This window comes from Macaca mulatta, chromosome 10, assembly GCF_049350105.2.
Source record: "Macaca mulatta isolate MMU2019108-1 chromosome 10, T2T-MMU8v2.0, whole genome shotgun sequence".
NCBI classification, from domain to species: Eukaryota; Metazoa; Chordata; class Mammalia; order Primates; family Cercopithecidae; genus Macaca; species Macaca mulatta.
Window position 1 is genome coordinate 833,152 of NC_133415.1, and position 121,896 is coordinate 955,047.

At 55.2% G+C, this 121,896-nt stretch overlaps 11 protein-coding genes and 1 long non-coding RNA gene across 46 annotated transcripts; 7 read left to right on the forward strand and 5 right to left on the reverse strand.

Annotated features, from left to right (window-relative positions):
- Positions 1 to 5,777: 5,777 nt before the first annotated feature.
- Positions 5,778 to 16,702, reverse strand: MAPK8IP2 (mitogen-activated protein kinase 8 interacting protein 2). 6 transcript variants are annotated; one of them, XM_077949142.1, is made up of 12 exons: positions 16,612 to 16,702; positions 15,630 to 15,727; positions 14,018 to 14,293; positions 13,791 to 13,884; positions 12,442 to 13,632; positions 12,052 to 12,127; positions 11,761 to 11,933; positions 11,561 to 11,670; positions 10,697 to 10,804; positions 10,471 to 10,541; positions 7,107 to 7,205; positions 5,778 to 6,726 (listed from the first exon to the last, which is right to left on the reverse strand). In XM_077949142.1, exons 2-12 carry the CDS (start codon positions 15,666 to 15,668, stop codon positions 6,654 to 6,656), a joined length of 2,310 nt encoding a protein of 769 aa, XP_077805268.1. In that variant the 5' UTR covers positions 15,669 to 15,727; positions 16,612 to 16,702; the 3' UTR covers positions 5,778 to 6,653. The 6 variants fall into 6 exon arrangements, with proteins under 6 accessions (XP_077805268.1, XP_077805267.1, XP_077805266.1 ...); XM_077949141.1 differs by having other exon boundaries at positions 12,442 to 13,665; XM_077949140.1 differs by having other exon boundaries at positions 12,442 to 13,668.
- Positions 16,703 to 19,700: 2,998 nt separating this feature from the next.
- Positions 19,701 to 37,330, reverse strand: LOC107000709 (uncharacterized). Of its 11 annotated transcripts, XR_013398860.1 has the most exons (6): positions 36,784 to 37,330; positions 32,746 to 32,853; positions 32,435 to 32,544; positions 32,001 to 32,116; positions 27,970 to 28,061; positions 20,324 to 20,545 (listed from the first exon to the last, which is right to left on the reverse strand). XR_013398860.1 is itself a non-coding variant. In XM_077949148.1 (5 exons), exons 1-5 carry the CDS (start codon positions 37,328 to 37,330, stop codon positions 20,346 to 20,348), a joined length of 1,077 nt encoding a protein of 358 aa, XP_077805274.1. In that variant the 3' UTR covers positions 19,701 to 20,345. The 11 variants fall into 11 exon arrangements, 7 of the variants coding, with proteins under 7 accessions (XP_077805274.1, XP_077805275.1, XP_015006138.3 ...); XR_013398859.1 differs by lacking the exon at positions 32,001 to 32,116 and having other exon boundaries at positions 19,701 to 20,545; XM_077949148.1 differs by lacking the exon at positions 32,001 to 32,116 and having other exon boundaries at positions 19,701 to 20,545; positions 27,970 to 28,081.
- LOC144331590 (uncharacterized) lies at positions 25,600 to 26,425 on the reverse strand. The gene is made up of 2 exons (XR_013398864.1): positions 26,185 to 26,425; positions 25,600 to 25,871 (listed from the first exon to the last, which is right to left on the reverse strand). It is a non-coding gene; the product is annotated as an uncharacterized LOC144331590 (long non-coding RNA).
- On the forward strand, positions 37,132 to 41,582 carry CHKB (choline kinase beta). The gene is given in 11 exon segments (NM_001289955.1): positions 37,132 to 37,552; positions 37,753 to 37,861; positions 38,247 to 38,360; positions 38,536 to 38,669; positions 39,871 to 39,966; positions 40,115 to 40,173; positions 40,260 to 40,341; positions 40,449 to 40,557; positions 40,701 to 40,804; positions 41,025 to 41,106; positions 41,279 to 41,582. Coding segments are annotated over 11 exon segments (1,188 nt in total). The 5' UTR covers positions 37,132 to 37,328; the 3' UTR covers positions 41,354 to 41,582.
- Positions 41,583 to 41,800: 218 nt separating this feature from the next.
- Positions 41,801 to 52,591, forward strand: CPT1B (carnitine palmitoyltransferase 1B). Of its 6 annotated transcripts, none has more exons than XM_077949035.1 (20): positions 41,801 to 42,044; positions 42,604 to 42,763; positions 43,098 to 43,237; positions 43,526 to 43,706; positions 43,926 to 44,027; positions 44,228 to 44,365; positions 44,450 to 44,527; positions 46,280 to 46,387; positions 46,461 to 46,545; positions 47,160 to 47,355; positions 48,288 to 48,473; positions 49,059 to 49,164; positions 49,245 to 49,361; positions 49,942 to 50,106; positions 50,188 to 50,322; positions 50,421 to 50,573; positions 51,059 to 51,172; positions 51,786 to 51,878; positions 52,032 to 52,117; positions 52,371 to 52,591. In XM_077949035.1, the coding sequence occupies exons 2-19, from the start codon at positions 42,623 to 42,625 to the stop codon at positions 52,113 to 52,115; spliced, it is 2,322 nt and encodes a 773-aa protein (XP_077805161.1). In that variant the 5' UTR covers positions 41,801 to 42,044; positions 42,604 to 42,622; the 3' UTR covers positions 52,116 to 52,117; positions 52,371 to 52,591.
- Positions 52,592 to 58,595: 6,004 nt separating this feature from the next.
- Positions 58,596 to 71,508, forward strand: SYCE3 (synaptonemal complex central element protein 3). Of its 4 annotated transcripts, XM_015150640.3 has the most exons (4): positions 58,636 to 58,696; positions 61,555 to 61,630; positions 65,549 to 65,657; positions 71,220 to 71,508. In XM_015150640.3, the coding sequence occupies exons 3-4, from the start codon at positions 65,549 to 65,551 to the stop codon at positions 71,375 to 71,377; spliced, it is 267 nt and encodes an 88-aa protein (XP_015006126.2). In that variant the 5' UTR covers positions 58,636 to 58,696; positions 61,555 to 61,630; the 3' UTR covers positions 71,378 to 71,508. The 4 variants fall into 4 exon arrangements, with proteins under 4 accessions (XP_015006127.1, XP_015006128.1, XP_015006126.2 ...); XM_015150641.3 differs by lacking the exon at positions 61,555 to 61,630 and having other exon boundaries at positions 58,596 to 58,696; XM_015150642.2 differs by lacking the exon at positions 61,555 to 61,630 and having other exon boundaries at positions 58,607 to 58,696; positions 65,527 to 65,657.
- A 186-nt stretch (positions 71,509 to 71,694) lies between these two features.
- On the reverse strand, positions 71,695 to 76,723 carry KLHDC7B (kelch domain containing 7B). The gene has a single exon (XM_015150692.3). The coding sequence runs from the start codon at positions 76,368 to 76,370 to the stop codon at positions 72,666 to 72,668; it is 3,705 nt and encodes a 1,234-aa protein (XP_015006178.3). The 5' UTR covers positions 76,371 to 76,723; the 3' UTR covers positions 71,695 to 72,665.
- A 15,880-nt stretch (positions 76,724 to 92,603) lies between these two features.
- On the forward strand, positions 92,604 to 94,791 carry CIMAP1B (ciliary microtubule associated protein 1B). Of its 5 annotated transcripts, NM_001194710.1 has the most exon segments (7): positions 92,608 to 92,710; positions 93,090 to 93,232; positions 93,428 to 93,631; positions 93,906 to 94,010; positions 94,143 to 94,264; positions 94,348 to 94,488; positions 94,640 to 94,791. In NM_001194710.1, coding segments are annotated over 6 exon segments (762 nt in total). In that variant the 5' UTR covers positions 92,608 to 92,710; positions 93,090 to 93,123; the 3' UTR covers positions 94,721 to 94,791.
- On the forward strand, positions 94,640 to 99,294 carry TYMP (thymidine phosphorylase). Its single transcript, XM_001112945.5, has 9 exons — positions 94,640 to 95,645; positions 95,803 to 96,005; positions 96,432 to 96,530; positions 97,340 to 97,469; positions 97,764 to 97,882; positions 98,309 to 98,471; positions 98,570 to 98,800; positions 98,905 to 99,045; positions 99,128 to 99,294. Exons 1-9 carry the CDS (start codon positions 95,432 to 95,434, stop codon positions 99,274 to 99,276), a joined length of 1,449 nt encoding a protein of 482 aa, XP_001112945.3. The 5' UTR covers positions 94,640 to 95,431; the 3' UTR covers positions 99,277 to 99,294.
- Positions 99,295 to 100,263: 969 nt separating this feature from the next.
- On the reverse strand, positions 100,264 to 116,419 carry NCAPH2 (non-SMC condensin II complex subunit H2). 5 transcript variants are annotated; one of them, XM_015150689.3, is made up of 20 exons: positions 116,221 to 116,419; positions 108,499 to 108,600; positions 107,587 to 107,642; positions 107,408 to 107,492; positions 107,260 to 107,328; positions 107,017 to 107,096; positions 106,788 to 106,930; positions 106,333 to 106,416; positions 105,746 to 105,876; positions 104,114 to 104,185; positions 103,444 to 103,510; positions 103,205 to 103,312; positions 103,014 to 103,067; positions 102,803 to 102,873; positions 102,618 to 102,711; positions 102,455 to 102,523; positions 102,304 to 102,353; positions 102,103 to 102,204; positions 101,859 to 102,008; positions 100,264 to 101,790 (listed from the first exon to the last, which is right to left on the reverse strand). In XM_015150689.3, the coding sequence occupies exons 1-20, from the start codon at positions 116,326 to 116,328 to the stop codon at positions 101,650 to 101,652; spliced, it is 1,836 nt and encodes a 611-aa protein (XP_015006175.1). In that variant the 5' UTR covers positions 116,329 to 116,419; the 3' UTR covers positions 100,264 to 101,649. The 5 variants fall into 5 exon arrangements, with proteins under 5 accessions (XP_015006175.1, XP_001112760.2, XP_077805273.1 ...); XM_001112760.5 differs by having other exon boundaries at positions 102,455 to 102,526; XM_077949147.1 differs by having other exon boundaries at positions 108,499 to 108,790.
- Positions 100,613 to 101,456, forward strand: SCO2 (synthesis of cytochrome C oxidase 2). Its single transcript, XM_077949154.1, has one exon. It carries the CDS (start codon positions 100,613 to 100,615, stop codon positions 101,411 to 101,413), a length of 801 nt encoding a protein of 266 aa, XP_077805280.1. The 3' UTR covers positions 101,414 to 101,456.
- A 13-nt stretch (positions 116,420 to 116,432) lies between the features above and the next one.
- On the forward strand, positions 116,433 to 121,566 carry LMF2 (lipase maturation factor 2). 4 transcript variants are annotated; one of them, XM_077949143.1, is made up of 14 exons: positions 116,433 to 116,549; positions 117,594 to 117,847; positions 117,951 to 117,979; positions 118,109 to 118,326; positions 118,398 to 118,576; positions 118,811 to 118,952; positions 119,105 to 119,239; positions 119,309 to 119,414; positions 119,490 to 119,586; positions 119,659 to 119,841; positions 119,913 to 120,081; positions 120,176 to 120,287; positions 120,624 to 120,720; positions 120,817 to 121,566. In XM_077949143.1, exons 1-14 carry the CDS (start codon positions 116,501 to 116,503, stop codon positions 121,123 to 121,125), a joined length of 2,079 nt encoding a protein of 692 aa, XP_077805269.1. In that variant the 5' UTR covers positions 116,433 to 116,500; the 3' UTR covers positions 121,126 to 121,566. The 4 variants fall into 4 exon arrangements, with proteins under 4 accessions (XP_077805269.1, XP_077805270.1, XP_028683381.2 ...); XM_077949144.1 differs by having other exon boundaries at positions 119,659 to 119,802; XM_028827548.2 differs by lacking the exon at positions 116,433 to 116,549 and adding an exon at positions 116,923 to 117,040.
- The last annotated feature ends 330 nt before the right edge of the window (positions 121,567 to 121,896 follow it).

The following is a 121,896-nucleotide window of genomic DNA, read 5'->3' on the forward strand; positions in this document are numbered from 1 at the left end:
CTCCGTCTCAAAAAAAAAAAAAAAAAAGAATATTCATAATATTCATCATTCACAGGAAGAGGTCAAAATATCATCATTAACAGGGCTTGAAATAAGTTGATTCTAACCCTCATGGATGACTTTGAGGTGACAAGTCCAAGTGGAGGAAGTAACGGCAGATGTGTTGAAAATATAATCATAGCAAGATAATTAGAGTTCAGCGTGGAACCTGAAGATGTGACTGAATTGCTGCCATCTCAGGAGAAAACTTGAACCGATGAAAAATTGATTCTTATGGACAAAGAAAGTTTTTTTTTCTTGTTTATTTATTTATTCTGGTAGAGACGGGGGTCTCACCATGTTGTACAGGCTGGTCTTGAACTCCTGGGCTCAAGTGATTCTCCTGCCTCGGCCTCCCAAATTACAGGGATTACAGGCGTGAGCCACCGTGCCTGGCTGAAAGTGGTTTCTTGAGATAGAATCTACTCTTGGTGAAGATGCTATGGACATTGTTGAAATGACAACAAAGGATTAGAATATTACACAGGGCTGAGTGCAGTAGCTCAGGCCTGTAATCCCAACACTTTGGGAGGCTGAAGTGGGAGGATTGCTTGAGACCAGGAATTTGAGACCTGCCTGGACAACATAGTGAGACCCCATCTGTTTAAAAAAAACGTTAGCTAGGCGTGGCGGCACTTGCTTTAGGTCCTAGCTACCCGGGAAGCTAAGGTGGGAGGATCACTTGAACCCAGGATATCCAGGCTGCAGTGAGCCATTATTGTACCACCGCACTCCAGCCTAAGCAACAGAGCGAGACCCTGTCTCTTAAAAAAGAAGAAAAAAGAATATTCCATAAACTTAGTTGGTAAAGCAGCAGCAGGGTTTGAGAGGATTGACTTCAATTTTGAGAGAAGTTCTACTGTGAATAAAATGCTATCAAATGGCGTCACATGTTGTAGAGAAATCTTTCGTGAAAGAGTCAGTGTGGCAAACTTCATTGTCTTAAGAAATTGCCACAGCTGCTCCAACCTTCAGCAACCACAACCCCAATCAGTCAACAGCCGTCAGAGTTGAGGCAATACCTTCTACCAGCAAAAAGATTATGACTCACTGAAGGCTGAGATGATCATTGGCATTTTTTTTTTTTTTTTTTTTTTTTTTTTTTTGAGACGGAGTCTCGCTTTGTCGCCCAGGCTGGAGTGCAGTGGCCGGATCTCAGCTCACTGCAAGCTCCGCCTCCCGGGTTTACGCCATTCTCCTGCCTCAGCCTCCCGAGTAGCTGGGACTACAGGCGCCCGCCACCTCGCCCGGCTAGTTTTTTGTATTTTTAGTAGAGATGGGGTTTCACCATATTAGCCAGGATGGTCTCGATCTCCTGACCTCGTGATCCGCCCGTCTCGGCCTCCCAAAGTGCTGGGATTACAGGCTTGAGCCACTGCACCCGGCCTTTTTGGCATTTTTTTAAGCAATGAGGTATTTTCTTTTTTTCTTTGACACGGAGTCTCGCTCTGACACCCAGGCTGGAGTGCAGTGGCATGGTCTTGGCTTGCTGCAGCCTCTGCCTCCTAGGTTCAAGCAATTCTCCTGCCTTAGCCTCCAGAGTAGCTGGGACTACAGGCGCCCGCCACCACCCCTGGCTAATTTTTTATATTTTTAGTAGAGATGAAGCTTCATCATGTTGGCCAGGGTGGTCTCAATCTCCTGACCTTGTGATCCACCCGCCTGGGTCTCTCGAAGTGCTGGGATTACAGGCGTGAGTCAGCAAGCCCAGTCCTTTTTTATTTTTGTTTTGATATGGAGTTTTGCTAACCCTAAACTCCTGGGCTCAAGCGATCCGCTTTCATTGGCCTCCCAGAGTGCTGAGATTACAGGCATGAGCCACCACTCCTGGCCAACATAACTTTTATATACACTGGAAAACAGAAAATTTGTGTGACTCACTTTATTTCAATCTTAGTTTCGTTGTGGTGGTCTAGAACCAAACCTGCAAAATCTCCAAGGTATGCCTTCAACAACCTCTGCTATTTTGCTTTTATCTTTTGCCTTAAATTATTCTTGATTCCCCTAACCTCCCTCTTCCTTCAACCCTCATGTGGAAGGGAGACTGGAAAAAATACACCAAAATATTAGGAACAGTTATCTCTGGGTTGTAAAAATACGGTTGATTTTAGCCTTTCTTCTATCATCTGCAGTCTCCAAAATGTCTATAATGACATGTGTTACTCTTTAATAGGGAAAGTAATGTTTTTAAAAATAGAGAGATCTTACTTTTATAGTGTTTATAAAAATAATAACTTACTCAAGCACTACCCTTGGCCTGTCTGACTGGCAGATTCATTTAAGCCTCATGATAACTTTATGGGGTGGTCTTTTTATTGTGGCCAAAATAACTTTTTTACTTGAGTTTGATTAATTTACCTTAACTTTTTTATTTTTAGTTTTTCTGTGGATATTTCTATTTGCACTTGGAGATCTCTAATAAGCAGCAAATACTTAAGAAAAAAAAAAAGACATATTTGCTGCAGGAAAAAAAGGAAGAGAAACACCCTCGGCTCAACTTCAGCAAGAACGACTTTTAACATTTTTGTGTTTCCTTTCAGCATTTTTCAACACATAGTTGCTAGAATGCTACATATGACCCTGCCTATTTTCTTTCTTTCTTTCTTTCTTTCTTTCTTTCTTTCTTTCTTTCTTTCTTTCTTTCTTTCTTTCTTTTTCTTTCTCTTTCTTTTTCTTTCTTTCTTTCTCTCTTTCTTTTCTTTCTTTCTCTCTCTTTCTTTCTTTTGCTCTCGCTCTCTTTCCTTCTTTCTTTCTTTTTCTTTCTTTCACTATTGCTCTCTCTTTTCTTTTCTTTTCGTTGTTGTGTCCGGGTGTTGCTCTTTTCAGTCAGAGTGCAGTGGCATGATCATGGCTCACTGCAGCCTCAACCTCCTAGGTTCAAGTTTTCCTCCTACCTCACCCACCCAAGTAGCTGGGACTACAGGCGTGTGCCACCACACCTGGATAATTTTTGTATTTTTTTTGTAGAGATAGGGGTTTCGCTATGTTGCTCAGGCTGATCTCGAACTCCTGGCCTCAAGGGATCTGCCCGCCTCAGCCTCCCAAACTGCTAAGATTACACAGTAGCAAGAGCTACTGTGCCCGGGAATTTACTTTCACTTAATAGCATAACAGAAATTTTCTGTATAATTACAAACGTTGGCAAGCACACTTTTTTTTACATCTGCCCAATATTTCAATTAGGTAAATATACCTTAATCAATTAACCCTATTGGTCAATATTCAGATTACTTTTATGCTTACATTATTTCAAAGAAGAATGCAATAAACACTTTTCTGTAGAATGCGTTTTATTTAGGATGCCATCCTTGGGCTAGATTGGCGGAAGTTGGAGGCATCACGCAGCGCCTCCTGCCTGTGAGCCAGGAGATCTGCCAGGTTCTGGGAGGACCTAAGGTCAACAGCCAAGCCTGCTCTCTGGGCTCACAGTCAGCAGTCGCTACCAGGAGAGCAAGCAGGAGCAAGTCCTCAGACAGCCGGAGGCCAGGGCCCGGGAGCGCCCGCAAGGACGGGAGGTCACCCAGTGACAAACAGGGAAGGGCAGCAGGTGCACCCAGGAACTCAGAGGCTCCCAGAGCAGAAGTGGGATGCAGGAGGTGGGGGCAGGTCATGCTGAGGTTCAACAGGGACCTGCTTCAGAGCTGACCAGGGAGAGGGATCTGCTGAGGCTTCTGTTTAACAACCCTGGCCTGGGTGTGGGTGCAAGTGGATTTGCAGGTGCAGTGAGGCAGCGGCGGGAGCAGGCTTTTTGTTGCACGAAGATCCGGGAAAGTCAGGGTAGTTTGGTCCAGGCAGAGGAGGGGGAAATGGAGCCAAGGGCAGACGTAAAGGTGCTGGGGTGAGGATAAGGGTGACAGGAGGGAGGAGTCTGGGGTGACCAAGGCCTACAGCTCAGGTGACTGGGAAAAATCATCAAACAGAACATAGATGAATGCAGGGGTGGGGGGAAGGCTTCTGTGAGTCTGAAGTGACTGTGAGTGGCACCCTCCGGCCAGCCACAGCGGCCCTCACAGCTCATTCTTCGGAGCACCGGCCCAGTGATCAGCCGAAGAAGTGCCCCTGGAGGTCAGCTGGATCTGGCCAGTGGTCGGCACAGGGGGCGGCCGCCAGGGCCCTGAGCACAGGGAAACCCTCGAAACGGTGGGAGGGATAAAGCCAGCGAGGGAGACCCCAAAACCGACCAAGCCCGGGATGGGGCGTGGAGGGCGGCCAAGCTCAAGAAGACCGTGAGATTGGAGAAGGAGCTGCAGAGGTGGAAGGCAGACAGGTGAAGGACTCACGAGCATGTCCAACAACAGTCCTAAGGGCCGGCGGGAGGGAAAGTTTAACCACAAGAGAACTGGAGACACGTTGGGGGGCGGGGCCAGGCCGGGCAGGGGCGGGGCCAGACCGGGCAGGGGCGGGGCCAGGCCGGGCAGGGGCGGGGCCAGGCCGGGCACGGGCGGAGACGGGGGCGCCAGAGGGCAGGGCCTGGAGGATTCTCACCGGAGAGGAAGAGCAGAGGGAGGAGGTGGGTGGGTGGCAACGGTTTCCAGGCAGCAGCTACAGGGGACTGAGGGCCACACCCCGAATGCCCTAGCACAGGGGGTACAAGTTTCAAACGTATACACCCAGTGGGGCTATCTGCCTCTTTACAGCTTTATCTTAATTAGTAGGAAGGTTTTCTCATAAACGTTCTGTGTTTCTGTCGTGCCACTGGTCTGCGTCCTCCATCTCTCGGGGGCCTCAGGTCTGTGCGCTGCACACGGGCTAAACCTCTGGATCACGATGCACTTCCTAACACTGGGCAGCTATTTCTCTGCTTGTTGGCTCTGAAGAGCCGTGTTTTTTACAGACAGCACTTTTTAATGTTTGTGTAGTAAGTTTGTGTATACTTCCCTTAGCTCACTAAGGAACCTTCGATTGTTCTCTTCCTGGTGTTGCACGAATCCTGTGCTCAGACAGAGGGATTCAGGCCATGCTGACCCCTGCCTGGGAGGTGGGCTCACCCAGGAGGGCCTGGGAGGGAACCTCGCTGGGCATCTACAACCATCTAAGCACATGGTGAAAAAGTCACCTATTTTCTTCTGGCTTTCTCTGGAGAATTTTTAAAATATCAACTTTAAGATCTAAGTAGATTGTTTTTCTTTTTCTTTTTCTGAGACGGAGTCTCCCTCTGTTGCCCAGGCTGGAGTGCAGTGGTGCGATCTCGGCTCACTGAAACCTCCGCCTCCCAGGTTCAAGAGCTTCTCGTGCCTTAGCCTCCTGAGCAGCTGGGATTACAGGTGTGCGCCAGGACACCTGGCTAATTTTTGTCTTTTTTGTAGAGATGGGGTTTCACCATGTTGGCCAAGCTGGTCTCAAACTCCTGACCTCAGGTGATCCACCCGCCTCGACCTCCCAAAATGTTGGGATTACAGGCGTGAGCCACGGCGCCCGGCCAGATTGTTCTTCAAGGAGTTTGTGCCCCCACGACACACTGACCTAAGCCGTGCTGGCCCCCAGTCTGTGCACATGGAAAGGACACCCCATTGCACAGCCTTGGCTTCCTCTGTGGCCAGTCAAGTGTATTTGGGGAGAATTCCCAAGGGTGCTTCTAGATACGGCACCTCAGATGAGGCCCCAGAGCAGCACCGCAGGGACCCCCAGCACAATTTCGGAAAGAACTAAAAGGGTGAGATTCCCACGACCCCCCAACACCATGGGCAGCCCCTGGGAGCCTGGCCCCATGTCTCGGCACCCCCTAGAAACAGCCAGTGTCACACCAAGCAGAGAGTTTATTGAGGCCTTGGGCAGGGCCCAGGAACACAGCATGGGGCGTGCGTGGGGCGGATGCACGCTGGACTGCAGGGGTGCGCTAGCAGCGGCAAGCGGAGGAGTACTGGGGGCCCAGGAGGGGCCCCCTCCTCCTAGCAGCGTCTGGGGGCTTCAGGTGAGCATCAAGAACCACTCCTAGCCTCCGCAGGGCTCTTTTGGGAACCCTTCCCTGCTTCCCCCTGAGCTCCATGTGGGGCGGTGCTGGGGCGAGGGGGCCCCCTTCCCTGCTTCCCCCTGAGCTCCATGTGGGGCGGGGCTGGGGCGAGGGGGCCCCCTTCCCTGCTTCCCCCTGAGCTCCATGTGGGGCGGGGCTGGGGCTAGGCGGCCCCTCTTGTCCCTGTGGTCAAGGATGGGACGATCCCTTGAGATTCACTATAAAAATTAAAATTCCCTTATAAATCGCAGGGGAGTGGCAGGAGGGCATCACTTGGAAGCCGGCATTACCCGTCCCTCGAGCCACGCCTCCTCCACACCCCCAAAGTTCTGACCCCAAAGTGAAGAATAGAGGATACGGTTTGCAGGCACAGAGAGGGGCAGAGACACCAGGAGAGAGAAAAGGGAGGCTGGGGAGGGAGGGAGGGGACAACACAGAGAAAGAACGGATCTGAGGAAAAGCGGGGGCACGGGGGCCCCACTCCCCCGCAGTCCCCACAGCTGTGCTCTGGGGACGGAGGACGAGAGTTCCCAGCCCGCAGACCCCCACAAGCGTAAGGTCCCATGTCCCCCCAATCCAGTCCTTGCCAAAGCCATGGTGGCCTCTTGAGACATCTTCAGCCCCAGCTGTGCCTGGAGCAGACGGCCAGAGAGCGGTGGGCGGGCTACTCCAGGTAGATGTCCTCCGTGGGGCAGGCGTACGCCAGGTGCTCCTGGTAGTACTCCAGGAAGGCGCGGCTGGGGGAAGATGGTCCTCCACCAGCCGCTCAGGGCCGGTCCTCAACCCCCAAACCGCCTTCCACGGTGCCTCTGAGCTATCCCTCCTTCCTCCCTCTGCAGCCATCTACAACCCCCCACCTAGGCATGGCCACGTCACCCCCAAGTGTGACCCTCAGCTCTCCTGGCTCAGCAATTCTACCCCTGCCAGAGTGCCTGGGCCGTGTGTCTGTGCCTGTCCTCACCCCACGCCCAGGACCCCAAGTCATCACCCACCACCACCCTCTCCACACAGCACATCCGGTTCTCCTTCCCCAGACCTCCCCTGCTAGGCTCCTGCCCCACCTGCTCACCTCCGCACCCGTTCTGTGTCCCCACCCACACCCTGGGGCCCCACTCACCCCACGCTCTGCGCCACCGGCCTCATGGACTCCTGGGAGACAAAGACGTGGCAGGCGAAGCGGCTCAGCAGGGGGTGTTTGGTGATGAAGCCAAAATAGCTGTGGGCAAGTCAGTGTGGAGGGCACGTCAGGGCCCTGGCCCGGCCTTAGCCACCCCAAAAATGATGTAGAGAGGAGGCAGGAACAAAAGGCTTGGGGAGAGGGTAGGGGACAGGAGGGTGGGGGTCGCACAATTTAAAGATCTGAAGTTGTCTTTTTTTGGTTTTAACTCAAGCACAGGGCTGGGCATCCACCAAGAGTTCATGCTCTGAGTTAACTCCGTGGTGACCAGGGGCATCCGGCCCACGCTGAGGACGCAGCTCCCTTCTCTGAGCTGGCACTGCCGCCCTCTGTGGCCCTATTCAGGGCCTGCCCCAGGACCACAGAGCAAGGCCTCTGCCCAGCCGCTGGAGACCATGTCTCCTGCCATCTCAGGCCTCCTCCTGTGGGCCCTGCAGACTGACAGCCCCTTGCCCAGCTCCGAGGTGGGGCTGGACGTTACCCCTGGTCTGTAAAACCCTCTTCTGCTCTATCCCTCGCTCCCACTGTAAAGCAGCTCCTTGCAGGGCCTCGCTCATGGAGTCACTGCCCAGCTCCTCCATGTGTGCTGTCTTCTCATCCCAGACATTAGCAAAAATCAAAAATCATCGTCCAGAGGGAGAGGCGGTCAGAGTTCTGCAGCAGGACGCTCCCGCACCCCCACCCCTGAAACTGGCCGACCCGTCCATTCCCCCACGGCTTCGGGGCTTTGTGATTCCACCAGATGGGAAAGCCGCATGATGGTCTGGTTGCCAGGGCAGTGTGCGCACGCCGTCCACAGACAGAGCACAGGGCCGGCCTCAAATGCCAGTGTGCGCACGCCGTCCACAGACAGAGCACAGGGCCGGCCTCAAATGCCAGTGTGCGCACGCCGTCCACAGACAGAGCACAGGGCCGGCCTCAAATGCCAGTGTGCGCACGCCGTCCACAGACAGAGCACAGGGCCGGCCTCAAATGCCAGTGTGTGCACGCCGTCCACAGACAGAGCACAGGGCCGGCCTCAAATGCCAGTGTGTGCACGCTGTCCACAGACAGAGCACAGGGCCGGCCTCAAATGCCAGTGTGTGCACGCTGTCCACAGACAGAGCACAGGGCCGGCCTCAAATGCCAGTGTGTGCACGCTGTCCACAGACAGAGCACAGGGCCGGCCTCAAATGCCACATTCAAGTCATCATGGTAATAAGCACTGACCCGCAGACCTGGCTTCCTGCATTACTCAGGCACCATCCTCAGCCCTTTCGATTAACTCACAGAAGCCTCATGACAGCCCTCTGAGGTAGGGCCCTGAAGGAGAGCTAGGCACGGAGGTTTGGGAGCTTGCCCAGGACACACAGCCAGGCTGGGCAGCCCTGGAGAGAAAAGGCTACAGTCTGTGATCCCAACACCAGACATCCTAATGCCTGCCTGATCCCAACACAGCGCACGGCACGTACTCCTGACCTACCACCAGCCCCAAGACGAAACGAGTTCACCGTTCACTTTACAGTTTCCTCCGTGCCTTCTCATGGCGAGGGATCGGGGGCGGGGGTTCTGGGGTGACAAATATTAGGAAGTTTTGGGCCAGGGCAGCAGCTCCTCTGCCTCCTCCCACCTCCACACCACATCTTGACCCCAAACCCCAAACTCGACTGACCAGCTTCCTCTCATGCAATTCTAGCTGGAGCCGTGTCCAGCCTGAGGCCTGAGCTTCACCCAGTTTCCTTCTGACGAGAAATTTGGGTCATTCTTGCTCTCCTGGCAGTGTCCGCTGTCCCAGTGGCCCCAGAGCTGGCCCCGCTGTCTGGTCTGCGCCCCTGCACGCCGTCCCACCTCTCCACCCCAGAGCTGGCCCCGCTGTCTGGTCTGCGCCCCTGCACGCTGCCACCTCTCCACCCCACTGAGCAGTATCTCTTCGTGGATTTCATCAGACCATCTCTGCACTTGGCGGGGACGACACAAAAGGGCTCCGCATCTTCCAGCAGGCAGCACCCTCACTCTCGACCACAGCGAGAGTCCATAAGGCCACCAAGACGCACTGATGTCTGTCCCACACCTCAGTCCTGGCAGCACCGTGCCCTGCTGCGTCCTGCCTGCCTGTGAGCCTGCTTCCTCCAACTCCCCACAAGTCCTTTCCAGCCTCTGGCTGGCTCTGCCTTTCTGGTTCCTCCCTGATCTCCTTCCTCTAGGGTGCTGGGACACAGAGGGCAGGGGCCTATGCCTGGAGGGAAGCCGGCAGCCCCCCTTGGCCCGCTGTTCCTGTGTCAGCACCCTGCCTGGCTAGTCCCCTCTTGTCTCAGTGATCTACCTGCCCTGACCTAGTATCTTCCCTCCAGGTCTCCCTCCTAAGCTCCAGACCCCTGGGACCAACGGCCACTTCAGTCTCACTGTGTTTGTGATTCATCCCGCATCCCCTCTTGGTGTGTGGGCTACAGCACAACCATCCCCAGGGAGACGTCACCCTGGTCTCTTCAGGTCAGCCTCTACAGCCGGTCAACCTAGGTCCTGCCCATAATACCTCTTCAATGCCTCCTGCATCTGCACACTTGGTCTCAGGACACAGCACCTGTATAACCTCAGGCTCCACCAGGTCCCCTACTGGCAGCACCTGTCAGTGCAGTCGGCACAGCAGCCAGAGCCAGCATGTAAACCTGAGTGTGTCACCTCCTGCCATTAGGAGCCTTCTATGGCCTCATTACCAGCAGAATTAAGTACAGCTTCTTGGCGTAATCAAAAGGGTCCAGGTCTCCACCGACATTTCTAGCTACTCCCCTTACACACAGGCCCCAGAGCCCACAGCCCCCGACCAGTGCATCCCACACCCTTGGCTCAGCTGGACCCCACCAGGAAGATCCACTTCCCTACCCCTGTCACCTGCTGTCTTTCCAGGCTGGCCATCCTGAGCCCCAGGAGGACTTGCCCACCTCTGGGGGTCTGCTCCCCAGGGCCCACTCAGGCATCCTCCACACCCACACAGGCTTCTCACATCCTTCGCCCGTGTGCCTCTCTCCACCCAGACCAGATGCAAGCCTGTCTGACCTGCGCCTCCTGAGTCCAGCTCAGAGCGGGCGTCACTGCACACTCAGCTCAGAGAGCCAAGTGGGTGCAGGTGGAGCTCTCAGGGTTGGGCACGAGCGGCCCTCAGGGTCTGTGGGGACTTGGGGGATGGTTAGGCAGCCCTCGGGGTTTGTGGGGACTCCGGGGGTGGTTGGACTCTCAGCGTTTGTGGGGTGGTTGGGGAACTCGGGGGCAGTTGGGGGACTCGGGGAGTTGCGGGTTTGTGGGGACTCGGGGATGGTTGGAATCTTACCAGCTGTTTCGGGGGTGGCAGCCGCAGAAGGAGATGTTCTTCATCTGGAAGAAATGGCTGCAGCGCTGGAACTACAGCAGAGGTGGGCAGAAGCCCCCGTGTTAGAGGAAGCCTGGGGCCACCCCTGCCTCCCGCCTGCCTGACACCCCTGCCAGCCTGGCCCCGTCTGACTCCGTGGCTTAACCCTACCCCCCCGTCCCCTGTCCCCAGTCCCCCAAGCCCCCACCTCGGGCCCTCCTCCGCTCAGACTCAGCTTGACCCCCCGAAGAGAGATCTCGAGGTCACAGGAGGCAGGAGGGCGCAGGTGGACAGTCAGTTTCCGGGCAGTGGCAATCTAAGAAGTTGGGGGAGAAGAGGGTCCTGAGGGGCCCACAAGGGCATCTTTCTTTCCCCTTGGTGGGACTACATACGCCTCTGCTCCTTTTAGCTTATGTTTGAGGACATGCATGCTGAGGACTCCTGAGATGCAATTCTGGAAGACATAAGGGAGTGGCCTTGGCCACTTCTCAGGCTCAGGGGAAGCAGTCAGCGTGCTTCATCTTCCTTCTGCTCCTCCAGGCAGGGTGCTGCTCTGGGCTCAGGAGCCAGGAACACAGACCCCACCCACCCTGGCCTCTTCACTGCCTGGCCCTACAAGCTCCAGGGAGCTCTCAGAGGCAGGGCTGCTCTGCCCTGCTCCCTACCACCCCCCAGCCTCAGTCTCAGTACTGGTGCATGGGCAGGCGCGCACTAAACGTCCACTGAGTGAGTGGATGAGTAGAGGGCTCCCAGGGAAGGGGCTGTGAGGGCTGGTCTTGATTCCAGACAGGAAGAGGAAGGGCTGATGGCACTCGGGGCCAACTGGAAGATCTGTGGCCCAGAGACCCAGAAGTAATGAGGGACAGCTGCTGAGCTCTGCCCTAGACTCACCTGCTCAGGCCTCTGAACCAGGGCCTGGGGTACCCATCCAGAGCTACCCCTGCAGCATCCCCCACACCCTCCCTGGAGGAAATCAGACGCCTTGGAGCCTCAAGGCCCTGTGCCAGCCTGCAGTGCTGGTGGGGCCACCATGCGAACCCTCAGCTTGCACTTGCCCGGCCTCCACACTGACCTTCTGCATGGCTGCACATAGGATGCCATTGCCCTGGTGGCAGGGCACCTCCACAGAGCCCAGGAACTGCACATCAAAGCGCTCCACCCAGCAGGGACTCCGCTTGCTCCCTGGGGAGGGGGGCACAGAGGGCCCAGGTCAGGCAGGGGCCTAGGGGAGGATCTGGGGTGACACGCCACCCCTCGGGGTTGGGACCTCACCCAGCAGGTCCTTGGCAGGGCCGGGAACCGCATGGGCGTAGAAGGCAGGGAACACACCGCGCTCCCCCGTACGCATGTTGAAGCCACGGAACCAGAAGTCATCCTCCTCGGCCTCCACCAACACGGGGTCATCCACGTCCAGCTCCAGTTCGTCTGGATGCCGCGGGATGAACCTGCCGTTGGGGGAGAGGTCACTGGGGAGGGGGGCGGGATTGAGGGTCGTGTCCATTGGCGTCCTGGGATGGCACGGACTGAGGCTGGGGCCACCGCCAGCAAGGAGGGAGGCTGTACCTGAACACAGCCCTGTGGGTCTGCTCTCGCTCCTCACCGTTGACCAGACAGGAGAAAAGGCCAAAGGACTCGGTGCCTGGGAGACCAGATGGGACAGAGGTGGGGAAGACAGGGAGACAGAGAGGCAGAGTAGGGGAAAGAATGTTTAGAGGCCTGGCCTCGGGCAGAGGTGGAGTCCCCTCTGCAGGCCGGTGTGGGTGTCCTGGGAGCAGGAAGGGGCTGAGGCAGAGCAGGCCACCTCATGCCATGTCCTGGATGGGAGAGGGCGCCCAGCCCTGACCATGGCCAGACCCTCAGGTGGCCCCGGGCACTGTGGGGGAGCCTGGGACTGGGGCCAGGGACTCCGCATGTTCCTCTGGGTCACCCCCCTTTTCCCTGCCTGTCACTCACTGGAGGACCGGGATGTGCTGTTGACGAAGACATTGAGGAACTTCTTGGAGAAAGTGAGGTCAGGGCTGTCCGGCGAGGTGTCCCCCGGGACCTGACCACCGCCTAGCAGCGCTGCGCCCACCTCCTCCTCGCTGGCCTCCCCGCTGCTGTCCTCTTCGCTGTCGTGGCCCAGCCCGGCGCAGCGCCGCAGGCTCACCAGCTCCAGCTGCGTATGCTCGTCCACCACCAGCGTGTACTTGACCGCGTCATACACCAGCGAGGCGTCCCGCGGCGCCGAGGGGTCCGTGCCCCTGCCCCCGGGGGGCCCCGCACTGTCCTCGGCATCCTCCTCTTCCTCGTCGTCCTCTTCGTCCTCCTCCTCAGAGCAGGCGGCGGAGCAGGCTCGGCCCGGGCGGGCAGCGCGGCCGGGCGCGGCCCACAGCGGCGTGATGGTGTCACGCGTGGGGTTGCTGAGGAACAGGCAGGGCCCGGGCTGCGCGGGGCCGGGTCGAGGCGCGGCGGGCGCAGGCGGCGGCGGCGCGCACAGCGTCTCCATGTCCACCAGCTCCACGTCGCCGGGCCCCGCGGCCGCCTCGGGGTCCTGGGAGTCCTGGGCAGCCCCGCCGGCCGGCGACACGGGCTCCCCGGGCGGGCGCGGCGCCGGAGACAGGCACTGGCCGGGGCAGCGGATGGGCGAGGAGCCCTCGGAGATCATGCGGCTCACCAGGTTGCTGAGCAGCCAGGGCGAGTCCGCGTCCTCGCTGAGGTCCGGCTCCGACTCCGACCCCGACTCGTACTCGCTGTTGGTGTCGTCGGGACCCACGGGCAGGAAGGCGGGGCGGCGCGGGGGTTCGCGCGGGGGCTCCGGCTCCGAGGCGGGCGACGAGGCCTCCTCGATGGAGTTGGTGAGGTGCGAGGAGCGGCCGCTGCTGCTGCTTCCGCCGTCGCTGCTCAGCTCCAGCTCCGTCTCCGAGATGGACGAGATCATGCGCCCTAGGCGCGCGCCGCCCGCGTCCTCTGAGTCGGAGCCGGGCGAGGACAGCTCCTGGCTGCTGCGACGTCCCCCGTGGCCCCCGCTCGAGCGGCTTCTCAGGTCAGCCTCGATGCCGGGATCTGAGGAGGGCGAAGTCCCCCCTGGCGCCGGGGGTTCCGCAGGCCGGTTCCCTTCGCAGTCGCAACCCGGGCGCACTGGCGACTGCGTCCCGCCGGGCCCTGTGTCCGTGGGAGGGAGGGGGCCCGGGGGCTCTGCTGGGCAGGGAGGTGGGGGTCACCCTCTCTGCACCATCCAGGCCTCTTTCAGCAACCAGCCCATCCTCCCTCCCCTCCCCCCCCCCCACTTCACCGTGGCCCGCGGGCCCACCACCCCTCACCTCTGAGGGCCTCCGGGGCGGGTGAGCACAGCGCTGTCTCTTGCCAGGAGGCCGGAGGCACCAGGTCAAAGCCTCCGTTGTTGTTCAGGGAGTCCTGGGGTGGAGATACATGATGGCCGTCCTGAGGAGGGCCTCCAGCTCCCAGGGGGTGAGCAGGGCTGGCTGCAGAGTCCCAGGTGCTATGAACCCAGGCTCAGCTCCAAGGAGCTGTGGGTCGGGGCACTCACCTGGGCCCCCAGTGTGGTCAGACGGAGGGTGGTTGGCCGGTGCTTATGGGGCTCCTCCAGAGAAGGGGAGGGGATAAGGGGACCAGGGGCAGGTGCCTCTGAGCCAGGGTCTCCTCCCTCCTGGCCTTCCTCATCTCCCTCCTCCTCCTCCTCCTCCTCTTCCTCGTCCTCATCGTCCTCCTCTTCATTGTCATCGATCATCTCAAACTCCTGGAAGTCATCCTGGAAGGAGCAGATGGGGTGCGGCTGCTCCGAGCGCCCCAGGGAGAGGCTGTCCTGCAGGAGGGAGGGAGATAGCAGGGCTGGGCCAGAGAGCAGCAGCAGCCCGGGGTCCAGGTGCAGGAGAAGGGAAATCGGCGTGCATCAGTCAAAGGACAGCCCCTTCCAGCTCACTCTGCCCCTCTGTCTACAGGGCGATGTTTTTAAAATCTGCTTAAGACACGTCGGGATCACTCCAGTTCTTGGGAAGGACCCAAAAAACTCTACAGCTGAATGACAGGGATTCTCAGAGCAGCCCCAGCCCCGCTTTTAGACTCATCTCACTGCAGAACCCCATCACATTTGACACCAGCACTGTGTTCCCTTCACAGCATTTTAACACAGCTTACAGTTACTGGACATGGTTTTTTAGTCTGTTGCAAGCCCCACCAGGGCAGGGTCACATCCATGTTGTGCACTGTTGCACCCACCCCTAAGAACAAGACCTGGGGCTCAGCGTATGTTCAGTAAATATCAAACAAACGCATAAACGTAGAGACAGCCTGCACTCTGAGGATTCACCAACTTTGCACCAACCCCAGGGCCATTGGCACAGTTAATTCCCATGCTGGCACTTCCTCTCCTCCATTCCCTCCTACCTACCCCATCTGCCTGGCTCTGCTAACCTCAGGGCATGGTTGACATTTCCTCTGGAAATTCTCCCTGATTCCTTCAGTGTGGATTGGGTTCCCTTCCCCCTTGTGGAACTTATGTCTCTGTTGGAATGCAGCCCTTGACACGTGGGCAGTCATTGTCCCTTACAAGTCTTTCTCCTCTACTAAGTTGCAGCTCCGGAGGGCAGCTATCCTGTTCCACTCCCAGCCCCCAGAAGCCCCCAGTACTTGCCACATGGCAGTTGCCCAGAACTGTTCTTCAATAAATGAAAGCAGAAATGTGGAGAGACAGGGAGAAGGAGAAGCAGGAGATGGGGGAGAAACGATTTCAGCGGGGGGAGACATGAGAGAGACAGATGGGAGCTGCAGACGAGAGCACAGGGCTGCGGATGGGACAAGGTTGTGATGGCAGCTGCCAGGGGTTAGATCTTTCTGGGAGTGATCTGAGGACAGAGGGCACCCAAAGCAAAAGAGCACCTCCCTGTCCCGGTCTGGCCACTGATGGTGTCGGGGAGAATGCTGGGGAAGGCCTTGCGTGGAGGCCTGCAATGTATTGGAATAAGAGAGGGTTGATACCAAGGAAACCTCAAGGGTTAAGTGGGGAGGAGCTATCAGAGGAGTCCCCGGTTCAAGGCTGAGCTCACACCCACCCTAAAACCCCAAGTGAATGCTAAGAAGAACCTAATGAGGCCCTCCCTTAAGCTGGATCTGTGCCCCCAACTCTTCCCCCACCTTCTCACAGTGGTCTGAGTCGTAGCTGAGGCCCAGGCCACAGTCATCAGTGATCTCAGACAGATCTTCGTCGTCAAACTCTTCCAGGCTTATGTCCTGGGGAGGCCTGGAAAGGAGACCAGGGTCAGAGAGCTACCAACCTGGACTCTCTGCCTGGGAACTGGCCTTGAGAAGGAGCAGAGCGCGGCCTCAGCTCCTCCGCCCCGTGGTCTCCACAACCCCCAGCTCCCGGAACACATCCTGCCATCATCTTGACCCCCAAGCTCTGCTCTCCTGTGGATCCCCTCCCCCGTCTGAGCCAGGCCTGCCCAGAGCAGCCAACCCTGCCCCCACCCCTCCCACCCCGCCTCCCTGGAGAGCCAGCAGCCTCTCCTCCCTCCACTCGCAGCTCCAGGCCCCTGGGGTCAAGGTCTTGCAGAGCACGGGAGGGGGGGCTGCAACCCGGCAGCGGCAGATGGGGAGGGGTCGCGCCTGCTCTGGGAGGAGAGTCTGGCCTGTTTGTCTCCCCCTCGCTGGCGGAGTGAGGCCTAAACCCAGAGGCCCAGCGTCCTCCCCACCCCAGTCCCTTCCCGCAGGGCCCCGGGCTTGATTTCCACTCTCTCCCGGCCGGGCCCTATCGGCCAGGTCTGGCGTCCACTGAAGGAGGCCAAGGCCACCGGGACACGCCGCGCTGGGAGGGTGTGCCCGCATCGCGCCCGCATCCTCCCCCGCAGAGGGTCGGCCCAGGGCCTCCACCCTTGCCAGGTCAGCGGTCCAGGCCGGGCGCGGCTCAGAATCCCGGCGGGGCCGGGGGTCACGGAGGCTGGGGCCGCGCGGTGAAGACGGAGGGAGTGGGAGCGGGTGGGGGTGGGGCGCCCGAGCCGAGGCTCAAGGACCGCAGGGGGCTGGGGCCGGGTCCGCGCCGGCGGCGGGGACGGGGGTCCGGGCGGGTCGGGGTCGGCGGGGCGCAGGGAGCGGAGGGCCCGCCCGGCCCGGGCGCCGAGGGGGTACCTGCAGCCCGGCGGCGACAGCGAGTGGAAGGTGGAGAGAGAAAACATCTCCGCGCGATCCGCCATCTTCTCCGGGAGAGGCCCGCGACTGCGGCGGGGGGTGCGGGAGCCTCGCCGCGCCCCGCGCCCGCGCTCGGCCCGCCCCGCTCACCTCGTGACACGCCCTGCGGCGCCCGCCCCGCGCACCTCGCCCGGACTGCGCGGCGGCGCGGGGAGGGCGGCGGGGGAGGCGGGGGAGGGACGCGGCCGGGGACGCTGGTTGGAGGAGAGGCGGCGGCTTCACTGCCGGGCGCTGGTTGGGGAAGGACCGGGCGTGCGAGGAGGATTTTTCACGGGGAGGGGCGGGAGGGAAGGGGAGGGCGGGTGGGCGTCGGGCCCCGCCCTGGAGGACCCGCGCGGGGCGGGAGGCCGGAGAGGCAGCGCCGGGGTCCGCGGGCCTCGGGTGCACCGTGGGCTGTTCCCTCTGGCGAGAGGCCGGGGCGGCCCCAGGAGCTGCGCCGCCGCCCCCAGGGGTCCCCCCAGGAACCCTAACCCGGGTGCGGCCCTGAGCTGGGTGGCGGGCGAGGCGGGAGGCGCGGGAGGAGCTGTCCGCCGTCGGGTGCTGATCGGAGCTGTCCCCACGGGGTGCTGACCGGGCTGCACAGGGACGTCTGCACAAGGGTCGCCCAGCAGGGCTGGATTCGGAATCGAGCACACGGTACTCAGAGGATGCTGGCCGGGGTCAAAAGTGGACTTTGAGCACTCAGTAGAGACTGCACAGCCGGACAGAGGTACCGACAGGCATGGGAGAAGTTAGCACCCACAGAGGCGATGTGCGTCCCATTGGAAACACTTTTTCTTGGGCACCGTGTTGCTGGGCCCTGTGTAGGGAGCTGACCCGCTCTGGCTTGGGATGGAGCCCTGTGGGGAGGGCCATGGTTGAAGCTGAGCTCAAGAGGGTGGCTGTGGGAGGAGGCAGGAGATCAGGGTTGAGGGCGCAGAACTAGGGAGACTGCAGAACACTTTTTTTCTTTCTAAAATAGAGACCGGTGGCCGGGCGCGGTGGCTCATGCCTGTAATCCCACCACTTTGGGAGGCCGAGGCGGGTGGATCACGACGTCAAGAGATCGAGACCATCCTGGCCAACATGGGGAAACCCCATCTCTACTGAAAATACAAAAGAATTAGCCGGGCATGGTGGTGCGCGCCTGTAGTCCCAGTGACTCGGGAGGCTGAGGCAGGAGAATCATTTGAACCTGGGAGGAGGAGGTTGCAGTGAGACGAGATTGCGCCACTGCACTCCAGCCTGGTGACAAGAGCAAGACTCCGACTCAAATAAATAAATAGAGAGAGAGAGGGGGAAGAGAGAGAGAGAGAGAGAGAGAGAGAGAGAGAGAGAGAGAGAGAGAGAGAGAGAGAGAGAGAGAGAGAGAGAGAGAGACCGGCTCTCTGTATTGCCCAGGTTGGTCTTGAGCTCCTGGACTCAGCTATCCTCTGGCCTCAGCCTCCCAAAGTGCTGGGATTACAGGTGTGAACCACAGCACCTGGCTAAATATTGGCTAAAGAAGGAGGCTGGAGTTTCAACAAGAGTGCAATCCCTTTTCCCCCTTGATGAAAGTTATGTGCCCTAAGATTTACGTCTTAGTTCTGTGGAAAATTCCTTTTTTTTTTTTTTTTTTTTTTTTTTGAGGCAGAACTTGCTCTGTCGCCCAGGCTGGAGTGCAGTGGCATGATCTCAGCTCAATGTAAACTCTGCCTCCCAGGTTCAAGTGATTCTCGTGCCTCAGTCTCCCGAGTAGCTGGGATTACAGGCAATCACCACCACATCCGCCTAATTTTTGTGTTTTTAGTAGAGATGGGTTTTCACCATGTTGGGCAGGCTGGTCCCAAACTCCTGACCTCAGGTGATCCACCCTCCTTGGCCTCCCAAAGTGCTGGGATTACAGATGTGAGCTACTGCGCCTGGCCTGGAAATTATTCCTTAGGAAAGGACGAGGCACTTGAGTGACAAACACTAGAAAGTACATGGCAGAAGCAGCTCATGCCAGTCGGGAAGGGAAGTATTGCCATTCCAGCTCAGAGAGAGGCCTGTGGCCAGGGCCTGATTGAGCCTGCACTCCTTGGTGCCCCGTCATGATTTATATTTTATGCCAATGACAGTATTTTTCTAAGAATGGCATTTACTTGGCTGGGCACAGTGGCTCACACCTGTAATCCCAGCACTTTGGGAGGCCAAGGTGGGTGGGTCACTAGAGCTCAAGAGTTTGAAACCAGGCTGGAAACATGTCTCTACCAAAAATACAAAAAACTGGCCAAGCCCAGGAGGCGAAGGTTGCAGTGAGCTGAGATCACACCACTGTACTCCAGCCTGGGGGGCACAGACCCCATCTCAAAAAAAAAAAAAATAAAAAAGCCATCTACCAGTTTATGCTTTTGCCTTCTTGACTTGGGTTGGCTGGAGAGAAGAGAGGCTGCAATCTCTCTGTGAAGCCCTAGGCTCCAAGCATGGTGCCCGGTACACAGTAGGTGCTTAGCAGACATGTGAATGAATGAATGAATGAGAGCTTATGGTCTCTAACCCAGTCTGGGGCATCAGGTCTTTGCCATAACAGTCTTTTCCATTTTAGAAGCACTAAAAACATTCCCCATTTCTGAGGTTCAAGGAGTCTGGGCCTATTAGCCACTCCCTGCCTTTCCCATAAAAATTCAAATCTCTTCCCAGATTTCATAGAGAGTTTGACCCTAACTTTCCAGATTTCCTTTTGATGCCGAGTCTTTTCACCAAACTGGTGAATCTGGACACCCACATAAATGACCCATCCGATGCCCTGGTCAGTCAGTTCCTTGACTTCTGATCTGTCAACAGTCTTTGATACTCAACTGTAGTGACCTCTCCCACAAAGTGCCTCCAGGATCTACCTTCATCTGGAGTTGCAGCAATCTTAAAATCTTTGTTTTTTCTTTTGAGACAGGGTCTCACTCTGTCACCCAGGCTGGAGTGCAGTGGTGTGTCCTTAGCTCACTGTAGCCTCAAATTCCTGGCCTCAAGGAATTCCCCTGCCTCAGCCTTCTGAGTAGCTAGGACCACAGGCACACACTACCATACCTGGCTGGTTTGGTTTTTTTGTTGTTGTTGTTGTTTTGTAAAAACAGGGTCTATGTTACCTAGGCTGGTCTTAAACTCCTGGGCCCAAGCCCAAGCAATGGCCTCCCAGGATGCTGAGATTACAGGTGCGAGCCACAGCATCCGACCCGAAGTCTTACAGTCTCAAATTTCATCTTAGATCCTAACCCCCATAACCTTCCTCAAGCCTCTCCCCTTCCTTCCCTCCCTCTTATCAGATGGTCACTCCCAGCTCCCATGAGCGTAAAGACCATGAGACAGGGGATGCCACCCCCAGTTTTATCTGTGGACCTCAGTCTTGTCCCCAGAGCACAGATGGAAGATCGTCGGCCTTAAAGTCCGAAAGAGGGGAGCCACTCTTCATTTCGCCACCAACTTGTTGAACATGGGCAAATTACACAATCCCTCCAGATCTTGGATTCTTCCTCTGAGCAATGGTGCTGTGGGGACCACATGCCGTGTGTAAGCCCCAGACACAGGCCCTGGTGTTTGTTGGTGATCATTTGAGGCTCACCTTTCCCCTGCTCCTCACACAGGGGCCATGGCCTCCCAGTCCCCCCAGGGCTGCTCTGTGCAGCTCAGGGACACGTTAGTGAAAAGGCAGCATCTCTTTCCTGAGGGGTTTATGCTCCTTACGTCATGCACATTTTATCCAATTTACACCTTCCTCCTGTGCTCCTCAGAGCATCATCGTATGGATGAACAAATGGGGGTCCACAGGAAGCTGAATATCCCTCCTTGAAGTTCTCTCCTCCTCTGGCCTGTGGGCCACGGTTTTTCCTTCCTGACCACCATCCGTTGTCAGCGTCCTTCCAGACTCCTTCTCCTTCTCCTTCAACGACAAATCAAGATGCTGTGTCATGACCATTTTAACATTTTCTTCCCTCTATGGTGCATGAATGGCATAGACAGTACAAAGCACAAAACTGATTGGACTTAGAAGGGAGAGTTGGAATTGCAATAGTTTCCGCAATCCTGACCACAGCAATTCTAAAAAGTCAGAGAACATTTTCTTTTTTTTTTTTTTTTTTTGAGACGGAGTCTCGCTCTGTCACCCAGGCTGGAGTGCAGTGGCCGGATCTCAGCTCACTGCAAGCTCTGCCTCCCGGGTTCACGCCATTCTCCTGCCTCAGCCTCCCGAGTAGCTGGGACTACAGGCGCCCGCCACCTCGCCCGGCTAGTTTTTTGTATTTTTAGTAGAGACGGGGTTTCACTGTGTTAGCCAGGATGGTCTCGATCTCCTGACCTCGTGATCCGCCCGTCTCGGCCTCCCAAAGTGCTGGGATTACAGGCTTGAGCCACCGCGCCCGGCCTGTCAGAGAACATTTTCTGACAACTTTCTGAGAGATTAGAAAACAAATGCAAACTATCAGTCTTTATTGTACTCATATTTCACAGAAATCACAAACACAAAATAAATATGCCAATGGTTAAAACTGCAAACAGACATTTAATAAAGATGAAAATTAAGAGTTCTACCTTCACCATGGTGAAGTCCTAATGCCACCATTTCCTGAATCTGGATTTTTACGCATCCAGGTGTCTGATCACTACCTCCTACTTCTCTTGGTCTCTTTCTTGCGGCATTACTACAACATCCACATTTTGTTTGTTTGTTTGTTTTTGAGACAGGGTCTTGCTGTGTCACCCATGCAGGAATGTAGTAGTGCAATCTCAGCTCACTGCAACCTCTGCCTCCTGGATTCAAGCAATTCTCCCACTTCAGTCCTCAGAGTAGTTGGGACTATAGGTGTATGCCACCACACCTGGCTAATGTTTGTATTTTTTGTAGAGACAGGGTTTCATCATGTTGCTCAGCCTGCTCTCAAACTCCCGAGCTCAAGCGATACACTCACCTCAGCCTCCAGAAGTGCAGGGATTATATGTGTGAGCCCCTGCATCTGGCCTTTTTTCTTTTTTAACTCCATAAGAAATGTGCTTCAATTACTATTACTAACAAATTATCCTCAAATTTAGTGAATTAAAACAATTAAGTTGTTATTTACAGTTGTTTGTGTTAGGGGTAGAAATTCAGGAAGGACTCCAATGAGAAGTAGTTGCCTAGGTCTCTTTTGAGGTTTGGTTGCAGCTGGAGGTGAGCCTGGCTCAAGGTCTGAGATGGTTCATTTAGAAGGTTGGCAGTGGATGCTGAGTGTGAGCTGGGAGCTCTGCTGTGGCTGTCACCAGCATATCCACTGGGCTCTCCTGCATGGTGGTCTCAGGGTAGTTTCTCTTCTCTTTTTCTTTTTTTTTGGAGACAAGAGTCTCACTCTGTCACCCAGGTTGGAGTGCAGTGGCATGATCTTGGCTCACTGCAACCTCCAACTCCCAGGTTCAAGTGATTCTCCTACCTCAGCCTCCCGAGTAGCTGGGATTATAGGTGCCTGCCAGCATGCCAGCTCATTTTTTTTTGGTATTTTTAGTAGAGGCGGGTTTTCACCATGTTGGCCAGGCTGGTCTTGAACTCCTGACCTCAAGTGATCTGCCTACCTCAGTCTCCCAAAGTGCTCGGACTAGAGGCATGAGTCACCGCACCCAGCCAAGGGTAGAGTTTCTTACATGATGGCTGGTTCCCATCACAGTGAGGATCCTGGGAAGGCATGGCCTTTTCTGGTCTAACCTTGGGAGTCCTACAGCATCACTGCTGCTGTGCCTATTGGTCAAAGCAGTTGCAAGCCTACCCAGTTTCAAGAGGGGGGTCACAGACCCTACCCCTCCATGGGAAGAATATCAAAGAACTTGGGAGCTGTGTCACAAAACCACTACAAATCTCCAGTCCATGTGTCATGAAACCACCGCAAACCTCCAGTCCACTGAACCTCACACTTTCCTCATCATCCACTCAAGTTTCTTGCCTGACATCAACCCTCTCAACCATCAGCTTGTCCTTCTCTTCTGGATCATTTCCATCAGCAAACAAGCACAACCTATGTTAAAGAAAATGGTAATTCTCACCTGATGGTACAGCACATTCAAAATCATGGCATTTACAACACTGTTATGCCTTAAAGAAAGTGACAGTTGGCCGGGAGCTGTGGCTAACACCTGTAATCCCAGCACTTTGGGAGGCCGAGGCGGGAGGACCACGAAGTCAGGAGATCAAGACCACAATGGCTAACACGGTGAAACCCCATCTCTACTAAAAATACAAATAATTATCCGGGCATGGTGGCGGGCGCCTGTAGTCCCAGCTACTTGGGAGGCTGAGGCAGGAGAATGGCGTGAACCCAAGAGGCAGAGCTTGCAGTGAGCCGAGATCACGCCACTGCACTCCAACCTGGGCGACAGAGCGAGACTCCGTCTCAAAAAAAAAAAAAAATTCTTCTTCTGGTTTAAGAAAGAAATCTCACACATAGTTATACCTTTCAGAAAACAGATTTCTACCAGTGCAGAAGAAGATTATAATATGCACCAGAGTTGAAGTTTTTAAATAGATTGCTACTATCAGGATTTTTTTTTTTTTTTTTTTGAGACACGATTTTGCGCCGTCGCCCAGGCTGGAGTGCAGTGGTGCAATCATAGTTCACTGCAACCTCCGCCTCCCAGGCTTAAGCCATTCTCCCCACTTCAGCCTTCCAAGTAGCTGGGACTACAGGTGCATACCACCACACCCAACTCATTTTTGTATTTTAGCAGAGACATGGGGTTTCACCATCTTGGCCAGGCTGGTCTCGAACTCCTGAACTCAAGTGATCCACCTGCTTTGGCCTCCCAGAGTGCTGGGATTACAGGCATGAGCCACCACACCTTGCCAGGAAATTTTTTAAATCTCTGAAATCTGAATGTCTTACTAGACTCCTTCATATAATGTACATGCCCAAAGACACTTTTATAATAGCTGAACAAACAACAGAATTATACACTTTCATGAAAGTCTTTGCACTGCAGCAGGGTCATAGCCCCAAGGAGGACAGCACTGCAGCTTCGACAAATCTCTCTCTGACATACAAATTTTGGAGAGTTTTCCATTTACTGTGATGAGTGCAAAGGGAACAGGCCCAGCAAAGTATGCCAGGAGCTATCAAGCTGGAGAATGTTTGATGTTTGGTGAGCACTTCTCAGATTTCCCCAATTCCTCCTGAAGATGCACTAAAGTTGGTGATGTCAGGGCTCTGCCTGACAGGGAGAGTCCCTGATAGGTTGCTGGAGACCCTGAACAGAGATTTACCAGGCCTCTTACACCCACAAACTTGTCATCCTGGAACTCCCAGCATAATTACCTAATTTGATTAACAAACACTGTCTTTTTTTTTTTTTTTTTTTCTTGAGATAGGGTCTCGCCGGGCGCGGTGGCTCAAGCCTGTAATCCCAGCACTTTGGGAGGCCGAGACGGGTGGATCATGAGGTCAGGAGATCGAGACCATCCTGGCTAACATGGTGAAACCCCGTCTCTACTAAAAATACAAAAAACTAGCCGGGTGTGGTGGCGGGTGCCTGTAGTCCCAGCTACTCGGGAGGCTGAGGCAGGAGAATGGCGTAAACCTGGGAGGTGGAGCTTGCAGTGAGCTGAGATCCGGCCACTGCACTACAGCCTGGGCGACAGAGCGAGACTCCGTCTCAAAAAAAAAAAAAAAAAAAGAGATAGGGTCTCACTCTGTCACCCAGGCTGGAGTGCAGTGATGTGATCTTGGCTCACTGCAACCTCTGCCTCCTCAGCTCAAGCAAACCTCTCACCTCAGCCTCCTGAGTAGCTAGGACCACAGGCACCCGCCACCATGCCTGGATAATTTTTTATTTTTTTGTAGAGACAAGGTTTCACCATGTTTTCCAGGCTGGTCTCCAACTCCTGGGCTCAAGTGATCCACCTGCCTTGGCCTCCCAATGTGTTAGGATTACAGGCATGAGCTACCATGTGTAGCCTCAAAACCTGTCTTTATCCTCTGGATCTAATAGCTAAGTTCTAAGTACAATCTTGCTACATAGGCCACAGGATAAGAGACGAGGCAGCTGGGAGGGTGGCACTTCTTCCCTCCCCTGCCTCACTTTCTCACCCACCCACCTTATTTCCTGCAGCTTCAAACAAACTACTTGCATGTGAATCCTGGTCTCAGCTACTTCTTCTGAAAGAATCCAATCTAAGGCATCCTGTTAATTATGACACTCACACTTAAATTATCAAAGCCTAGTTAATCAATATTTTTACCCTCTTCCTGAACAATACAAGGACCGGAGAAGTATTTAACTATTTACTCCAGTCCCAAGTTAAATTTTATTATTATGTATTTTAATATTCTTTATTTTTCCTTTTCTTCCCTGATGTTTCAGACAGAGTCTCACTGTCACCCAGGCTGGAGTGCAGTGGCATGATCTTGGCTCACTGCAGCCTCGACCTCCCAGGCTCAAGCAATTCTCCTGCTTCAGCCTTCCGAAGTACTGGGATTATAGGTGTGAGCCACTGTGCCTGGCTATTATTTTTCTTTTCAAGACCCATAGGAATTGTTATCATTGCTTTAAACCATCAATGTTTACTTAGATTTACCCAATGTTACCTCTTACTGGATTCTTCATTCCCTTTTCTTGTCAGATCATCCTGTGATACCACTTCTTTTTTTTTTTTTTTTTTTTTTTTTTTTTTTTTTTTCTGAGACAGAGTCTCACTCTGTCACCCAGGCTGGAGTGCAGTGGCGCTCGGCTCACTGCAAGCTCCGCCTCCCGGGTTCACGCCATTCTCCTGCCTCAGCCTCCCAAGTGGTTGGAATTACAGGCGCCCTCCACCACACCCGGCTAATTTTTTGTAGTTTTAGTAGAGACGGGGTTTCACCGTGTTAGCCAGGACGGTCTCAATCTCCTGACCTTGTGATCTGCCCGCCTCGGCCTCCCAAAGTGCTGGGATTACAGGCGTGAGCCACCGTGCCCAGCCGATACCACTTCTTTTTGCCTGAAGTACACCTTTTAAATATTTCTTTAATGAGAATCTTCGCTAGTAAACTCAGTTTGTCTGAAAATGTCTTCATTTTGTCCTTGTTCCTGAAAGATAATTTTACAGGATATAGAATTCTGGGTCAGGTCCTTAGTTTCCATTATCACCGCCAAGGTCTCATCCATTGTCCTCCTCTGGCTTTCCTTGTTGTTACAAAGCATCATCTCTCAGTCACTCCCTTGAAGGTCATTTTTCATGCATCTCCAGCTGCATTTAGGACTTTTTTGTCTTTGGTGTTCTGAAGTTTATTTTATTTTTTTTTTTTTTTGAGACGGAGTCTCGCTGTGTCGCCCAGGCTGGAGTGCAGTGGCCGGATCTCAGCTCACTGCAAGCTCCGCCTCCCGGGTTTTTACGCCATTCTCCTGCCTCAGCCTCCCGAGTAGCCGGGACTACAGGCGCCCGCCACCTCGCCCAGCTAGTTTTTTGTATTTTTTAGTAGAGACGGGGTTTCACCGTGTTAGCCAGGATGGTCTCGAACTCCTGACCTCGTGATCCGCCCGTCTCGGCCTCCCAAAGTGCTGGGATTACAGGCTTGAGCCACCGCACCCGGCCTGAAGTTTATTTTTTTCTTTTTTTTTAGACGGAGTCTCACTGTCTCCCAGGCTGGAGTGCAGTAACACAATCTCAGCTCACTGCAAGCTCTGCCTCCCGCATTCTCCTGCCTCATCCTCCCAAGTAGCTGGGACTACAGGCGCCCGCCACCATGCCAGGCTATTTTTTTGTGTTTTTAGTAGAGATGGAGTTTCACCATGTTAGCCAGCGTGGTCTCGATCTCCTGACCTCATGATCTGCCTGCCTCAACCTCCCAAAGTGCTGGGATTACAGGCGTGAGCCACCGCTCCCGGCCCTCGGTGTTCTGAAGTTTCAGTGTGGTATATCTAGGTGTGGGTTTACTTTGTATTTTTTTCTGCCTGAGGTTCTCAATTATATAAATTTATATGAATTTCTCAATTACATTACTTTCATTAGTTTAGAAATTTCATAGCCATTCTCTCTTCAAAGATTTCCTCTGCTCCCTCCCATCTCTTCTCCTTCAGGCACTCTAACTAGGCTCATGTTGGATTTTCCTATTCTAGCCTTTATGTCTCTTAACCCTCCTTCCAGGTTTTCCATATCTGTGTCTTTCCAGGCAGCATTCGGTATACTTTATTCATATTTATCTTTTAGCTCATGAAGTCTCTCTTCGGTTATTTAAATCTTCTGTTAAAGCTGCATACTAAGTTTTTAATTTAGTTGAAATTAAAATTCAATGAAATTTGAACTAAATTAAAACTTTCCTTTTAGAACTTCCATTTGGTTCTTTTCAAACTGCTTGACTATGCTCTATAGTTTCATAGTGTTTATAGTGGATTTTGCATATATTTTCTTTCTTTTTCTTTTCTTTAGAGACAGGGTCTCACTGTGTTGCTCAAGCTGGAGTGCAGTGGCATGATCATGGCTCACTGCAGCCTCAACCTCCCATGCTCATGTGATTCTCCCACCTCCCAAGAAGATGGGACTACAGGTGCATACCACCCTTTTTGGCTGATTTTTATTTTTTTGTACAGACAGGGTCTCACTATGTTGCTAGGCTGGTCTCGAATGCCTGGGCTCAAGAATTCTCCAGCCTTGGCCTCCCAAAGTGCTGGGATTATAGGTATGAACCACCATGCCCAGCCCTAAAACATATGCAGATGTAAAACATAACAACACCAATACAGAGGATGGGAGGGAGAAATGAAAACATACTGCTGTAAGGAGGCTCTCACATTATTTGTGAGATGCTATAACATTATGTGAGTGTAGACTACGACAAGTTAAAAATATATATTATAAATCCTAGAAAGAACATTTTAAAAATTACAAAAGACACAATTAGTAAGCTAAGAATGGTAATAAAACAGAATACTAAAACATACTTGATCAATCCATCAGAAAGCAGAAAAGAAGTGGAAATTGAACTAAGATGGGACAAACAAAACAAATAGCAAGATTTAAACCCAATAATATCGATGATTTCATGAAATAGAAATGATCTAAACTCAGATTGAAAGGCAGAGATTATCAGAATGTATTTAAAAAGTGAGACACAAACTATAAGCTACCTCAAGAAATGAAATGTTAAATATAAACACTAAGATAGGCTGAAAGTAATAGACTGGAAAGAAAGAAAAATAAATGAGCCAGGTGTGGTGGTTCATGCCTGTAATCCCAGCAGGGAGGCCAGGGTGGGAGGACAGCATGAGCCCAGGAGTTCAAGACCAGCCGGGGCAACAGAGTGGGACCCCATCTACACACACACACACACACACACACACACACACACACACACACATTAGCCAGGTGGTGGCACACACCTGTAGTCCCAGCTACTCGGGAGGCTGGCGGATTGCTTGAGCCCAGGAGGTCAAGGCTGCAGTGAGCTGTGATAGTGCCACTGGACTCCAGCCTGAGGAACAGAGTGAGACCCTGTCAGAAAGGAAAAGAGAGGGCAGGGGAAGGGAGGGGAGGGGAAGGGAGGGGAGGGGAAGGAGAGAGAGGGGAAGAGGAAGAAGAAGAGAGAAGAAGAAGAAAGAAGAAAGAAAGAAAGAAGAAAGAAGGAAGAAGGAAGAAGGAGGAGGAAGAAGGAAGGAAGGAAGGAAGGAAGGAAGGAAGGAAGGAAGGAAGGAAGGAAAGAAAGAAAGAAAGAGAAAGAGAGAGAAAGAGAATTAGAAGGAAAGATCAGAATCAATGAAATAAAAAACATATACACAATTGAGGGTAATCAATGAAACCAAAAGCTGGTTCTTTAAAAAACTCAATAAAATTGGTAAACTTCTAGCTAGACTAATCACGAAAAAAGAAGACATAAATATCCTTACCAGGAATGAAAGCACAAATATCACTATAGATTCAGCAGATATTAAAACAATTATAAAACTATGAACAACTTTATGCCAATAAACTTGACAACGTAAATTAAATGAACAAATTTCTTGAAAGACACAAATTACCAAAGCTGGAACAAAAAGAAATAGAAAAATCTGAATGGCCTCATAATTATTAAAGACATTGAATTACCAATTAAAAACCCTTCCACAAAGAAAACTCCAGATCCAGGTTGCCTTACTGGTGAATTCTAGCAAATATTTAAGGAAGAAATAATACTAATTCTACATAAACATTTCAGGAAACAGGAGGCAGAAAACTTCCCAACTCATGTTATGAAGCTAGAAGGTCACTTCTAGCTGAAAATTTGGAGAAATCATATCACCAAAGAAACTACAATCTAGTTTGTCAAATCCTCTGACAATTCAGCTCCTAATCCCTACAAAAGCCAGTAAGCATTTGATCCCATAGAAGAAACTGTGCAGCCTCCAAGAAGTTTCCTCTCGAGTGTCTTCCTAGATGTGGACACGAAGTGTAACAGACAAGGAGGAACATTCCAGAAAACAGAGCCGGCACTGCCAGGAAAGGGGACTTCACTATTTATGCTCAATAGGATTTGGCAAGTGCCATAGACTAGAGATTGGGTCGAAATAGGGGTCTTTGTTTTATTTACCCGATTCATACTCTTTTGTTCTGTTTTGTTTTTTTGAGACAGAGTTTCACTCTTTTTGCCCAGGCTGGAGTGCAATGGCACAATCTCGGCTCACTGAAACGTCCACCTCCTGGGTTCAAGCGATTCTCCTGCCTCAGCCTCCTGAGTAGCTGGGATTACAGGCGTGCACCACCACGCCCGGTTAATTTTGTATTTTTAGTAGAGATGGGGTTTCTCCATGTTGGTCAGGCTTGTCTCTAACTCCCAACCTCAGGCGGTCCGCCCACCTCAGCCTCCCAAAGTGCAGGGATTATAGGCGTGAGCCACCACGCCTGGCCCTTACTCTTTCTTTGTATGTTTGGGACACACAATATGTTTTAGTTTGTAAGTCATTGGATTAAACTAGTGTACACTGAGTTGGTTGGAGGATGAATGACAAATCTTTTATAAGTCACTGGACCACAATGATCTACCTCTGGACCCAAAGGAGCAAACTGCATATAAGTCAGAGAACCTAAATTTTGAGCTGAATGCTGCAAGTAGTTAGAACTTTTACAGTGGTCTCCCTTAGGGATAAGGTGAGTGAGTTTCATATACAGGAAGCAGAGAGGGCATGGCCAAAGGGGCAGATGGTCCCCTAATATCGATTTTCCAGTTTTCCCATAATTTTAGAATCCCCAGTCAGCACGCACACCTGGTCTTTATCCATTCACCTGCTGACGCACACTCAGGTTGCTTCCTAATCTTGGCTATTGTGAATAATGCTGCAGTGAACATGCTAGTACAGATATCCTCCAAGACACTGATTTCATTTCCTCTGGATATACATCCAGATGTGGGATTGCTGGATTGCATGGTAGTTCTGTTTTAATTTTAATTTTTTACTGTATTCCATCATGGCTCTTCCAATCTACCTTTTCACCAACAGTATACAAGGGTTCTCTTTTCTCCACTTCCTTGTCAGCATTTGTTATCTCTCGTCTTTTTTTTTTTGAGACGGAGTCTTGCTCTGTTGCCCAGGCTGGAGCGCAGTGGCCGGATCTCAGCTCACTACAAGCTCCGCCTCCCAGGTTTACGCCTCAGCCTCCTGAGTAGCTGGGACTACAGGCACCCGCCACCTCGCCCGGCTAGTTTTTTGTATTTTTTTAGTAAAGACGGGGTTTCATCGTGTTAGCCAGGATGGTCTTGATCTCTTGACCTCATGATCCTCCTGTCTCGGCCTCCCAAGTCTTTTTTTTTTTTTTTTTTAAGACGGAGTTTCGCTCTGCCGCCCAGCCTGGAGTGCAGTGATCAGTATCACTAATCAGTGATGTTGGGCCCCGTCACACACTTGTTGGCCATTTGCATGTCTTCTTTGGAGAAATGTCTATTCAGGTCCTTTGCACATTTTAAAATTGGGTTATTTGCTTTTTTGCTATTGAGTTTTGTAAGTTCCTTATACATTTTTGATATTAACTCCTTATCAGATATATGATTTGCAAATATTTTCTCCCGTTCCATAGGTTGCCTTTTCATTTTGTTGACTGTATCTTGAAAAGAAATTTATAACCTATTCTTTTAAATTACACAATGGTCTAATGAAGGGATAGAGAGAGGAGAGTGGCAGCCAGGTCACGTCACATACATCACAAATCCACTCCACATTCTCATCTTCCCATCCGTGTAAACCACCAAGGAGTCCAGGCTTCACTCAGCCAACCAGGCACAGTCATAACTACTCCCAGGCCTTGAGCCAAAACATGGAATCCAGATTCTCTTTGAAGTGCATCCATGTTGATAAATTGCACTAACCTACAATTCATTCTTGGCTTTGTATCCTCATAGTCCATTCCTGCATGCATTCCCCCTAGCCTTTATTGATTGATTTATTTATTTTTGAGATGGAGTTTAGCTCTGTTGCCCAGGCTGGAGTGCAGTGGCACGATCTCGGCACAGGCTCAGGGGGCTGCCATGGTGTCAGAGAAGGCCTGGAGCAGGAAGTGCAAAGACACACAGCAGAGATGCAGCTCTGTGTCCCCTGCAGTTAAATAAAGGTGGGCTGAGGGCATCAGTCAAGACACCATCTCCTGACCCCTCAGATCTACTCAGCGACCACATTGAGTCTGCTCTGTCACGATTCTTCAAAGCAAAGGCTAGTTACAACTCCTATGAAAGCCTTAATACAAGAGGCTTAGCAGAACAAATACAATCCCCACTGCTACAGCTTCTCCCAAGTAACAGATATTCAGCAGCCACCTCCTCCTTGGCCTCACCCTCACTAGCATTCCAGCTTGTCTCCATGGCTTGCCTGGTGACACCGCCCAGACCTTCACCCTGTGGGGTCTGAGCCCTTAGAGGCTATGGCTGCTGAAAAGACCTTTTCAGCCAGGCGTGGTGGCTCAGTCCTGTAATCCCAGCACTTTGGGAGGCCAAGGTGGGCAGATCACAAGGTCAGGAGATCGAGACTATCCTGGCTAACACGGTGAAACCCCGTCTCTACTAAAAATAAAAAAATTAGTTGGGCGTGGCAACGTGCCCCTGTAGTCCCAGCTGCTCAGGAGGCTGGGGCAGGAGAAAGGCGTGAACCCGGGAGACGGAGCTTCCAGTGAGCTGAGATCGTGCTACTGCACTCCAGCCTCAGCGACAGAGCGAGACTCCATGTCAAAAAAAAAAAAAAAAAGAAAAAAAGAAAAGAAAAAAAAAGACCTTTAATTGTCATTACTTGGCATGGAAGCACCAAGACAGACCTAGATGAATCTTCTAAGTGCCAGACCAATCCCTGCTTGCCCCATTACGCAGCAGCCACGCTCTATCCTCACTGTTTATCAGGATCAAGTATCCCCTCCTTTGTGGCTTGCTGGTCCACCAGTATGAGGAGCTGAGAGTAACCTGGTGGTCTTTGCAGATTCAGGCTTAGCGGGGGTATCCTTCCTGCAACCAGCGGGAGTGCCCTTGTGGAAGCGTTCCTACCTGGGAAACAGGCCCTAATCCGGCAGATCCTGAGGCTGTGGAGACAGAATGTACAAATTCTAAGTGTGAGTCCCTGGGAACGATGGTGAGAAGCAGCAAATCCCAACCCTTGGGTTCCTGGACCTGTGTCTTTGTTCTTGGATCCACAGAATGTATCTACTGGGGGCAGAGCACCATGTGTTAGGCTTTGATTCAGTGTGTAGATCCCAACTCCTCAGGATACTGTCCTAGAACCAGGACCTCAGCTAAGCCCTTAAGAAGTCATCCCATCTTTCCAGTAGCCTAGCGGCTTTTGCGTAACGCAGGATATTAGGGAAGCAGTGGATCCCATGGCAATCCACACACTACCATACCTCTTTCACTATAAAATGGCTTTCTTGGCCTGAGGCAATGTGATCCATGATCCCACGTTGGTACATGGAGCATGCTTGAAGTGCCTGGATAGTGATGCTGGCCTGGGACCCTGTGGATACAGAAGACAAACCCTTATCCAGAGTGGGTGTCAACTCCAGCAACGATGAAGGGCTGTAACCAACTTGCCACTAAGTAATTAGTTGGGGTGCTCTAGGGATGGTGTCTCCGCAGGGGCTCAGCACTGATCACTTTCAGCAGCAGTCATCATGAGACAAGCCTTGATAAAAGGCCTGTGTTGGGTGACACTAACCTGTGTTCCTTCTGCATGATGCCTCCACTGACAGTCCACTGTGCAAGCAGAGGGTAGCCAGGGGCACAGCTGACTGACATCCATCCATCCTGCTGTTCAGCGACTCCTCTGCAGTATTAACATGAGGCAGAAAGATGCACATATTGTCTGGCTACTCCTGTAGGTCTATCTTCCCTTCTTGCCCTTTTCAGGCCCCTGAGGAGCCAGCAGGACGTCACAACCCAGAAGCTCATATGCGTCCCTCCCTCAGGCCACTACTCTGTCTGCTCCCTTCCTACAAAGTGGATATCCACACGAACTGCTGGAAGCTCAGCCCCATGGAGGATTTCCTATTATTGTCCTTTAGGGTCACCCTGAATGGGACTGTAGTGTACCTGTGGTTCATTTTCAGTTCATATCAACACATCAAACTGACCCATACACGAACCAGACCAGAATGTTTGTTTGTTTTGTCTAAGAGAGAAGTATCAGTGCAAAGCAGATGTGGGGCCACACCGCCACCTCTTCCTGTAAATGACTGTTACCCACTAGACAGGCTTGGGTCCAAGCCCAAGGCTACCTTTTTCATTGCACAATCAATTGCTACTGAGCCTCTGACCTACTGACTTGGAGGATCTGACAATATCTCGCTTGGGCAGACTCTGTTGCAAGGTCACTGATGCCCTACCAGAAGGTGCTCAGTCTCTACTTGGGTCTGGTAGTGTGCCTGATACTGCTTTCACTTGGTGAGTAGTTCTCTGCTGCAGAAGGCATGGTCTTGTCCAAGAACTCTAGGACACTGCACTGCAACTCTTCCGTTGGAGTTTGCCAGAGATGCCATATGGGGTCCTTCCGACTCCAAATAAGCTCCCCGTAACCCACTGGATCTACGCAGCAGGGAAGCCCATCTCCCAATCCAAATCTTTAGCAGAGCCCTCTTTTTCTCTGAGTCCTACTCAACGCTGGAAGTTTCCCCGTTACCCAATACAGGGGTCAGAGGTATCCCCTAGTGCAGTGCACGCTGACTCCAAAACACAGAGGTGCATCAATGCTGTGCCTCTTTCTTCCTTATAAGGATGCAGGATGCAGTAACTTGTCCCTGGCTCACCCTCAAACGCTGCACCCCTGAAAATGTCACTGATCTGGCAGGCTCCAGAACTTCTGAGGGCTTCTCCCTCATCCTCTGACATGCATTGCCTTAACAAGGCCAGAGCACTTCCTTCTCCACCGTGTCCAACTAGTATGATGTCATCGATGTTATATGGAATATCGATAAGCTACCTAAGGTCCAACTGGTATGATGTCGTCAGTGTTACATGGAATATAGATGATAAGTGGCCTAAGGTGCAACTGGTATGTCATCAGTGTTATATGGAATATAGATAAGCTACCCAAGGACTATTGTGACAAGAGAATAGGAGAGTTCAAACAGCACGAAGCAAGACAATTTATAGAGCTGTCCTTCCCATATAAGTGTGAACTGCTTTCAATCCTCTTTACCACTGGGAATTGAAAAGAATGTTCACCAAGAGCCGGGCGCGGTGGCTCAAGCCTGTAATCCCAGCACTTTGGGAGGCCGAGACGGGCGGATCACAAGGTCAGGAGATCGAGACCATCCTGGTTAACACGGTGAAACCCCGTCTCTACTAAAAAAATACAAAAAAACTAGCCGGGCGAGGTGGTGGACGCCTGTAGTCCCAGCTACTCGGGAGGCTGAGGCAGGAGAATGGCGTGAACCCGGGAGGTGGAGCTTGCAGTGAGCTGAGATCCGGCCACTGCACTCCAGCTTGGGTGACAGAGTGAGACTCCGTCTCAAAAAAAAAAAAAAAAAAAAAAAGAAAAGAATGTTCACCAAGTCAATAATTGCATTGAGTGCCGGAGGTGCATTCACTGGTTCCAGGAAAGATACCACACTTAGCACAGCTGTGTGATCGGGGACACGACTTGGCTAAGTTTGTGCCGGATAACATCATTTACTTGAATCCACCAAGACTTAGCAGGAGCCATTCAGGTTAATTGAAAGGATGAAATGGTGACCACCACTTTATAAGTCTTTGAGGGCGAAATACCTCTGCAATTATACCTGGAATGCAGGATTGTTTCTGACTTACAATCCTGGAAAGGTTTCAGTAGGTGAGGAGTTTCAAAGGCTTCTACTTTGCTCTTCCTTACCATATGGTACCAAAGGCCTGGGATTAATGTACAAGCTTGGCCCTCTGCTAGGTACAAACATCCCAAGTATGCATTGAGACCAGAGAAGTAACCACAGGACTTGGGTTGGGATTCTGATTATCATCTGATTTCCATACACCTGTACCCTAATGAGAGGGCCATGATGCTTCAGGGGTCCTGGTAACAACGTCAGCTCAGATCCTGTATCTAACAGCCCTTGAAAGATCTAGATAGTCCTTTTTCCAAAGTAAACTAGTTTTTTTGGTGTGTTTTTGTTGTTGGTCAGACAGGGTCTTGCTGTGTTGCTCAGGCTGGAGTGCAGTGGTGTGAACACAGGTCACTGCAGCCTTGACCTCCTGGGCTTAAGTGATTCTCTCACCTCAGCATCCAGAGTAGCTGGAACCACAGGCACCTGCCACTAGGCCCAGCTAATCTTTTAATTTTTTGTAAAGACAGGTTCTTGCTATGTTGCCCAGGCTGGTCTCAAACTCCTGGGCTCAAACGATCCTCCTACCTCAGCTTCCCAAAGTGCAGGGATTACAAGTGTGATCCACTGCCCCCAGCCAGAATCAGTTACTTTTTTTTTTTTTTTTTTTGATACGGAGTCTCGCTCTGTCGCCCAGGCTGGAGTGCAGTGGCGCCATCTCGGCTCACTGCAAGCTTCGCCTCCCGGGTTCACGCCATTCTCCTGAGTAGCTGGGACTACAGGCGCCCGCCACCACGCCCAGCTAATTTTTTGTATTTTTAGTAGAAACGGGGTTTCCCCGTGGTCTCGATCTCCTGACCTCGTGATCCACCTGCCTTGGCCTCCCAAAGTGCTGGGATTACAGGCGTGAGCCACCGCGCCCGGCCCACTTTTTTTTTTTTGAGACGGAGTCTCGTTTTGTCGCTCAGGCTGGAGTGCAGTGGCTCGCTGCAACAAGGCCTGGGTTCAACAGATTCTCCTGCCTCAGCCTCCCGAATAGCTGGAATTACAGGCACACACCACCACACCCGAATAATTTCTGTATTTTTAGTAGAGACAGGGTTTCGCTATGTTGGCCAGGCTGGTCTCAAACTCCTGACCTCAAGTGATCCGCCCTCCTCAGCCTCCCAAAATGCTGGGAGTACAAGCGTGAGGCACCGCGCCCGGCCCAGTTACTTTTTAAAGTGGCTCTAGGTCCCTTTAGGGTAGGATTGCGGGAGTATTTTTTGGTATATGCTCAGAGGCTGGTATTGTAAGATCCTTCCTGAGAGGAACCAAGCCTCCTTGTCAATTAATGGGCTCTAGGTCTCAAAACTGACGCAGATTTAAACAGAATGATCATGATTTTCCACTGCAGCAAGTGATATTAGCCTTGTGATCCCCAATTTTTGATTTCTTTCTGGTTATCAAATCAAACAATACTCTAGTCAGATGCCCCAAGGAAAACCATGGTTCGACAGACACTGCCACGGATCCCTGCGGGTCCAGCGTTGCTGGTCGCCGCACCAGCCTGGGGCAGCAGCAGAAATGCAGGAGGCACGTGTTTAAATCGGGGCGCCCTCAATGTGAGGTGCGCAGGCCGAGAAGGGGGCTGCGGCAAGCTGCCAGTCTCCACCTTCCGCTTTTGGGTTTGACTCTGTAATTAGTTCTAGGCCTGAAGGAGACGAGGAGGATGGGGGAGAGGGGAATGAATGAAGACGCGCATCTCAAGCAGGGCAGCAAAAGCCTCCTCAGAGGCGCGGTTCTACCGGACAGGGGAGTCCCCGTGTGACTGGGGATTTATGCACCTGGAGTCATCGAACTGTCCCAAGGGCCATATTCCTTCAGCAAATGTTTACTGCGTACCCACCAGGTGCCCGCATCCCGCACTCTGCCCGCGGTGGGCAGCCCTGCCTAGCGCGCGCGCCTCCTCCAGGCCTCACCCACGCTCAGGACGGACGCGCGCTGGGCGGCTCTTCCTCGTCGGAGCGCCCCAGAGGTCGGGGAAGAGGGCCCGGCAAGGAAGCCCTCGCACCGGAGCTGCAGCTGCAGCCGCCGCACCACCGCCCCTCCGGCCCCCACGGGACAGAGGCGCGGCTCCTTCTCTCCGGTCTTTCGGGACGCTACCTCGCCCAGCCCGTTCCGCGCCCGCGCACGCGCCGCTCCGCCACCGGATTGGCCCCCGGCGCCCCGGATTGGCCCAGGCCGTCCAACAGCCGCCCCGCCCAGAGAGAGGCCATTGGTCCTTGCCCATAGGGGCGGGGCACGGCGGAGATAAGCGGAATTCGGCCTTCGGAAAGAGCCCCCGGGCCGGGGCACGGAGAGAGCCGAGCGCCGCAGCCATGAGCCGAATAGAGCCGGAGAGACCCGAGTATGACCGGAGAAGCCCAGGCCGGCCGGAAGAGGAGCCGAGCGCGGCCGGAAGGAACCGAGCCCGTCCGAAGGGAGCGGAGCGCAGCTGGGCGTGGGGCCCGGTCGATCCCGCGCCATGGCGGCCGAGGGGACAGCTGTGGCCGGAGGCGGGGCTGTTGGCGGCTGCCTGGCCAAAGACGGCTTGCAGCAGTCTAAGTGCCCGGACACTACCCCAAAACGGCGGCGCGCCTCTTCGCTGTCGCGTGACGCCGAGCGCCGAGCCTACCAGTGGTGCCGGGAGTACTTGGGCGGGGCCTGGCGCCGAGTGCAGCCCGAGGAGCTGAGGGTTTACCCCGTGAGGTGGGAGGTCAGGGGTCAGCCTCTCCGGTGCGCGGATCGGGGTCAGGGGTCAGCCGCGGGGCCCTCAGGATGCTCCATGTTTTCGCCCCTTCTTGCGTCCGAGCCTGGGGCGGGGCCGGGGCCGGCCTGGCCGGGAGGGGGCCGGGGCCGCGGCAGGTGGGGCCGCCCGCGGGCTGAGCGCGCCTGGTGTGGGTCTGCAGCGGAGGCCTCAGCAACCTGCTCTTCCGCTGCTCGCTCCCGGACCACCTGCCCAGCGTTGGCGAGGAGCCCCGGGAGGTGCTGCTGCGGCTGTACGGAGCCATCCTGCAGGTGAGGGGGTGTGAGCGCCGCAGCGCAGTGGCTTTAGGGCCTGCCGCTTACGGGATGCGGGTAGTAGTGTCCCCATTGCGCAGTTAAGGACAGCCAGGCTCACAGTCTAAGAGTAACACCTTCTCACACTGAAGCCTGGGCCTGTATTCCCAGCGCTTTGGGAGGCTGAGGCGAGAGGATCACTTGAGCACAGGAGTTCGAGACCAGCCTGAACAACATAGTGAGACCCCATCTCTAAATAAAAACAGACCATCGCGAAAGCCTGTGCTCCAGAGCCTCCAGGCAATTGGACCAGAAGTCCCAGCTCTGGTGGGAGGAAAGCAAGCCCTCATGTCTGTCCCTGCGCCACTTTGCCTTGGCCCTTTTGCTATCCATCCTTTTTCAGGGCGTGGACTCCCTGGTGCTGGAAAGCGTGATGTTTGCCATCCTTGCGGAGCGGTCGCTGGGGCCCCAGCTGTATGGCGTCTTCCCAGAGGGCCGGCTGGAACAGTACATCCCAGTACGAGCCCAGTCCTACCTTCTCCTCCCCAAGGCACCTCCACTCCCTAACCCTACCCCAGTGCCCAATGTCTGCCTTCACATCCCTCACCCCAAACCCTGACCTCCCCCCATGCCCCAATCCTTCCCCCTCCTGCCCCAGCCCCATCACCACCCTGATAGCTTCCTGGGTGCAGAGCCGGCCATTGAAAACTCAAGAGCTTCGAGAGCCAGTGTTGTCAGCAGCCATTGCCACGAAGATGGCGCAATTCCATGGCATGGAGATGCCTTTCACCAAGGAGCCCCACTGGTTGTTTGGGACCATGGAGCGGTGAGTCAGGAGCCTCCTCAGGGCTCCTGTACACCTGAGCTGAACCTCTTTGCCAGCACATGTGTCCGGGGCTCTATCCAGCCCTCCACTTGAGAGGATTTGATATCATGGGCTCTCACAGAACAGGCTTTGAAATGCCTGCCAGAGGCCACAAGCAGTGCCTCATGCCTGTAATCCCAGAACTTTGGGAGCCGAGGTGGGTGAGTCACTTGAGGTCAAGAGTTCCAAGACTGCCCTAGCCAACACGGCAAAATGCCATCTCTACTAAAAATACAAAAATTAGCCCATCGTGTTGGCAGGCACCTGTAATCCCAGCTACTCAGGAGGCTGAGGTGGGAGGATCCCTTGAGCCCAGGAGGCGGAGGTTGCAGTGAGCTGAGATCGTGCTATTGCACTTCAGCCTAGGTGACAGAGCAAGACTCTGTCTCAAAAAAACAAACAAAAAAAGAAAATAAATGATTGCCAAGGCCAGGCACGGTGGCTCATGCCTGTAATCCTAGCACTTTGGGAGGCTGAGGCGAGCATATTGCCTGAGCTCAGGAGTTCGAGACCAACCGGTGAAACCCTGTCTCTATTAAAATACAAAAAATTAGCCAGGCTAATGTCTGCGTGTACCTGTAGTCCCAGCTATTCGGGAGGCTGAGGCAGGAGAATTGCTTGAACCAGGGAGGCAGAGGTTGCAGTGAGCCGAGATCGTGTCACTGCGCTCCAGCCTGGGTGACAGAGTAAGACTCTATCTCAAAAGAAAGAAGAAATGGGCCGGGCGCGGTGGCTCAAGCCTGTAATCCCAGCACTTTGGGAGGCCGAGACGGGCGGATCACAAGGTCAGGAGATCGAGACCATCCTGGTTAACACGGTGAAACCCCGTCTCTACTAAAAAAAAATACAAAAAATTAGCCGGGTGCGGTGGTGGGCGCCTGTAGTCCCAGCTACTCGGGAGGCTAAGGCAGGAGAATAGCGTGAACCCGGGAGGCGGAGCTTGCAGTGAGCTGAGATCCGGCCACTGCACTCCAGCCCGGGCGACAGAGCGAGACTCTGTCTCAAAAAAAAAAAAAAAAAAAAAAAAAAAGAAAGAAGAAATGATTGCCAGACAAGTCACACAGTGATAAGAGCAGGGGTGCAGTAGTCTGGCCTGAGGGGTAGATAGGAAAGGGATGGGAAAGAATATCAGAGCCAGTGTGTCCTATTATTTGGGCTTCAGGTACCTAAAACAGATCCAGGACCTGCCCCCAACTGGCCTCCCTGAGATGAACCTGCTGGAGATGTACAGCCTGAAGGATGAGATGGGCAACCTCAGGTGAGGGCAGGCAGGACAAGGCTAATGGTAATGGTGTCCGCCCTTCCAGTATTTGCTGAGGGCTGGTGTCAGGGCCTGGCCTGTTCGTGTGGCTCTGATCCTTCTCTAGTCACTCCTGCTCAGGACCCATGCTCCCATACCCCTGCAGGAAGTTACTAGAGTCTACCCCATCGCCAGTCGTCTTCTGCCACAATGACATCCAGGAAGGTAGGAGAAGGCATCTGAGTCTCCCAACCCAAGATGGAGGAGCCAGAGGGCTCTGGAGTGAGCAGAACCTCACCCCATTCCCCCAGGGAACATCTTGCTGCTCTCAGAGCCAGAAAATGCTGACAGCCTCATGCTGGTGGACTTCGAGTACAGCAGTTATAACTATAGGTGAGGCTGGAAAGATGGCTTCCCATAGATCTGTTCCCACAGGGCACTTGAAAACAGGCCAGCTGCCCAGGGCATTTGGGGACTGAATGTCCACCTTATTCTCCCAGGGGCTTTGACATTGGGAACCATTTTTGTGAGTGGGTTTATGATTATACTCACGAGGAATGGCCTTTCTACAAAGCAAGGCCCACAGACTACCCCACTCAAGGACAGCAGGTATGTGGGCCAGAGGCTGGGGAGCAGGACCCATCCTGTGAGGAAGGAGGGAGGTGGAGTCTGGAAGGAATGGCTGGAAAGGATGTTACCTGGGAAATACTCCACAGTCTCCCCAATTCCTGACTCTTGGCCGTTGATCGCAGCTGCATTTTATTCGCCATTACCTGGCAGAGGCGAAGAAAGGTGAGACCCTGTCCCAAGAGGAGCAGAGAAAACTGGAAGAAGATTTGCTGGTAGAAGTCAGTCGGTGAGGAAGGAGGGGCGGGGTGGGGTAGGGCAGAGCAGAGGAAAGGGGGATTGGGGAAGAGGCAGATTAATCAAGCTGCAGGGAAGGTGGTTGTGCAGAGTGGGGTTAGCACAGTGGGGGAGAAGTTAAAACTGCAGGGATTGGCCAGCCTGGGTGAGGGGATCCAAGCAGAGCCAGATGTGCTTTATGAATACCCCTACTTTTCCTGCCCTCCCCCCAGGTATGCTCTGGCGTCCCATTTCTTCTGGGGTCTGTGGTCCATCCTCCAGGCATCCATGTCCACCATAGAATTTGGTTACTTGGTAAGTGACCCTGGGAATGGGAATGCTGCTAGCTGGGGACTGGGGAGCAGCAGCAGCCACACTCTTCCAGGAGGCCTGGGGAGTCCTGGGTGGCTGTGGGCAGTCTGAGGTGGGTGCAGAATGCTGGTCCCACGTCTTCTCACCACTGTGTGGGGTGGGTTTCCTTCCCTAGGACTATGCCCAGTCTCGGTTCCAGTTCTACTTCCAGCAGAAGGGGCAGCTGACCAGTGTCCACTCCTCACCCTGACTCTCCACCCCCCCACTCCTTGGATTTCTCCTGGAGCCTCCAGGGCAGGACTTTGGAGGGAGGAGCAACCAGCAGAAGGCCCTGGGGACTGGGCTGAGCCCCCAAGTGAAACTGAGGTTCAGGAGACCGGCCTCTCCCTGAGTTTGAGTAGGTCTCCATGGCTGGCAGGCCAGAGCCCTGTGCTGTGTATGTAACACAATAAACAAACTTCTTCCTTCGCGCCCTGTCCTGGCCCTGCTGAGCAGCAGCAGCAGAAAGTACCAAACCAAGCAGTACACACAGAGGGGCTCTTCAGTGCCGTGGGCTTGAAAGTGGTTAGGGTTCATGCTGCCAGTGGGGGTCCCCCCTCCCTCCCCACTCCCCTGGCTCCAGCTTAGAATAGTGAATACTAGGACTTGGGGAGGAGAAGGAGAGTGATGGGGGTATGAAGACGACCCTGAGGTGGGGATGCCGCCCAGAGCACCAGCGATCCCAGAACAGGCACAGCTGACACATCGGTGACCTTTTCCCTACATTTGGCTATTTTTAGCTCTAATGCCACCATCCTCACGAGACTCTCTGGGGCCCCCCAGGCTCCCAGACCTTTGAGCAACCTTCACGGCGCAGAAACCCAGCCCCGCCCTGCAATTCCCACCGCGGAAGGCGGGTGGTCTGGTTCCCGCCCCACGTTTTTCCGGACCCCGATTTGGGAGTAGGTGTCAGGTTCCTGGTGAGGGCGGGGCGAGGGTGGCTAGGCCTGAAGGACGTGGGGACACGGGCCAGAGTGGCTGGCCCCACGCGCGGACAGGAGCGGACCTGAGCTGTGAGTAGGGGCCGGCGCAGGGTGGCCCGCGGGGGTCTGGGCCCCCAGCCCTGCACAGGGGCGAGGATGGCGCTGGGGCCCGCGCGGTCGGGCGGGGAAGGGCGGGTGCCTGAACCCTGCCTCTGTCCAGGCCAGTCCGCTTCCAGGGGCGCTTCTCTTCCCCGCCCGCGCCCTCGCTGACGCCCCCTACTCCAGGCTGCACTTCACCGTCCTTCGGGTTCCTGCAGCCTTCAAGGCCCAAACCCCCTGCGCCACAGTGGCTGTGCCCACCCGGAAGGCTGGCGCGAGGATTTGGCGGCGGTTGGCCTGGCGGGGGGCGCGGGCCGGGGGCAGCCGCTAGTCGCGGGGTGGGGGGTGCGAGGGGTCGCGGACTGGCTGGGGGCTTCTCGGCGCAGCTGGCGCGGGGCCGGCCTAAGCGCGCCCGCGCACCCACCTGCCCCCGTCCTAGGTGCCGACCAACCCCCAGGATGGCGGAAGCGCACCAGGCCGTGGCCTTCCAGTTCACGGTGACCCCAGAGGGGGTCGACTTCCGGCTCAGTCGGGAGGCCCTGAAACATGTCTACCTGTCTGGGATCAACTCCTGGAAGAAACGCCTGATCCGCATCAAGGTGCGCACAGGTGCTTCTCCCAGCAGGTGCAGAACGGAGCTCTCACAGCGGGGGCAGAGGCCGGCTGTCGGCTGTTAACCGCTTTGTTAGGGTCCCTCACTGCCTCCTTGGCTGGCAGTTCCGCCCGGTACAGGTTCTGGAAGTGCAGACGCCAGAGGGGTGCACAGGATGTGGTCCGACACAGGGAGCTGTGGGTGTGGAGGAGGAAGGAGCACAGCAGGGCATCAGGAGAGAACGCCGTCCAGGCCAAGACCAGGAGCCGGTTTCCAAGACTTCACAGGCAGGCTAACCTCACGCCCTCTGGCTCCATAAGGGCGCCTGTTTCTGCCCGCAGAATGGCATCCTCAGGGGCGTGTACCCTGGCAGCCCCACCAGCTGGCTGGTCGTCGTCATGGCAACAGTGGGTTCCTCCTTCTGCAACGTGGACGTCTCCTTGGGGCTGGTCGGTTGCATCCAGAGATGCCTCCCTCAGGGGTAAGGAGTGAAACTGGAAGGGCACAGGTGTCACCAGGGAGGGCTGGGCCCAGCTCCCAAGCCTGAGGTTCTGAGCTGGGCAGATACAGGACAATAGCCATTGGCAGTCACAGGGCAGCCCTCCCCTATGACAACCATTGTCTTAGTCCTATATCAACTCTTATTTGTTGCAGTCAGGCATGAGTGTGCCCAGGGAGGTTCTTCCTCTTGATGTCTCCCCTGAGACAGTTCACAGCCACCCGAGGCTGGCCTCAGGAGGACCCCCTGCAGCCTTTGCCCCCTCTCCAGTAGGTGTGGCCCCTACCAGACCCCGCAGACCCGGGCACTTCTCAGCATGGCCATCTTCTCCACGGGCGTCTGGGTGACGGGCATCTTCTTCTTCCGCCAAACCCTGAAGCTGCTTCTCTCCTACCATGGGTGGATGTTTGAGATGCATGGCAAGACCAGCAACTTGACCAGGATCTGGGCTGTGAGCAGCAGTCAGTGGAGGGGTTCAGGCACCTGGATTGAGACGCTTTGGGCTCCTTTAGGGTTCTGAGCTAGAAGGGAGAGGCAGACAGGGCACTGGTGCCTGTTGTGTGGTTTGTCCTGGAGGGGCTGGGATGGTTCTGAGGGTATCAGGGAGTTGCTGGTTGGTTTCCGTTCTTGCCACTGGCTCCCACCCCAGCACTCTGCTCTGTACCCCCAGATGTGTGTCCGCCTTCTATCCAGCCGGCACCCCATGCTCTACAGCTTCCAGACATCTCTGCCCAAGCTTCCTGTGCCCAGGGTGTCAGCCACAATTCAGCGGGTGAGGGCCTCGCTTGGGCATCCCAGTGGGCAGGGGAGGCTGGATTCAGGAGATGTTTCCAAATATAAGGTTCTGTGCAAAGAGTGGCCTTAAGGGCTTGAGAATAATGGGGCCGGGTGAGGAGGAAGAGGTGGGAAGAGGATTAAGATAGAGGCAGCCCTCGCCATCTGACCCCACGGTGATGATAACTGGCTGGACAGTACCTAGAGTCTGTGCGCCCCTTGTTGGATGATGAGGAATATTACCGCATGGAGATGCTGGCCAAAGAATTCCAGAACAAGACTGCCCCCAGGCTGCAGAAATACCTGGTGCTCAAGTCATGGTGGGCGAGTAACTATGTAAGTTTGTGCCCCGGGCTCACTGTCACCTGCCACGTGTCCTGGCTGCCCCTGCCCCAGCTCTAACCTTCCACCTGCCCACAGGTGAGTGACTGGTGGGAAGAGTACATCTACCTTCGAGGCAGGAGCCCTCTCATGGTGAACAGCAACTACTATGTCATGGTATGAACTGGAGCCCCCAGGCCCCCGCACCTCCTCGCTCTGTCCCAGCTCCAAGGCAGAGGACCTGGAGGATAGCCCGGAGCTCTGGTAGCAGCTTCCGTGGGCAAGTGGGGGTTATGGAGTGAGGCCTGAGCGAAAGGGCAGAGGGAGAGGAGATCCTAGAAGAGTCCAGAAGCAGCTTTGGGGCAGTGGAGATCCTGAGGATGAGGAGAGTGGTGACCCCCAGCCTGCCACCGCCTCTCTCAGAGTCCCAGGGTCACTGCCCCTACCCAGCTCAGGCTGTCACCTCTTTCCTTGGTTTCCTCACTGGCCTCCTGGCCATGGGTTCCCAGCTGCCCTGACACCATAACCGGGAAGTTGTCTAGAACACGTCTTGCTTTGTGTCCCTCTGCAGAGCCGGACAGCAGAATGAAGGCCAGGCTGCTGCTTTTAGAGCTCAGGAGGTCACAGTCTGCCTCTGCCCCATGTAACTGGCCCTTCTGAGTCTCTGGGTCTCCCAGCCACCCGGGCTGTATGGCACGCCTCTTCTCTCCTTTCCCACTGTCCAAAGCACACTTGACTTGCCAGAGTCTATCAGAATTCTCCTCCATAAGCTGTCCTTCCAGGAACTTACACACAACTTGTCCATACCAGAGGTTTTAAACTGCTTTTTAGCGGTAGAACCCCTTTATCAAAGCAAAATAAGTAGAATACAAGCACATAAAACAGGTTATAAAAAGGCAGCTCAGGCTGGATGCAGTGGCTCACTCCTGTAATCCCAGCACTTTGGGAGGCCGAGGCAGGTGGATCACGAGGTCAGGGGATCAAGACCATCCTAACACAGCGAAACCCCGTCTCTACTAAAAATACAAAAAATTAGCTGGGCATGGTGGTGGGTGCCTGTAGTCCCAGCTACTTGGGAGACTGAGGCAGGAGAATGGCATGAACCCGGGAGGCGGAGCTTGCAGTGAGGTGAGATCGTGCCACTGCACTCCAGCCTGGGCGACAGAGCGAGACTCTGTCTCAAAAAAAAAAACCAATAAATAAAAATTTAAAAATAAATATAGGCCGGGCGCGGTGGCTCAAGCCTGTAATCCCAGCACTTTGGGAGGCCGAGACGGGCAGATCACGAGGTCAGGAGATCGAGACCATCCTGGCTAACACGGTGAAACCCCGTCTCTACTAAAAATACAAAAAATTAGCTGGGCATGGTGGTGGGTGCCTGTAGTCCCAGCTACTTGGGAGACTGAGGCAGGAGAATGGCGTGAACCCGGGAGGTGGAGCTTGCAGTGAGGTGAGATTGTGCCCCTGCACTCCAGTCTGGGCAACAGAGCGAGACTCCGTCTCAAAAAAATAAAATAAATAAAAATAAATAAATAAATAAATAAAAAGGCAGCTCAGAGTCAGGCATGGTGGTGCATGACTCTAATCCCTGCAACTCAGGAGGCTGAGGCAGGAGGATGACTTAGGGCCAGAAATTTGAGGCTGCAGTGAGCCATGCTTGCCCCACTGCACTCCAGCCTGGGTGACAGAGCAAGAACCTAACTCTAAAAAATAAAGAATTGAAAAAGCAGCCCCAGCTGAAGCTGGAGCAGAGGGTTACTGTGACCAGCTGTGCATTTCTGGAGGCTCACCCTGGCAGCATGTGCAGGACGGACCGGAGGAGGGAGACAGAACACCTCAGGCCCCCAAATAGACTGGTCCTTGGGTCAGCAAGACCCAGGTGACACCCACACAGAGGCCCCCACCCCGCGGGCTCTGCTTTCTCTGTAGGACCTTGTGCTCATCAAGAATACAGACGTGCAGGCAGCCCGCCTGGGAAACATCATCCATGCCATGATCATGTATCGCCGTAAACTGGACCGTGAAGAAATCAAGCCTGTGAGTTGTGTCAGGGTTGAAGGTGGGATGGGAGAGGAGACCTAAGTCTGAGCCATGCTGGGCCTTCCCCCAGGTGATGGCACTAGGCATAGTGCCCATGTGCTCCTATCAGATGGAGAGGATGTTCAACACCACTCGGGTCCCGGGCAAGGAGACAGGTAACTGAGCCCTCCCTGCTCCCTGTGGGCCACTGGCTGGCTCGCTGCCCTCCTGCCTGCTCATCACCAAGCGTCCCCAGTGTCTCAGGGTCCTGAAACTGTGAATAGTAGTCAATTGTGACAGATACTAGACATCTGTTATTTACAGGCATGATGCTGGTTCAGGGACCCCATGGGGCCCAGAGCAGAGCCCCCGCACCTCCGGGGCTCACTGTGCGTGGTGAAGGGAATCCTGCTGCAGCCCAAAGCTTAGGACAGGCCGGGCACCACCATGGGGCCAGCAGAGGAGGGGAGAGGCGCACCCAGGGGTCTGGCAGAGGCAGCAGCCTTCCCTGCTTCTGACGCTGTATCCTTAGGCGGTTTGCACAATCTCCTAGTGCGTTTCCTCTTCTGTGAAATACTTCATAGGATTGTTGTTGGTGTTATATGGGAGGTAGCGGAAGCACCAGCACAGGGCCTGGTTTAGGACACTCGGATCCCATCCGGGGGGCAGGAAGGCCCAGGCAGAGGCTGAGCAAAGCAGGGTCTCCAGGGACACCCAGTGCATGGGAGGTGGGCCCTTCCCAGGATGTAGCCGGGGTCCTGCCTCAGCTTGCCTGTGGCCTCTGTCACAGATGTGCTGCAGCACCTCTCAGACAGCCGGCACGTGGCTGTCTACCACAAGGGACGCTTCTTCAAGCTGTGGCTCTATGAGGGCTCCCGTCTGCTCAAGCCTCAGGATCTGGAGATGCAGTTCCAGAGGATCCTGGACGACCCCTCCCCACCTCAGCCTGGGGAGGAGAAGCTGGCAGCCCTCACTGCAGGAGGAAGGTATCAGGCTGTGGGGAGGGACTGTCCTCAGCTTGAGGTTCAGGGCTCCATGAGAAGAGGAGCATGGCCCTGCCTGCCACCCTGGAACTGGAGGCTGGAGGCACAACTAGGGGAGGGGCACTGGTGGTAATGGCCGCAGGACAGCCAGCATAACCTCCCTCTGACGGGTGGCAGCTAGGTGAGAATGTGCAGAGGGTGGGGACACCCTCCGAAACAGCCTGGCACCCCCACCTCCAGGCCCAGCCTGGCACACACCCCCCCACCTCCAGGCCCAGCCTGGCACACACACCCCCACCTCCAGGCCCAGCCTGGCACACACACCCCCACCTCCAGGCCCAGCCTGGCATACACACCCACACCTCCAGGCCCAGCCTGGCACACACACCCCACCTCCAGGCCCAGCCTGGCACATACCCCCCCACCTCCAGGCCCAGCCTGGCACGTACCCCCCACCTCCAGGCCCAGCCTGGCACGTACCCCCCACCTCCAGGCCCAGCCTGGCACGTACCCCCCACCTCCAGGCCCAGCCTGGCACGTACCCCCCACCTCCAGGCCCAGCCTGGCACACACACCCCACCTCCAGGCCCAGCCTGGCACACACCCCCCCACCTCCAGGCCCAGCCTGGCACGTACCCCCCACCTCCAGGCCCAGCCTGGCACACACACCCCCACCTCCAGGCCCAGCCTGGCACGTACCCCCCACCTCCAGGCCCAGCCTGGCACACACACCCCCACCTCTAGGCCTAGCCTGGCACCCCCCACCTCCAGGCCCAGTCTAGCACATACCCCCCCATCTCCAGGTCCAGCCTGGCACCCCCCAATCTCCAGGTCCAGCCTGGCACCCCACCCCCATCTCCAGGTCCAGCCAGGCCCTCGGAGGCACCCTCATCCCAAGTCCATGTGCCCACTGCTTACCCTGCCCCGTGCTGCAGGGTGGAGTGGGCGCAGGCACGCCAGGCCTTCTTTAGCTCTGGAAAGAACAAGGCTGCCTTGGAGGCCATCGAGCGTGCCGCTTTCTTCGTGGCCCTGGATGAGGAGTCCTACCGCTATGACCCCGAAGACGAGGCCAGCCTCAGCCTCTATGGCAAGGCCCTGCTACATGGCAACTGCTACAACAGGTGCGGCTGCCCCCGCCCCACAGGTCACAGCTTAGGGTTAAAGGTTAGGGTTATGTTTAGAGGATTGAAGATAAAAGGTAGGTTGTGAGCTGGGTGCGGTGGCACACACCTGTGGTCCTAGCAATTTGGGAGGCCGAGGCAGGTGGATCACTTGAGCACAGGAGCTCAAGACCAGCCTGGGCAATGTAGCAAGACCCTTTCTTAAAAGTAGTTAGGATTGTGATTAGTGGTTAGGTAGGGATAGTGGTTAGGATTAAAGGTTAGGGTTTGGGTTAGAGAGTAGGGTTAGAAGCCGGGCGTGGTGGCAGGCACCTGTAATCCCAGCTAGTCGGGAGGCTGAGGCAGGAGAATCCCTTGAACCCAGGTGGTTACAGGGAGTCAAGATTACACCACTGCACTCCAGCCTGGGCAACAGAGCAAGACCCCATCTCAATTAAAAAAAGAGAGAGAGAAGAGAGAGAATAGGGTTGGTGTTAGGGTTAGTGTTAGGGTAACATCCGAGTTAGGGTTAAAGGTTGGGGTTGCAGGTCAGGCTTCTCTGGACATTCCCAGCTTTGGTTCTTCATGTGTCTACTCTCCCCGCAGGTGGTTTGACAAATCCTTCACTCTTATTTCCTTCAAGAATGGCCAGCTGGGTCTCAATGCAGAGCATGCGTGGGCAGATGCTCCCATCATTGGGCACCTCTGGGAGGTAATAGCCTTGCAGAGGGAACCTGCAGGGCAGGCTGGAGGGGATGAGGCCAGCCTCTCAGCCTCATCCTCTCCCTGCAGTTTGTCCTGGGCACAGACAGCTTCCACCTGGGCTACACGGAGACTGGGCACTGCTTGGGCAAACCGAACCCTGCGCTCCCACCTCCTACGCGGCTGCAGTGGGACATTCCAAAACAGGTGGGTTGGAAGCTCCCAGAGCAGGTGTGAGACCACAAAGCAGCAGGCGGGTACAACCCCAACAAGGCCTGAGTCCCCCTCCTCCTCCTCCTCCCCTGCTGGCCCCACCGCCTGACCCAGCCCTTGGGAAGGCACAGGGCACATCTCAGGATACCCGTAGAGTCCAAACTGGCTTCAGGGAGGACAGAGACCACCCACTGCCCCTGGGGCCATCTGTGTTTAGAGAAGGCCATGAGATGGGGGCGGCACTCACAGGCCCCTGGAGCATTTTCAGCACTTCCCTCTTCCCCACAAAGCTCAGCCCAGCCTCTGGGGGCTGATTCTCCCTCAGATTGTCTTTTGCATACCCTCCTCCTGAAGATGTCTTGGCCAGCTGTGCCCTTCCTCCACCAGCTAAATGTCATGCCTCCTAGACGTGACCCAGAGTCCTGCTTGGAGAGCCCTGCCCTCAGCTGACCCTTCCCATGTCTTGGCCGGCTGTGCCCTTCTTCCACCAGCTAAACTTCATGCCTCCTGGATGTGATCCAGAGTCCTGCTTGGAGAGCCCTGCCTGCAGCTGACCCTTCCCATGTCTTGGCAGTGCCAGGCGGTCATCGAGAGTTCCTACCAGGTGGCCAAGGCGCTGGCAGATGATGTGGAGCTGTACTGCTTCCAGTTCCTGCCCTTTGGCAAAGGCCTCATCAAGAAGTGCCGGACCAGCCCCGACGCCTTTGTGCAGATCGCACTGCAGCTGGCGCACTTCCGGGTAGGGCCCCACCTCCCGCTGCTGAGAGGGCAGGGCGGTGCCAGGGTCTGCCTGCCAGATTCACCCCTCTGTATATCCCAGGACAGGGGTAAGTTCTGCCTGACTTATGAGGCCTCAATGACCAGAATGTTCCGGGAGGGACGGACTGAGACTGTGCGTTCCTGTACCAGCGAGTCCACAGCCTTTGTGCAGGCTATGGTGGAGAAGTCCCATGCGGTGAGTGTCCTCTGCCCCGCATGGGGGCCACGGTCGTCTGCCTCCTGTCTACCTGGAGGGTCAGGGCTACTCTTCACCCCTTTACTTCTGCCCCACAGAAAGCAGACCTGCGAGATCTGTTCCAGAAAGCTGCTAAGAAGCACCAGAATATGTACCGCCTGGCCATGACCGGGGCAGGGATCGACAGGCACCTCTTCTGCCTTTACTTGGTCTCCAAGTACCTGGGAGTCAGCTCTCCTTTCCTCGCTGAGGTCAGCACCGTTGTTGGGTGTGTCCTTTGTCCCACTGCCCTCCTACACCCAGGGCTTGGGCCATCTCATGAGGGAGCACAGCCTGTGTTCTGTCTGGCTGGCTCCCCTGAAGCTCCCTGGAGGGCTGGGCCAGCTTTCCTGCCCACACCCCAGCTGGGCCTGCGGTCCTGGGCCCAGCGGGAGCAACATCCTCTTCGTGTCGTTGGTGTTCTTGTGACAGGGAACAGACAAACGTATGATCTGTCAGGTGGTGACAGCACTACTGAGATTAGTGAGGCTGTGGCGGGGAGAGGCAGAGCAGAGTGGGGGCCGGGCAGCTCACACAAGCCTTATGTGGCATGTGCAAAGGGGACCACGGGGTGGTGGCCAGGGAGCTCCTGCACCCTCAGCAGAACCGTGCCTGGCTCAGAGTACGTCGCAGACACCACCTGTCGGACAGGTGCTTTGGGCGTGTGGCGTCTGACCGGCTGCGGCCTCCATTGCAGGTGCTCTCGGAACCCTGGCGTCTCTCCACCAGCCAGATCCCCCAATCCCAGATCCGCATGTTTGATCCAGAGCAGCACCCCAATCACCTGGGTGCTGGAGGTGGCTTTGGCCCTGTGAGTGCCCCTGAAGGGGGTGGGTGGGCAACACCAGGGCCCTGAGGGTTTCAGTGGCAAGTGCAGGCCCTGAGGTCAGACCAGAGGCAGGAGCACCTTGCATAGAGCCTTGCTTAGAGGAGAGCATAACCCCAGACCTGCACAGAAGCAGAATGTTAGCTGTGGACTCAGGCAGCCAGGTGCCTGCGACCCACCCATCCCAAATACCTCCCTGCTGGAGCATGACGGTGCCTGGGGCTGTTTCCAGGGTACTGAGCAGTGCACTGGGTGCTTCTGAAGTCTGCTTATCCGAGAGTGCAGCTGTCTCCCACAGAAGCCTTCTCGTGGGCTAGTTTGTCAGAAGGCTAGAGAACCCTCTGGAGAGAGGCGGCATGATCTAGAGTATAGGCCCCCTGAGGGAAACTGGGGGGTCCTAGATCCCTTGGTGGGGTCTGGGCAGCATTCTTTGGTTTTCACGGTTTCCTGGGGGTGGTCCTCAGGAAAAATGCAGTGTCTAGGGCTGGGGCCCGTTCCTGCAACTCTTGTGGGAAGAACAAGTTCCACATCAGCTTGGTTTTCGGATCTTCAGGGTTTGAGTTCTGCCCTTCTCCTTCACCCTTCGTGTTGCCCTCAGGTAGCAGATGATGGCTATGGAGTTTCCTACATGATCGCGGGTGAGAACACGATCTTCTTCCACATCTCCAGCAAGTTCTCAAGCTCAGAGACGGTGAGTCTTCGGCCCCAGCTCAGGCCTGAGGAAGGGTGCCACCTGGGGCTGCCCAGGAACACAGGTGTCTTTGGCCGGGGAGGCGTCCTTGCTTGTGGGGACAGTGGGGTGGGTGCATATATGACGGTGCATCTGAGCTCTTGGCTCCCACAGAATGCCCAGCGCTTTGGAAACCACATCCGCCAAGCCCTGCTGGACCTCGCTGATCTTTTCCAAGTGCCCAAGACCGACAGCTGAAGGTTGGAGAAATACCAGTCACCCTTTCATCCCCACACTGTGGAGGAAAGGACCTGTGGCGGCTCACAGGCATGAGGGGTGGCCATGCACAGGTGCCCAGGCTCCAAGGACAGCTCTGGCAGCAGGTCCTCACTGGGCAGACGCTGCTCCCCGAGGGCCCGGTTGGTGGAGGTGGGGTTGGAGCAGGAAGGGAATTTTGATTTTTTTTTTCTTGATAGATACTAATAAAAATAAGGCTGTGTAATTTTCTCTCAGCCCTTAGGTACCTGTGTTTTGTTTGGGAACTAGGAGGCCCTCCCCCTCCCCCAGCTCAGACCACAGAGGTGGCAAGAGAAGGGCTGAAGCTGGAAGACTGTTCATGAGGGACTTGTGTGACCTGCTTTGAAATGTGTGACTCTGCTGAGTGACGTAGGCTCTGAGATAGCTGTCCATGCCCACGTGTTTGCTTGGAATAAATTCTTGCTTCAGAACCTTCACCTGTTCCCTGGGGCCATTTCTGTTTGTCTGTCTGCTGGAGAGTGAGCCCACCTCCTCCCATGCAGGGACATGTGTGAGGCACCCCTCTTGGCTGAGGCACAACCCTGCAGGGGCCCCGCAGCTGCTTCTCACCATGGAAAGGGGCTGCAGGCCCAGGCCTGAAGTCTTGGGGTGTCTGTGAGAGGGCACACAGGATGGTCTGTAGCAGCAGATGCTCCTTCATCGAGATTGGCTTGGCTACTAAAATCATCTTAAGAGTAAATGCAAAATAATTTTTCTTTTTTTTTGAGACGGAGTTTTGCTGTTGTCACCCAGGCCGGAGTGCAGCGGCACGATCTCAACTCACTACAACCTCTGCCTCCCGGGTTCAAGTGATTCGCGTGCCTCAGCTTCCTGAGTAGCTGGGATTACAGGCACCGGCCACGATGCCTGGCTAGTTTTTTGTATTTTTAGTAGAGACGGGGTTTCATCATGTTGGCCAGGTTGGTGTCGAACTCCTGACCTCAGATGATCCACCTGCCTCGGCCTCCCAACATGCAGGGATTACAGGCGTGAGCCGCCGCGCCCGGCCATAAAAAATAATTTTTCCGAAAAGTATAAGTAGGCCCTCGATTACTGCTGCGTGCTTGACTAAATCTAGATCTTAGGTGCTAAGAACCCAGAAGTGAATGTGGTTCAGTTAGATTCAGTTCTGGGCCTTCATTTAGGAACCAGTGTCTTCATCTGTTTTTAGTTTTTTCTTTTTTTTTTTTCCATGAGATGGGGTCTCACTGTGTCGCCCAGGCTGGTCTCAAACTCCTGAGCTTAAGTGATCCTCCCACCTCAACTTTCCAAAGTGCTAGGATTTCAGGCGTGAGCCACCGTGCCCGGCCAGGGACCAGTGTCTGCTGGACACTCACCATAGACTTGGCCCTGTCCTGGGGATTCAGTGGTAAACAAGGTCCTATTCCTGCCCATGTCGAATTCACTGCTGGGTGAGGAGGTGTGGTCAGGGGACACAGCAGCTGGCAGGAAACCAGAGGCTTTTGGAATAATCCACTTACCAAGTGCAGGCCTGGGTTGCTTAATGAAGGGGATACATTCTGAGAAGTGCATTATTAGGCGATTTTGTTGTGCAAACATTCTAGAGTGCGTTTACACAAACATAGATGGTGCAGCCTGCTACAGACCTGGCCTCTACTGCACACCCTGTTGCTCCTCGGTTACACGCCATTACAGCATGTTACTGACTACTGTAGGCCACTGTAGTACAACGGGAAGTCTTTGTGTATCTAAACTTGTCTAAACATAGAAAAGATACAGTAAAAATGTTATATAAAAGATTAAAGGCCGGGCGCGGTGGCTCAAACCTGTAATCCCAGCACTTTGGGAGGCCGAGGCGGGTGGATCACGAGGTCAGGAGATCGAGACCACCCTGGCTAACATGGTGAAACCCCGTCTCTACTACAAATACAAAAAACTAGCCGGGCGTGGTGGCGGGTGCCTGTAGTCCCAGCTCCTCGGAGGCTGAGGCAGGAGAATGGCGTAAAACCCGGGAGGCGGAGCTTGCAGTGAGCTGAGATCCGGCCACTGCACTCCAGCCTGGGTGACACAGCGAGACTCCGTCTCAAAAAAAAAAAAAAAAAAGATTAAAAATGGTACCCTTATGGCCGGGCACTTTGGGAGGCCGAGGCAGGTGGATCACGAGGTCAGGAGATCGAGACCATCCTAACACGGTGAAACCCCGTCTCTACAAAAAATACAAAAAATTAGCTGGGCATGGTGTCGGGCGCCTGTAGTCCCAGTTACTTGGGAGACTGAGGCAGGAGAATGGCGTGAACCCAGGAGGCGGAGCTTGCAGTGAGGCAAGATCGTGCCACTGCACTCCAGCCTGGGCAACAGAGTGAGACTCTGTCTCAAAAAAAAAAAACAATAAATAGCCAGGCGCGGTGGCTCACGCCTGTAATCCCAGCACTTTGGGAGGCCGAGGCGGGCGGATCACAAAGTCAGGAGATCGAGACCACGGTGAAACCCCATCTCTACTAAAAATACAAAAAATTAGCCGGGCGCGGTTGCGGGCGCCTGTAGTCCCAGCTACTCGGGAGGCTGAGTCAGGAGAATGGCGGGAACCCGGGAGGCAGAGCTTGCAGTGAGCCGAGATCGTGCCACTGCACTCCAGCCTGGGCGACAGAGTGAGACTCCGTCTCAAAAAAAATAAAAATAAAAATAAAATAAATAAATAAATAATTTAAAAATAAATATAGGCCGGGCGCGGTGGCTCACGCTCGTAATCCCAGCACTTTGGGAGGCCGAAACGGGCAGATCACGAGGTCAGGAGATCGAGACCATCCCGGCTAACACTGTGAAACCCCGTCTCTATTAAACAAAATACAAAAAATTAGCCGGGCGTGGTGGCGGGCGCTTGTAGTCCCAGCTACTCGGGAGGCTGAGGCAGGACAATCGCTTGAACCCGGGAGACAGAGGTTGCAGTGAACTGAGATGGCACCACTGTACTCCAGCCTGGCAGAGCGAGACTCCATCTCAAAAAAAAAAAAAATACACCTCTGCCCTAAAAATGTTACATTCCATATCAGAGCGTTCTTCAGCTTCCAAAAGTATTTCCAGAGACCTCTACCTGTTCGGGTGCCAGTAAGCCTCCCCTGAGAAAGTGCCTGCATTTTGGTAGGCTTCTGGGGATATCAGCTCACCCCCTCCTGAGATAGCAGTGAACAGAGTTTCCAACAAGCTAGCTTTTAATTAACATCAAAATTCTGCATTAAAGTTCTTTTATCTGATTTGTTCTGGCTTAAAATAGTGAGATGAGGAACAACAGTGGTAAACCAGGGTATAAACCTCTGGTGTGGCCGGGTGCGGTGGCTCAAGCTTGTAATCCCAGCACTTTGGGAGGCCGAGACGGGCGGATCACGAGGTCAGGAGATCGAGACCATCCTGGCTAACACGGTGAAACCCTGTCTCTACTAAAAAATACAAAAAATTAGCCGGGCGAGGTGGCGGGTGCCTGTAGTCCCAGCTACTCGGGAGGCTGAGGCAGAAGAATGGCGTAAACCCGGGAGGCGGAGCTTGCAGTGAGCTGAGATCCGGCCACTGCACTCCAGCCTGGGCGACAGAGTGAGACTCAAAAAAACAAACAAACAAACAAACAAAAACACCTCTGGTGACTGCTAGGCATGGTAGCTCACACCTGTATCACTGTACTTTGGGAGGTCTTGAGCCCAGGAGTTCAAGACCAGCCTGGGTAGCATAGTGAGACCCTATCTCTACAAAAATTTTTTTAAAAACTTAGCCAGGTGTGGTGGCACTTGCCTCTGGCTCCAGCTACTCAGGAGGCTGAGTTGGGAGGATTACTTGAGCCTGAGAGATCGAGGCTGCCGTGAGCCATGATTGACCCACTGCATTCCAGCCTAGGTGACAGAGTGACACCCTGTCTTAAAAATAAATAAATAAACCTCTGGTGACAACCCACCAAACCCCAGTTAGTTCCCTCGTGTCCCATAGGTCTGCAGGTCTGCATTAATAAAAGCTAGCAGCCATAACATAAATCCTGAAAGGCCGGGCGCGGTGGCTCAAGCCTGTAATCCCAGCACTTTGGGAGGCCGAGATGGGCGGATCACGAGGTCAGGAGATTGAGACCATCCTGGCTAACACGGTGAAACCCCGTCTCTACTAAAAAATACAAAAAACTAGCCGGGCGCGGTGGCGGGCGCCTGTAGTCCCAGCTACTCAGGAGGCTAAGGCAGGAGAATGGCGTGAACCCGGGAGGCGGAGCTTGCAGTGAGCTGAGATCCGGCCACTGCACTCCAGCCTGGGCGGCAGAGCGAGACTCCGTCTCAAAAAAAAAAAAAAAATCCTGAAACCTCATGGATCAACCCAATAGATGTTGGACTGTTGGTCAGATAAAATCCAGTTGGCTGAGATGAGAGCTCTGCTCCATACTGTTGAATCAAGGACCTTTGGCGACAGAGACCCTGCCTTCAGCAGGTAGTTCTCAAGCTGCCTTGAGCATCAACATCATAAGTACATGGGGAGAGAAAGGGCCACTTGTGGGAGGCTTTGATGGCCTCAACCTCAAAGTGATACACAGCATTTCCCTCCACACTCTTGGCCAAGACTTGTATTTCAAGAGAACCTGAGAAGTAGAGTCTAGCTGTGTGTCCAGGGTGTAAGGGAAACATTTAGTGACAGTTGGTCTCAGATACACAAGGGCATGGAAAGACCAGCCTGACATCTTCCCGGGCTTCCCAAGAGCCCATGCCTTCATGGCCTGGAGTCTGCAGGGTAGCCCACCTCCAGCTCCTGAGCGGGGTATTCAAGAGCCCGCACATTCCAGCTCAACTGATCTTTCCTGAGTCTTCTCTGTCCCTTACCAAGAACCTTGAGCTCAGAACACACTCGCCATTCCCCAAAGGAGGCAGCCTGAGCCACACCCTCACCTTTGCCCTAGATGGGCCTTCTGCCTGGAATCCTGTGCCCTTTCTCCTACTCTCCCGGAAGCTGTCTTCATTAGCCATCAGAATTATTCCTGATTCGGGCCGGGCACAGTGGCTCACACCTGTAATCCCAGTACTTTGGGAGGCCGAGGCGGGCGGATCACCTGAGGTCAGGAGTTCGAGACCAGCTTGGCCAACATGCTGAAACCCCCTCTCTACTAAAAATACAAGTATTAGCCGGGCGTGGTGGCAGGCGCCTGTAATCCCAGCTACTCGGGAGGTTGAGGCAGCAGAATCACTTGAGCCCAGGAGGTGGAGGTTGCAGTGTGCCGAGACTGTGCCAATGCACTCCAGCCTGGGCAACAGAGTGAGACTCTGTCTCAAAAAAAAAAAAGAAATTATTCCTGACTCATGTTTCTCCGGGGTGCTGTAACAGAAATCGGCTCTGGGCTGTATAAGCAAATGGAAGTGTGAAGAGCAGCTCGCAGGTGGAAAGGGATGGCCAGAAAACCAGGTTCAACGGGGCAGGAACCTGGCAGCGGGGGGAGGCAGTGTGGCCCAGGCAGCAGCCTCCTCAATAAACAGGCGAATGCTCACTCCTTGCCCAGAACTGTCTGGCTCAACTCCAGCCATTTTTCCTCCTCTGCAATCAGGCTGTTAAGAATCAGAATCCCTGAGAGAAAATTCAGGGGGTCTCAGGTTTGTCAGGATTCTCAAACACAAGGTGTTCAAAATCAAAGTTAACCTTCCAAGCTAGCTTCTCCCACTCTTCCACACCTCTGCCAGTGGTATCACCCCGGCCATTAGCCCGTTCCTTCTTTCTCCCTCCCTCCCTCCCACATAACCAAGCCCTCTCAAGTCGACCTTGGAATGGCTTTGACTCTGTCCACCACTCAGCCAAACGGCCGGCTCCGGCGCCACCCGCCTCGGCAGCCAGAGACCTTTTAGCTCTGCCACTCGCCTACTTACCACCCTTGTAGGGTGCCCATGGCCCTCTGAAAAAAAGGCTGAGCTCAGACTGGCCTCTGGTTAGCCTCCTCTCAGCCGGAGGCTTCTGTCACTGCCCCTCTCGGTGCTGAGTGGCTCTGCTTCCAGTTCTTGCCTGGAGACCAGGAGCGCCCGGGAGACCCCAGCACTTTCCAGCCCACATGGACCTGCGTGCACCTCTGCCTCGTCTCCCTGAGCCTGGGCTGCCTCCTCTGTAAGACACATGCCAGACAATGTCCGCCACACATGGTCGCTGTGACAGTGGAACTAGCTGGGCGTTCGCTCCTCATTCGGCAAATGTTTACCAGCACCTTTGGTACCGGGCGCTGTCCGGGACACTGGGGACACAGCAGGCAAACGGGGCCCTGCGTGTAAATCCTTAAGCTCAAGAAGGAGGTGGGGGCAAAACTGTCAGGCCGGGAAGCTCTTCATCTCCGCAGGGTTCTCCCTCAACCTCAGGACGTCCCCAGCACCGCACCTGCCAGTCCCAGACGCGGACGCCGCGTACCGACGGGAGCAACACGAGATGACCCGCCTCTTTTCCCGAGGACACCCAATGAGGGCGAAAGGCCACTTCCGGGGCGGGTCCGCTACCGGAAAGGGCGGGGCATCCCTCGTGAGGAGCGGCCTTGTTCCTCAAGCGGCCGCTGGGGGCGCCAGAGCAGGACTGGAGCGCGGGCCAAGCCGGAGGTGAGCGAGGCCGCGCCGCCCCGGACCCCGGCCCTCCCGACGCGCCCTGAGGGCTGGGCTCCGCCTGACCCTGTCCTGGCGTTCGCGGCGGCACCAACCCCAAACCAGACCCTTGGCTTCGACCCGACTCCACTCACCCCACACCCCGTGCTCCTCCCCCAACGCCCCTCACCCCCGCCTCACTCTTCACCTCACCCCTCACCCGCCTCGCCCCTCACCCGCCTCGCCCCTCTCCCCTCATCCTGCTTCACCCGTCACCTCACCCCACCCCACCTCACCTCACCTCACCCCGCCTCACCCCACATCACCCCACCTTACCCCTCACCCGCCTCACTTCACCTCAACCCGCCTCACCCCACCTCACCCCTCACCCGCCTCACTTCACCTCACCCCGCCTCACTTCACCTCACCCCGCCTCACCCCTCACCCCTCATCTCTCACATCACCCCTCACCTCACCCCTCACCCGCCTCGCCCCTCACCCCTCATCCTGCTTCACCCGTCACCTCACCTCACCCCACCTCATCCCTCACCTCACCCCACCTCACCCCACCTCACCCCGCCTCACTCCGCCTCACCTCACCTCACCCCTCACCTCGCCTCGCCCGTCACCCCTCATCCTGCTTCACCCCGCACCTCACCCCGCCTCACCCCGCCTCACCCCTCACCCTTCACCCCTCACCCCTCATCTCTCACATCACCCCTCACCCCACCTCACGCCACCTCACCCCTCACCCTTATCCCGCCTCACCCCTCACGCTGCCTCATTCCTCCCCCTCTCCCCTCACTGCACACCCCATACCCCACTCTCCCCACCTCACATGCCTCACCTCAGTCCTTCAGGCCCTTACAACTCATCTACATCTCCTCACACGGTACACTCCCGATCCTGAAGTCTACACACTCTGGGCTTCTCATTCCATGCAACCTGCCCCTCTTACCCTTACATCTGCCACACCTGGGACCCCAGAGTCCACACACCACCTCACACCCCAAGTTCCCACCCGCACCTCTGGCTTCCTCCCACCTGCACTTCAGGACCGGCCCAGACTCTTCATAGCCCCAACTCCAAGACTTCCCTCCGCACATCACAGGTACATTCCCTTCCTATGCTGCTGTCATCCCGTACAGAGGAGCACATCTCTGCACCAAGCATCCCTCTTATCCCCTCACATTCCTTGTTCTGAGAGGGATCCCAGGCTCTATTAGAAACTCTTTGTACCGGGCAAGACACTCAGACCACAAACCAGACTCTAGGCTCTGACTCCCTCAACTCCTGTCCTTCACACCCAAAGTGATACCCAACCCAGACCCCACACTCCCGCCCCACACTCCTCCCGCCCCACACTCCTCCCGTCCCACACTCCTCCTGCCCCACACTTCTCCCGCTCCACACTCCTCCTGCCCCACACTTCTCCCGCTCCACACTCCCGCCACCCATCCTAAGCCCCGTTCCATTGTTTTGGTGCAGGCTCAGGCCTCTTTCTCCACCCAGTCCCAGTCATCCCGGGCAGTCTCATCAGGGAAGAAATGCCATGAATTCTAATCCTGTGGCTGCTTCCTCCACATCAGCTTTCACACCCTCTCCCTGGATCTCCTTTTCAGACCCATCCCTCTTCTGAGATCCAGTGCTGCTCTGGCCACAGCCTCCATCCTTCTAGCAGTCTCATGCTCTATCCCCAAATCTACATGGGGCCACCCCAATGCCCCACTTATAGAAACTACGTCTTTTATATGTCTCTGCTTCACCCCATCATCTTAAGCACCCCTTAAACCACTCATACTTGTGCCCTCAGTGTCCTTACCTTGTCCATCCACTGTGTGTATGTTTACATTCCCAGGCCTTCTACACTCCAGACATTGTCTGTGTGCCATCTTAGGGTCCTGAGGACACTGTAGCCATGTGGCCTCAGCCACATGCCTAAGTGCCCCTAGGGAGGCATGCAGCTTTGATAAAGCTTTATCATTCTCCTCAAACCAAGAACGTCTGTTGTTACAAGAAGAAACTTTTCATTGCCATTTATTAGGGAGTTAGAGACCATCAGGCCTGAAATGCCCCCCTTGCCATCCTACCTTTACTTCTACCTACCTTATTCTATCCCTACCTCCTTACCTTCCCTTACCTGCATAGGGTGAAATTACTTGTCTGAGACCAGTCCCTGCACCTATCAGTTACCCTTTCCCCTGATTCTTGGGGGCTTTTCTGTCAAGCTAGCTCTTTCCACACAGCCTAGAAACATGAGGAATTCAAAAAGCAAAAAACCTTCACTCTGTATCACGTTCTAGTTATCTCCTATTTTTTTCTCCCCTTCCCATCTAAATCCGTACACACGATCCATTTTGTCTAATGATCCATTAATTATTCACGAAAATATTTTTACTTTTATGCCTCTCCTGAAACATCTCACCGAGTTGATCAGTGACACCCCAATCAAATATCTTGAATTTACTTAGCCTTTTTTTCTTTTGCAGAGGAGATCTTCCAGCTCTTCCTCTGTAGCCTAGAGTACAACTGTCCCATCTCAGCCTCCTGAGTAACTAGGACTGCAGGTGTGCACCAACACACCCGGTTATTTTAAAATATTTTTTGTGGAGACTGTTGCCCAGGCTGCTCTCAAACTCCTGCCTTCAAGCATTTCTCCTACTTTAGCCTCCCAAAGCACTGGGATTCCAGGCATGAGCTACTGTGCCTGGGCCTGCCATGCCCAAATACTGTAGTCTTTGACACTAGTGTAATATCTCCCAACTTAAAACAAAATACCCCTGTGACTCTACATTACATTCCAGGTACTGGCTTGTTTCTCTGCTTCTCTTTGAAGTAAAACTCACCAGTTTCTACTTCTCCTTCCCTCTCTTTAGAAACATTTCAACTGGGCTCTTGTTCCAGCCACTCCATGAAAACAGCTCCTGTCAAGATTGCCAGTGTGATCTCCAGGTTGTCAAATCCAGTGGTCACTTTTTATTTATTTTTGTTTTTGTTTTTTTGAAACAGAGTGTTGCTCTGTCACCCAGGCTGGAGAGCAGTGGCACGATCTCGGCTCACTGCAACCTCCACCTTCTGGGTTGAAGGGATTCTACTGCCTCGACCTCCTGAGTAGCTGGGACTACAGGCACACACCACCATGCCCAGCTAATTTTTGTATTTTTAGTAGAGACAGGGTTTTGTCATGTTTGCCAGGCTGGTCTTGAACTCCTGACCTTGTGATCCCCCCGCCTTGGCCTTCCAAAGTGCTGGGATTACAGGCATAAGCGACTAAGCCTGGCCACTACCTCCACTTCTAACACTCTGGTCCAAGCCTCATCATTCCTTACCTGGAGTTTTGCAGCTACCTCCTTTTTTTTTTTTTTTTTTTTTTTTTTTTTTTTTTTTTTTTTGAGACGGAGTCTTGCTCTGTCTCCCAGGCTGGAGTGCAGTGGCGGGATCTCGGCTCACTGCAAGCTCCGCCTCCCGGGTTCACGCCATTCTCCTGCCTCAGCCTCCCGAGTAGCTGGGACTACAGGCGCCCACCACCTCGCCTGGCTAGTTTTTTTGTATTTTTTTAGTAGAGACGGGGTTTCACCGTGTTAGCCAGGATGGTCTCGATCTCCTGACCTCGTGATCCGCCCATCTCGGCCTCCCAAAGTGCTGGGATTACAGGTTTGAGCCACCGCGCCCGGCCTGCAGCTACCTCCTAACTGATGTCCCTGTTCCACCATTTCCACCCCTAAGTCTATTCTCAACATAGAAGCCAGAGTGATCCTTTTAAGTCATTATTCAAATCACATCACCTTTGTCAGATTTTTCCAGTGTTTCCTCATCTCATTCAGAATAAAAATCAAAGTCCTGGCCAGGCATGGTGGCTCACACCTATAATCCCAGCACTTTGGGAGGTCGAGGCAGGCAGATCACCTGAGGTTCAGGAGTTTGAGACCAGCCTGATCAACATGGCAAAACGCCATCTTTACTGAAAATACAAAAATTATCCGGGCATGGTGGCAGGCGCCTGTAATCTCAGCTGCTCAGAAGGCTGAGGCAGGAGAATTGCTTGAACCTGGGGAGGTGGAGGTTGCGGTGAGCCAAGATCACGCCACTGCACTCCAGCCTGGGCAACAGAGTGAGACTCCGTCTCAAACAAACAAACAAAAAAGAGTGTGTAGTGAGAAGAGAAGGGGCTGAAAGGACCCTGTTTGACCCATTAGAGCCAGCAAAGGAGAGAGCCAAGAAAGAGCAGGGAAGGAACTACCAGAGGTGGACAGAGTTTGGAGAAAACAAGGTTAAAACATCAAGAGAAGAGGATTTTGAGCAGGAGAAAGTGGCCAAATGTCAGTGCTGCAGATATGTTAAATAAAAGAAAGACAGAAAGTGCCCTGGGTGTGCCAGTTATGACTTTGGTGAGGGCATTGTCAGTATCAGAGACAGATGCCAGATGACAGTGGAGTGAGGAGGACAAGCAAATGTGTGAGGCCTGGCTGGGAAAGGAAGGAGAGGAAATAGCTATAGGAGAGGGTTAAGGAAGGCGTTCCAGACATTTCTTCCTCCCATCACCCACTATTAGCCCTCTGCCCTGCCACCTGCCTGTACCTCCCCACTCACGCTTAGCAAACTATTCCTACTTACCAAAAAGCAGGATGGGGTCCCTGCATGTGGAATGGCTTCATGCCCACAGAAGTAGCTCCTTTACAGATCCCAAAAGACCATACACCCTGCCCCTGCATCCTCATTCTCAGATCTGCCTGTCAGGCCTCCTGGAGGGCCCTTTGCCTCCCCCTCAGAATCTCTACCCTTAACAGGGAGGATGGCAAGAGGGGAAAGATAATAATTTTCTTTTTTTTTTTTTTTTTTGAGATGAAGTTTCCCTCTTGTTGCCCAGGCTGGAGTGCAATGGCACAATCTCGGCTCACTGCAACCTCTGCCTCCCTGGTTCAAGTGATCCTCCTGCCTCAGCCTCCCCAGTAATCCCAGTAGCTAGGATCAGGCACCCACTGCCACACCCGGCTAATTTTTATATTTTTAGTAGAGATGGGGTTTCACCATTTTGGCCAGGCTGGTCCCAAACACCTGACCTCAGGTGATCCACCCGCCTCGGCCTCCCAAAGTGCTGGGATCACCGGCGTGAGCCTCTGCGCTTGGCCAATGATCATGATTTTCTTTCAGAATTAGGGCTTTACAATAGTCAACTCCTTTATTCAGCCAATATTTATTAAGCACTGCTGTTTTCCTAGCTGTGAGCTGAACACTAGGAATAGTTCATTGGAAAGATGGCTTCTACTCTCCAGGACCCCACAGTCTAGTTGGGGAGGTAGAGGAATCCACAATCACCATACCAGCTAAGAGGCACCATGATGAGGTAGGCCCAGGAAGTCACAGGAGAACTGAGTGGATGCCTATAACTCTGAAGTAAAGACCAGGAAGGCTTTCCCCACATGCACAGTGGGAACAATACCACAGCATCTGTGGCCCATCCCTCCCTATTTTATGCTTACCTGGCTCCTTCCTTCACCTTCATGAGGTTACAAGTTCCCTGACAGCTCTTACAACATTATTAATCTATTTCTCTCCTTTCTTACTAGTGCCTTGTAGATAAATAGGTGAGCATCAAATATTAACAGAATGAATTAATGTATATTAATAAAGATGAGAGGATCTGGAGTGATTTAATTACTGTTCAACATTTTAAATAACAACAGATATGATTTATTAAGTGCTCCTTATGGTAGGTACTGTGCTGAACAGTATATAATTTATTTAAATTAATCCTCACAAAACTCCACAAGATACAGGTACTACTAATAATTCCCTTTTAAAAAAATACAAAACTTGGCTGGGTGCGATGGCTCACACCTATAATACCAGCACTTTGGGAGGCCAAAGTGGGTGGATCACCTGAGGTCGGGAGTTCGAGACCAGTCTGGCCAACATGGAGAAACCCTGTCTCTACTAAAAATACAAAATTAGCTGGGCGTGGTGGTGCGTGCCTGTAATCCCAGCTACACGGGAGGCTGAGGCAGGAGAATCACTTGAATCCAGGAGGCAGAGGTTGTGGTGAGCCAAGGTCATGCCATTGTGCTCCAGCCTGGGCAACAAGAGCAAAACTTCGTCTCAAAAAAAAAAAAAAAAAAAACCTACAAAAATTACCAAAAATTTGTCAAGATGATGTGTAAGTTGCCAAACATAACACTGCTGATATGTGGTGGAGCCAAGATTTGAACCCAGGCAGCTCAATTCCAGAACCAGGACAGTCTCTATGGGGCACTACCTCTAATGCCCAGGAGAATTCTTCTGGAAAATGAAGTTGATGATAATTTTTTAATGTATGAATCATTTCATATTTTAAAATTAAACTTACTCCCCTCCAGGCTCCCATCGCTTGACGTCTGTAATTATTACATTAACTGCTTTGACATCTGTCACATCCTGGTTTGTCATATGGTGTGTGTGACTTACTCCCATATTGCACTAGAAATTCCTTAGGTACAGGAATTGTATCTTTATAACATATCAGCACAATAGCTCGCATCTTACTGGGAACTCAGTATGGTTTTGCCGGAAAAAATTCCATGTCACCATTATGACAGACTTTTTTCCTTATGATGATGAAGATGTTTTCTATGTTAATGACTCCAGCCTTCAGCTACGTTTGTATGGCAAGGATGGAAGAAAGGGGAAGGACGACTTATATGTGACAAATGCTATGCTGGGGCGTTTAGACATTTCCCATTTAACCTTCACAACAGCCCTGTGGAGGAAGTGGTATTGTCTGAATCTGAGAGATGGGGAAGGAATTCCTTGGAGAAATCACTGAGTTATAACCAGTGGAGCTGGAATTGAAATGTGGGTCTGTCTCACTGCAGCTTCTTTCTGTGCATTGCCTAGATGGCTGATGCTGACCCTGAGGAAAGAAACTATGACAACATGCTGAAAATGCTGTCAGATCTGAATAAGGACTTGGAAAAACTATTGGAAGAGATGGAGAAAATCTCAGGTAGGATGTGTGAACCCAAAAGCATCTGAGACAGGTCTCAATCAATTTAGAAAGTTTATTTTGCCAAGGTTAAGGATGCACCTGTGACACACCCTCAGGAGGTCCTCAGGACATATGCTCAAGGTTGGCAGGGTACAGCTTGCTTTTATACGTTTTAGGGAGGGAGAATACATCAGTCAGTACCTGTAAGAGGTACATTGGTTCGATCTGGAAAGGTGGGACAACTCAAAGGGGGATGATTCCAGGTTACAAGTAGATTAAATTGTTTCTGATTGGCAACTGGTGGAAAGAGTTACTGTCTAAAGACCTGGAATCGATAGAAAAGAATGTCTGGGTTATGATGATAAGGGGTTGTGGAGACCAAAGTTTTATCATGCAGAGGAAGCCTCCAGGTAGCAGGCTTCAGAGGGAATAGATTGTAAAGGTTTCTTATCAAACTTAAGGTCTGTGTTCATGTTAATGCTGGTCACCTTTTTCTGAATTCCAAAGGAGAGGCAGGTATGATGAGTCATACCCAATTTATCCTTCTCCTCATGGCTTGAACCAATTTTGGCCAAGCAACACACCCACCTTGGCCTCCCAAAGTGTTGGGATTACAGGTGTGAGCCAGGGTGCCTGGCCAAATAATTTGTGTTCACTAGAGCAGACTTTAGAAAATCTATACTTAGAAATGTTTGCAATATTTTGCCTATGTACTTGTGAACTATGAATAGCTGAGACACGTATCAGTTAATTTAGAAAGTTTATTTTGCCAAGTTTGGGGACACTTACCTGTGACACAACCTCAGGGGGTCCTAATGACATGTGCCCAAGGTGGTCAGAGCACAGCTTGATTTTATTTATTTATTTATTTTGAGAAAGAGTCTCGCTCTGTCGCCCAGGCTGGAGTGCAGTGGCACAACCTCGGCTCACTGCAAGCTTCGCCTCCCGGGTTCACGCCATTCTCCTGCCTCAGCCTCCCGAGTGGCTGGGACTACAGGCGCCCGCCACCATGCCTGGCTAATTTTTTGTATTTTTAGTAGAGATGAGGTTTCACCGTGTTATCCAGGATGTTCTCGATCTCCTGACCTCGTGATCCGCCCGCCTCAGCCTCCCAAAGTGCTGGGATTACAGGTGTGAGCTACCGCGCCTGGCCTTGTATTTTTAATGGAGACGGGGTTTCACCATGTTGGCCAGGATGGTCTTGATCTCCTGACCTTGTGATCTGCCCACCTCAGCCTCCCAAAGTGCTGGGATTACAGGTGTGAGCCACTGCGCCCGGCCTTTTTTTTTTTTTTTTTTTTTGAGATGGAGTCTCACTCTGTCACCCAGGCTTGAGTGCAATGATGTGATCTCAACTCATTGCAACTCCGCCTCCCGGATTCAAGTGATTCCCCTGCCTCAGCCTCCTGGGTAGGTGGGATTACAGGCGCCCGCCACCACGCCCAGCTAATTTTTGTATTTTTAGTAGTGATGAGGTTTCACCATTTTGGCCAGGCTGGTCTCGAACTCCTGACCTCAGGTGATCCACTTGCCTTGGCCTACCAAAGTGCTAGGATTACACACGTGAGCCACTATGCCCAGCCAGCAAACAGTTTTATATATTGAAAAATCTATCAATATTTTCCTTTCTGATTTATTCCCATTATTTTGACACCTAGAATGTCTTTTCCTAATCTGAGATCAGTGAAATATTAGTTGTATTTTCTTCTACTTTGCTTTGCATTCCTTTTTAACATTTAATCCTAAACCATCTGGCATGCCAAAGGACCTACACTGCTTTTTTTCTTTTTTTTTCTTTTTTGAGATGGAGTCTCGCTCTGTCACCCAGGCTGGAGTGCAGTGGCACGATCTTGGCTCACTGCAAGCTCTCCCTTGCAGCTTCATGCCATTCTCCTGCCTCACCCTCCTGAGTAGCTGGGACTACAGGTGCCCGCCACCACACATGGCTAATTTTTTTTTTTTTTTTTTTTTTTGTATTTTTAGTACAGATGGGGTTTCACCGTGTTAGCCAGGATGGTCTCAATCTCCTGACCTCGTGATCTGCCTACCTTGGTCTCCCAAAGTGCTGGGATAACAGGCATGAGCCACCACGCCCAGCCACGTGTTGCATTTTTATATAAATCTGCTACAGGCTGGATGCAGTGGCTCATGCCTGTAATCCCAGCACTTTGGGAAGCCAAGGCAGGAGGATCACAAGGTCATGAGTCCAAGACCAGCCTGGCCAATATGGTGAAACTCCATCTCTAATAAAAATACAAAAATTAGCCGGGCGTGGTGGCGGACGCCTGTAATCCCAGCGACTCGGGAGGCTGAGGCAAGAGAATCACTTGAACCCAGGAGATGGAACTTGCAGTGAGCTGAGATCATACCACTGCACTCCAGCCTGGGGGACAGAGTGAGACTCTCTCTTCTGTGATAATCCCTGGGCATAGAGGGAGGATGCTTGTATCGTTTTAGCAGCAGAGCATTTGCAGTGAAACAGATCCGGGCCGAGTGCGACGCCAAATGAGGGAGATTCATATCTTTGGTCATCTTCAGAATACCATGATTTTAGTTTCCTGGGAAGTAAAATGAGGAGAGATAAGTTTGACAATTATAAGAGTAATTTGTGCATTAGAACGGAATAAGGAACCTATTTCATTAGGGCACCAACGAAAAATATGAGGAAAAGTTATAATCTGGTACTCTCTAGAGAATGTAGCCAAGAAACAGTGATTTAATTTGCACTCAAAAAACTTGTTTTTTTGTTATGGCCGGGCACGGTGGCTCACGCCTGTAATCCCTGCACTTTGGGAGGCCGAGGTGGGTGGATCGCCTGAGGTCAGGAGTTCGAGACCAGCCTCAACTCAAATAGAGACACCCTGTCTCCACTAAAAATACAAAATTAGCCAGGCGGGTGGTACATACCTGTAATTCCAGCTACTCAGGAGGCTGAGGCAGGAGAATTGCTTGAACCTGGAAAGTGGAGGTTGCGGTGAGCTGAGATCGCGACATTGCACTCTAGCCTGGGCAACAAGAGCGAAACTCCATCTCAAAAAAAACAACAAAAAACAAAAAACAGCTGGGCATGGTGTTGCACACCTGTGGTCCCAGCCTCTTAGAGGCTGAGGTGGGAGGATCAGTCAAGCCGAGGGTTTGGAGCCTGCAGTGAGCCATGATTTTGCCACTGTACTCCAGTCTGGGCAACAGAGCAAGATCTCAACTCAAAAGCAATACAAGACAAACATTCATTTCTCGAGGCTGGGAAGTCCAAGATCAAGGTGCCAACAGATCTGGTATGTGGTAAGAGGTCTCTTCCTGGTTTGTAGATGGTCACCTTCTTCTGTTTTTTTGTTTTTTGGTTTTATTTTTGAGACGGAGTCTCACTCTGTCGCCCAGGCTGGGGTGCAGTGGAGCAATCTCGGCTCACTGCAAGCTCCGCCTCCTGGGTTCACGCCATTCTCCTGCCTCAGTCTCCCGAGTAGCTGGGACTACAGGCGCCCACCACCACGCCCAGCTAATTTTTTTGTATTTTTAGTAGAGACGGGGTTTCACCGTGTTAGCCAGGATGGTCTCGATCTCCTGACCTCGTGATCCACCGGCCTCGGCCTCCCAAGGTGCTGGGATTACAGGCGTGAGCCACTGTACCTGGACGATGGTCACCTTCTTTTTTTTTTTTTTCTCTTTTGAGACAGGGTCACACTCTGTCACCCAAGCTGGAGTGCAGTGGTGCAATCTTGGCTCACTGCAACCTCTGCCTTCCAGGCTCGAGGGATCCTTTTTTTCACCTCAGCCTCCTGAGCAGTTGCAACTACAGGTGCACACCACCATGCCCAGCTAAATTTTATATTTTCTATAGAGGCAGGGTTTCAACATGTTGCCCAGGCTGATCTCAAACTTCTGAGCTCAAGTGATCCACTCACCTCAGCCTCCCAAAGTGCTGGGATTATAGGTATGAGCCACCTTGCCCGACCAGCCACCTTCTTGTATCCTCACATAGAGCCTCACATATCCTTGCATAGAGTGAGAGTAAGCTCTTGTGTCTCTTCTTTAAGGGGTACTGCCATTCAGGAGGGTCTACCCTTAGGACCTAATCATCTCCAAAAGACCCGACCTCCTAATACCTCACGTCGGGGGTTAGGATTTCAACAGGTGAATCTGGGGGGACACATTCAGTCCATAACATGTGTGCCAGGCAGTTTACATATATCACCCATTTAATCCTCACAGTAAGCCATGAGATTGGTGGAGTCTCCAAAGATGAGGAGACTGAGATAGATATAGATAGATAGATAGATAGATAGATAGATAGATAGATAGATAGATTCTTTTTTTTTTTGAGACAAAGTTTCGCTCTGTTGCCCAGGCTGGAGTGCAGTGGTGCAATCTTGGCTCACTGCAACCTCCACCTTCCAGGTTCAGGCGATTCTCTTGCCTCAGCCTCCCTAGTAGCTGGGACTACAGGCACCCACCACCACGCCCAGCTAATTTTTATATTTTTAGTAGAGATGGGCCAGGAACACTGGCCATGTTGGCCAGGATGGCCTCAATCTCTTGACCTCATGATCCGCCCCCCTCAGCCTCCCAAAGTGCTGGGATTATAGGCGTGACCCACTGCGCCTGGCCGGGATTGATATATTTAAGCCACTTGTTCCAGGTCACATAGTTGGCAGGTGGAGAGCTGGAAGGCACACTCTGCTCTGGCTCCCAGGTCCCTGCTGCACCTGCTGTCCAGGTGGTCTGCAGCCTCCCTGTGCGGGAATGATCTGGGATGCTTGTTAGGATTTCACAAAGAGGAATTTTAAAGGGATATGTTTGCTATCTACAGTTGGTTGTCGTGCAGAGGGGAGATGACCTTTGTTCTGTATATTTGTAGAGGGCTGAACCACACCAGCCAGTGGACTATGCAGAGAAAAGGTTGGAGGTGGGATTTCTGCACACACTTCCTTAGAGTTCACACAAGAAGCATGTGTCCACCTATAGGCCCAGGGAATGCTACCTTCAAGTTGCTGTCAGAGGGAAAGAGCAAGAGAGTACGTCAGTTCATTGGTAGATGGTCAAGGACACCTTTCCAAGGGGAAAAGCCCCAGGCTTGGGCCTCGGCGAAAGCATAGAGGTGCCCAGGTGGAGGTGGGCAGGCATCCGAGGCCACTGAACATAAGGTGACATGAGGCTGGGGTCTTGCAGGACTAGGAACAGTCAGCTCTGCCTGAGTGTGTGAGCTTGGGTAGTTGTTAGGACTCCTCAGGGGCCACCTGCAGCCACTGGCTGTGAACTGCATGTAGGTAAGGAGCTGCGGTGTGCTCTAATTCTCCTCACATTTCGTATCAGACCGGCCTCTAGCTTTTTAACATCATGTCTGGTGTATCCAGAAGTTATGCCTTGCATGAGACTGGGAAGTGTCACTCTGGATATTTGCAGGGAGTTGTTATGAGCCTGTAACAAGTAGCCTACCAGCTGTCTCTCCCTGGAGTAACTGGTGCCTCAGCAGGGTCTGGGCCTCCAGATGCTGAGCCCAGCTGCAAGCATCTGACCCTTCTGGAGTACCCCGGAGCGGCAGCCCCTCTCTGTGGCCTGACCAGGCCTGTCTGCTTGTTGCAGTGCAGGCAACCTGGATGGCCTATGACATGGTGGTGATGCGCACCAACCCCACGCTGGCCGAGTCCATGCGTCGGCTGGAGGATGCCTTCGTCAACTGCAAGGAGGAGATGGAGAAGAACTGGCAAGAGCTGCTGCATGAGACCAAGCAAAGACCGTAGGCCCCACTGGCCCACCACAGCTGCCATGCCACCCTCTGCCCGTGAAGAGGTCCCTGGGGGATGGAGCTGGTGCCCATGCGAACAGCTGTATGCACTGCACTTGTTTCTTAATAAACTTATTTTTAAGCACAGCCTGAGGACCTCTTCTCTCCCATGCCATGATCCACCCAGCTGCCTATCAAGCCTTGTGAACAAAACACGACAAGTGCAAGCTGTAGGTGCTTTCGGTGAATTAAAATGTATTTGGTGCCAGTGGTGCTGAACATAGAATAAAAAAACAAAAAATAGAGCCCAGACAGGGACACCCAGGCTGGAGGTTGGAGTGGGCCATAGTCAGATTTATTCACCTTTCTAGCATGGGTTTCAAAGTGCGTAAGGGGAGAAAACACAGCATGGATTGTGCTGTGCGTCCTGGACACCGTGCAAGGTGCTCACAGCTGCGATCTTGTCTCCCACAACTCTCCTGGGCGACAGATGTCCACTGTCCACATTTTACAGACAAGGAGAAAGGGAAGTCAAATGTCCAAGTCCACACAGCTAAAAAGGGGCAGAACTAGGGTGACACTCAGGCCTCATTTAGAGGTAGGGGATTGGTGAGAAGTGGGGTGGGCTTCTGGAGGGGCTTGGAGAGCCCCACAAGGCTGCAGAGGGTGGTGAGCCCGGAGTGGGCCTGGCCTGGTGTGGGCTGGGGGTATGGGTAGGGGCTGCAGACTGCAGGACAGCACCAACGGACCCAGTTTCAGAGGCAAGGGTTCTAGGCCCTTGAGAATCCAGAGCGTCAAACAGACCCAGATGGCTACAGGGTTGGTACCTGGGGAGGCCTTAGGACAGGCAGAAAGTCCCAGAGGTGAGGGCATTGCCTGGGGACATTTTTGCTCCCTGTCCTGCTGACAGAGCCTAGGAAGTGTGAACGTTTTCTACCCCCTCCTCTCTCGGCTCAGCAGAGCTCCAGCAAGCCAGGTCCTTGTCTGCGGGGACGTATCAGTCCCTGGCTCTAGGGAATGGGGAGTCCCACAGACAGAGGGGTGTGAGCAGGCTGAGTGGGTCTGTAAGCAGACACAGAATTGAGTCAGGAAACAGTTTGAGTGTGGAGTAAGGGGCAGAAAGAGGCTGAGGGCATCTGGGCTTCAAAATAATTGACAACCTTTAAAGCAGAAGGGGAAAGTTGTCCAGAAACAAGAGCAGGAGGTTCCGATCCCAGCCCCTCCCTGAGCCCTGGCCTCTCAGGCCCATCCCAGGAGAGTCTCCCTGCAGAGCCGTGAAGCAGCTTTGGGTCTCTGCCTGCCACTCAGAGTGAGGTCTGCAGCCGGTCCTCAGCGGGCAGAGTCAGGATGAATGGGCTGAGGACCCCTGTGCTCCCCAAGGGGAAGGGCTGCAGCTCCTTGGCCTGGAACTGTGCAGTCCCCCCAGAGACCGTGAACGTGGCAGTGACCTGGGGGTTGAGGCAGTAAATGGTGTTACCCAGGGTGGTGCAGCGCAGTGGGGCGGGGGCGGGCAGGGGCAGGGAGGCAGCCCTGCTCCAGGAGCCGGTCACCGTGTTGTAGCGCATCACCGCGGCGCCCACACCCCGCAGTAGGTCGAAACGGTATAAGAAGCCCCCGAGCGCCACGATGTCGCTGGAACGCCGGTGGCTGGCACTGTATGGGCACTCGTCCCAAGCATCCTTCACGGGGCTGTACCTGAGCAGGCGGTAGAAGAGGTGACCCCCTGTGACGTAGATGTCCCCACGGCAGGCCACAGCCTCGTGGGCCACAGGGAAGGTGCCTGTGGGGAGAGGCGCGCGTGGGGTCCAGGCATCTGTACGCGGGTCGTAGCACTCCATGCTGTACAGGCACTCGCCACCGATGGCATACAGCAGCCCGTCCAGGGCCACCAGCTTGAGCTGGGCTCGGGCCTGCTGCATAGGCCGAACCTGGCTCCAGATGTTGGTCAGAGGGTTGTAGCAGAAGACCTCGTTGGAGCAGACGGCCTTGGCACCGGAGCCTCGGATGCCCCCCGCCAGAAACAGGTAGTTGTGCATGGTGCAGAGACCGCAGCCCCGGAGCGGGGCCTCCTCGGGCACCTGGGTCAGGGGCCGCCAGGTGTTCTCCCGGGGGTTGAACACATGCAGGTGCGAACGTAGAGGCAGGGGCACAGGGGCTGCCACAGCAGGCTCCTCGCCACGAGGGCCCCTGGGAGGCCCTGAGCGGCCCCCCTGGTAGAGGCTGGGCAGTACGAGGACGCCCAGCACCGCCTGGCCCCGGCCGGTCCGCAGGCTGAGGATGCGCTCGCGGTCGGCTGCGCTCAGCCGGCGGTAGAGGCTCGGGTCTCCCAGCACTCGCAGCAGGTTGTTGCTCATCAGCGCGTAGGTCTCCTGCGCCAGGCCGGGCTCCCCGTGCTGCTGGGCAAAGGCCAGCACGTCCAGGCAACTGCCCAGGTCCAGCCGCGCGCGCAGGGCCGCCGCCGTGGTGGGCTCCAGGGCCGGGGAGCTGGGCTTCCGGGGCCCCTCCACCACCCCCCAACTCCCGGGCCTCTGCAGAAACACCAGGAGTTTCCGGGCCTCCTTCTGCTTCTCTGTGAGCGCCCTGCTGCGGCCGGCAGGGCTGCCCCCCTCCCCCGGCGCCTCCCCTGGAGGGTCCCCTGAGGCGGCCGGCCTGACGTCCTGCTGCGAGGTCGGGGCGATTTCACACCTGCTGCGTTTCCGTGGCTGGGGTACCGGCTGTGAGCGCCTCACAGAGGAGCAGGCCACGGGGCCAGACGGCCTCTGTGCAGGGGGCTGTGGGGGGCCCCTGGGCACCGCGGCTTGGGACAGCGAGTCTAGACTTTTCTCCCTGGTTCCCTCTCCTCTTAGGCCTGGGGGAGGGTCTGGGCTGGGCGTTCCGTTGGTCTCGGAGCTTCTTGTCTGTGGCTGACCTCCAGCCTCGACCAGGCCCCCTATACCTGTCCCCATGACTGTCCCCACTGAAGAAGAGGGACCATCACTGTCCTCAGAGTGTGTGGAAGTGCTGGGATCCACAGGGCTCCCAGGAACCGCCCTGGGGACACTCCCCTGGGGCCTCTCTTGCCTGGGGAAGGGGTGGCTTCTAAGAACCATGGCAGTAAGGTTTCCCCAGCTGGCTGAGACCTGCCCCTCCTGGTAGCGCCTGGGGACAGCCACACTCTCCTGAGGCTTTGACCCGCCAGCTGGGGCAGGGGATGCGGCTGGGGCAGGGGATGCGGCTGGGGCAGGGGATGTGGCTGGGGCAGAGGATGCGGCTGGGGCAGGGGATGCGGCTGGGGCAGGGGATGCGGCTGGGGTCAGGGCTGGAGGTGGAGCTGGGGTTAGGGCTGGGGTTGGGGCTGAAGTGAGGGTTGGGACTGGGACTGGGGCTAGGGCTGGAGTTGGGGCTGGAGCTGGAGCTGGGGCTGGAGCGGGGACTGGAGTTGTAGCTGGACTTGGGGCTGGGGCTGGGGTTGAAGTTGGAGCTGAAGTTGGAGCTGGGGTTGGGGCTGAGGTGGGGGATGAGGTTGAGGTGGGGGCTGGGGTCGGTACTGACACTGGGGATGAGGCCAGGGCTGGGGCTAGGACTGAGGTTGGAACTGAAGTTAAGACTTGGGCTGAGGCTAAACTTGGGGCTAGCGCTGCTCTGAGATTTTTGCCCACAGAAGGACCCTGGGTAACCCCCAGGGGCAAAAAATCTGAAGGAGAAGGGGTCGGGAGAGTCAGGGCTTCAGGTGGCAACCCGGGGCCGGGAGCTGCGGGCGGGGAGGCAGAGAGCGCGCCGGGCTCACGGCTCCGGGAGGGGGCGCGGCTGCGGAAGGCTGCGGCCGGCTTTGCTTGCTCCAGGGGCCGGGTGCGCCCCAGGTCAGCGGCAGGACTGTCGTCTCGGGGGCCGTCAGCCCCGGCCTGGCCCGCATCGTTGGCCCCTGAGGCCCCCGGCCCTTGGGACGAGAGTGGGCGTCCTAGAGGCGGACTGTCTAGCCAGGGGCGCGTAGAGCCTGGGGCTGGGCCAAAGCTCCGGGTGCCCGGGACCTCCCTGCTGGCCCAGGACCAGCCTCCTCCGGGGGCAGGGACCCCCGAAGCCTCCCTGCTCCAGCCAACCTCAGCCCCAGAGCCCTCCGTCTGAGACCCAGGCTGCGGGGCGCGGGGCGCGGGCAGCACCGGGGGTGCGGGCTCCTGGGCGAGTGGGGGTCCTGTGGGCAGGCCGCGCGCGTGGGCGTCCAGGGCGGCGGCCTCATCCACCGCGTCCCACACGCTCCCCGCGGCGCCCAGGCGAAGCGGGTCCAGTTTCCGGGGGCGGCGCACTCTGTCTCCCGAGCCGGCGTCCATCCTCCGCCGCCGGCCCCGGCCTCTCCCCAGCGAGCCCGAGGGCCCCGCGCCCGCCCGCCAGGGGCCACTGTCCTGTTGCCCCGCCGGGCCCGCCGCCTGGCGAGAGGGCGCCCTGACACCGCCTGTCTCCGCCTGCGCCTCCGCTTCGCTGCCAGGGCTCCGAGGAGTGAAATGGATCAGGAGGGGGGCGGACATCCTCCGCTCTTCGCTCCTGCCCAGGAAGGCAGTGCCCGGCCTGGGAGGCTCCTTTCCTTCCGCTCGGGGGGCCGTGGGGGTGGCACTGCCCCGTTGTTGTCCTAATGCCCCTCTGCGGGCCTCCTCGACAGCTGTCTTGAGTGGAAGCCGGGCCATGGCGGCCGGGTCCCCGCCCGGGGCTGCAGCAGGGACAGGGCTCCGCTGGCCGCGTCCTGGGGGCTCCGGTTTCCCCTGCCCTGGGCTCTGCCCCTCGCTGCCATCACTAACCTTGGACTTCGGTTGCAGGGCCAGCTCCGCTCTTCCTGCCTGATGAGGTTGAGCCCTGAGGGCTGTGGACACTGGTCCTGCCGCCTCTTGGTCGTGCCCGGAGCCAAACCAGTGTAAGGCCAGCGCTGTGGCAGCCACCACAGCCAGCGCCAGGAGGGCCAGCACAGCACTATCCCAGTCATTGTCACTGTCCCAGTCCCAGCCCCAGAGGGGACCGTCTGGCTCTAAGGTGCCCTCGATCATGGTTCAGGGCTGCCACCCGCTGCAAGGGGCCCGATGGCAGGCTGGCAGTGCATACAGAGCACAGAGGCCTGGGCTGGGGCACTGGCCAGCGCCCGCCCCAAGGGCTGCCCAGTTAAGGTGGACCAGTCCTCCGGGGCCTGGGAAGGGTAGGGTCTCTGCTTGCACCCAGGCCTGGGGGTGTCAGTAGGGCCTGGCTGCAGATATCAGGAGACAGTGAGGCTTATGGTAGGATAGGAGCCCAGGGTCTCTGCAAGCACCTCACCAGCTCCTGCCCTCTTCTCCTCCTCATAGGCCCCAGGGTCCAGTGGCAGCGTTCCTGAGCTCTGTGCTGACATCACAGCCAACCTGCTTCTGCCTGGTAGACCCTCACATCCCTAAATTCATTCCACACCCCAGAGTCCCTCCTCTCAGCCTGGGTCCAGCTTCAGGGGGCTTGGCAGGGAAGGGTTACCCACAGGGAGATGTTATCTCTAGCTCTAGCAATGTGATGCGGCCCTGATGAAATCACCAGAAACCGGAGAGGCAGATTCCACCGTGGGCCAGCATGGGAGGGGTGGGGGCCAGCATGGGAGGGGTGGGGGCCGTGCACGGGAGGGGTGGGGACCATGCCTGATGGTGGTCTTTCGGGCTGAAGAGGGAGACCCTGGGCATGGGTCCTGGCAGTGAGCATTATCATTGCAGGAGTGCAGTGGAAATTTGCATTGGGGCACAGGAACGGTGCATAGAGGGGAGGCGGAGGTTCCCATAGCTCCTCCTCCAGCAGCTTCTGGACTCCTTGCTCTGGGTTCACCAGACATGGGATAGGGTTTTCAAGTCAACAGAAAAAAAAAATGGGATAAATAAAATCCAAACATATTTCTCTTTATGGCCAGGCTTATTTCAGCCCACCTAGACCTTCTAGGATCTCCTAGACCCCCTGCACCCATCGAGAGTGTCTTGACTGCCCAGATAAAACTCTCACTGTGTCCCTGGTGAGCCCTGAGTCCAGCCTGCCCCCTGCTCCAGTTACCGCATCAGCCAGCACCTGGATCCTTCAGAAACCACCCCCCTCTGGCCCCAGGTGCTCTAATAGCCAGACTCTGGGTGTCTTCATCTCAGTCCTCAGCCTTCCCTTGTCTGAGCTGAGGACTCGCCTGCAAGACCACATCCTGGCCGGTACCTCCTAGCCCTGGTTCAGGCCGGCATGTAGGTGCCGCTGTCGGATGTGAGCACTTACTTCCTGAGGGAGAAGCCTTGGCTCCTCCTCTGCTCCTTATCTAATCCCATCTCAGGAGTGAGTCTTGGGACAGGTGCCAGGTGGGGCTCAGACATGAAAAAGAGCCTGGAGTCCCTGGGACAAAGGCAGGGCTCCCTGGAAAGTACTGTGTGTATTTTTCCTTCCTCTGGGACACAGTAGGCCTGGGGATTTCTCCCTTACTCAAGCAGCAAGGAGATGGCCTAGGAGTGTCCCTGGCACCCAGCCTGAACGCTACTGAGCCTCAGGTAACTCACCTCCCAGGTCCCCCTGGGACTATTAGATGACAGTGAGAGGGTGAGGGTAGGCCCCATACCTTAAGGTGGACCTCAAGTTGGGGAAAAGCTTTCTAGACCCTGCCCTCATTCTCTGTCCCAGTCTCAGGCTCTGCCTCTTGGTTAAGTTTGGGGTCCACAAACCTTCAGAGGATGGAGATGACACCCCCCTACCTGCACCTTCTTATAGGCCATTCAGTGTCCATCAGTCAACTCCACCCAGCTTCTGAAGACCCCAGGCTGTGTCAGAGAACAAGGGCAGCGTTCAGCCCGTGATGCCTCAGGACACCATGGTAGGAGGAACTGAACAGAGGAAGTCACCCCACCAGCTCCCCCAGGTGTGAGGACCGCTAGCAAGGACATGCTCAGTCCCATTCTCTGTGGAAGGGAAATGCCTCACTTTGTCAAAATTCAGAACAAGGGCAGAACTTTGTCCTTTGTGGGGAAACTCCCGGTTGGGAAGGTGACTGAGGACAGGTCACTCCCAGAAATGTGGGAGTTCTGCCTCCTAACTTCTAGAGAGTTAAAATGTGGCACACCCAGGCACAGTGGCTTGTGCCTGCAATCCTAGCTACTCGAGAGGTTGAGGTGGGAGGATCACTCTAACCAAAGAGTTTAAGACCAGCTTGAGCAACATAGCAAGACCCGCCTCTTTAAAAAGAACTGAAAAAAAACCCAGTGTGGCACTGCTAGAAAGGTGGCAGGACTTCAAAAGCACATGAGATCATCTGCACCACTGTGAAACGCTAGTCACCGTGCTGCTTGTGCTATGAGAGCACAAATATCACAATTTACTTTCAAGATAAAAAATCAAGAAAATGGGTCCCAGGAAGGTCCGACCCTCAGCAGCCTCCTTGGAGCACCCTTTGGATTACCTGCGGAGGCGGCCCAGTGACTGGAGGAAGGAAACCCTGTACCAACCTCTCCAAGGAACAAGGGACTCCTGCCTAAGACCTGAAGCTGCTGTTTCCTCAGAGACAACACAAGTGCAATAAGGATGGGGGTCGTCCCTGCCTGCCGACACCATCGCCACCTGCACACTGGCATCCACCAGAACCCACCACCACCTGATCACCCAGCCTGGGCAAAGCTGGCCTCAGCCACTGCTGTGCCCTTTCTAAAACATTTAGTAGTGCTATAGTGAAATGAAGACATACGTCCAAATGCAGAACTAAATACAGAGACAGCTCACACACATAAAATATGTAGAGAGCAGCAAACTCCATCAAATGTAAAGTTTCTCTATTATTGGAATGTTTTCGAAATAAGAAATATTGTACAATCAAAAACGATTGTACAAAACAAAGAATATCAGAGGCAGGTGTGGTGGTGCACGCCTGTAATTCCAGTTACTCAAGAGGCTGAGGTAGGAGAATCACTTGAACAGGGGAGGCGGAGGTTGCGGTGAGCCGAGATTGCACCACTGCACTCCAGCCTGGGCAACAAGAGTGAAACTCCATCTAAAAATAAAAAATAAAAATAAATAAATAAATAAATAAATAAATAAATAAATCAAACAAAATTAAAAAGCAAGAAAGTGAACTAGAAATTAGTAGCAAGAGGAATTTTGGATTTTGAAAACTACACAAACACATGGAAATTAAACAATATGCCCCTGAATGACCAGTGGGTCAACAAAGAAATTAAGTAGGGAACTAAAAATTTTCTTGAAACAAATGAAAATGGAAATATGACATACCAGGCTGGGCATGGTAGCTCATGCCTGTAATCCCAGCACTTCAGGAGGCCGAGGCAGGCAGATCACGAGGTCAGGAGATGGAGACCATCCTGGCTAACACGGTGAAACCCCGTCTCTATTAAAAATACAAAAAATTAGCCGGGCATGGTGGCGGGTGCCTGTAGTCCCAGCTACTCGGGAGGCTGAGGCAGGAGAATGGCGTGAACCCGGGAGGCGGAGCTTGCAGGAGCTGAGACCGCACCACTGCACTCTAGTCTGGGTGACAGAGCAAGACTCTGTCTCCAAAAAGAAAAAAGAAAAAAAGACATACCGCCGGGCGCGGTGGCTCAAGCCTGTAATCCCAGCACTTTGGGCGGCCGAGACGGGCGGATCACGAGGTCAGGAGATCGAGACCATCCTGGCTAACACGGTGAAACCCTGTCTCTACTAAAAAATACAAAAAACTAGCCGGGCGAGGTGGCGGCGCCTGTAGTCCCAGCTACTCGGGAGGCTGAGACAGGAGAATGGCGGGAACCCGGAGGCGGAGCTTGCAGTGAGCTGAGATCCGGCCACTGCACTCCTGGGCGGCAGAGCGAGACTCCGTCTCAAAAAAAAAAAAAAAAAAAAAAGACATACCAAAACCTATGGGATGCAGAGAAAGCAGTGCTAAGGGAAGTTTATAGCAACGGGAGCGTACGTCCGAAAAAAGCAGAAAAGGCTGGGTGTGGTGTCTTACACCTATAATCCCAACACCTTGGGAGGCCAAGGCAGGAGGATTGCTTGAGCCCAGTCATTCAAGACCAGCCTGGGCAACACAGCAAGACCCCGTCTCTACAAAAAATTTACTAGCCAGGTGTGGTGCTGCATGCCTATAGTTCCTGCTACTCAGGAGGCTGAAGTGAGAGGATCTCTTGAGCCTGGGAGGTCGAGGCTGCAGAGGGCCAGGACCATGCCACTGCACTCTAACCCAGACAACAGAGCGAGACCCTGTCTGGGAAAAAAAGACTTTAAAAACTTCAAATAAACAACCCAACAATGTCTCTTACAGAACTAGAAATGCAAGAGCAAACCAAACCCAAAATTTGTAGAAGAAAAGAAATAATAAAGATCAGAGCAGAAATAAATGAAACCAAAACTAAAAAACAATACAGGCCAAGGCGCGGTGGCTGACACCTGTAATCCCCGCACTTTGGGATGCCAAAGTGGGCGGATCACTTGAGCTCAGGAGTTCGAGATCAGCCTGGCCAACATGGTGAAACCCTATCTCTACAAAAAAAATATGAAAATTAGCCAGGCACAGTGACACACACCTGTAGTCTCAGCTACTTGGGATGCTGAGGTGGGAGGATTGCTTGAGCCCAGGAAGTAGAGGTTGCAGTGAGCTGAAATCATGCCACTGCACTTCAGCCTGGGTCATAAAGTGAGACTATCTCAAAAAAAAAAAAAAAAAAGACAATAATAATAAGAAGAAGAATAATTGGTTTTTTGTTTGTTTGTTTTGTTTGTTTTTGTTTTTCTTTGAGACAGAGTCTCGCTCTGTCGCCCGGGCTGGAGTGCAGTGGCCGGATCTCAGCTCACTGCAAGCTCCGCCTCCCGGGTTCACGCCATTCTCCTGCCTCAGCCTCCCGAGTAGCTGGGACTACAGGCGCCCACCACCGTGCCCGGCTAATTTTTTGTATTTTTTAGTAGAGACGGGGTTTCACCGTGTTAACCAGGATGGTCTCGATCTCCTGACCTCGTGATCCGCCCGTCTCGGCCTCCCAAAGTGCTGGGATTACAGGCTTGAGCCACCGCGCCCGGCCAAGAATAATAATTGTTAAAAGACATAAGATGTCAAACAGGTATATGAAAAGGTGCTTTAACATAATTGATCATCAGAGAAATGTAAACCAAAACTACAATGAGGTACCATCTTACCCTAGTTAAAATGGCTTTTATCCAAAAGACAGGTAATAACAGCCAGGCGCAGTGGCTCACGCCTGTAATCCCAACACTTTGGGAGGCTGCGGCCCGCGGAACACCTGAGATCAGGAGTTGAAGACCAGCCTGGCCAACATGGTGAAATCCTGTCTCTACTAAAAATACAAAAAAAATTATCCAGGCATGGTGGTGCACGCCTGTAGTCCCATCTACTTGGGAGACTGAGGCAGGAGAATTGCTTGAACCCGGAAGGCAGAGGATGCAGTGAACTGATATGGCACCACTACACTCCAGCCTGGGGGACAGAGTGAGACTCCGTTTCAAAAAAAAAAAAAAATGTACCTAGGAAGAAGAACTAAATCTGTTCTTTGACAAATACATCAACCAATGTCACCGCTGATAAACAAATATTAGCCACTGAGGAAGGGGCGGGAAGGGGCGGGAGGCAGCGCGTCCCCGGGGTGCAAATGCCCTGGAACGCCAAGTGGTGGCTTCAGAACTGGATTAAAATTTGTTTCCGCGAAAGCCTGTAGTCATGTCCGGCGCCGACTGGCGTTTTCTGCCATAAACTGAGAACGCGTCAGGGATGGCTCCGTCGGCAGCGCGCGAGCGCCCCGGGGCCGCGCCTGGAGGATTAACAGCGATTCGCGGGTGAAATGTGAACCCGCAGCCCCCGGGCAAAGCTGGAGACTGCGAGGCCCGGGGAGCGCGAATTTCTCTGCATTTCCGGCTGTGGCCGCAGGAGGAGGCTGGAATCCAAAACGGGCAAAAAAGTGCGACACCGGGGCCGAAGTGTCGGGTCGCCTCGAGGTGTCGGATCACCTGAGGTCAGCAGTTCGAGACCAGCCTGGCTAACACGGAGCAACCCTGTCTTTACCAAAAATACAAAGATTAGCCGCGCGAGGTGGCGAGCGCCTGTAGTCCCAGCTACTCCAGAGGCTGAGGCAGGAGAGTCGCTTGAACCCGGGAAGCAGAGGTTGCAGTGAGCTGAGATCACACCACTGCACTCCAGCCTGGGTGACAGAGCGAGACTCTGCCTCAAAAAAAAAAAAAGAAAAAAAGAAAAGAAAAAAAGACACCAGCAAAGGTTTTTTTTCTATTAATAACTAGGTCCCCCCAACCCCCAAAAAGGAGGATGGTTAAAAGCAGAAAAATAAAGCAAAAAGTAAAGCCTTTTGGCCGGGTGCAGTGGCTCACACCTGTAATCCCAGCACTTTGGGAGGCCGAGGCAGGCAGATCACCTGAGGTCAGGAGTTCAAGACCAGCCTGGCCAACATGGTGAAACCCCTTCTCTACTAAAAGAAAAAAAAAATTAGCTGGGTGTGGTGCCAGACACCTGTAATCCCAGCTACTCAGAAGGCTGAGGCAGGAGAATCGCTTGAACGCAGGAGGTGGAGGTTTCAGTGAGCCAAGATCATGCCACAGCACTCCAGCCTGACCGACAGAGCGAGACTCTGTCTTAAAAAATGAAATAAATTAAGGGCTTTTATATTTCAAAATCTGAAGACAATCACTGTAGTTCAGATAAAATAAAATTTTCATATTATTTTATTATTTTAACATGTTTCATATTATTTTAACGTGTGACATTAGACAATTTCAGAAAGTTGTTTTAGGTGTTGCGCTTCTGTCTTCTTAGGTGTCCTCATCCCTTTTCACCTCAGGAACTCAGCGTCTTCCTCAGCAGCACTTATGAAATCAGCCTAATGCAGTTTCTCAGTAACATGAATTGCAGTAGACCACCGCAACCTTCCGGAAGCTCTCTCAGCTCAGTTCCCATTCTCCCACAGTCTCTTGGTTCTCCTTCTACCTCACCAGTTGCTATTCCTCTGCTTCGCACCCGAAAATGTGCCCGGGGCCTACTGTGGGCCTAGCCAGGCTTGCTTACGTGGTGCAGTTTCCCATGAATGATGCCCAGTCATTACCATGTAACCTGTGGCAAGCCAGCAATATGGCCCTGGTGACAGAAAAAAAAAAACTGCACTAGGACTTGGATGTGGATCTAAGCCATGTTCCTTACCAACAGCATGTTTTGCAACCATGTGTTAAAGAAACATCTGACTCACGACAAAATTTTAAAGGGTTTATTTGAGTAAAAAACAATTTATGAATTGGGGAACACCTGACTGAAAGAGGTTTAGTATTCCAGAGACAAGATATCAAATGCAAGTTTTTATTAGGAAAATGTAGAAGTACAATAAATAAATGATTTGATTGGTTACGGTTATGGAGTTGCTTTCTTTGGCTTATCGTGTTGGAAAGTCAGTATCCGTGATATAATGATAGTTGTTTACTTATGATTGGGTGGGGTTAAAATTTATCTCTGTCTAATGGAAGCATTTATCAGAAACAACTCAGCCAGCCATGGTGGCTTATGCCTATATTCCCAGCACTTTGGTGGGAGGCGGAGGTGGGCAGATCACCTGAGGTCAGGAGTTCAAGAACAGCCTGGTCAACACAGTGAAACCTTGTCTTTACAAAAATACAAAAATTAGCTGGGCGTGATGGCAAGTGCCTGTAATCCCAGCTACTTGGGAGGCTGAGGTGGGAGAATTGCTTGAAACTGGGAGGCAGAGGTTGCAGTGAGTCAAGATTGCGCCATTGCACTCCAGCCTGGGCAACAGGGAAAACTATGTCAAAAAAGAAAAAAAATAAATGACTCATGCCTGTAATCCCAGCACTTTGGGTGTGCGGCTGAGGCAGGGCAGATGACTAGTGTTTGAGACCAGTCTGGGCAACATAGCAAGACTTTGTCTCTACTGAAAAAAAAAACAAACAAAAAAATGGCTCAAGTTAAGTTTCACTTATGTTTTCAATTTAAGCAAGGTTGAAGTCACGAGGCCTAACTTGTTTTGTCTGCTTAGGGATTCTTCAGGCCTGGTCTCCATTTTAATTTACTTGAACAGGCTGGGTGCAGTGGCTCACACCTGTAATCCCAGCACTTTGGGAGGCCAAGGCGGGTGGATCACCTGAGGTCACCAGGCCTGTTGGAGACCAGCCTGGCCAACAATGGAAACCCGTCTCCACTAAAAATACAAAAAAAATTAGCCGGGCGTGGTGGTACTCACCGGTAATCCCACCTACTCAAGAGGCTGAGGCAGGAGAATCGCTGAGCCCAGGAGGCGGAGCTTGTAGTGAGCCAAGATCACGCCACTGCACTCCAGCCTGGGCAACAGAGCGAGACTCCATCTCAAAAAAACAAAACAACAACAACAAAAAAAACACGTATATATACAAAAATTAGCTCAGCGTGGTGGCACGCACCTGTAGTCCCAGCTACTCAGGAGGCTGAGGCAGGAGAATCGCTTGAACCTGGGAGGCAGAGGTTGCAGCGAGCCGAGATTGCACAATTGTACTCCAGCCTGGGTGACAGAGTGAGACTCCATCTCAAAATAAATAAATAAATAAATAAAACTGTCATCTCAGTTTATTTTTCTTGTTGACAAATTGTGTGATGGAGATAATATGAGTTTATTTGATTAACAAAGCTAGGTAGAAAGTCCATTTTTACTAACTCACCAATATTCTTATTTATTAAAGATTAATCAAGCTGCATGCACGTGAAAAGCATTTGGGTTCGTTCCTCTTTTTTCTGAGAAAATACTTCATATAGACACTTGTTTTTCTTTTTCTTTTCTTTTCTTTTTTTTTTTGAGACAGAGTCTCGCTTTGTCCCCCAGACTGGGGTGCAGTGGTTCGATCTTGGCTCACTGCAACGTCCACCTCCCAGGTTCAAGAGATTCTCCTGCCTCAGCCTCCCGAGTAGCTGGGATTACAGGTGCCTGCCACCACGCCCGGCTAATTTTTGTATTTTTAGTAAAGACGGGGTTTCTCCCTGTTAGCCAGGCTGGTCTTGAACTCCTAGTAATCCACCCGCCTTGGTCTCCCAAAGTGCTGGGATTACAGGCGTGAGCCCACCATAAACACTTTTTTTCTCAGGCCAGTGACAAAAATGTCAGAGATAAGTATTTGTCTGTCTAAGAAAATGAGGAGGCATACTGAAGAAATGACTTGATTGGTTCCAGTTATTCAACTTCCTTATTTGGTCTGTCTAGTTGGGAAGTTCCTAGTTACACAATCAAGAATTAACTGGCTGCTTAGGACTGGCTGGGGTTGAGTTTTACTTCTGCTTAACATAACCATTTATCAGAAATGACTCCAGTTAAGTTTCACTTATGTTTTCCATTAAGGCAAGGTTGAGGTCAGTTACAATGCCTAACTGGTTTTGTCTGCTCAGGGATTCTTCAGGCCTGGTCTCTATTTTAATATTTAACCCATGTAAGGTAATTATGCTGGGGTTTCACAGGAATCTATTAGAGTTGGGAAAATTTTTTTTTTTTTTTTTTTTTTTTTTTGAGACGGAGTCTCACGCTGTTGCCCAGGCTGGAGTGCAGTGGCGCGATCTCGGCTCACTGCAAGCTCCGCCTCCCGGGTTCCCGCCATTCTCCTGCCTCAGCCTCCTGAGTAGCTGGGACTACAGGCGCCCGCCACCGCGCCCGGCTAATTTTTTGTATTTTTAGTAGAGACGGGGTTTCACTGTGGTCTCGATCTCCTGACCTTGTGATCCGCCCGCCTCGGCCTCCCAAAGCGCTGGGATTACAGGCTTGAGCCACCGCGCCCGGCCAAGTTGGGAAGATTAAGTCTTCCTGGAATCTGACAGGACCTCACCGCAGATGTCAAATATGAGTCCACCAGCTTAAGGTCCCTGCTGAGGACGGCAGAAACTTGAGAAGCTGCACCCATCAAACATCCCACAAGCTAACTCATGAAAGTTGGCGGAGAGACGCCTGAGCGCTGAGCATCGGAGGCTGTGGCTTGTTTATGATCCATGTATTAGAGTGCTGGTTTCTGCCACTCTCCAGCCCCCGGAGTACTGCAGGGCCCTGGAGCTCTTTACCCACGTGCACACTCTCAGTCGGCAGCAAAGTTTTTGTGCAAAGAGCTGGATTGTGGCTATTTTTGCCTTTGCAGGTCATACAGTCTCTTGCAACTACTCAAGTCAGCCATTGTAACACAAAACTAACTTTAAAAAATAGTAAACAAAAGGATGTAGCTGCGTTCCAATAAAACTTTATTTTTTATTTTTATTTTATCTATTTATTTATCTATCTATTTTATTTATTTATTTATTTATTTATTTATTTATTTATTTGAGACGGAGTCTCGCTCTGTCGCCCAGGCTGGAGTGCAGTGGCATGATCTCAGCTCACAGCAAGCTCCGCCTCCCAGGTTTATGCCATTCTCCTGCCTCAGCCTCCCGAGTAGCTGGGACTACAGGTGCCCACCACTGCGCCCGGCTAATTTTTTGTACTTATTTTTAGTAGAGACGGGGTTTCACCGTGTTAGCCAGCATGGTCTCGATCTCCTGACCTTGTGATCCGCCCGCCTCAGCCTCCCAAAATGTTGGGATTACAGGCGTGAGCCACCGTGCCCGGCCCCAATAAAATTGTATTTACAGAAACAGGCGGTGGCTGGACTTGGTGACCCCTGCACTAAGCGGCCCCATCCATTCCCACGGCTTGCGCACGCCTGGCAGGTCGGCATCTCCGACCTGGACCTCTCCGCTGCGTCTGCCATGAACGTCTTCCCTGGGTGGAAGACGACATCTCAAGCCTGCAGTGCTCACATCAGGACTCTTGATTTTCCACTGCGCTGAATGTGGTCCATCGTGTTCAGCTTCCATTCTCACCTCCTTTTGTTTATTTTCCGGTATTTTAGAACCTAAAATACAAATGAGGCAATACTGTGTTTTACAGATTCAGTTGCAGCCAGAGTTCTGGGCGAGGCTGTTGGAGTCAGTGCAGTTGTGTAAGATGTGAAACGCAGGAAGGACTCCTCGGAGGCCTCCGCCCTGCGCTGAGGCTGCTGGCGGGCAGGGCTGTGGAGACTCAGCCGTTGCTGAGGGAGGCCTGGGCAGCAGGGGCGTGGCCTCAGGATCCCCGCAGGTTCCTGATCTCAGAATCACAGCTACCCAGGTCTCCTCTTAAGCTCAGTAGTCCCAAAGGCCACCTGTCAGCTATTATACCACCAACGCATCCAGTGATTCTATAATATTCCCTATCATAAATCCATTTCTACCTTAAACCCAAGTGGTTCTTGCCTGATACACTCACCCCACCTCTCTCATCTTCGCCTCGGAAAATCTCTATCCTGAGTTAGTTCCAATCAGAAGGGAACAACCACACCAGGAATGTGAACAGGAAAAACATTAACAGAGAATCATTGCCTAGTAAGATGACGTTAACAGCAAGGTCACGAAAAGAGGATGCAAAGGGATTCAGAAGCAGCAAATGCAGAAAGATGCTGCGGGCCGGGCGCGGTGGCTCACGCCTGTAATCCCAGCACTTTGGGAGGCCGAGACGGGTGGATCACGAGGTCAGGAGATCGAGACCATCCTGGCTAACACGGTGAAACCCTGTCTCTACTAAAAATACAAAAAACTAGCCGGGCGAGGTGGCGGGCGCCTGTAGTCCCAGCTACTCGGAAGGCTGAGGCAGGAGAATGGCGTGAACCCGGGAGGCAGAGCTTGCAGTGAGCTGAGATCCGGCCACTGCACTCCAGCCTGGGCGACAGAGAGAGACTCCGTCTCAAAAAAAAAAAAAAAAAAAAAAAAAAAGATGCTGCGATGGCCAGGCTTCAGGAGCAAGGAAGGGCCAGGAATGCAAAGAGCTGCCCCCGCCCAAGGCCCAGCCAAGCTGGTGCATCAAATTAACCATCGCATACAGTTAATATCTAAGAACCTTTTATTCTTTTCCTGTTTTAGAATTTTTTTGACAATTGAACACATTTTTGCATATGAACTTTAAATTTGTGTTTTCCTATTTTTAACATTGGAAATCTAACTGGAATTAAATATTTATATTCATTTGAGGAGTTGTTTGTTGTTTGTGACGGAGTCTCATTCTGTTCCCCAGGCTGGAGTGCAGTGGTGCAATCTTGGCTCACTGCAACCTCCACCTCCTGGGTTCAAGCAATTCTCCTGCCTCAGCCTCCCGAGTAGCTGGGATTACAAGTGCCTGCCACTACGCTCGGTTAATTTTGTATTTTTAGTAGAGATGGGTTTTCATCATGTTGGCCAGGCTGGTCTCCAACTCCTGACCACAAGTGATCTACCTGCCTCGGCCTCCCAAAGTGCTGCGATTACAGGCGTGAGCCACCACACCCAGTCTTGTCTTCCCATCTTGTTCAGAGGATTACTGGTAGGGTAATGAAAATCGAAAAGCTTTAGTCATCTGAACAGGTAACCTTAACTTGTTCTGTTTTATCAAAAATATAATTTAAATCCAACTGTCCTTTTACACACCCATGAATTTATATTATTATGTTTTACTGTTTTTGTTTTTGTTTTTGTTTTTGTTTTGAGACAGAGTTTTGCTCTTGTTGCCCAGGCTGAAGTGCAATGGTGCAATCTCGGCTCACTGCAACCCCCGCCTCCCGGATTCAAGCAATTCTCCTGCTTCAGCCTCCTGAGTAGCTGGGATTACAGGCGTGCACCACCACACCTGGATAATTTTTGTATTTTTAGAAGAGACAGGGTTTCTCCACGTTGGTCAGGTTGGTCTCGAACCCCTGAACTCAGGTGATCCGCCTACCTTGGCCTCCCAAAGTGCTGGGATTACAGGTGTGAGCCACTGCGCCTGGCCTACTGTTTTATAACTAAAATTCTCAAGTGAAAAGCCACAAGATCTTTGTTTTGTCTATGTTTTTATGTCTTTATATCTATATGTGATTTTAATTTACAAAGAGCTCTATTTAATTGGCACAAAGAAAAAAAGCACTTAAATTAAGTAATTTAAGAGCATACAGTTGCCGGGCGCGGTGGCTCACGCCTGTAATCCCAGCACTTTGGGAGGCCGAGGCGGGCGGATCACAAGGTCAGGAGATCGAGACCATCCTGGCTAACATGGTGAAACCCCGTCTCTACTAAAAATAGAAAAAAATTAGCCGGGCGCAGTGGCGGGCGCCTGTAGTCCCAGCTACTCGGGAGGCTGAGGCAGGAGAATGGCGTAAACCCGGGAGGCGGAGCTTGCAGTGAGCTGAGATCCGGCCACTGCACTCCAGCCTGGGAGACAGAGCGAGACTCCGTCTCAAAAAAAAAAAAAAAGAACATACAGTTTATACTATTTTTATACTACATTTAAGAAATATAGGGACAACTACAGTGGCTCACGTCTGTAATCCCTGAACTTTGGGAAGCCAATGCAGGAGAATTGTTTGAAGTCAGTTTGATACCAGCCTGGGCAACAAAGTAAGATCTCATCTCTACAACAACAATAAAAATAGCTGAGTGTCTCTATTAAAATATAGATAGGTAGATAGATAGAATAAAATAAAATAAAATAAAAATAAAATCATTCTGCAAACTGAGTTCATCGTATTACTTTACTCTGTATGATTCTTTGAAAACTCTGCACCTGGCCGGGCGTGGTGGCTCATTCCTGTAATCCCAGCACTTTGGGAGGCCGAGGCTGGTGGATCACGGGGTCAGGAGATCGAGACCATCCTGGCTAACACAGTGAAACCTCGTCTCTACTAAAAATACACACACAAAAAAATTAGCTGGGCATGGTGGCGGGCACCTGTAGTCCCAGCTACTCGGGAGGCTGATGCAGGAGAATGGAGTGAATCCAGGAGGTGGAGCTTGCAGTGAGCCGAGATCGTGCCACTTCACTCCAGCCTGGGCGACAGAGTGAGACTCTATCTCAAAAAACAAAACAAAACAAAACAAAACAAAAAAAACCCTGCACGTGTCAAACCTCCGCAAAAGTACAACTGCTAACCAATAATGTGGGTGCAGCACTTTGATATGACAGCGAACACCTATGAGACTGATACAATGAAAGGCTGACTTAACCCAACAGCTACTCCTTCCAAATTTCCTTCCAGCTGCTCAAATGTGGCTCAAATGGTTTTGACACTGACTTAAAATTGCTGGCCATTCTCCCAACATGGCACCAAATCAACCTGGACAAGAAGGGACAATCAAAACCTACACAGGGCCGGGCGCGGTGGCTCAAGCCTGTAATCCCAGCACTTTGGGAGGCCGAGACGGGCGGATCACGAGTTCAGGAGATCGAGACCATCCTGGCTAACACGGTGAAACCCCGTCTCTACTAAAATACAAAAAAAAAAAAAAAAATTAGCCGGGCGAGGTGGCGGGCGCCTGTACTCCCAGCTACTCGGGAGGCTGAGTCAGGAGAATGGCGTGAACCCGGGAGGCGGGGCTTGCAGTGAGCTGAGATCCGGCCACTGCACTCCAGCCTGGGCAACAGAGCTAGACTCCGTCTCAAAAAAAAAAAAAAACCTACACAGGATGATTGATCAGTGATGTCTTCAGAAAAAAAATTTTTTTTTTGAGACTGAGTCTCTCTTGGTCACCCAGGCTGGAGTGCAATGGCACAATCTTGGCTCACTGCAACCTCCGCTTCCCAGGTTCAAGTGATTCCCTTGCCTCAGTTTCCCAAGTAGCTGCATTACAGATGGTTGCCACCACGCCCAGTTAATTTATGTATTTTTAGTAGAGACGGGGTTTCACCATGTTGGCCAGGCTGGTCTCCAACTCCTGACCTCAGGTGATCCGCCCACCTCAGCCTCCCAAAGTGCCGGGATTACAGGCGGGAGCCACCGCACCTGGCCTCAGAGAAAGATCTTCATCAAAAGGAGGAAATATAAAAATTGCAATAACCCCTTCCTTCTTTAACTAGGTGTCTGAGGAGTTTTGTCTGCGGCTCGTCCTGCTACAGTTTGTAACTTCAGATTATTTCTGACAAGTTTTGATCCACGGTTTTTTAAAAAAGATTTGTCAATTTCAGGCTGGGCGTGGTGGCTCAAGCTTGTAATCCCAGCACTTTGGGAGGCCGAGATGGGCAGATCACGAGGTCAGGAGATCGAGACCATCCTGGCTAACACAGTGAAACCCCATCTCTACTAAAAAATACAAAAAAACTAGCCGGGCGTGGTGGCGGGCACCTGTAGTCCCAGCTACTCGGGAGGCTGAGGCAGGAGAATGGCGTGAACCCGGGAGGCGGAGCTTGCAGTGAGCCGAGATCCCGCCACTGCACTCCAGCCTGGGCGACAGAGTGAGACTCCATCTCAAAAAAAAAAAAAGGTTTGTCAATTTCAAAATATGTGTTTGGTCCTGCTTCCTGTTCTTTCTTTCTTTTTTTTTTTTTGAAACAAGGTCTCACTCTGTCACCCAGGCCAGAGTCTAGTGGTGGGATCGCAGATCACTGCAGGATCCAACTCCCAGACTCAACAGATCCTCCCACCTCAGCCACCGACCCCATAGCTGGGACTACAGGTGTATATCATCTCACTTAGCTAATTTTTAAAGTTTTTTTTGTTGAAATGGGTCTCACTGAGGCCTCACTGGGCCTCAGCCCAGGCTGAGTCTTCTTCCTCCACTTCCTTTTTTTTTCTGAGACAGTGTCTCACTCTGTCACCCAGGCTGGAGTGCAGTGGTGCCATAGTGGCTCACTGCAAGCTCCACCTCCCTGGTTAACGCCATTCTCCTGCCTCAGCCTCCCGAGTGGCTGGGACTACAGGCGCCCGCCACTACGCCCGGCTAATTTTTTGTATTTTTAGTAGAGACGAGGTGTCACCTTGTTAGCCGGGATGATCTCGATCTCCTGACCTCGTGATCCGCCCGCCTCGGCCTCCCAAAGTGCTGGGATTACAGGCGTAAGCCACCGCGCCCGGCCCTCTTCCTTTTTTTTTTTTTTTTTACGTTTTGTTTGCCTAGAATTGTATTTGATTGTAATCAAATCATGTGTCATATCTGTTTTTCAATTTGTATGATTATTTTGTGGCCCAATACATGATTGTTTTTTGCGAATATTTCATGGGCTTAAATAGACAAGAAATTCTCTCTCTACACATAATTAAATGGAGTGTGTGCTTTGCATTATTCAATTCCTTTATTCCCATCCTTGCTTTTGTCTGCAGATTTGCCTAGTTCTAGAATGGGTATACTGAAGCTTGGGTAAGGGTGAGGCCAGCGTTCTAGGGGGCTCAGCCTACTGTCCCACCCGTGCCACAGAATCCACGGAGAGGCCCAGCGGCCGCACTGGGTGGGGGCGAGGGGGGAGGCGGAGCCAGGTTGGGGTGGGTAGGCAGTCAGTGCGGTTGCCAGGAAGCGGGAAAGGGCCACAATGGGGTCTGGGAGGTGGGCGGGGCGGAGCGGGGGTGTCCAGCCACGTCGCTTTGTTTCCCATAACAGGAGCCACCACTACAGGTCAGTGCACCTCGGGGCCTCCCCTCGGGGCACCGGGTCCCCCACACCAGGCCCTCCCCGGGGCACCCTTTCCCAACACTACGAAAATCTCCTGCCCCCACCCCGCCCCCAGGTGATTCCCTTCACCAAGTCTGGGTCTAAACTTGGCCCCCGCGAGCTCACGTCCCTACCTAACCCGCCTGGAGTCCGGGTGATAGTCCTGGACCCGCTGCCGGCCCCACGCCACACACAGCGGGGCAGGAAGCTCGCGTTTGTTTTGCTGGCGCCAGGGATACGGACCAGGCCCCGCCCCACCGCGCGCTAATCCCAGGGTAGTGGGAAAGTGCGCTCCCCAAGAATTTGGGGTGGAGGGGCCGCGGCCACCGCCTTCTGTCCGCAGGTGCTGCGAGCCGTAAGCGACCCCCACCCGCGCTATGGGCTCGGACGCCTGGGTGGGCGTTTGGCGGCCACACCGGCCCCGCGGCCCCATCGCAGCGCACTACGGAGGCCCTGGGCCCAAATACAAGCTGCCGCCCAACACCGGTAGCAGGGGCGGGCCCCGGGATTGAGGGGTGGGACGGTGCCTGGGGGAGGGAAGGGGAAGAGACCAGGGAGGTCTGCGCTCCGGGCTGAACCGAGCCTGCTAGAGGGGAGAGGGGGTCTGTGCCGGGGGAGGGTCCGTGTTCCAGACGGGGGTGGGGGCTGGGCCCGGCCAGGCGCTGACTCGGATGCTCCCAGGCTACGTCCTGCATGACCCGTCGCGGCCCCGCGCCCCCGCCTTCACCTTCGGCGCGCGCCTCCCCACGCAGCAGACGACGTGCGGCCCCGGGCCCGGCCACCTGGTGCCCGCCCGCATGACCGTGCGCGGCCCCGACGGCGCCCCCGCCTACTCCATCTACGGCCGCCCGCGCCGCTCAGCGCCCTTCCTCACTCCCGGACCTGGTCAGGACCCCCGGGACCCTGGCCACCCAACGCCGAACTGCCTCCAGGGAGGCCCACCTGGGAACCCCCCACCTGAACCCCGAGTCCCACTCAGATACCCCAACACCGCATAGTCGGAACCTTCATATCCGGGTCTCAAATCCCAAACCCCGAACCCCACGGGGCTTTGACAAATCGTGGCTCAGATTACCCCCTAGTCCCAGGACCCCATCTCGGGTACCCACCAGGCCCCCCCCCCAGTTCCAGACCCCCACACCCTTGATCCGCCCCGCAGGCAGGTACTTCCCGGAGCGAGCGGGGAACGCGACGTACCCCAGTGCGCCTCGGCACACCATTGCTCCCCGAAACTGGGGTGTCCAGGCGGAGCAGCAGAGCCCAGGTGAGGCCAGAAAGGCCCATCCCAGCACTGTGGGCCTTCCCACTCCAAACCGGGGACCGCCCTCCGGGAGCTGGGACCACCCTGCGCCTGTCCACGGAGACCCACTACCCCCGAGCCCTGCCTCCTCCCCAGGTCCCGGGGCCTATACTGTGCCCTCGCTCTTGGGTCCACGCGTCATCGGCAAAGTCTCCGCCCCAACTTACTCCATCTACGGCCGCAGAGCGGCGGGCAGTTTCTTCGAGGACCTCAGCAAGGTGGGGGAGGGGCCGGGGCGGACGCAGGGGTCCCTGGTCCGCGGCAGCGGAGGCGGCAGCCAGCACCCTCTGCCCTCCCGCAGACCCCAGGCCCATGCGCCTACCACGTCGTGAGCCCGGGGGTCTACAAGTCCCGGGCCCCCCAGTTCACCATGCTGGCGCGGACTTCGCTCCCCCAAGACAACACTCAGAAGCCAGGGCCCGCGGCCTACAACGTGGATCAGGTGGCCTGGAGTCCAGGGTCAAGGGTCAGAGTCAGGGGAGTGGGGAGGGCCTGAGGTCGGAGTGATGGGATCAGGGTTCCCGGGGATCCAGGGGTCCCGGCGCGGAGAGGACGCCGGCCCCGCGAGGTCAGTGGTGTCTCCGGGCCCGCAGCACCGGAAGCCCCGCGGCTGGAGCTTCGGGATCCGACACTCGGACTACCTGGCCCCGCTGGTGACCCACGCGGACACCTGACCTGGCAGGCGGGAGCGGCCCCACACTTGTTTGCTTAAAGTCTGCGAGTCCGCATCGTGTCCGCCTCTCTCTCTCTGCGCGTCCTGGGGCAAGGCCAGGGGCGGAGCCGGGGCTGGGGCCGTGTCCCAACTCCGAACGCAGCGGGGCGGGCCCGGGACTCCAGCGCTGCGCCGCGTCCGAACGTCGAGACCCCACCGAGGGCGGGAGGGGGACTCTCGGGAGCCGCAGACGCCCGAGGCCCACGCCGCGCGGGACCGGCCAGTGGTCACTCCCGCCGACGGCCCCGGGCCCCGACGGCCCGGAAGTCCCGCGTGTCCGGGGGATCGGCAGGGGGGCGGCGCGCGAGGCTCCCCCGGGGCGGTGACTGCTGAGCCCCGCCCGCCAGGCGGCCCCACCCGCCTGCTGTCCTGGGGCGCCGCCGCCCCGCCGCCCGCAGTGGACCGCTGTGCGCGAACCCTACGGTCGCGACCCGAGGCCGAGGCCGGGTACCTGGGCTGGGATCCGGAGCAGGCGGGCGAGGGCAGCCGCCCTGAGCAGGTACGGGAGGGAAGCGGGAGCCAGATACGGACAAGGGCGACACAGACACAGGACCGAGGGGCGGACGCCGGAGAGACACGGGAAAGGGGTCGGGACAAGAGCACGTGGCTCAGACACCGACGCCAGGAGGCCGCAGACCCCGGACGTGTCAGGCATCCCCGCGGGCCCCGAGCGATGGCGGCCTCGATGACGGTGGGAACCGGAGCCCCACCTGCGCCTGGTGACCTCTCCGGGGAAGGGAGCCAGGGACTTCTCGACCCCTCGCCAGAGCCCAAGCAGCTCCCGGAGCTGATCCGCATAAAGCGAGACGGAGGCCGCTTGAGCGAAGCGGACATCAGGGGCTTCGTGGCCGCTGTGGTGAACGGGAGTGCGCAGGGCGCACAGATCGGTGCGTGGGGAGGGTTGGGCGTTCTTGACCCCGACCGGGAGGTCAGCCCAAGAGACTATGGGTCCCTGGGGGTGCGACAGTGCCCTACTACCAGCACCGGCCCCAGGGTGCCCCACTGCTGTGGGCTGCCACCCTCACGGGTACCCCCACATACCAGGGGCCATGCTGATGGCGATCCGACTTCAGGGCATGGATCTGGAGGAGACCTCGGTGCTGACCCAGGCCCTGGCCCAGTCGGGGCAGCAGCTGGAGTGGCCAGAGGCCTGGCACCAGCAGCTTGTGGACAAGCATTCCACAGGGGGTGTAGGCGACAAGGTCAGCCTGGTCCTCGCACCTGCCCTGGCGGCGTGTGGCTGCAAGGTTAGAAACCACCTCCTTCCCAGATGGGAGCCTGTGACCCCACATGCAGCAACCAGGCCATCCACAGGCAGCTCCCAACCTCAGGCTTGGCCCAAAGCCCCCAAGACAGTACCCAGGTTTCTCCCCAGCACAGAGCTTGGGGCCCCTCCGGCTCCAGACCAGGCCCCCTGGAGCAGGAAAAAGATCCACTGATGGAATTCAGACCCCTTTCCCCTTGTTTCCCCTGGGGACGGGTACCAACCTTCTCCCCTACTGACACTTCTCAACCGAGAAAACTTCTTTTCCATTCCCTCACCAGCTGGGCACCCCTATAGGTGCTTAAATACTTTCTAAATCCAGCTGAGGTCCTAGCCAGGGAAGGTGAAGGGATACATGGAGGTGGGGGGAGGGGTACTGTGCAGGGTACTCAGCATCCCTGACCACCAGGTGCCAATGATCAGCGGACGTGGTCTGGGGCACACAGGAGGCACCTTGGATAAGCTGGAGTCTATTCCTGGATTCAATGTCACCCAGAGCCCAGAGCAGGTATGGGGGTGGGGCATGGATCAGTCATTGATCCAGGTTGATGATGGAGACCCTGGCCAGAATCACTAAAGGATCACTGGTGGATCATTAGGGTCATTAATAAGGACACTGGTCAAGGTTACTCATGGGCCTGAGCCAAAATCATCAGTGGAACTTTGATCAGGATCATAAAACAGGGAGTTGATCAAAATTATAGATGGCTGGTGGGGCACGATGGCTCACACCTGTAGTCCCAGCAGTTGGGGAGGCTGAGGAGGGCAGATCCCTTGAACCCAGGCATTCAAAACCAGCCTGGATAACATGGCGAAACCCTGTCTCTACAAAATAAAAAAATTAGCCGCGTGTAGTGGTGCGCACCCGTGGTTCCAGCAACTCAGGAGGCTGAGGCAGGAGGATCACTTGAGTCTGGGAGGTCTAGGCTGCAGTGAGCCGTGATGATGCCACTGCACTCCAGCCTGGGCAAGAGTGAGACCCTGTCCCAGCACTCTGGGAGGCAGAGAGAGGATCGCTTGGGCCCAGTTGGAGACCAGCCTGGGTAATATAGTGAAAACTTCATCTTTAAAAAAAAAAGAAAAAGAAAAAATAAAATAAAGCCCAATGTGGTGGTATGCACCTGCAGTCCCAGCTACTGGGAAGCTGAGGTGGGAGGATCACTCAAGCCCAGGAGGCAAAGGTCTCAATGAGCAGAAATTGTGCCAACTGCACTCCAGCCTGGGCAACAGAGCAACACTCTGTCTTAGGAAAAAAAAAAAAAAAAAGGCTCTGGGCCATTTGCCAGAAGTCACTGAGGATAGGGGATGTTTGACCAGATGCAAGCGCTGCTGGAGCAGGCGGGCTGCTGTATCGTGGGTCAGAGTGAGCAGCTGGTCCCTGCAGACGGAATCCTATATGCAGCCAGAGATGTGACAGCCACCGTGGACAGCCTGCCACTCATCACAGGTGACCTGACTCCATGGCCTGCTTCTGCATGTTACGGGCCCCTGACCTCCAAACTCAAGTCAGGGTCCTCTCGTTAGGAGTTATGTGTCACCTGACCGTGTGCCCCCTTACCCCCATCACAAGATGCCTGACCACCACGTGAGGTGGCCTGATACACAACCCACCAGGTGCTGCCACCCCCATAAGGGACTTGACCCTCAATGCTCAGGGCCCCTGACCCCAAAGTCGGCATCCCCCAAGTCTCCCAAGAAGCTCTAGGTTCTCCATTGTCTCCAACCTCCTCTGCCTCCAAAGCCTCCATCCTCAGTAAGAAGCTCGTGGAGGGGCTGTCTGCTCTGGTGATCGACGTTAAGTTCGGAGGGGCCGCCGTCTTCCCCAATCAGGAGCAGGCCCGGGAGCTGGCAAGGACGCTGGTGAGCGGTGTGGCCTCTTCCTGGGGAAGCGTCTTCATGCGGGCCCAGCCTACCCTTCACCCTTCTCGTCCCCACTGCCTCCCTCCACTCAGCAGTCTTGCCTAACCCCAGTCCCACCCTCTTCTGCCCGAAGTCCCTCCCTCCCTCACGGCCCCCCAACCTGCTATGACTTTAGAGGTCAAGGCTGGCCCAGCCTGGGCCTGGGGAGGCCCTCTGTGGCGTCCCTCTCCTAGGCCAAGTACAAGTTCCTCCTGGCCCCGTGGCGAGGTGTGGCACTTCACTCGTTTCTGTTCCCCACCCCAACCCTTCCCTGACTTCATCCTGGCGGGCTGGCAACCCAGGGTGCAGCAGGGGCTGGAGTTCGACAAAGAATGGGCTGCAGGACGCCCCGCCATGTGGGGTCCGCGCTGAGCCTCGTCTCGGTAGGTTGGTGTGGGAGCCAGTCTAGGGCTTCGGGTCGCGGCAGCGCTGACCGCCATGGACAAGCCCCTGGGCCGCTGCGTGGGCAACGCCCTGGAGGTGGAGGAGGCGCTGCTCTGCATGGACGGCGCAGGCCCGCCAGACTTAAGGGACCTGGTCACCACGCTCGGTGAGGGGGACCGGGCGCAGGGGAGCGGCGGACGGGGGGGTGCTTCCCGCCGGGGCCGCCCTGGCCGGGCCGCGCCTAAGCCCCGTCCCCGCCCGCAGGGGGCGCCCTGCTCTGGCTCAGCGGACACGCGGGGACTCAGGCCCAGGGCGCTGCCCGGGTGGCTGCGGCGCTGGACGACGGCTCGGCCCTTGGCCGCTTCGAGCGGATGCTGGCGGCGCAGGGCGTGGATCCCGGTCTGGCCCGAGCCCTGTGCTCCGGGAGCCCCGCAGAGCGCCGGCAGCTGCTGCCTCGCGCCCAGGAGCAGGAGGAGCTGCTGGCGCCCGCGGATGGTGAGCGTCGGGGGAGTCCTCGTCATCCCGCCTCCGTCATCCCCTTCCCTTCCCGAGCCCCCGCCCCTTCCCGAGCCCGCGCGTCCCAGCCCCTCTCCCCGCAGGCACCGTGGAGCTGGTCCGGGCGCTGCCGCTGGCGCTGGTGCTGCACGAGCTCGGGGCTGGGCGCAGCCGCGCTGGGGAGCCGCTCCGCCTGGGGGTGGGCGCCGAACTGCTGGTCGACGTGGGTCAGAGGCTGCGCCGTGGTGAGCACCGCCCCCGCCCCGCTGCCCCCGCGCCCCCGCCCCGCCCCGGCCGCGCGGCCTCTGACAGCCCCTGGCTCCGCAGGGACACCCTGGCTCCGCGTGCACCGGGACGGCCCCGCGCTCAGCGGCCCGCAGCGCCGCGCCCTGCAGGAGGCACTCGTACTCTCGGACCGCGCGCCCTTCGCGCCCCCCTCGCCCTTCGCCGAGCTCGTTCTGCCGCCGCAGCAATAAAGCTCCTTTGCCGCGAAACTTTGTGGGTGCTTGGCTCGCCCGGGCGGGAGCGAAGGGATCGGGGCCGCGGGGGCGAGGCCGTCTCGGCGAACACGTGACCTGCGGTGGGCTCCGCCTTCCGCGCAAGCGCCGAGAGCGCGTCAGCGGCCGTGCCCGTCTGCGCATGGGCAGCTCCGGGGAACGCCTGCGCCCTGGCTGCGAGCTTGTGGCGCCCACGATACCTGAGCCCGCGAGGAGCCCGCGAGGAGCCCGCGGGGCGGAGCGCAGGGAGCTGGAGGTCGCGCTGCCTCTCGGGGGACTGGTCCACTGACGCGCGGCCCCGCCGCGAGGTGCGGACGCCGGGGCCGGGAGGGAAGGAGGTAGCCCTGGGCACTCGCTGGACTCCAGGGTAGTTTCCCAGCTCCGGCTACTGCGCGGGGCTGGCGGGGGGCACCCCGAGGGCGCGCTGGAGGGAGGAGCGAGGCTGGGGCGCCCGGGGGAGGCTCCCGGCTAGCACCGGTGTTCTCGGTGCGGCCGAGCACAGTTCTAACGCGCTCGCGCGGTTCTTTACGTGGTCCTGGGACCTTTCTGGCCACGAGGGCGTTGGCCTTGGTGGGGAGGGGACAAGCCCAGAACCGCCCGGGCGGAGGGTGCCCTCAGCAGGAGGGGGGGCAGTGACGAGGAGTCCTGAGACCTCCACCTAGCAAACCTTCCGGGGGGGCCCGTGGGAAAGGCGCAAAGGTCACCAACGCAAAGGCAGAGCGTCGGCTGTGAGCCCGGAGGAGCTGCTGGGAAGCCTGGATGTGAGGAGGGTGGGGTTTTGTGGCGGTGGAAGGAAAGGTTAAATACGGCAGGCAGGCAGAGTCCGAGCTCCGGGGGTAGGTCGTGCAGGTTTGCTGCTTGCAGTGTGGAGGAAGGGCCACGGTTGGCTTAAGTGGCCCGAGGTGACAGGAAAGTGCTGGAGGAATCGGTTACTTTAGGGACTGCAAGCCAGAGTTACCCACCTCCTTTTAAGAAATGGGTTTATTGCGAATAGATAACGTGGTTAGGAGTCCAGGCAAGGCATGCACTTGGAATGCTTTCAGTCAGCAAGAGGGTCACCTTGCTGAGGTGCGGGGCAAGGTGTGGCGACAGGCTGGTGATCCCAGGTGGAGGACAGGAGTGACAGGTGTGGATGTTTGGTGGAGGTGTTCTGAGCTCAGGTGAGCAGTGACAAACGCCTGTTAAGCCTGAACGTGGGCTGGGTCCTTCGGATGGGTTGACTGGTCTCTCCAGTCGCAGGGGCAGCCCAGGCACCGTCCTGGGCCTTCCCTTCTGGCTCCTGACACCTGTGCTTGTTTCCAGGAGCATCAGATCCATGCTGCTGCTGACTCGGAGCCCCACAGCTTGGCACAGGCTCTCTCACCTCAAGCCCCCAGTCCTCCCTGGGACCGTGGGAGGCCAGGCCCTGCATCTGAGGTCCTGGTTTTTGTCAAGGCAGGGCCCTGCAGAGACAGGTAGGCAGGGCCAGCCTCAGGGCCCTGGGCTTCGAACCAGGCTGTTGATCACAGCCCTGTTTGGAGCTGGACTTGGTGGGGCCTGGCTGGCCCTGAGGGCTGAGAAAGAGAGGCTGCAGCAGCAAAAGCGAATAGAAGCCCTGCGCCAGGCAGCTGTGGGCCAGGGCGACTTCCACCTGCTGGACCACAAAGGCCAGGGTCGCCGCAAGGCTGACTTCCGGGGCCAGTGGGTGCTGATGTACTTTGGCTTCACTCACTGCCCTGACATCTGCCCAGACGAGCTGGAGAAGCTGGTGCAGGTGGTGCGGAAGCTGGAAGCAGAGCCTGGTTTGCCTCCAGTGCAGCCCGTCTTCATTACTGTGGACCCCGAGCGGGATGATGTGGAAGCCATGGCCCGCTATGTCCAGGACTTCCACCCAAGACTGCTGGGTCTGACCGGCTCCACCGAACAGATTGCCCAGGCTACTCACAGTTACCGTGTGTACTACAGTGCCGGCCCCAAGGATGAGGACCAGGACTACATCGTGGACCACTCCATTACCATCTACCTGCTTAACCCTGACGGCCTCTTCACCGATTACTACGGCCGGAGCAAGTCAGCTGAGCAGATCTCAGACAGTGTGCGGCGGCACATGGCGACTTTCCGCAGTGTCCTGTCTTAAGCCGCTGCAGCCTGGGCCCCATCATTAAACAGGGTGCCTTTAATCTGTGCGTGTGTGATCTGTACCAGCAGCCCATGGAGGTCAGGCAGCCCTCTTCTCTGCGCAGGGCAGGTGTACGTAAAAGGGTTTTTGGGGGAAGATGAGATGGCAACACTGCTTTATTAGGCCGGGCCAGCCAGGAGCAGATGCACGGCTCCTCAGTACACATCCCCCACCCCTGCCTTGGTGCTCCCCACTCAGGGCTGGGCCATGGAGGGGGCAGTGTAGGTCTGGAAGCGCTTGTGGGCTCGCTGGTGTGTGAGCAGTCTCAGGGACATGGTGTCCACGGCCGTCTCCAGCCCAGGCTGCTGGGTGATCTCCACTGTGTAGTCATTGGCCTGCAGGGGTGGGGCATCAGCAGGGTCTGGGAACCGTCTCCCCCTCCCACGCATCCCAGGCTACTCACCAGCTGCAGGGAGGCCAGCATAGAACGACACACCTCGAAGGCCGGCTGGCCAGCCACCAGCTCCGCAAAGGGACACCACTCATTGAGCTGGGGGAACCGTGAGACCACCTGGTCCCCATAGGTGTGGATGTCAAAGGGTACATGCTGCTCCTGCACAAGGGAGGGGCGTGTTGGCTGTGGAGAGAGGCAAGGCCTGGGACAGGCCTGCAGCAGACAGCTCTGGTTCCCAGCGACCCCGCGTCACCTGCTCCTGGAGCAGAGGCTGCACTGTGTCCTCCCAGTCCCTGATGCGCTGGCTCAGCTCTGTCTCCTGGACAAACTTCTGGGAGGTGGCGATGAAGAGCTCCTAGGAGAGGATCAGCAGAAGGTACTGCCTCCCAAGCAGGGCCTGGGCGCCTCTCACCTATCCCCCTCCCCTCCCCGTCCCTCTCTAACCCAGGCCTACCACGTTCCTTCGAACCAGCTCCTCGTAGCTCAGGGACACCGGCACTGTGTCTGGGAAGGGGCAGCTGTGAGCTGGGCAGCTGAGGGGCCACACTCTCCCCTGCCCCCAGTTCCAGTGGCCCCTCAGCACTCCTAGCCCGCTGCCCACCTACCAAGGTCAGCAGCTTCCCTGGGGTCTGCTCCCTCAGGCTCCACATACTCCTCAGGTTCTAGAAAGTCATCTGCTGGGAGGTGGGAGAGTGGACAGCACAGAGGCAGCCAGTCAGCTGGCAGCAGGTGCCAAGCCCCGCCCCACCCCCACTGGCAGGCACCCACCTGCTGCCCCCAGGTCTTCCAGAGAATCCTCCAGGTGGTCCTCCTCTGCAGACCACAGCCCCTCCTCGGCCCTCGGCAGCCACTGCTCGGCCACCTGTCCAGAGACAGCATCTGTGAGGGGCACTGTCATCTCCCATCAGGGCCGCCACGGGGTCCTAGATCACAGCTGACCAGTTGGGACTTGCCTCCCTCCTCTGCAGCTTCCGGAGAGTTTCCAACTGCTCCTTCACGTGTGTCCAGTACAGGACCTCCATGTCTGCAGACAAAGACCTTGTGAAGACTCCCTTGTCCTTCCCAGGCCCTGTGCCAGTCCACCCGAGGCTCTGGTGACACCAGGTGGGGGCAGACGTAGGGGAAGGGGAGTAAAACTGTCTTCCCTGAGGACTTCAGCCTCACCTGCAAAGGACGGACCCTTTCGCCGAGGCCTCCGGCTGTCAGCATGGTCAGCATCTGAGAGAGAACATGGTCAGCACCAACCAGGCCAAGAGCTGCCCACGGCAGTGGGGAAAGGGTGTTGATCCTCCTCCACGGGCCCTGGCCCAGCCCCCAGCTCCCAGGGGTCCGGAGTGCATGGCACACCCACTCACAGGCAGCCAGGTACCACTGGTGGAAGTCCTGCAGCTTGGCAGCACTCTTCCTCTTGCGCTTCTGTCCCGGAGCCTCCTCCACACAGGGGGGCACAGAGTAAGGCCTACCTAGAGGCAAACAGGGACTGTCTTAGAGCTGCTGGGCAATCAGGGTGCAAAGCCCTCTCCCACCCCCCTACCTCATGCCCCAGGAGACCCAGCCAGGAGTACCTGAGTGGAGGTATCTTCCACCCAATTACCTTTCTTGAAGGGCTTAGACTCCAGGGAGTCAAAGGGGTCCAGGCTCTGCCAGGGCTCTGGAGTCTCCTGGGCACAGAGCACAAGAAGGCGCTGGAGGAGTAGGGGGTGCACAGCCGCCCTCCCAAAGGAGAAGTAGGGGGTGCACAGCCGCCCTCCCAAAGGAGGAGTAGGGGGTGCACAGCCGCCCTCCCAAAGGAGGAGTAGGGGGTGCACAGCCGCCCTCCCAAAGGAGGAGTAGGGGGTGCACAGCCGCCCTCCCAAAGGAGGAGTAGGGGGTGCACAGCCGCCCTCCCAAAGGAGGAGTAGGGGGTGCACAGCCGCCCTCCCAAAGGAGGAGTAGGGGGTGCACAGCCGCCCTCCCAAAGGAGTAGGGGGTGCACAGCCGCCCTCCCAAAGGAGGAGTAGGGGGTGCACAGCCGCCCTCCCAAAGCCCAGGCAACAAGTGCGGTGAGAGCCTGGGACAGAGCCGACCACACTCAAATCCTGGATCACAGAGGGGAACAATCGAGGGACGGTGGGGGCCCAGAGTCGCATGAGGGGGTCTCTAAGAGAGCAAGTGCAAAGGGCCACAGGCTGAGAACACCGCAGGAGCGAGAGCATGATGGGCAGGCAGCCAGTCCTCGAATCCGCCCGTCCTCCCTGCCAGGGTCAGGGCCCCAACGCTCCTACCTTCATGCAGGATGCAGGCTCTGGGGCCCCCTCTCGCTCCCGCAGCATGTACCTCCTGGGCAGGGCAGCACTCTGCAAAGACAGTCACAGGGTCTCCACTTCTCCCCTTTCTCCACTCAAGGCTCTGGGTACCCCAGGAACTCCACCTTGGGTCAACATCAAGAACTCTACAAGGGCCGGGCACGGTGGCTCATGCCTGTAATCGAAGCGCTTTGGGAGGCCAAGGTGGGCAGATCACCTGAGGTCAAGAGTTTGAGACCAGCCTGGTCAACACGGTGAAACCCCGCCTCTACTAAAAATACAAAAAAAATTAGCCGGGCGTGGTGGCACACACCTGTAATCCCACCTACTCAGGAGGCTGAGGCAGGAGAATCGCTTGAACCCAGGAGGCAGAGGTTGCAGCGAGCCAAGATCACGCCACTGCACTCCAGCCTGGGCAAAAGAACAAGACTCTGTCTAAAAAAAAAGAAAAATCCTACAGGGGCCAGACACAGTGGCTCACGCCCATAATCCCAGTGCTTTGGGAGGCCAAGGCAGGCAGATCGTTTGAGCAAGGAGTTCCAGACCAGCCTGGGCAACGTAGTGAGACCCCGTCTCTACAAAAAATACGAAAATTAGCCAGGTGTGGTGGCACGCATCTATAGTCCCAGCTACTCGGGAGGCTGAGGTGGAAGGATCACCTGAGCCTAGAGAGGGTCAAGGCTGTAGTGAGCCAAGATCAGGCCACTGCACTCTACCCTGGGCAACAGAGCAAGACCCTGTCTCAAAAACAAACAAACAAACAAAAAAACCCTGCTAGTACTCTCTGGGGGCATTAAAACAAAAACCCGAAGAAAAACTTTAAAACACAAACAGTGGGCCGGACGCCGTGGCTCATGCCTGTAATCCCAGCACTTTGGGAGGCCAAGGCGGGTGGATGTCGGGCATGGTGGCAGGCGACTGTAGACCCAGCTACTCGGGAGGCAGGAATGGCGTGAACCCAGGAGGCGGAGCTTGTAGTGAGCCAAGATCGCACCACAGAACTCCAGCCTGGGCGACAGAGCGAGACTCTGTCTCGCAAAAAACAAAACAAAACAAAACAAAAAAAACAGTGGTCACGGGGTACTCTTCTTCAAAACTAAGAAAAACGAATAGAATATGACAAATATCCATGTCATCGACCAACCAGAGTGAAGAAACATTAACATTTCCTCTGTATGCATCGGGTTGATTTTCTGCTTTAATAAATAAAAAGGATTTCTTGGCTCTAGACTGCGTACAGTTGACCCTGGGGGTTGAGGGAGGCAGCAATGGCCTCCAGACACCCCCTCCTACCAGCCCAACTGCAAAAGAGGCGCCTCGGCGACCAGCAGCCATCCCAGGTAGCTGTGAGCTCGGCAGGGCCCAAACCCTTGGACGCCAGCCCACTACTCTGAAGATCATCAGTTCTGTCCAGAGAGGGGAGGAACACGGAAGCTGCCGTTCCAAAGGGCTGGCTGCAGGACGGGCTGCAGGACGGTGGGCTTCTGCCCCAGACCAATGGCCCGGGGCCAAGGCCATAGCGCTGCCCTCCTCGTGCAGGCTGACTCAACCCCAGAGCCAGGGTTGCCCCGTTCACAGCTCAGGCTCTGCAGGCCTCCATGTGGGTCCCACCTGCTGCGGGCTCCTGGGCTCCTCGGGCTCCAGAGTGGCCTTGGGGGCCGAGGCCTCAGGAAGGTCTACTGCCTCCTCTGCATCCTCGTCCTCACCCCCGCCCAGGGGCGCCGGGCCTTCTGGAGAGGGGCCTGGACAGGGAGCAAGAGAGTGATCAGCTCCAAGGAATGTCGAGACCAGACGGCACCAGAGGGACCCTGACGGCTACTTCCTCCCTCAGCTTTAGTCACGGAACCCAGAGGATTCAGCAGGTGCCTTGCACCCTCCTCGTCATGCTAGCGTGCTGTGCTCTGTTTGGTTCATTTTATTTCTTGGCAAATGTTCCTCTTTAAATGCAGCCATCCACATCTGCCCAGAGAGGACACCCAGGAAGGCAGAGGGCAGTCAGTGAACCAAGACGGGCTGAGGCTTAGGTAAGGCCAGGGGCTGTGGCTGCTTCCCCGGGGTGAGGCCTCATTCCCGTGGGCCATGGAAAGGGTGTGAGGCTGGCAGCTGACGGCAGCGCCTTGGACCCCTGTCCACTGAGAGCTGCCTCTCTGGTCCCCTTTGGCTGCCATGCCAGTCCCACCAGGGAGCTTTCTTCTCACCTGGGTCCTGGGAGAAGCCAAGTGCTGGGACAGGGCTCCTGCACACGGAAACTTCCATTGGCTGCTCCTCAGTTCTCCCGGCATCTGGGAGACAGGGATTGGACAAGGTCAGCCCAGCCCCTCTCCAAGATGGTCCCTGCCTGGTGTTCAACTAGCCCCTCCAAGGGGCCAGCAGAAGGGCAGAGTCCAGCAGACTCCAGGCCTTGGGCTGGGGGAACACAGCAGGGCCCTGAGCCAGGCACCAGGTCCCTGGCACTGAGACCATGTTAACTTGTAATCAAGGCACAGCAGACGGGTGGGATGAGCACCAGCCAACCTGTCTAGACTGGAGCGGGCACCCAGAGAGAGGGAGCTCCCAAGACCAGAGGTGGCAAGCACAGGGCACCCCACAAGAGTCCACCCAGAAGACCCTCCCTCCCTTCCTTCCCACCAAGCCCCCGCATCCAAGCCCTCACCCTTCTGGGTCCTTGGCATGGAAGCGCCTGCTGGCTCCACGGGGGACATGCCCTCTGGCTCCAACATGAAAGCCCCTCTGGGGTGGGGAACGCACGTGTTCATCCTGAAATCCTTCCGGCTGGCCAGGACCTCACCCTGACGGCTGTGCCGGCGAGAACACGCCTGCTGTAGAGACCCTTCCCAGGCAGGCCTCCCTCCTCCCTCGCCGCCGCCGGGCTCAGACCCTACCTGTACAGGGGACTGTTGTTCTTCTCCACTTCATCAGGGGCCACCAGGGCCATGGGCAGGAGGGGGAGGATGAGGACCTCCTGCATGGAGGCCGAGGCTGGGTGAGCCAGGCATCGTTCCACTCCAGTGGAGAACAGAGCCCACACAGGGCAGTGACACCTTCCCACACCCGATCAGCTCAACACAGCCCCAGGGAAAGTGCTGACCTCGCCCCAACCTAAGAGGGGCCAGGCCAGGACTCACGCTGGGCGCCTGATCGTTCTTGAGATCCACGTTAGTCCGGGAGTCAGGGAAGTCATCCAGCGACAGGAACTGGAGGGAGACAGAGCTCGTGGGGGCCGAGCCCAGGCAAACACACAGTGGGCGGGGGCCACGTGCCCAAGAAACTCACCTCATTCTCTGCCTCCTGGGGGGCCCCAGAGCTGGCATCCCCATTGGCCCTGTCCTCCTGCACCGAAGAGAGCTGCTTGGCCCGCCTGAGAGAGAAAAGTATCCCATGGGCATCCCAGAAGCTGCGGGGGCCTCCCTGGCCACATGCAGGGCAGCACAGTGAGTGGCTCCGGAACTCACCTCTTTCCAGAGATGAAATCAAGGGCCTGGTAGACGAGCGAGTAGAGGTATTCCACCTGGTGACCAGACGCAGGCAGTGAGGACCCAGAAAGGAGGGGCCCACCCCCAAGGCCTTCCCAGCGGTGCCCTCCACCAGGCCTGGCCACTACCACCAAATCTCCAGTACAAGAAACCACCAATTTTGGTTCCAAAAATAATTCTCAAATCAAACCACGAATCTCATGAGAATTACTTTACCAGCTGAGGCCACCCACATCTCTCTCCTGCCTGCTATGTTCCACGCAGCCGCCAAGCATGGCCTTCTCAACGGGTGACCTTGACGGCAGTGTGGTGCCCACAGTATGCCTCACACAGCCCTTGGTGGCCAGGCCCCTCGTGCTTGGCACCCACTCTGCCGATGGCCTGTAGCCCTGCTGCTCCTCCGCCCATGTGCTCCTGCCAGCATCACCCTAGTTCCTCCTCCTCATGTCCTGGCCCTGCCCCGTCCCAGCTCCAGCCGCCACGGGGCCTGCAGGACACAGTCCTTCACCCACTTCCTGTCCTCCTCCTCCACAGAACCATGAGGGTAGTGGCTGCGGATTTTCGAGGTGCTGACAATGAAGCACCCACAAGTAGAGGATGGGGAAGGGTAAGGTGGGTGCATGGGGCACCCTGGACTGTGCCCAAGTGCACACAGCAGGTGTCATTCCCCCAAGACAACAGAGCCCAACAGCACACAAGACCCTCCCTGCCTGGCTGTGCGATTTAAAATTAAAAAGTTCTTGGTGTTGGAAGGTGCCGAGGAAGTGGCTGAGACCTGAGGAGAGAGGGAGGTAGGTCACAGACGGGATGACCACTGCGCCTGCCCCAGAAGAACTGACTGCGGTCCCACTGGCCACCGAAATGCCAAGACCAGCGTCAAGCAGGGCCCACCTTCTTACTGTAGACGCAGGCAGAGCCCTGGATCAACAACGCTGCCTCAATGAAGTTCATTGTGGTCTTGCCTTCGTCAAAAGAAATGCAGATCTGATCCAGCTGCAAGAAACAACACAAGGGCGGGGGAATCCAAGGCCCAGTCTGCACTTGCTGCTTCCAGGGCAGCCCCACCCATCACTGGTCTCTGCCCAGCACCTCCTGAGACGGGTAGCGCGAGCTCTGCTGTGGGCTCCCCGGTTGTCCCTGGTATTTGGGTGGATAGACAGGTCTCCGTGTTTCCTCCTACTTCCTATAACAAAAACCTGTTTTGGAAGTGGAAGGCCCCCAGGGCACACTGTCTGCAAACAACCAGGGCAGCACAGCGGCTCACTCCACAAGGCGCCGCCTCCACAAGGCGCCATAAGCTGACAGGCTCCAGCAGGAAGACCCCTGACATAGAGAAGAAAAGGAAACCTCAGGGGTAGGAAAAGCAGAGACAAAATGCAGAGGTTTCCATCCTTTGGGCAGAGAACTCAGGAAACAGTTACGGATTAGTCATCATCCTTCCTCTGCCCCCCTCAGCCTCCCGGAGCCCCAGCTCCTGTCACCCCTTAAATGTCAGTGTCCCAGGCATTCCATCCTCAGCCTCTCTTCTTCCCATGCAGCCCCCGCCATGCACATTCCTTCATCCCATGCCCAAGCTGCCAACCATGAGCCAACGAGCCCCAAACCCATCCTGACCAGCTCTCTCCTCAACTCTGGGGCTGCATTCACAGCTGGCTGCAGAGTACATTCAAATGTCCCCAAACACTTCACTTCCATACTTAACCCAAGATCCTCCCCAACGCTGGCTCATCTGTATTCCTTCTCAGCAAACGACACTTAGAAAAAACAAAAGGCCAGGCGCAGTGGCTCAAGCCTGTAATCCCAGCACTTTTGGAGGCTAAGGCAGGCGGATCATGAGGTCACGAGATCGAGACCATCCTGGCTAACACGGTGAAACCCCATCTCTACTAAAAGTACAAAAAATTAGCCGGGCGTGGTGGCAGGCGCCTGTAGTCCCAGCTACTCGAGAGGCTGAGGCAGGAGAATGGCGTGAACCCCAGAGGCAGAGCTTGCAGTGAGCCGAGATCGCACCATTGCACTCCAGCCTGAGCAACAGAGCAAGACTCCATCTAAAAAAAAAAAAAAAAAAAAGGCAGGGCGCAGTGGCTCAGGCCTGTAATCCCAGCACTTTGGAAGGCTGAGGCGGGCAGATCACGAGGTCAGGAGATGGAGACCATCCTAACACGGTGAAACCCTGTCTCTACTAAAAATACAAAAAATTAGCCGGGGTAGTCCCAGCTACCTGGGAGGCTGAGGGAGGAGAATGGCGTGAACCCAAGAGGCGGAGCTTGCAGTAAGCGGAGATCGTGCCACTGCACTCCAGCCTGGGCGGGTACATTCAAATGTCCCCAAACACTTTACTTCCATACTTAACCCAAGATCTTCCCCAACGCTGTGGCTCGTTGGTATTCCTTCTCAGCAAATGACACTAAAACAAAACAAAACAAAACAGGCCGGTATGGCGGCTTTGAGCGAGACTCCGTCTCAAAAAAAAAAAAAAAAAAAGTTTTTGTAGAGACAGGGTCTCTCTCTGTTGCCCAGGCTGGTCTCAAACTCCTGGCCTCCAGCGATCCTCCTGCCTCAGCCTCCCAAAGCACGGGGATCACAGGCATGCGCCACCGCGCCCAGCCACAAACAACACTTTGAAGCCCCTGTGTGTCTTTCCAGCTCTTCAATTTTGCATTTCCATCTGCCTGGAATGCCCACCCCCAACTGTCCCCATGCAAACTCTTTTTCAGAGCCCCTCCATTCCTGGGGCCTCCGTGCAGCTCTATTAGTGTGATCATGTCCCTTAGTGAACTGTGAGCAGCATTAGTGTAATTCCAGCCTTCTGTTCAGTGCCCGACCCCGGTGCCCAGTAAATATCTGATTAACACATGCATAGGTAATGTCAAAGCTAAGCCTGGAAAACGCAGAGGCTCACCAGACAGATGAAGGGAACATGAAGGCAGCTAGCAGAGACTGGACACATCTCTTCAGGAAAATGAGCATGATCTAAACATGGCCAAAGCGTGCGGTGTGCTGGGGAGAGGCAAGATTTCGGGAACCATGGTAGCACGAAGAGGGGGAAAGGCTGGGAAGCCGTCCCCAAGGGGAGTCACTTCCATTAGCTCTTGAAGGATAAAGCGTGTTTGTCGGATCTGGGAGGAAGGGAGAGGAAACAGCAGCATGGTCGTCTACGGAGTGTGAGGACCCTGGGGGTGTTCAGGACCTGAAGAGCTGGCCCAGAAAGAAGGGAACATGGAGGAGAGGGCGGCCTGGAAGCCGAGCTGCAGAGGTGGCCCTTCTCTCCAGTGACCCTCAGCCCGGCCGGCTTGCCCGCTCCCAGGACACCGGGCCTCATTTGTCTTCTCACCTCCGCAGGTTGGACCTGCCATCTGAGCCCAAACCCACACGTCCAGCTGCCTTCTTCAAACATTGCTTGGATGTCTTCACCAAGATTCACACTGAATGCATCCACACTGAACTCCAGATAGCCCCCAACCCACCTGCCCAGAAACCCAGGGGTTCCTCTCCGTAGTCACCCCCATTCTGGCCCCACCACCTCCCCTTTTGCTTCTGCACTGACAGGGCTCCTCCTGCCCTTCGCTCCCCTCACATCCACTCTCCACACTCTGCTCAGTGCCTCTGTTTAGGATTTTGAGTTTTTCGGAAGAGTGGTAGGAAAAACCCAAAAAATTAAATGGAGCCGGAGGGAGGCCTCCATGCTGGCCAGCCTCCCTCTCCAGCTGCCTGCCCTCCTCTCTACTCCCAACTCAGAACCTTCCGTTTTGTTTCGTTTTTTGAGACAGAGTCTTACTCTGTCACCCAAGCTGGAATGCAGGGGTGCAATCTCAGCTCACTGCCACCTCCCCCTCCCGGGTTCAAGTAATTCTCCCTGCCTGAGCTTCCTGAGTAGCTGGACTTATAGGCGCCCGGCTAATTTTTGTAAAAACTCCAAACCTGCCAACGCCAGGTTTCCTCCACCTGGAACATTCTTTAGCTCACCATAATTAAGCAACTACTTTCATCCGAAACTAGGTCTCCCAAACTCTCCATAGGACCATATAGTTTCTTTCAAATCCCTCGTAAGTTTCTGCTGTTTTTTGTTTGTTTTTTTGAGATGGAGTCTCACTCTGTTGTCCAGGCTGGAGTGCAGTGGCGCGATCTTGGCTCACTGCAACCCCTGCCTCCCAGGTTCAAGCGATTTTCCTGCCTCAGCCTACCAAGTAACTGGGACTACAGGTGTGTACCACCATACCCGGCTAATTTTTTGTATTTTTAGTAGAAACAGCTTTTCACCATGTTAGTCAGGCTGGTCTCGAACTCCTAACCTCAAATGATCCACCTGCCTTGGCCTCCCAAAGTACTAGGATTACAGGCGTGAGCCACCATGCCTGGCCATCAGTTTCTGACTACACAAAGTCACCTGCAGCGGTGGAGGATGGATTCTGATCTGCCACTAACCACTGATCATTCAGGGCACATCTCTACTGCCTCTAACAGAGTTTCTGTGAGGACTCTGCATTCGTATGTGTAAAGCACATAAACAGGTGTACAGGTGCTTAACACAAGTAAGCACCAAATGCGTATTTATTATACCTCCACGCGGTTACTCTGTTGGACCCGTCTTCCCATGACAGTGGGAGCCCTGGCATAGTGAGGGTTATCATTTGCTTTGCTTGGCACTATTTTTTCAAAGTTTAACATGGTTCTTGGCACACAATTCACAACTAACAACCATGAATAAATAAATGGATAAAAGAGGGTAGGATCACGACAGTATTAGAAAAAGAACATTCTGGCCAGTGCAGTGGCTCACACCTATAATTCCAGCACTCTGGGAGGCCAAGGTAGGTGGATCGCTTGAGCTGGGAGTTTGAGAACAGCCTGGGCAACACAGTGACACCCCATCTCTACCAAAAATACAAAAAAATTAGCCGTGCAGTGGCACGTGCCTGCAGTCCCAGCTACTTGGGAGATGGGAAGATCACTTGAGCCTGGAAGGTCAAGGCTGCAGTGAGCCATGATGGCACTACTGCACTCTACCCTGGGCAACAGGGCAAGACCCTATCTAAAAACAAAAAACAAAAAACAACAAAAAAGAAAAAGAACATCATGGTAGTGTGTGAAAAATGAAAGAAGGAAAAAGATAATACTAGAAACCAGGAAATGAGGACTTAAAGCAGCAGAGGTTTGGAAGAGCAGACACAAGAAAGCAGGAAGGGAGCTGACCAAGCCAGCAAGGAGATTTACCAAGTGAACAGGTGTCCCCATGGACCCTGCTTGATCTGAAAACCTGAATCCACAGGAGCTCTGCCCAGCACAGTTTCCTGTATTTTCTCAGCCAACTATGTATCAGAGCAGAGAAGTTCAGTCATCAGACACACGTGCATTTAACAAACACTTTAACATCCACACCTATGTGCCAGGCACTCTACTAAACAGACAAAAGAGGGCATAAGCATGGTCCCTGCCCTGGCAGAATTCACATTCTAGGGTGGAGACAGGCCACAAACAGGTTGAGTTGAAGAATGGCTTGTGGCCAGGCGCAGTGGCTCACACCTGCAATCCCAGCACTTTGGGAGGCTGAGGTGGGCGGATCACGAGGTCAGGAGTTGGAGGCCAGCCTGGCCAACATGGTGAAACCCCGTCTCTACGAAAAATACAAAAATTAGCCGGGCGTGGTGGCAGGCGCCTGTAATCCCGGCTACTCGAGACTGAGGCAGAAGAATCGCTTGAACCCAGAAGATGGAGGCTGCAGCGAGCTGAGATTGCGCCACTGCACTCCAGCCTGGGTGACAGAGTGACAGTTTGCCTCAAAAAAATAAACATATAAATAAATAAAATTTTTTTTGGCCGGGCGTGGTGACTCACACCTATAATCCTAGCACGCTAGGAGGCCGACACAGGTGGATCACGAGGTCAGGAGATCAAGACCATCCCGGCTAACACGGTGAAACCCCGTCTCTACTAAAAATACAAAAAATTAGCCGGGTGTGGTGGCAGGTGCCTGCAGTCCCAGCTACTCAGGAGGCTGAGGCAGGAGAATGACGTGAACCCAGGAGGCGGAGTTTGCAGTGAGCCGAGATCACGCTACTGCACTCCAGCCTGGGCAACAGAGCAAGACTCTGTCTCAAAAAAAAAAAAAAAAAAAAAAAAAATTTTTTAAATGGCTTATGATAAACATTCTAAAGTACATAAGGTGCTGAGATGGAGAGAACTATTTTAGATAGGGTGGTCAGCTGACATTTACACTAAGATCTAAAGAATGAAAAGGACTCAGTCAGCCAGGTGTGGTGGCTCACGTCTGTAATCCCAGCACTTTGGAAAGAGGCAGAGCTGGGTGGATCACCTGAGGTCAGGAGTACAAGCCCACCTGGCCAATGTGGCGAAACCCGTCTCTATCAAAAATACAAAAATTAGCGGGGCGTGGTGGTGCATGCCTGTAATCCCAGCTACTCGGGAAGCTGAGGCAGAAGAATCACTTGAACCCGGGAGGCGGAGGTTGCAGTGAGCCAAGACTGTGCCACTGTACTCCAGCCTGGGCAATAGAGCAAGACTCCATCTCAAAAAAAAAAAAGAAAAGAAAAGAAAAGAAAAAAAGAAAAAAGAAAACAGACTCAGTCATTAAAAGAATATTCCCAGTCAGGTGTGGTGGTGCACACCTGTAGTCCCAGCTACCTGAGAAGCTGAGGCAGGAGGACTGCTTGAGCACAGCAGTTTGAGACCAGCCTGGGCAACATAGTAAGATCCTCCTCTCTGATTTTTTTTCTTCTTGTCCTTGCCATATGAAGTCTCTCTTCAGTTAAAAACAAAAAAGAGGCCGGCGCGGTGGCTCACGCCTGTAATCCCAGCACTTTGGATGGCTGAGGCGGGCGGATCACGAGGTCAGGAGATCGAGACCATCCTGGCCAACACGGTGAAACCCCGTCTCTACTAAAAATACAAAAAAATTAGCCGGGCGAGGTGGCGGGCGCCTGTAGTCCCAGCTACTCGGGAGGCTGAGGCAGGAGAATGGCGTGAACCCGGGAGGCGGAGCTTGCAGTGAGCCGAGATCGCACCACTGCACTCCAGCCCGGGCAACAGAGCAAGACTCCGTCTCAAAAAAATAAATAAATAAATAAATAAAATAAAATAAAACAAAATAAAAAATAAAAACAAAAAAGAACATTCCCAAGTGGAGCAGAGAGCATGAAGACCTTCCACCAAGAAAAAGCTTGGGGTGCCACAGGTTACCTGGTACAAAAGAAGATACAAAATAGGCCAAAATGAGGCTAAAACGGGGAGCAGAGCCAGGTTCAGGGGAGGAAATTTGGGTTTTATTCTGAGCATAACGGAAAGCCACTGAGGGGTTTTAGGCAGAAAACAGTGCTGTGGCCGGATTTTAATTTTTAAGGGTCATACTTGCTGCTGGTTGGAGCACGAATCGGAGAGGGACAAAAATAGGGATAAGGGAACCCAAATAGGAAGGTTTTACACAGATCCAGGCCAGAGACAATGGTGGCCTAGACCAGATAAAGTGGAGAACAGATGAATTCAAGTGATATTCTGGTGGTATAACTGATGGAATTCATGGGTGAACTGGGTGTTAAGCGTGGGGCTTCACTATAGTCACATTCAGCTTTTGCCTTTGAACAGTGGTGCCATTTTCCGAGATGGGAAAGGCTGAGGTTTAAGCAGAAAAATGAAGAGTTCCACTTTAAATATGTTAAATGAGATGTTTATGTAACACCCAGTAGATGTCAAGAGAGCAACTGGATATGTAAAGTAGATCTGGAGGAAAGACCTGGGATAGATGGAGCTGCAGATCTGGTAGTTGTCCTAATACAGGCGATATTTAAAAATCATAGAAATAAATGACACTGTTCAGGGGAAATGCATCAGAAGATCACCCAGGCCCTATCCTGAGGAACTCAACACTTAGAGACTAGATAGAAAAAAAAAGCAGGCAATGAAATAGGGAAACAATCTTACTACTATGTTTCAAAAAGGAAGGAGTAGCCAGTCCAACAAATGCTGATTTGAGTAAGAGGACACTTCCAGTGTTCCATGGATTGGGTAGGATGGAGATCACTGTTGATCAAAACAAGAAACAAAAATTTAAGTGTCGTGGACGCCAGACTGAGCTGGGCTGAGGAGTGAAAATGAAGTGCAGATACGGAGCAGACAGCTTAACAGAGGTCTAGACAGGGCTGTCAAATATGGAAGAAACACTAATCGCTAACAGAATGGAGCACAGCAATAGCCTGAAATTGGTTTGAAAATCCAAGATAAAAAATCCCTCTGACGTCGTGATCCAGACCTCTCAAACACACAAGCATGCTCTTAATAACTGCAACAAAAGCAATAACGCTTTCTAGACTATTCCACTGCGTTGGGGAAACGGCTGGTCACCACCCACTCAATCATTCACACGGTTCGCTGACGGGTGGAGACCTGCAATGACAGCTCCACGCTAATCTAACAAGGGGTGATTTGGGGAGGCAGAGATGGATTTTAAAAAGAAGCAGGGAGCCCGAAGACCAGCGCGGCCAGAGCGCCAGATGGCCATAAGCGTGGAGGCTGCGGGACGCCCACAGCCCCGGGCCCGGAGCCCCCGCCCCGCAGCCCCACCCGCCGGCCCACCCCGCGCCACTCCCCCGCCACCCTCACCTCCTCCAGATACTCGCCCAGCTGGGCCGCCACGTCCACCTCCCAGTTCTTGGTGAGATCGCGGATGGGCTGCAAGAGGTGAGCGAAGCGCGCCTCCACGTCCTCCATGTCCGGGAGGGAACGGGCGGCAAAGGGACCGTAGGGCTGCCTTCCGAGGGGTACGGCGTCCTCAGCCCGCCACTAGTTCTGGCGCCATTTTGCTGTTCCCGCCCAGGAAAATGCGTAGGCGCGGCGTCGCGCGCATGTCTATGACGTAACGCGGGCCAAAGCCCAAGAGGCGATGCCCCGCGCCGCGCGGCCGGAGCGCACCGGAAAAGTCGCGGCGCAGGGTAGGCGCCGGGGCCGAAGGGGGCGGGCGGTGGGCGGGGCTTTGGGCTGCCGCCGGTTTGGACGGGCGGGCTTTTGGGCCCGCCGTGGGTGGGGCGGGACGGGGCGGGGCGGGACCTGGGGCTGCCGCGGGTTGGGCGGGCGGAGCAGTGAGGAGGCGGGGCCTCGGGCTGCCGCCGGCGAGGTAGGGAGGGACCTGGAGCTGCCGCGGGCGGGCGGGTGGGCCGAGGAGGCGGGGCTTGGGGCTGACGCGGGCGGGGCGGGGCGTGGAGCTGCCGCTGGGGGGCGCGCCGAGGAGGCGGGGCCTGGGGGGCTGCCGCGGGCGGGGTGGGCGGGGCCTGGAGCTGCCGCGGGCGGGCGGAGAGGGCGGACCCTGCTCTAGCGGGCCGCGTAGCGGACATGGCGGGCTCCCGGCTCCCGCGGCGGCTCTTCCTCCAGGGCGTGGCGGCCGTCTTCATGTTCGCCTTCGCTTCCCTCTACACGCAGATCCCAGGTGAAGGCACCCAGGGTGGGACACCCCCAGCCTCGGCGCGGGTCCCTATGTCCTCTTTTCTCTGTGCCCGGCACTCACGCAGTCTGGGGTTGGGAGTGACGGCCAGGCCTTGGCGTGGCCGGAGGGGGTAGGGGGCGGAGGTTCGTGTCCTGCAGGCCGCTGTGGGGGTAGGAATCGGTGCGGTGATCCGTTTGCTGTGAGGCTCTGGACTCTGACCTGGGGTGGGGGACAGAACTCTGGGAGAGGTGGGAGAGCGGCTTCCTCCCAGACCTGGTGGGGCGGGTAGGAGGTCGGGCTGAGACCTGGAAGAGGGCAGTGGGCTCTGCTGGGTGGAGGCCCTGACCCCGCTAGTTGAGCAGGCCTCTAGCCCTGGGACGGGGTTTTGACAGGTCCTGACCTGGGGGACGGGCTCTGGAGGGACTGCGGACCCTGACCTAGGGATGGAGATATCCGGGTGCTCTGACCTAGGTTGGGGGGTCTGCAGGCCCTGACTCAGAGTTAGTCTAGTCTGCAAGGGCTGTCCAGGGCCTGGCCCTGACGTGCCCTCTCACAGGCCTGTATGGCCCCGAGGGCATCCTACCTGCAAGGAAGACGCTGCGGCCGCAGGGCAAGGGCCGCTGGCAGCAACTGTGGGAGACCCCCACGCTGCTGTGGGAAGCGCCGAGACTGGGGCTGGACACGGCCCAGGGCCTGGAGCTGCTGAGCCTGCTGGGCGCACTACTGGCCCTGGGGGCCCTGCTGCTGAGCCCACTGCGTCACCCCGTCGTCTACCTGCTGCTGTGGGCTGCCTACCTTTCGGCCTGCCAGGCAAGTGGGACCCCTGTGACCAGCTCAGTCCACCCCTACCCCTGCCTCTGCCTTAACTGAGTCCACAGCCACACTTGCTCCCTGACGGCCCCTCTCTCTGCAGGTGGGCCAGGTGTTCCTTTATTTCCAGTGGTGAGTGACCGCTGGGCCTGGGGCTGCGGGAGGCTGGGTGGGGGTGGGGTAGGGCCTCTCCTGGGAGGACCCTCCCAGGGGAGCAGCTGTGTCGGGAGGAGCTCTTGGTGCTATTTTCTGTCCCCATAGGGACTCCCTGCTGCTAGAGACTGGCTTCCTGGCCGTGCTGGTGGCCCCGCTGAGGCCAGCCTCCCACCGCAAGCAGGCCCCCCAGGGCGGGCGGGCAGGGGCCCTGCCCCATGAAGACCTCCCCTTCTGGCTAGTGCGCTGGCTGCTGTTCCGCCTCATGTTCGCCTCAGGCGTGGTCAAGCTGACCAGTCGCTGCCCCGCGTGGTGGGGGCTCACTGGTGAGGGGCCCTTCCTGGACCTGGGGTGGTCTGGGGGCTCTGCCAGCCCTGACTCCTGCTCTCGCCTGCAGCCCTCACCTACCACTACGAGACCCAGTGCCTGCCCACGCCCGCCGCCTGGTTCGCACACCACCTGCCTGTCTGGCTGCACAAGCTCAGCGTGGTGGCCACCTTCCTAATCGAGATCGCCGTGCCGCCCCTGTTCTTCGCCCCCATTCGACGCCTGCGTTTGGCTGCCTTCTACTCGCAGGTAGGTGAGAGCTGCAGCTGTCAGAGAGAGGCAGACAGGGCTCGGCCTTCAGCACTGCTCAGCGTGCCCTGTTGGGGACAGGGTGGCTCCCGGGGACAGGTGGCAACCGCTGTTGGGAAGGCCTTGTAGCAGAGGGATGCGCCCCGCAGGATGGAGGTGGGTGCCTACTAGGTAGGGCTGCATCACAGGGTCGGGCGTCCGTCTCCGGGAGCATTGAGAGTGGGCCGCCCCCAGGTGCTGCTGCAGGTCCTGATTATCATCACTGGCAACTACAACTTCTTCAACCTGATGACGCTGGTGCTCACCACTGCGCTGCTAGACGACCAGCACCTGGCTGCTGAGCCTGGCCATGGCAGCCGCAAGAAGACGACCACCTGTGCGTGTCACTCGTCCTGGGTTCGCTGTCGCTAGCCCCCTGCCCTCCCGGGGGTTCTCCCCTCCAACACCCCCACAGGACTCCCACTCTAACTGCACCCCAGCCCCCTGGCTAGGGACCCTCTGCTGACCCATGACTGTCCTGCCCCACAGCCTGGCCCAAGGCCCTGCTGGCCACACTGTCGCTGCTGCTGGAACTAGCCGTTTACGGGCTTCTAGCCTATGGCACTGTGCACTACTTTGGCTTGGAGGTTGACTGGCAGCAGCGCACCATCCACTCCAGAACCAGTGAGTGCCGACTTGGGGGGGGCCAGAGGGCAGGGGCGGACCAGTCCTCACACCCCCCTTCTCCGCCAGCTTTCACCTTCCACCAGTTCTCTCAGTGGCTAAAGACACTGACGCTGCCCACTGTGTGGCTGGGTGTGGCCTCCCTGGCCTGGGAGCTGCTGAGTGCCCTCTGGAGGTACATGGCCCAGGAAGCGGGGAGGGGGCACAGGTGTGCAGGGCCGCCATGACGATCTTGGGTCCCTACCCACAGGTGGACCCAGGTGCGGGGCTGGCTACGGAAGTTCAGTGCTGCAGTCAAACTGTCCCTTGTGAGCACTGCGACTGTGGCCTTGTTCTTGATCAGCCTGGTGGGTAGCACTGGAGGGCTGGGGGGCAGGCCGGGGGCAGGACAGCCCTGAGAACCGCCCACCTGCCTCCAGGTGCCGTACTCCTACGTGGAGCCCGGGACCCACGGGCGCCTCTGGACTGGGGCCCACCGCCTGTTTGGCGCCGTGGAGCACCTGCAGCTGGCCAACTCCTACGGCCTCTTCCGCCGCATGACCGGGCTTGGTGGGCGGCCTGAGGTGGTGCTGGAGGGCAGCTACGATGGCCACCACTGGACGGTGAGCCCTCACAGGGCGGGCAGGGTGGGGCCCAGGTCAGCTGGCCCAGCTGACTTCGGCCTGCCTGGCAGGAGATCGAGTTCATGTACAAGCCTGGGAACCTGAGCCGGCCTCCCCCAGTTGTGGTGCCCCACCAACCACGCCTGGATTGGCAAATGTGGTTTGCAGCCCTGGGCCCGCACACGCACAGCCCGTGGTTCACAAGCCTGGTCTTGCGCCTGCTGCAGGGCAAGGAGCCAGGTGCGAAGCGGGGTGGGGAGGGGCAGGGTGGAGAGGGAGACAAGAGGGGGCGGGGAGGGTACTGCGGGAGCCACACTGACCCCTCTCGCTGCAGTGATCCGCCTCATCCAGAGTCAAGTGGCCAGGTATCCCTTCCACAAGCAGCCGCCCACCTACGTCCGAGCCCAGCGCTACAAGTACTGGTTCTCCCAGCCTGGAGAGCAAGGGTAAGGCCGGGCACCGGGTGGGGTGTGGAGCCCGGGGAGCAGGGGTAAGGCCGGGCACCGGGTGAGGTGTGGAGCCCGGGGAGCAGGGGTAAGGATGGGCACCGGGTGGGGTGTGGAGCCCGGGGAGCAGGGGTAAGGCCGGGCACCAGGTGGGGTGTGGAGCCCGGGGAGCAGGGGTAAGGCCGGGCACCGGGTGGGGTGTGGAGCCCGGGGGGCAAGGGTAAGGCCGGGCACCGGGTGGGGTGTGGAGCCCGGGGGGCGGGGGTAAGGCCGGGCACCGGGTGGGGTGTGGAGCCCGAGGTGCCGCCAGGCTCTGAACATCAGGTCCCGCTGCAGCCAGTGGTGGCGGCGCCAGTGGGTGGAGGAGTTCTTCCCACCCGTGTCCCTGGGAGACCCGACGCTGGAGACACTGCTCAGGCAGTTTGGGCTGCAGGTAAGGGGGTATCAGCCAGGCTAGGGGAGGTGGCAGGGGTGACCCTAGTCTCCTGGGGTGAACCCAGTAAGCACTTCCCCAATCTCCCTCCCACAGGACAAGAGCCCACCCCGGGCCCGCAGTGCCAACAGCACTCTGGCCCAGGCCCTCCACTGGACTCGCACTCAGCTGTCTCCTCTGGAGGCCCCCGCCCTGCTCTGGGGGCTCCTCGTGGCCATAGGGGCTGTCAGAGTTGTGCAGGCCCTGCTAGCACCCTGGTCTCTCCGGTCCTCCCCCCTGGCACCAGCCAGCGGGGAGAAGCGCAGGCCAGCCCCGCATAAAGACTCTGGAGCTGCCTCCGAACAGGCCACCCCAGCCCCCAACCCCTGGACCAGTAGTTCTCGGACCGCCCGGCGAAAGAAGTAGCTGTGTTCTCCCGGCCGCGCATCCTGAGAGGGTTGGGTCCCTGGGACTGCTCTGGCCTCCGGCAGGACAGGACCCAGCCACTGTGCCTTAGCTGACCCTGCAGGGCCGGGCACAGGTTGGGGGGCTGCCCCTGGGGTTTGCAGGGTGCTGCATTGAGGGCTCCAGGCCCCACCCCCACGCCAGCCACGCCCCTCCCCAGGACTCCCACTGTTGCCTCTGTGATTGGCCCAGGAGGGAAACACGACCCAGCTCAAGACCCTTCCCCTGCCCTGGGCTGTGGGGGTCTGAGTCTGGAACCCCCACCCCAGGCCCCATGCCGGAGGGGAAGAGGCTGACTCTCAGGGAAAGAGGGGAAGCACCGTCATCTTCCACGTCATCTTCACACCAGCCCATCCTGCCCTTTAGATCTGGGCACCAATAAAGGCGTCTTTTGTGCTTGGCTGTGTGCCTGGTGCTGCTTTCACGGGAGGCCTGAGGATGGGAGTGTCTCCCCTACTCCGGGCAGTGGGCGTCCAGAGCACCGTCAGGCTCCCCCACGGCGTGGCCCCCCAGGCACCCTCCTGCCCCATCCTTGGCATTCTCTGTAAGGAGGCCTGGCTTGGCGTTGTCCATTGCCTGACCACAGAGGAGCCTCAGGCCTGGCACAGCCCAGTGGACCTGTCAGCTCCACACTCCAAGGCTGGTGGTGGAGCTGGTCCCTCCCTTCCCTCCTGCTCACATTTCCTGGCCTCAGGAAAGGATGGAAGGGCCAGAGTGGGCAGGGGGTGAAGG

Coding starts and splice junctions, on each gene's coding strand:
- SYCE3 (XM_015150641.3), top strand. CDS start 65,549: ATGGCTGATGCTGACCCTGAGGAAAGAAACTATGACAACATGCTGAAA. Junction 65,658..71,219: donor AGAGATGGAGAAAATCTCAG/GTAGGATGTGTG, acceptor TGCTTGTTGCAG/TGCAGGCAACCTGGATGGCC.
- SCO2 (XM_077949154.1), top strand. CDS start 100,613: ATGCTGCTGCTGACTCGGAGCCCCACAGCTTGGCACAGGCTCTCTCAC.
- LOC107000709 (XM_077949148.1), bottom strand. CDS start 37,330: ATGGCGCGGGATCGACCGGGCCCCACGCCCAGCTGCGCTCCGCTCCCT. Junction 32,854..36,783: donor CGCGTCCGTCCTGAGCGTGG/GTGAGGCCTGGA, acceptor TTAATACTGCAG/AGGAGTCGCTGAACAGCAGG. Junction 20,546..27,969: donor CCGAGTAGCTGGGACTACAG/GTGTGTGCCACC, acceptor TTGTCGTTGAAG/GAGAAGGAGAAGGAGTCTGG.
- TYMP (XM_001112945.5), top strand. CDS start 95,432: ATGGCGGCCTCGATGACGGTGGGAACCGGAGCCCCACCTGCGCCTGGT. Junction 95,646..95,802: donor TGCGCAGGGCGCACAGATCG/GTGCGTGGGGAG, acceptor CCCACATACCAG/GGGCCATGCTGATGGCGATC. Junction 98,472..98,569: donor GGACCTGGTCACCACGCTCG/GTGAGGGGGACC, acceptor CCCCGCCCGCAG/GGGGCGCCCTGCTCTGGCTC.
- CPT1B (XM_077949035.1), top strand. CDS start 42,623: ATGGCGGAAGCGCACCAGGCCGTGGCCTTCCAGTTCACGGTGACCCCA. Junction 50,107..50,187: donor TGCAGCTGGCGCACTTCCGG/GTAGGGCCCCAC, acceptor TGTATATCCCAG/GACAGGGGTAAGTTCTGCCT. Junction 51,173..51,785: donor CTGGAGGTGGCTTTGGCCCT/GTGAGTGCCCCT, acceptor TGTTGCCCTCAG/GTAGCAGATGATGGCTATGG.
- MAPK8IP2 (XM_015150693.3), bottom strand. CDS start 16,676: ATGGCGGATCGCGCGGAGATGTTTTCTCTCTCCACCTTCCACTCGCTG. Junction 15,728..16,611: donor CTGTCGCCGCCGGGCTGCAG/GTACCCCCTCGG, acceptor TCTCCTTTCCAG/GCCTCCCCAGGACATAAGCC. Junction 11,934..12,051: donor ACCCACAGGGCTGTGTTCAG/GTACAGCCTCCC, acceptor CCCCAACGGCAG/GTTCATCCCGCGGCATCCAG.
- CIMAP1B (XM_077949030.1), top strand. CDS start 93,124: ATGGGCTCGGACGCCTGGGTGGGCGTTTGGCGGCCACACCGGCCCCGC. Junction 94,011..94,142: donor GGCGGAGCAGCAGAGCCCAG/GTGAGGCCAGAA, acceptor CCTCCTCCCCAG/GTCCCGGGGCCTATACTGTG. Junction 94,489..94,639: donor CGGCCTACAACGTGGATCAG/GTGGCCTGGAGT, acceptor CCGGGCCCGCAG/CACCGGAAGCCCCGCGGCTG.
- LMF2 (XM_028827548.2), top strand. CDS start 116,947: ATGGCGGGCTCCCGGCTCCCGCGGCGGCTCTTCCTCCAGGGCGTGGCG. Junction 120,288..120,623: donor TCCCAGCCTGGAGAGCAAGG/GTAAGGCCGGGC, acceptor GTCCCGCTGCAG/CCAGTGGTGGCGGCGCCAGT. Junction 120,721..120,816: donor TCAGGCAGTTTGGGCTGCAG/GTAAGGGGGTAT, acceptor TCCCTCCCACAG/GACAAGAGCCCACCCCGGGC.
- KLHDC7B (XM_015150692.3), bottom strand. CDS start 76,370: ATGATCGAGGGCACCTTAGAGCCAGACGGTCCCCTCTGGGGCTGGGAC.
- NCAPH2 (XM_001112760.5), bottom strand. CDS start 116,328: ATGGAGGACGTGGAGGCGCGCTTCGCTCACCTCTTGCAGCCCATCCGC. Junction 106,931..107,016: donor AACAACAGTCCCCTGTACAG/GTAGGGTCTGAG, acceptor TCGCCGGCACAG/CCGTCAGGGTGAGGTCCTGG. Junction 104,186..105,745: donor AGCCCAGGAGCCCGCAGCAG/GTGGGACCCACA, acceptor CTGTCTTTGCAG/AGTGCTGCCCTGCCCAGGAG.